We start from the raw sequence: 122005 nt of genomic DNA, 5'->3' as shown, positions 1-122005 counted from the left end.
GGCAACAGCATAGCCATGTCCGCTTTTAGAGGACAGAAACAGAGATGGGCACGTTCAGCTGCCACAGACGTAGAAACACATGGCGGGCATGTGGTGAAAACTACGGCATTTGTGTTTACTGCTATGCTAATACGGCACGTTTCCGCCAAGGGTGGGCAAAAATTAGGAATCTGTTTGGTGTGTGCAGTTCACTTGGTGAGTCTTGAAAGAGTTATTTACGTAACGTTCGACAGATGGTAAACTTGATGATCATCAGCTAGACTTGGCACATGACATATCGCTGCGGCAAGTTCGGGGTGCGATCATTATGCGGGGGGAAAAAAATCGAATTTTTACGACAAAATTTAGGGGTGCGATCAACACGCGAGTGCGATCATTATGCGAGTAACTACGGTATTTCTGCTCGACTCGGTGGCCAAATTAGTGTGCCGTTGTGCAGGTGGTGTCTGAATTATCAAATGGCTTGCTCTAACGTGTCCAAAATTTAAGTTGTCCTTATCAATTTAGTCTATGCCATATGCAGTGCTGTGAAGCTGTCTGAATAATCGAGCATGTCTAAATTATCGATTGGCAGCTGTATTTTTTGGCGTCAAGTGGTGAAAACATTATGCCTCTCTCTTTATCTCTCAGGGTGGCAGAGCCATTCGGTCTGGCCGGCGGAGGCTTGCTAAATCGGTGAGTGCCCTGGCCACATGTGGCAACAGTAGCAGATGACAAGAGTAGGGTTGCCACCGACTGGTTTTCCTCCCCAGTTTTTTAACTCACGGTTCTGGCTGCCAGTTCGCTCTCCACATTGGCATGCCATTTGCTGGTTCTCCGATTCTCCCTAAACTGGCACATATATTGGAAGTGCTCTGTCTAGCTTTCATTTATATACCGTATTACACAATTGTAAGTCGACTCCGCCATATTGTGTGTCAGGACAAAATAAAAGGGGGCAAACCCATGGATGCATTCCACACTGAAAATTTATTTGTCGCTGGACTACCTGTCTTCACTTGTGCCATTGTCCTCACTATAGTAGCCGACGGATTTTTCTGACTCCAAAAATTCAGACTTGTTGAATATTCCGGACTTCATAGATGCACCATTAGAATTCCCATAGAGCTAATGCATTTTCGCAACCGATTTTTCGGACGAATCTAGGTGCCAATGTTGGATTTTCCGGACTAAATCGCTTGCTCCGAGCCACGCTACCCGATCTTGGGGGCCGCCATGTTGGATTTTCAGCTGGCTTGGCCGGGCTTGGCTTCCAGTGCCCCCCTGTATAGCCTTCAAGATTAGTACACGCATGCTATCCTCCCGTCTCCGAGGCCATGCCCGCTCTTCGTTGGCCGACAAAACATTCCAAAAAGCGGCACTTGCATTGTTTTTTTCCAGTCAGCTCAGCACCATCATCATAATCAATTAAGCGGAGGTCAGCCGGCAACCGCAATTTAATGTGCGAGAGAGGAAGGCGTCCGGAGACGCGTGGACTTCGCTCGCGGGGCAAGGGGAGAATGCGACAGAGACGGTGGGAAGTTGCGTTCTTTTTTCTATGGTTGCGTTCAGCTCTTGCGGCTGCTGCCGACGGAGCTGCCGCGCAGGCACCGTATCTTGAAAGCGATCTGCGATGGGTACAAAGGGCATGCGCCAAGTGCCAGTAGCTTCGTATGAGCTGTTTTTTTTTATTCTTCTTTTTTTTTCCGACGTTCGCATTGAAGCGAGAGAATAGACATCGCGAAGGTCAATTTACCCGCGGTCATCAAGCGAGATGTGTTCATGGAACCTGTGCGCGCGTGACACCGTGCTTATTCAGTTAGTAAGCGCATATTTACAACCTTATACGGCTGGTAAAACTAACATCCTTACTTCGTATCGCTGTCTATTAATTTGCTATCGCAATCGATGCTCCGCCTTTTGGGTGAAACTGCGACATTTTACCTCAATTTTTTTTTCTTTTTTTTTGGGGGGGGGGAGGAGTTTTTCGGACTGTTCGGTTTTTCGGACTGCTCGATTTTTTTGACTATTTTTCAGTCCCCGCGAAGTCCGGAAAATCGGTCGGCTACTGTACTGCTGCTGTTATCGCTTCTGCAGTCCCACAGCACGTCGTCGTCCAGCGAAATCCCGCAGTTTGCAAACGATTGCACCCTGACGTTGCGTGGAACCGCCCATGCCAAACACACCCAACCGCACAAAGCCGCGAGGGTGGCGTAAGTTCGGGGCCTTCCGCTGCCAGCAACTTCTACTCATGGCGGAGCAGGTCCTTAAAAAGCTTGTTAATGCCAATGTCGAGAGGCTGTAGCTGCCCCATCAAACCGCCAGAAATCGCGAGCATGTCTATGCTCCTTCCGCAGCTCCACTTTCACCTTGGCTGTGAGGTGGCCTCAAAAGGAGTCCTAACACGAGGAGGTTGGGAATGTGATATTTGAGGATTGTCCCTGGCCTCAGAAGCCACACAATGCGGTACCATTTGACCGCCATGTCATGTAACCCTTCTTGTTGATTCACACAACTACACCTTCGGGAAAAACTTCCGATGGCTTTCGCTTGCAGACAATGTATGGGCGGAGTTTCGAACCCTCTGCCAAGCACGGCAGCATGGCAGTAAACCTAAGCTTGTAATTTCTGGTTGTGAGGAGCTTCACCTCATGAGCTCCCTTCATGCTTACTGTTTGGGTTGCTCGTCGTATCGAAATAATGGGAGTTTGATCAGCATTGCCGATTTAGCCAAGCAAGTACAGTCAAACCTCGATATATTGAACAGCGCGGTGATCACAAAATAGTTTGATATAGCGAGAATTCTATGTATAAAATCGCGTAAAAAACGCATCAAACACTTGTACAAATCAATCACTGAACCAATAGTGGCGCAGTAAATACTCACTTGAAGCTTCAAACAAAGTATATATTCATTTGGCTGAAAGTACTGCAGCAGTGTAGCCTGCTTCTTATTGGCAACCATGTGCTTAACCACGGCGTCCTCAACATAGTCTTAAGCGATCCACAAGCGATAGGCCAGTACCTTCTATAGCTCTGCAGTAGTGGCGTACAAGGGCCAACGCAGCTACAGCCTCGGTTGAAGTCGGGAGCGGGGCAACGTTGGCACTTGCGGGATCAACTTTGTCAGCGTCTTCGTTTGGCCGCCCAGCAGTAACTTCCGCTGCGATCTCCACGTCCGTCAACTCCGCCGTTGTTCCGGTGCTGTCGTGATATCACCGCCAACGAAGTCTTCAATGCACATGCTTTGTGGCTCAGCACCGACAAAGTGCTCCAGGTTTCTTCAAGCTGGCATTCTTCCTCCATATCGTCCAATCCTGCCTCTTTGGTTGCTTTCTCGGAAGCTTCTTTAGTGTGGCCTTTGAGAACCAAGGGAGCTGTTGCTGGGGCCCGATTTGCATGCAAGCTGACAAAAATACATGGAGTTCTACGAAGATTGGCTGGACTCTGCCAATTAGTTTGAATTATCCAAAATTTCGGATTAATGAGGTGTGAATTAACAAGCTTTTACTGTATTTTGTTTGTACATTTACATGTGGCACTTATGGCAAGAAACATACTTCCTGCTTCCCTCCAGTGTCGGTATTTTTTCCTGGCAAAGGTGGCAACCTTGGACAAGAGCAGCACTGCACATGCAACATCTCAGGATACCATCCCAACTTTCGTTGTCATATTTTTCAAGGAGCTGATGATTACAAATTCTGACATGTGTTGAGTTATTTCAACATGGCTTGACGTGTATCCAACAAGTCTCGAGTTGCGCTAAGACTTGCATTCACAAGTGCTGTGATGGAGGCTAGCTTGTAGGGAATACCTGTGCAAGGTATGGTTGCACTGCTAAGGTGGCACACGTAAGCAGGAAACACGAAGTGCATGGTCTATTTTGTATCTACATTTATTGTACCCTTGTTACGCGGGCAACCTTGACCGCTGTTAACACAATCGTGGTTATCGCAAAATGTGGTTAGTACAGTTACATAGCAGGTGAAAGGCTGGTTAGGCTACTAACCACGGTTGACTGCAAACCAAGCTTGGCAATCTCATTTTACATCAGGCAGTTTTAGTTTAGCGTTTGCAACCAAACGTAAACACATTATGTAAACACATTATGTACATAAAGAAATAGCGTCCTCACTGTGCATGCTCCGAATGTTATTGGGTTGCTCTGGTTTACGTGCGTTATTTGGCCAGTTTAACATTCGTAATGTATACGGACGCGAAGAAATAGCGTTGTCGAACATGGTGGCACCAACGGCTCCCGCCTCATCATGAATTCGGATGATGGCTACGCTCTCACTTTTGTTCAGGGCTAGTAACTATTGAAATGGGCTTTCGCTTTCTCTAAACTCACCTGAAACGTTTGTTATGAGCACATAGCACGTCCAATTTCGGAGACCATTCGGCGATTGCGGCGCCTGAAGGCCTAACGAGACGCGTCCGCATAGCAACAACAGGATATCTGCTAATGGATTGTCTTGGCTTTGATATGTTTGGGACGAGGCACCAGACAGCGCCCTGTTTTATAACGTCTTCCTTCATAACGTTCCCGTACGGTAAACTAAAAGTCTTGAAAGAACGTGCACCATAACGTCCCGCGGTCAATATGGCGGACGGTACATTAATGGAGTGCAGTGTGGATCCTTTGCAGGTCTTTTAAAAGCATGTGAATTGACCTGGCGTGACTACAGAGGCCATGATAACCATTTGGGAGGATAATGTGGCCGCTCTGCGCTGGGCGGAAGAGGTCGCCGCAGACAAGCGGCCATCTACAACGCCTGAAATTTTTCCTAATAAAGTTGTTTCCTCCTCCTCGATGGCACTCTTTCCACCGACCGTACACAAGGAATTAAGTGCGGCTGAAGCTCGACAATGTGAGCGAGTGTTACTGGTTACTGCCTACGCTAATCAAACTATTTGTGGGACAGTGTCAAGAAAACTTGCATGCAGTAGTTACAGTGTAGACCGCTTATAACGTAAGTCGCCGGAGTTACGAATATCTGCACTATAAGCGGTACCGCACTATAACCAAAGCAACAATTTTCAAGGCCCGCACACATGCAAAATATGTGCACCGAGCCGCCACGCGTATGCGACAGTCGAGGAATGCGGCTAGAACGTTTGCATTCAATTTACAGTCGAATCTCGTTAATTCGAACCAAATCACGCGGCGGCGCCTCCGACCGGCATTTCTCCGGCACCGCCATAGAGTAAAAGCTTAGGAGAGACCCCTCAATGTCGCGCGCGAACTAAAAAAAATAAAGAAAAAGAAAGAAAAACGCTGCGGAAATTTCACCCTCTCTCAAATGGCAAGGTCGCCAATTCTGCGTTGCACCGGAACATGCGTGTAAGTGCAGACGTCTCATCCACACTACCGTAGCCACGCGTAGAAAATGGCAGTGAACCCTTCTTTCTCCTTTATGCTTCCTCTACTTTTATTGCAATAGCAATTATATGGACACTTCAACCGGATCTCTGCCATCGCCGTCGCCGAGAGGTTCCCTATAGATAAAATCTTCGCCGCGCGCCGTATGCCCGAGCGGAAGCGTGCGGGGACGCGCGCTATCACGGAGAGCGAACGCACTCATCTCCTACGTGCAAGCAAGGAAGCAGGAAGCCAGCGCCGGAGGGAGCGGGGGGGGGGGGGGGGGCGCACTAGTACTCTGCTAACAACCGCGCTCGTTGCTCGTCCGCACCGTCTCTTATCTCCACACGGCTCTGCCCTTTATGCGCCGTGCATTCGCCGCTCAGTTTCTGTTGAAGCGATAGACCGCACGTACCTTCGCCCGTTGCGGCGTATGCTTGCTGCCAGCGTTTTGACAGTCGTTGTCTGCAGTCATTCAGTGTGATCTATTCGTGTTTGTTTGTGCGCGCTCACACCACGCTTGTTCATTCAGTTAGTAATAGTCTGGCCACATTTTCCAACGCACGCTACACATGCAATGCTGCCCGGATCGGCAGTGCAGCGCTACAGGTGTGTCCCTTCGCACGCGCTGCCCACGGGAAGCTCTTCTCATCAACACCACCGTTTCACACGCGCCTTCTCGTGGTCATCGAGTCTCTCTTCATGTCGGTCTACTTACGCCGCAGCACACCTGCTTACTTAATCAGCTCATGTTTACTACAATTCATATTGCTACCAAAGCCGCTCACCTTACTTCGTATGACATTGCTGTGTTGCTATCGCATTCATTGCTTCGCCCTTAGGGCGAAACTGTGACATTTTTTAGTCACGTCTTCACCTTGCACGCTGTGGCTACGGCGCAGAGGGAAGCAGCGGCGCTGTCCCAGGCCGGCCAACGAAACTGCCCACGCCGGCAAACGCCCGCTTCCCGGTAACGTCAGAAAACGAAACTTCAGGGAGCTGGCGCTGGGTTGGCTGGAGCAGCGGTGCCTGCAGGCGCGCACGGTGGCAGTCGAAAGTGAGGGAGCTACGAGGGAGGGAAAGGGGAGCCACCGAAGCGGCGGAGTTGCCGAGGCGAAATCCGCTTCCCTGTCACCCTCCTCCCTCACATTCGACATTCTCCGTGTGCGCCCTTCGCCGTGCCGTGCCGGTGCCGCCCGTTCCCTCCCTGAAGTTTCGTTTACTACCGTTATCGTGAAGCGAGCGTTCGCCGGCGTTGGCAGTTTCGTGGCCTTCGCTCGCTATGCGCGCCGTGATATTTTCTCGCACTCAAGGTTCTGGTTTCAGCCTCACTGGCTGTTCGTTCGCACCATGTGCCCTTCTCCTCCACTTCGTCTCTCTCTCTCTTCCTCGAGCACTCCTTGGGGTGCCCGTTTGAGGTGAGTGTTCGCCGTCTCCGCTGACTTCCGTACTCCCACGCAACCGCACTGTAACCGGTATTTCGTTTCCCGCAACTGCACTATAAGCGATACATGTATACATGGAGTGCTATGGGAAAATTAACGGGACTCTGAAAAAACCGCACTATATCCGGTCCTGCACTATAAGCGGTTACGTTGTAAGTGGTCTATACCGTAGTTGATGCTCCGTATGATCCAGCGTTCTGCGCAGAGATGCCAGCCACTCTGATATCATCTGGAGAAGACGCTGAAATGTCTGATGAGTTCTCTGGCGTGCTGTTCCTGCTGTTCACGCCATACTCATCTTGTGTCGAAATTACCTTTTAAACTTTTACGTTATTTTTAATAATTTCTGCGGCAGTGTGTTGAATTCCCGTGGAAATTGAAATGGTGTGCCTTATTCATCGTCATTGTTAATTGTGAATAGAAATGCGCATGTAACACCTGAAGACTACAATTGATGTTAAACTTGGTTAAATGAGTAACCGCCATTAAGTTTAACTCTGGTGCCCCGTGTAGCAAGGGTTTTAGTGTCCTTGTGTGGGTGCTACCTTAGCAGCGCTTCAACACACCATGCAGTAACACTCACCCACAGTGTGTGCTTGTGCCTTGATAAAATGAAATGGTAAAAATCAGCACTCTACTTAGTTACATTGTGATCTGCTTGCCTTGCAATAATGTACATTCATGTGTAAGGACAGCACCCTTAAAGCCAACTGCTACGAAATTTCACTTTGGCAAAATTTGTTATACAGTGTAGACCGCTTATAACGTAAGTGGCCGGAGTCGTGAATATCTGCACTATAAGCGGTACCGCACTATAACCAAAACGATTTTCAAGCCCTGCACGTATGCAAACATGTCGACCAAGCATGTAGACACGCTTTGTACTATCGCGCACACATCACGATTACGTTTTCGCCTGTGAGCTGGCGAAAACATAATCGCGATGTAGCCGGCGCTCTTCAAGTTTGACAGCTTTGCACAGAGTCAAAACAAAACAGTTTGCCGCAACCACTGCGGAAAAAACCATGACAGCTATCGACGCAATTATGAACGGCAACATTGCGGCGCAGAAGGCACGCGCCTGACGCACGCACCAAGTCTGGACGACTTAACTACCATTCGCTGCAACAACTGGCCATCGAAACCACGGTCGCTATTTATGCGATCATCTATGGCAACTACGCAGTTTTTTTAGGCACGCGGCCGACGTGCGTACCGAGTAAAAACGAAACTACTGTTTGTCGCAACCGCTGCAGAGAAAACCGCGGCTGTTATCGACGCGATCGTGGATGACGACTACACAGTTACGAAAGCCCGCGGCCAACGCGGTGTTATGCGCAGCGGTAAACACAAGAATACAGGCTTTAAAGACACAAATAGGCTCGAAGCGTTCCGGCGTTGCTGTCATTCACGTACGTTTTCAACTGATGGCTGTGGCGATGTGGACTCCGCCGCTTCATTTCGGTTGGACGCTAGCACCGTTCTTGCTCTTTTGTGTCGCTCCTCGAGCTCCGAAAGTAGTCCGAATTAATGCGATGTGCGGCCAAATAAGTCCGAATTAACGAGAGTTTGATTGCATCGAATAATGAACACGCCGGCCAAGAGCACGCACCTTGTTGTGAAATGTGCTCGCTGCCGCCCTTGTCGGTGAGATTTTCCCGCGGAAGCCGCATTATAACCGGTATTTTGTCTCAAGCGGCTGCACTGTAAGCGGTATGCGTATACATGGAGTGCTATGGGAAAATTAACGGGAGTCTGAAAAGACTGTACTATACCGATCCTGCACTATAAACGGTTACGTTATAAGTGGTCTATACTGTAGAGTGTTGGAGTCATGAGGGATATCATGCTTTAAAAGCTTGCGGCCCTTTATACGCAATGCCTCACAACTTCATGTGTACCAGAGAGCGGGAAGAACGCCAACATTATACTAATCCATAAGAAGGGAGACGTTAAAGAACTGAAGAATTATAGACCCATTAGCTTGCTTTCAGTATTGTATAAAATATTCACCAAGATAATTTCGAATAGAATCAGGGCAACACTTGACTTCAGCCAACCAAGAGAACAGGCTGGCTTCAGGAAGGGATATTCTACGATGGATCATATCCATGTCATAAATCAGGTAATCGAGAAATCTGCGGAGTACAATCAACCTCTCTACATGGCTTTCATAGATTATGAAAAGGCATTTGATTCAGTAGAGATTCCAGCAGTCATAGATGCATTGCGTAATCAAGGAGTACAGGAGGCATATGTGAATATCTTAGCAAACATCTACAAGGATTCCACAGCTACCTTGGTTCTCCACAAGAAAAGTAGAAAGTTACCTATCAAGAAAGGGGTCAGACAAGGAGACACAATCTCTCCAATGCTATTCACTGCATGCTTAGAAGAAGTATTCAAGCTCTTAGACTGGGAAGGCTTAGGAGTGAGGATCAACGGCGAATATCTCGGCAACCTTCGATTTGCAGATGACATTGTCCTATTCAGCAACAATGGAGACGAATACAACAAATGATTGAGGACCTTAATCGAGAAAGTGTAAGAATTGGGTTGAAGATGAATATGCAGAAGACAAAGATAATGTTCAATAGCCTGGCAAGGGAACAAGAATTCAGGATCGCCAGTCAGCCGCTAGAGTCTGTAAAGGAGTACGTTTATCTAGGTCAATTACTCACAGGGGACCCTGATCACGAGAAAGAAATTTATAGAATAAAATTGGGTTGGAGTGCATACGGCAGGCATTACCAAATCCTGACTGGGAGCTTACCACTGTCGTTGAAAAGAAAAGTGTACAATCATTGCATTCTACCGGCGCTAACATATGGGGCAGAAACTTGGAGGTTAACAAAGAAGCTCGAGAACAAGTTAAGGACCGCACAAAGAGCGATGGAACGAAAAATCTTAGGACTAACGTGAAGAGACAGGAAGAGAGCGGTGTGGATCAGAGAACAAACGGGGATAGCCGATATTCTAGTTGACATTAAGCGGAAGAAATGGAGCTGGGCAGGCCATGTAATGCGCAGGATGGATAACCGGTGGACCATTAGGGTTACAGAATGGATACCAAGAGAAGGGAAGCGCAGTCGAGGTCGGCAGAAAACCAGATGGGATGATGAAGTTAGGAAATTTGCAGGCGCAAGTTGGAATACGCTAGCGCAAGACAGGGGTAATTGGAGATCGCAGGGAGAGGCCTTCGTCCTGCAGTGGACATAAAATATAGGCTGATGATGATGATGACTGTACAGTGTAGACCGCTTATAACGTAGGTTACCAGAGTTGTGAACATCCGTGCTATAAGCAATACCGCACTACAACCAAAACAACTATTTTATTGCGATAGCAATTATATGGACACTCCAGGCGCATTTCTGCCGTCTCTGTCGCTTTGAGATTCCGGATAAAATCCGAGAGCGATAAAACTGTCACCGCGCACTGTATTCTGTATGTGCAAGTGAAAGCGTGTGAGGGTGAGCCGGCAATCGTGGCTCAATCTCGTGAACACAAGGGAGGAAAGCAGGAAGAAAGTGCGCCATCTTTCATCGCGGCGCAAAGCTCTGGGGGTAGGGCAAAAGGGGTGGGGGAGGGGGTTTACTCCGGGCGGCCGGGCGCGCCTGCCAGAGCCACTGTATCTTGAAAGCCATCTGCGACGAAGGCCCAATCCGCTGTGCACTGTGTTTTCACGGCTTAGTTCGCGTTGATGCGAGATGCAGCACGAAGGTCAATTTGCTCGCTGCTGCTGCCGCGCTTCCTCACTCCAGCGTTATGACAGCGAGTTTCTGCGTTCATCGAGTGAGATGTGTTCATGTTTGCTAGCACGCGTGACACCATGCTGCTTGTGAAATGGGAACTGAAGCACTTTTTTAAAAAAGTGAGCTTTCAACAAATGGTTATACAGTAAAACCTCGATAATTCGAAGGTTACCGGGCAACGAAAATTCTTCGAATTAAGCAGATTTTCGAATTAACCGAAATGAATAAAAAAAAGAAAAGCAAGAACTTGCCACAAAAAGAAATCACCTTTATTTTCCATGTCCGAGAAAGATTACTTGAAGTATTCACTGATGCAGGATTACTTGGTGCGGTAGTTTGCCGCCCCTAGTGCCATGCTCTTCAGCTGGCTCACAACACGTAGCATACAAATATCACCCGCACTGCACTCAACAAAGTTGCGGCCGATGTTCACGGAATCGATAACTGCCGCAAAAGCGGGCGTGGGGGTGCTTGACTCCAAAAAAATTGGACTTGCTGGATATTCTGGACTTCAAAAATGCACTGTCAGGGTTCCCGGGAAATTGAGTTCATGCATTTTCGCACCCAATTTTTCAGACGAATTGAGACCCCAAAGTTCACTTTTCCGGACTAAATCGTTCTTTTCGAGCCACGCTACCCAATCTTGGAGGCCACCATGTTGGATTTTGCAATGGCTTAGATTCCAGTGGCTCGCTGTATAGCCTCCAAGATTGGAAGGCGCGCTATCAATAGAGAGCTCATGCCATACTCCAGTCTCTGAGGCCATGCCTGCTCTTCCTTGGCTGACAAAACACTCCAGAGTACGGCATTTTTTCTTTCTAGTATATCCGCTCAGTAGTACTACTGTAAAATTCCGAGCAAGCGCCCCCACCCGTGCAAGAGCCCTCCCCCCCCCCCCCCCTAACACACTGCTAATTTCAAATTTCCGCGCTGTTCCGGGAAAGCGCCCCCCCGCTCCGCGCCATCACTGGCCTGCCACATCCAGTCCACGAAAATAATGGCAAATTTGGCAAATCGCATTGGGATGCCCCGATGAGCCATTTAATCGAATCATGGTCGCACCCGGGCACCCCAGTGGGCACACGTGTGCATCGGGGCGAACTGCAGCTGGCAATCTGTAGTTCATGGACCGCCGGCCGCCGGCGAGATCTACCTCTCACACGGCACAGAGGATTTCCCTGCGGCACAGCGACGTGACCACTCGGCAACAGAGGAGTGGTCGCAGCTAAGCTCTGGCGTCGCCGGCAGCTTCACCGCTGCTAATCACTCGCCACCGATATCGTCGCTAGGCCTTTTTCAGTTCACTTCGAATCTGTAGCAGACGACGCTTAGAACGAACCGCCGACGCTCCCAAGCAGCAATGTTTTGTTACCGTCGTTGCCGCTTTACCCTCTCCTCGCTATAATTTCACACGATGAAGTAAATATGCTGATATTTGCGGCGCCACCAGCTGCGATGCGAGCATGGCCGAGCCGCGGTTCGCTGTCCGCCGTCGGTAGCCATGCACTGCAGCTGAGCTTGACTTGTATCGTAATTCTCATTAGTGCTAAATGTTTCACCGTGGACATGGTTTTTAATAAAGTGAACATTACGCGTCACTTTACTCTAGCGGACATAATTTTGCCTGGAATAGAAGCTGCATATAACCAATGTTCGTTTCGCCGGTCGCGGCGACGTGTCGGTGCAGCATCGATGTGCTCTTTCTGTAGTTTTGAGAGTGATAAACACCACTAACAAATCTTTGGCTTAATAAAGTTCATGTTCAATAAAATTTTAATGCCATTCCCACTGCGCTTTTTTTTGGTGGCAAAATTTTGTCGTTGCCATCTTGAATTTTGGTGCCGTTCCGGGATACGCGTTCCGGGATGCCGTTCCGGGATTCCTAACGTTGCCAGTAATTTCGACTTTCTTGAGGAGGGGCGCTTGCTCGGAATTTTACGGCAATAGATCTGCAACGCTGTGCCGCGGCACCAAATGCGTAACTTTCAACGGGGGGGGGGGGGGGGGTGCGCAAGGGGAATTGGCGACTTCTACCCTTCTAACTGCGTATTTAGCGCCGGAGCGGGTTCTCGCGCGCACCGTATCTTCTTGAAAGCGATCTCTAGACGGCTCTGACCTTTGTATGCGCTGTCCTTTTGCCGCTCAGTTTCCGTTGCAGCGATAGACCGCACGAACCTTCGCTCGCTGCGGCGGCCACGCTGACACCACGCTTGTTTTTTGTTTTTGTTTTTTTTTCTCTAAAGTTTCGGTTGCTATTTTGAACGTGGCGTGTACACTGAGCAGGTGTCTCGGAGACCCATGTCTCGGTGATCGGTGCTACCTCCCGTGCCTTCGCGAGAGCTAAGCGGTGCAAAGCTCGTTTCTTCGATCTCCATGGCGAACTCTGTTGGCGGAGATCGCCAACGCGGTGACGTTCGTGTTGACTGTACACGGAGACGACATCACTGCTGCGCAAATCCAAGCAAGTTGATCCCCTCTCAGCGTAGTATGAGGCAGGTCGTTATTAGAGATTTTTTGTAAGCCGCACTTAATAATTTTTTTTCGGACTATTTTTCAGTCCCCACGAGCTCGGAAAATCGGTTGGCGACAGTATGGAGGCCCAACTTAACAGCCGCACGTTGCTACCAGCCGGAAACTTCTAATTATCCGAATAGAGGCGTGCGGGCCATTAAAATTATCTGGTAGAATTTGCATAGAAAATGACTGGACTGCTCAAATTCTTCGAATTAACCGAGTTCGAATTATCGAGATTTTACTGTAGTTTTTCACCTCCTGAATACGAAAATCGTAGTTTAATAGGCAGGCCAGAAGTCAACGCTAGTCTATTTATTTTAACAAATACAAGCTGCAGCGTCTGCGGGAGACTCCGCCGGTCGGTTAATGGGCTCTGATGGCGAAGACGATCGAGACGTAATCTTAGGTATCGGCGAGGTGCGTGATTCGAATAGAGCGCTCACGTGACCCCTGTATTGACCTCATCCTTGAGCCCGTTCTTTCGCCGCTACACTCGGCGAGCAAAGGGGGCAGAGCATCAACGAAAATTTCAACGGCGATTTCAGCGCTGCTACGCGCATAATCGAGAAAATGACTGCAGGAGTAGAATTATACTGTGTCAGCTTTCCAAACCCCCTTAAATCTTCCAATTCTAAAACCTCTTCAGCTTCCCTTTAATGCGCAGAGAGCCGCGGTAGCGGACACGCTTTCACGCGCTCCCGCCATTGCGTCATTCTGCCCACTCCGCGCGAGAAATGCTGGGATGCGTGGCCGGTGCGGCTCGGCGTGGTGAGAGAAAAATAGGAACGGAGCTATTCACGTGCCAGCAGCAATGGAACGCGCCCGACAGCGCTAGACACACCGGTTGTGTCGTGTTGTTGGAGTATAGACGCCGGTCGTTCGCCACCGTGATGTCGGAGTATATCCGTGGCTTGAGGCAATTCGCGTTTGCCGTCTCGGTCGACTGCTGAACTTCTGGGCAGCCGCGCTGTAACTGGTATTTTGGCTCCCGCAACTGCACTATACGCAATAAGCGTATACATAGAGTGCTATGGGAAAGTTAACGGGAGACTGAAAAGACCGTACTATATCCGGTCCTGCAGTGTAAGCGGTTCCGTTATAAGTGGTCTGTACTGTAGATGAATAGTATATTCCAGTGAAGCAATCTCGTCAATGAAGTAGGACTGGTAATTGTGCAGTTTTCTTGTTAGCAGCCGTTTTGAACAGCACCTAAGCAGACGGCGTGTGCATCTGGTGGTTGTCGTTATGACGCAAGTCTCGGCATGCTGCCTCCGAGGTAAGGCTGACAGGCTGAGGTGACATGCACTCTAGGTCATGCATCACTTTCGTTGAGCAGTGGAGGAGTTTCTTCTGTTTCTGTATCCAGAAACGGCTATTTTTGCAAGCTTTTTGTGACACTTTGGTTCATATTTCAATGTTGCGTTTGCACGGAGACTCCTCTGTATCTACACAATCAGTACGCTTTTCGTGCAGTCCAAAATTTAGTTACAGTTGGCATTTGAGTTTTGTTTAAATTTATTTCGAAAGGAAGAGAAGCATGTGGCTAGTACATCATGTTCAAGCATGGTGTTCTGCTGTGCAGAGATTGATGTCTCATGTGAAATCTGTCCTGTTGGCTGTGTGCCAGTCGATGAAAAGCATTTGTTGTGAGACTGCTCTAACCTCTGCCGGCTAATGTCAGTCCATGAGAAGCATTTCTTCTCACCGGAGCAAAATGCTTGTCGCCTGCTTCGTGACTTAGCGATTTCGTCTCAGTCTTGCCTTCTGAACCTTTTCTTCTTTCCAACCCGCAGATGGTGTCGATGTCGCTGCCCACAACCTCATCTCATAGATCGGTGGAGTTCCTTTCAAAATCAGAGTAAGTTTATTGTCTCTTACTGGATCTGTGTCTATGTGAGTTCCCGTTATAGATTCATGCCTTGTTGGCCAGATTCATAGATGAGGAAGCTATAAAAGCACAAGCTGTCACTGCTAGTGGTGCAGTGTCAGCATAGTGTTTCTTTCTTTTTTTTTTCTTCTATGCCAACTTCGCCTGTGCACATATTTTGTGTTATTTGCAAGCAGATACTGACACGTACACATGTTTATCTTTCACCGGTGGCCGCTTTCAACATTGGCTGACAAATGTTAAACGTTATCGCTCGGCGCAGGACGCGCCTGCATTGGAAGCTTCTCGGACGTTATCAATGCTTCTATCTGTCGTCTGTGGTCACCGACGCCCATGTAATCTGATTGTATGAGCGACGCGAATTGTCTAGAACTTTCTGGAAGACACGCGGGCATCAGGGATTAATCTGGAACCTTCGATGACTCAGGTATAAAAGCCGACGCGTTTCGCCGCTGATCAGATTTCGACGATCGCCGACTGTGTTCGCCGCTATCGTTGTGCTTCAAGTGTAACTTGCTTTTGTGGGCACAGGTTCGCCCAATAAAGAATCAGTTTCGTCATTCCCAGTTTTCCGACTGTTTGCTTCATCGTCACTACTACGTGACATCTGGTGGAGGTGCTTTTATGTCCTTGTACCGGACCCCCCCGTCCAGCCGTGAGCCAAGCCCACACCGTCTAGAAGACGTCGACGCCTACCCCGACCAGCGAGCTAGTCGCAGGCTACTGAACCTGCCACCGGAGTACGAACCCCTACCTGAGAAGACCAAGAGGACAAAAGTCATGACCTCGGCAGCAGCTACCATGACAGCCCCTGTGCCAACATCTGCGGTCGTGATGCAACAATCCAGGGAGCCGCCGACTTTCCGCGGTTCGCCATGTGAAGACGCCGAAAGCTGGCTGGAGGCATACGACCGGGTCACTACGTTCAACAAGTGGGACTGCGACGAAAAGCTGCGCCATGTTTACTTCTCTCTTGAAGATGGCGCCAGAACCTGGTTCGAGAATAGGGAACGTTCACTAACAACCTGGGACCTCTTCCGAGCCGCCTTCCTGGACACCTTCACGAGCGTCGTCCGTAAAGAAAGAGCTGCAGCCTTGCTGGAAAACCGTGTACAGCTCCCGAATGAGGGCATCGGTATGTACACTGAAGAAATGACTCGATTGTTCCGGCACGCCGATCCAGCTATGCCCGAAGACAAGAAAGTTCGCTTGCTCATGCGGGGAGTTAAGCAGGAGCTATTCGCCGGACTGGTACGGAATCCACCAACAACAGTCCAAGACTTTCTCTCGGAGGCTACGACGATCGAGAAAGCACTGGACATGCGCAACCGGCAATACAATCGCCGTTCGACGCCACACTACGCCGAAGTCCAAGGACTTTCCGACGACCTACGAGACACCATCAGGGCGATAGTACGCGAAGAGCTGCGGAAGTTGCTACCGTCGTCGCAGCCTCAAGTTGCTTCCATCGCCGATATCGTGCGGGAGGAAATCCAGCAATCGCTAGGACTTCCCGAATCGCCGCAACCCCAGCCGGAAGCGATGACATACGCCGCCGTCGCCCGTCGTCAAGGCCCCCCTCCGCGCTCGCGCCAGGGCCCCGTAACGCCGCAATTCCGTCGCCCAGCGCCGCCGCCGCAGCCAGCACGCCCACCCGTCGCCCAGCGCAGCTACCCGAGAAAAACGGACATTTGGCGCGCCCCCGACCACCGCCCGCTCTGCTATCACTGCGGGGAAGCCGGCCATGTCTACCGCCGATGCCCATACCGCCAGATGGGCCTACGAGGGTTCGCCGTCAACGCGCCGCGTCCAGTGCAGGGTGAACAACCGCGCGACATCGCCGACTACCTCGCCGGAGCCCAGTGGCAACCCCGACGACCCTCACGCTCGCCGTCACCAGGCTGCTACATCTCGCCCCATCACCGTCAGTACACCGGTCCCACTCGGGGCCGATCTCCCAGTCCTTACCCGGGAAACTAAAGGCAGCAACCGATGGAGGTGCGGTTGCTGTACGACGCAATACCGAAGATCCTCCGCCGCCGACGAACAAGATTCGCGAATCACCACGACGAGGTATCAGCACACCGCCTGGCAAGAGCCCTAACGACAACACTTCGCCGCCGAAAGAAGACCTACCGACGCGACGTAGCAGCAGCGGAGCAAGCCGACGCAGCCGTGATCCGACGCCACGACTTAACCGCAACGCCAGACGACGACGGTCTACCGACTTAGACGTGCTAATCGATGGTCATCACGTCACTGCTCTCGTCGACACTGGAGCCGACTATTCCGTCTTCAGTGGCCCGTTCGCCGCCAAGTTGAAGAAGGTGAAGACTGCCTGGCAAGGACCCGATATCCGTACAGCGGGAGGCCACCTAATAACGCCGGCTGGAATCTGCACAGCACGAGTCACTGTGAACAACCGCACTTACCCGGCGAGCTTCGTAATCCTGCAGCACTGCTCCAGGGATGTCATCCTAGGCATAGACTTTCTAAACCAACACGGTGCAGTCATCGACTTAAGGTCCAAGTCGGTAACGCTTTCAACGCACAACGCGATACCACCGGATACAGACATCAGTTACCATGCCTTGAATGTGCTAGAAGAACAAGTCACTGTTCCGCCTCGCTCCAGCGTAATGATTTCCGTCGGTACCGAAGTGCCTGCAGACATGCAGGGCGTCATCGAGGGCGATCATCACTTACTGCTCGACCGTGAAATTTGCGTCGCTAGAGGCATAGCTGAGCTACGTGCAGGGAAAGCAAGGGTGATGCTCACGAACTTCAGCCCCGAATACAAGCACATTAACAAAGGCACCACGGTCGCCTACATCGACGAAATAGTACAAGCCAGCAGTGCTTTCGCCTTCACGGATTCCAGTGCACCTGCAACGACGACTATAGTACCTGAACCAACTTTCGACGTCAATCAGAACCTTCCCAGGCATAAGAAAGAACAACTAAAAGCTCTGCTCCTGCAATACAAGGACTGCTTCTCGTCGTCGTCAAAAGTTCGACAAACCCCTGTCGCCAAGCACCGCATCATAACCGACGAAAATGTCCGCCCACTCCGTCAGAGCCCGTATCGAGTTTCGGCGCGCGAACGCGAGGCCATAAGGCAACAAGTCGACGAAATGCTACGCGACGACATCATCCAGCCGTCCAAGAGTCCGTGGGCGTCCCCCGTGGTGTTAGTGAAGAAGAAGGATGGAACCCTACGTTTCTGCGTCGATTATCGTCGCCTCAACAAGATCACGAAGAAGGACGTATACCCCCTCCCACGGATTGACGACGCCTTGGATCGACTCTACAACGCAAAGTATTTTTCGTCGATGGACCTCAAAACCGGCTACTGGCAAATCGAAGTCGACGAGAGGGACCGGGAGAAGACTGCCTTTATAACACCAGACGGACTGTTCGAGTTCAAGGTCATGCCGTTTGGTCTTTGCTCGGCACCTGCGACTTTCCAACGCGTCATGGATACAGTACTGGCAGGCTTGAAGTGGCAGACTTGCCTCGTGTATTTGGACGACGTCGTTGTGTTTGCCTCAAGCTTCGAAGAACACCTGCGGCGCCTTGAAACAGTTCTTCGAGCTATCAAGACCTCCGGACTCACGTTGAAGCCAGAAAAGTGCCGCTTCGCATACGAGGAGCTCTTGTTTTTGGGCCATGTCATCAACAAGTCTGGAGTGTGCCCTGACCCACAGAAAACGGCGGCCATCACTGACTTTCCGCCGCCCGCCGACAAGAAGGCAGTGCGTAGATTTCTTGGCCTGTGCGCCTATTACAGGCGCTTCGTCAAAGATTTTTCACGGATCGCCGAGCCACTGACGTACCTCACGAAGGCCGACGTCGAGTTCAAGTGGGAGACGCCGCAAATCGAAGCATTTGAAGAACTGAAGCGACGCCTACAATCGCCGCCCATCCTTGCGCATTTCGACGAAAACGCCGATACCGAAGTCCACACCGACGCAAGCAGCGTAGGACTCGGCGCCGTGCTTGTGCAGAGGACTGACGGTCTAGAAAGGGTTGTAAGTTACGCTAGCCGGTCGCTATCGAAGGCGGAATCAAAAAATTCCACAACAGAAAAGGAGTGCCTCGCCATCATCTGGGCTACATCAAAGTTTCGCCCCTACCTCTATGGCAGGCCCTTCAAAGTTGTGAGCGACCACCACGCCTTGTGTTGGCTAGCTAACTTGAAGGATCCTTCAGGTCGCCTCGCACGATGGAGTCTGAGACTTCAAGCATTCGACATCACCGTCGTTTACAAGTCCGGGCGAAAGCACTCTGACGCCGACTGCTTCTCTCGCGCCCCCGTCGAACCGCCGCCACAAGACGACCAGGATGACGACACTTTTTTGGGACCCATCAGCGCCGACGAATTCGCCGAACAACAACGAGCCGACCCGGAACTAAGGAGCCTTGTAGACTATCTGGAAGGCAAGACCGTCATTGTGCCGAAGGTGTTCAGGCAAGGATTGGCGTCGTTTTTCTTGCAAAACGACATTCTCCTAAAGAAGAACTTCTCGCCTCTCCGAGCCAACTACCTCCTCGTGGTACCCTCAGCATTGCGTCCAGAGGTTCTGCAAGCTCTCCATGACGACCCAACGGCTGGACACCTCGGTTTTTCCCGCACGCTCGCGAGGATACAAGAAAAATACTACTGGCCTCGCCTCTCTGCCGACGTCGCCCATTACGTAAGGACATGCCGAGACTGTCAGCGACGCAAAACACCGCCGACAAGGCCAGCCGGACTTCTACAGCCGATCGAGCCACCTCGCCGACCGTTCCAGCAGATTGGGATGGACTTACTGGGGCCTTTTCCGACGTCGACGTCCAGGAATAAATGGATCGTCGTAGCTACGGACTACCTCACCCGCTACGCCGAAACAAAAGCCTTGCCCAAAGGCAGTGCTGCCGAGGTAGCCCGATTCTTCGTTGAGAACATCCTCCTGCGTCACGGTGCCCCAGAAGTCCTCATCACCGACAGAGGTACTGCCTTTACGGCAGAACTAACTCAAGCCATCCTGCGATACAGCCACACAAGCCATCGCCAGACCACCGCCTACCACCCGCAGACGAATGGCCTCACCGAGCGCCTAAATAAGACCATCGCCGACATGCTGGCAATGTACGTCGACGTCGAACACAAGACGTGGGATGCCATCCTTCTGTACGTGACCTTCGCATACAACACGGCCGTGCAAGAAACGACGCACATGGCGCCGTTCAACCTGGTCTACGGAAGGAACCCGGCAACGACGCTTGACGCCATGCTACCGGACGTCACCGACGAAGAAAATCTCGACGTTGCCACCTATTTGCAGCGTGCCGAAGAAGGTCGACAGCTCGCCCGACTGTGCATCAAGAACCAGCAGAGGACCGACAGCCGACACTACAACCTTCGACGACGCTACGTCGAGTACCAGCCCGGCGACCGTGTTTGGGTCTGGACTCCGATACGCCGACGAGGACTTAGCGAGAAGCTGTTACGTCGCTATTTCGGACCATATAAGATCACCCGACGTATTGGCGCACTGGACTATGAGGTCGTGCCAGACGGCATTTCGCAATCACAGCGGCGCCGGGCACGACCTGAAGTCATCCACGTGGTGCGTCTTAAGCCTTTCTACGCCCGCTAACAAACTTAGGTAGTTTGTTACTTTGTTATTGTTTTTTGTTATTTTGTTTATTACGCATGGTTTTGTTTTCGCTTTCGTGTTTGTTTATAGCATCGGGACGATGCTTTTTAAGGGGAGGGTATTGACACGTACACATGTTTATCTTTCACCGGTGGCCGCTTTCAACATTGGCTGACAAATGTTAAACGTTATCGCTCGGCGCAGGACGCGCCTGCATTGGAAGCTTCTCGGACGTTATCAATGCTTCTATCCGTCGTCTGTGGTCACCGACGCCCATGTAATCTGATTGTATGAGCGACGCGAATCGTCTAGAACTTTCTGGAAGACACGCGGGCATCAGGGATTAATCTGGAACCTTCGATGACTCAGGTATAAAAGCCGACGCGTTTCGCCGCTGATCAGATTTCGACGATCGCCGACTGTGTTCGCCGCTATCGTTGTGCTTCAAGTGTAACTTGCTTTTGTGGGCACAGGTTCGCCCAATAAAGAATCAGTTTCGTCATTCCCAGTTTTACGACTGTTTGCTTCATCGTCACTACTACGTGACAATACAAAATAGATCAAAATAGATGGCACAGTCAGTGAGCAAATGAATTCTATGGAAATCCATTAAATGGAGTAAGCTTTAGGAGCAGATGTTTACTCATTACCCGTTGAGATTACACAAACTTCCTAAGAAATTTCATGATGTTCCTTCAGAAAGGAAGCATTGCAGTTTTAAGAAATGCATATATACCTTCGTAGATATGCATATGCAAACGACTCGTACATTGAAGACATCAAAGGTGTACAAGTTAATTTTGACACCCTTTGGAAGTTCCAGGAGTCTGGTTTGGCACTGCGTAAAATCTAATGAAGAGTTTGGAAACGGTTCATTATATATTCCATTGCAAGTCTTCTCAAATGCTGTATGCAAAAATGCATGCAAAATGCGAACAAAAAGTAATACAGTATAACTTAATTGGTGCGATCCTGTTACGTGTGATTTCCCAGCACCAACGTTCGCGATCGAGTGCACATAAAATGACCCAATACAGGTACGCTTCCTCATTAACCGGTTCATACGTTCCTGGAAAACGCGATCTTTCGACACCAACATTCAATACATTGCAAAACTGCGATCGTATGATACATTATCGGGCCGCTAGATCCCATGTAAACAAGAAAAGGTGTGGGATGCATGCAATCGAATACAGTAGCTGCCCGCTGCAGTAGCTTCCCCGCAGTACTTAATAGCCCCTTGTCATGTGAAAACGCCAGCGCTCACTCAGTTTCTTATTCCAATACCAGCTACTCTCCTTGCGGGTTGTCGCACAGCGCATTCACAAATGTTGAGAACAGAAGAGAAAGAAGCATGCCATCACCACACGCATGGACGAGAGGACATGGGGTTCGAATAAAGCAGCTGCACACCGATGAACCACAGCCGACGGGCGGGCAGTCACTTCATTCTCAACATTATAGTGCCGAAACTCGCGAAGGCGACTGCTGTCTGCGTAACCGATTACGGAACGACTATGCCGTGAGCGCGGTATCATTTGAAGTACTGTAACAAAGCCGTGAAGGAAACCCTAGCTGACGCCTACAGACTTACAAGCGCTCCTAATTGAACTCGATGACATGGACCGTTTGTTGCCTCACTGAAATGAGCATTAAAATCGAAGAGCTTGTGAGTGACCACGATGAATACAAAGCCGAGTTTACGAAGACTCTTGAATACCACGAGAAGATCCACCACGTGATTAGCTGGGTTCGTTTTTGTCTCAATTCCTGCGCTGTCTTTGCATCTCTACCTACTGCCGCCAGCCTTTAGAGAGGACATCGGGCAGTACATTCAGATAGTCCACCTGATAAGCACTCGAACGTCAGTGCAAATGCCAGAACACCGCAGGCAAGGAATAAGTACTGAAGCTTCAGACTGAGGGTACTGCGTCAGCTGATACTGCACAACAACTAGTTGATCACCGACATGGGCCCCCAGAGCACGGCTAGTACAGAGGACAAGTTCGAGCATCCAGTACCTCAACTGCTCGCATAATTCACGATATTCCATGGCGCCATACCAATTGACATGCAATGGGCATGGAACGGACATTAATGACCAGCCGTGTTGTACGAACCAACTTGAATGACGATCCGTACGCATCTACCCGCATGTGTGCGCACAGTGCGGGAGACTGGGAGCCAGCCCCACCACCATCAGAACCACTACCAAAAATATTGTAATCACTATTGCCCCTCTCTACACTGCAGCGAGGAAACCGAATACCATCTGCAAGGCCGCACTCGGAATCGTACCCCCGAGACTGGCATATCGATAGCGTTGAGGCCTTCTAAGACCTTCTTCAGTGACAAAAAGGACATAAGCTGCCACAAGAACTGTCACAAGAATGACTACTTTTCAGGTGAGAAGGACAACTACGTGCAGCCACCCTGGTTCAGGTCGTCCCAGCATGAGTGCTATTGTATGGAGGGCGTTACTAGCCCATCTGGATCGTATGCAACTGCACCAATGTCTTCAACCAAAAAGTTCAACTTCATTGACCAGCAGAGCTATCTGCTGCCGACTACGCTGGCAAGGCTGCAGCCTACAGAGATGCCTGGTGACTCCACATTGGACAACTACAATCAAAGTCGACCGAAAGAGGGCAATTGTCCTGGAACCATTGTGATCGGCTGTGGACCAACGTGGCCGATGTACCAGCAGACACCTTCGTGGTGCCTACATCGAGAGCCAGAACGATGACATGGATGACCTGCTCATGATCCACAAGTCCAAGAAGAAAAGGAAGCAACCTCTTTCGGCACCTCTTGCAGTCGCTCACGCGTTGTCGGATGATTCATGGGCTTCCATTCCAGCCTGGTGGGACGCCAGTAGCAACCGCCACCGCAGTCAATGTGTCATGCTGTTGCAGACTCTGAAAGCGACGACAAGAGCATCTACGAGTTTTGCCAATTTGACTGCCGCCAGCTGAAAAACTCCCAAGACATGAGACTAAGGAGTGAAGTTTAGAAGGCGCAGGGCACTGCTGTCATCATCAACCATCTCGTACGTTTCTCACCGGTGGCAGTGTGTTGAGAACAGAAGAGAAGGGAGTGTGCCATCAACGGCTAGGGGACATGGGGTTCGAATAAAGCAGTTGCACCGAACATCTGCAACTGCCATTAGTTACAGTTAACATGCAGTCAATTTGTTCTTTACATAGCTATAACCACCGACTCTATTGCGTTGAGCTTCATCTATCTGTGTCACAGTGCATTTGGTGTACATACCTGCCAACTCTTCCGAATTTTCCGTATTATGTACGAATTTGGACCCGTCTTACGATTTTACGAATGTCGGCTCAATTTTTACGGAAAAGTGGTTATATTCGCGAAATAGTTTTTAACATTTTTAATAAATTCACACCGTTGCTGGTGGGTAGGGGCGCCACTTACGTAGGGGCGCATAGAGATGGAGGTATGCGCCGTAATCTTTATTGTCTGCAGAGAAAGGAGATTTTTCAATCTGTGACGTTGCCTTCGTCATCGGATTGTTGGACTACCTGACGACAGCTGGAAGTCACTGGTTGTCGTTACTCTCAACATAGAGGCCCACCTGTACGTAAGTGGCGCCCCCAGAGACGACGGCGATTTCGGGTCGATGCGGCAGGCACAGTTTCGGTATGGGAGGCTGTGGCTAGTCGTCTTGCCTGTCACCTTCGCTAGGCTTTTTTCGCGAGTACAGTAAAAGCTCGTTAATTCGGACACGTCCTTTGGTCCCGGCAGGCGTTTGCATTATTTAATGCAATGAAACTCTCGTTAATTCGGACGTATTTGGCCGCACATCGGTTAATTCGGACAACTCTCGGTGCTCGGCGAGCGCGGAGCGCCGCAAATGTGCGACGCAAACGAGCTATAACTAAGTGTACTCTACCATAACGGCATTAGCGTCCACCGAAACGAAGCGACGGAGTTCAAATCGTACGGGAATGACAGCAACGCCAGAACGCTTCGTGCATATTTGAGCCTTTAAAGCTTTTATTCTTGCGTTTGCCGGCGCGCATAGCACCGCGTTGGCCGCGTGCCTTCAAAACTGCGTAGTCGCCATCCGTGATCGCGTTGATAGCGGCCACGGTTTCATCTGCAGCGGTTGCGGCAAAAAGTAGTTTCGTTTTCACTCAGGGTCATGCTGTCAGGGAATGGAATACGAACTCCTTGAAAAGACAAAAAAAAATTTTTTTTGAGCCGTTCCACGCCGCCGCGCGTTGTTTTCCATCCTCCGCATCGCCAGCCTCACGCGCCTCTGTCCCGTTGCCCTTCCGCCCCTCCGAACACGAATGGTCCGCGCCCATAGGCTCCCTACAGTGAACAGGCGGCGCTGCTGCGCAGCAGCGGTGGCGCGATGCTCAGCGTCGCATGTGGCGGGCGGCGCGAACCTGGGAAGGGGGGAAGACAGCGAGATTTCGGAACTACGTATACACGCCTCCGAAAGCCGCACGTATATCCGCGATCCGCTTTCTTTTTTTGTGCGTGTGTGTACGTGAAAGTACAAGCGTGGCCGTCTGTGATGGCACAAATAGTTTTTGCGGGGTTCAGGCCTATTAAAGGAATAGACGATTACTTTCACGGTGCAGCGTTAACCAGCGGAGACAAGCTCTACGCTGCTTCGCATGTTGCTTGTGTGAAAGACGGCGTGGACGTTCAAACGAAGTGCCATTCGCAACAGGGAAAGCAAGTATACGACGTCATCCTTCACGTGAGTAAAGCTTACTGTAATACTAAAATTGAAGTCACTAAACTGGCACCCTGAAATCGTGACACCCGGAAACCGATTTTTAATCGACGCCTCACTGTTGGCAATGCATGCCTCATTTCGCTCCGACGCGTTGTACGCGCGGCCTATCATTTGATACCCCTGTCACACTGTTACTTTAGATTGTCATACAGCTCGATCTGGACCGTGTGCAGCTACACGCTCACTCGTAGGCTGTCGTCAGCACAGTCATGTCGAGTGAGCTAAACGATTCGGATTGTTGGATCGTGTGGCAGTGACCATGCTATCCTCGTTGACTCGTTTGGGACCCAGTCGGAGCCACCTGCTGCGCTGATAAACGAGATTTATTAACTAGGCGATCTTAATTTACATGACACGAATGTTCGTTCTTCATCATGTACAATGATCGAGGCTCATTAGGCCCCTTTCACGAGATACGATATCGCATGCGAATTCCTTTCCTTGCATACGCGCTTTGCTTTTACAATGATACATCGCAAATGTATATCACAAGAAAAATCGTACCATGCGAAACCGCGCCTCTCAAGCGCCAGCGGCCGAAACGAGGATCGTCGAGTTAGTGCTCGCCAGCACAAAATAGGCTTCCTTGGCATAAAATATTGCTCATCGCACATGCCAGTGCTATGCTGATCATACCGAATGCTAAGACAACGGCAAGCAGTCGTCAAATCAGCAAAGTCGTGACAAATTTCTTTTAAATGTTCAGCAGCTGGCCATGGCCGCTGGCGTCGCACAACGAGCTGTGAAACGCACATGTGTAGCACGCTTTACAGAACAAAACCTTGTCACAAATATCAAAAAAGCTGACTTACTTTACTCTCCTCACAGCTGCGGCCCATTTCTTTCGCCGTTCGATCTCATAAGACTTGCCAGGAAACCTGTACAACTTTGTCCCCGGCTGGCCTTCGTGGTTGTGACAGCCCTTTACGCAGCAGTATCACCGGTTCCACTTGCCTTTCTTTTTTTCACCTCCGACGCTTGCCGATGAAGCGCATGTCATTGCACCGTCGCAAGACGTATAAAAAAATAAGGAGGCTGGTGAACAAAGCAAAACGGCTTCAACCGTGGCCGAGACTAAATGTAGCGCGCGGGAAAGAACACTCATCGAGCCGGCCGAGCTGCGGCGCCCACTTCCCAACACTGTTGCGTCGCTGCGCCAGATGGCGCCAGAGCAGCCGCAAACTCGACTGTACGGAGCCTATAGCTCTAAGCCACGCCACCCTCCGAAACATGAATGGACAGCGCCAAAACAACGTTAGCGTCCACCGAAACGAAGCAACGGAGTACTGGAATGACAACAACGCCGGAAGGCTTCGTGCCTATTTGTTCCTATTCGTGCCTAGCTTGCGTTTACTGCCGCACATAGCACCGCATTGGCCGCGTGTCTTCATGACTGCGTAGTTACCATCCATGATCGTCTTGATAGCGGCCGCGATTCCGTCCGCTGCGGTTGTGGCAAACTACTAGTAGTTTCGTTTTGACTCGGTACGCACGTCGGCCGCGTGCCTTCATAACTTGGTAGTCGCCATGCATGATCGCGGCGATATCGACAGCGGTTTCGTCCGTAGTTGCAGCAAACGGTAGTTTCTGTTTGACTATGCGTGCGTCGGTCGCGCGCCTTCAGAACCGCAAGGTCGCCGTGCATGATCACGTTGACAGCGGTTGCGGTAAGCAATAGTTTCGTTTTTACTCAGTGCAAAGCTGTCGAGGATGGAGAGAGATTGCGGTTGTGAAGAGGAAGAGGCGCACCGTCTATATCGCGATGGGCGGCGACCCAGCGACATTGGCGAAAAAATAAACGGGATGTGCGCGCGCTAGTGAAAAGCGCGTCTCAGATGAAGACGTGCGCCGCAGCCGCAATGTGAAGGAAGTCGCGAAACCTTCGCCGCTGCGAGCTCTAATCAGTCGCGAGATGACGAGAATTGCAGCTTCCGCATTGCGTTTATGCAAAATAGAAACAGAATTTGCTGATTCATACTGAAAATAAGAGCGTGTTGACGTAGTAAGCAGTTGTTTATTGTTTTCTTGATACCCTCGATAATTCGACATTCGGTTAATTGGGACATTTGTTTCGGTCCCGTGAAATCCGAATTAACAAACTTTTACTGTATGACCTGTTTTGTGGGCCTCGCGTTTTTTGTGCGACGTGCTGCTGCATCGGGCGCAGTGCGACTCCGGCACTCCGGTGTTTTGTAGCCGTAGAGGCTGCGAAGCGTGATGGCGTGCTCGAAGCCTCGTCAGTACTAGACTCTATCAGTACTTCCAAGTGTGTTTGAAGGCGTACTCCTCGGCAGAATTCCCGTGCACGCCCCCCCCCCCCCCCCCCCGGTCGCGAGTTTACGAATTTGACAGTCTTGAGGTTGGCAGGTATGGGTGTAGTGCCATTGGAAGCGTATTGCGCACTTTTAGTACACAATAGCCCAAATGCGTTGCCCTTCTCTGCTACAGGCAGTGCGATGTGAGCGCCGTGTTTTGCTCTGGTGGCACCGTATTCTGGCATTGCTCACCAGTTCGGTATTGTTTTGGTTTCCTGTCGTCTTCTTAAAAAACTACGCAGTAGGAAGATGACAACATGCGTCTCTGGTCTCTCGAGCCCCACCAAGCTTAATGCACATTTGCATATCATGCCACATCAATCCGCACCGAACGAGCACGTCGAAACTTCTCACCACAATCTCTCGCTCAAAGAAGCTGCTAACCTATGCCGAATTCGAGGAGCACAAACGTAAGCTTGCTGAAAGCGCAATTGCAATGGGTGTCTTGAGCCATTCGGGCCCCAGCATTTTGGCGCGAGCCAGTGTCTCATGCTGCAACGTTCGCACAGTGCTTCACAATGCGTAGATGTCAACTACAGTCAAGCCTTCCAAAGCTTTAGTTACTTTGGATCGTACCTTCTCTTGGTCAGTATGTTATTTTATCATGTTTTTTTGTTTTTTTTTTCACAACGAATGAACGGGTTCTACTGATAAAGCAGCCAAAATAAGCGCAGTCAGTAAGTGGTGACTGAGAAAATTTATTGAATATTAGCAGAGGATGTGCTTGGACTCATAGGGAGGAAGCTAGGGAGAAAAATAAATTATCGCCTGGCAGAGCACTTGTGATGCAGTCTGTAATGGGATAACTTAAGAACTTGAAAACCGGAACATGGCCTGCAGGTGTGGTGGTCAAACTGGCAGCTGGCACCGTAAAGGAAAAACCCACTCTGTGGCAATCCTAGTTCTTGTTTGGCTGACGCAGTCTGTGGCGTTCACTGCATCACATAGATGTAGCAACATAGACGTAGATGTTGGGTATTTTGCAAGAGGCTTCATTGTGAGCTAAGGGTAGCACTAGCACATGGCAATTCACCAAATCACTTAACCCTTTCAGCTTGTTTGGTTTTTTTCAGAGGTGACGCACCGGCCAGCATTGGGTTTTTATTTCTCAGATTTAAAATGAACACAATGGTTTATTTCTGGTTATGCAGAAGGGAAAAAAATGACATGGTTAATGAAAAATGCGCTCTTGGTATCCGAGGGGGGAGAGTGGAGAACACACAGGCACGTCAGTGACATGGCGATAGAGAAGCGCAGGAATGTACCGGTACATCAGTGGTTTTGAAAGGGTTAAATGTCAGCATCACTAAGCAACAGTGGCTCAACATGAAAAATAAACTTGCCATGACTTGTGTTTTCGAAACATTTTCTTCCCTCCAATTTTTGGGAATGCAAGTAAGACGGTAGGGTCGTCTGATATTGCAGGCTGAGTTATTATACTTGGCAATATATGGTAGGTCATCTCTTAGCAATGAAGAAATGCCTTGGGATTGTGAAGACCGCAATAAGTCACCCTAGATGAACTAAATGTTTGCCTGTAGGGCCTTTATTTAAGTCTCTCACAAGGTGTGTGTTGATCTTGTCCTTCCCAGGAACTGGCCAGGGTCTGCATTGAACGAGCGCTCACCTCGCGCCTGCCTGGCAGAGGTCAAGCGCCGGCGTCGCACGCCCCCTGCAGGACCCATAGTACCAGGTGGGTTGCCGTGCTCTCTTCACACGAGCCTGGGAAGGAAGTTGAAGGTTGCCCTGCATCTCATTGTTGTTATTGTGGGTGTACACCACATTTTGACAACCTTTGTTAGAAACAGCATCATTTTGTTTGTGTTCTGTGAAAGAGATTGCTACACGAGGAAGATTGTTGGGGCAGCAGAAAAGCTGAGCGATGATTACGAATACGTTATTTCACCATCAGTTTCGTTATCCAAAAAAGAATTAGATTTTCTCGGCGATGGCTGGTGATAGCCAAATGCTTTTTGCCATTTTGCATGTGCTTCCTCACCATATGATTGGTTTGCCTCTGGTTTTACTGTGTGTATAAATACGGTCTTCAATGTTAAACATCACTTGCAAGTTAGGGCTTGTGTGTCTCCTATGTACTGCACTAAAAATGTATGTTTCCCAACACTGACCACGTGCATTTGGCCTATGTGCCGTGCTGACCAAGTAGCAGTTGAGCAAGCTCAGGAGTGTCTCAGCAAGAACTGTGTCACATCAAACTTGGTAGTGGGCCTCAGAGTATATAAGCGGAAAGGTTGACACCATGTTCTGCAGCCCTTGTGAAAGCACAGCTCAGCACCAAATGGGATGGGGAAGACAGAGTTTAGACAGAAGAGGAAGCAGAGCATCTGCTGCAAAGGCAGAAGTGCTCAAAGTTGGGAGTGACTCAAGTCCAGAAGCTCAATTTACGTGAGAAAGTAGCTCTTTCATGTCCACCATGACCTCGCCGTGACGACAGTGAAACAATTAGCAATGATTATGCATATGCACAGAGCCTTGCTGAGTTTAGAAAACTTGCTTGCAAATTTTTGAATAATTGCAGCATTACCTATCTCACGATGACTGTCGACGTTAATGCATTAGCATTGAATCAATGTACAGTAAAAGCTTGTTAATTTGAATTCCACAGGGATGCTACGAAAATTGTAATTACACAAAATTCAATCTAATGAAGGTCAGAAAAAAATTACACCGACGATTACAATACTCCCTAATGCAATATTTGAGCATAGCTATATGTAGTAAAATATTGGTGATATGAATTTCACGGGGTCGCGTGAAATATTCGTATCACCCAAAATTCCTATCATCAAAACGTATACAAAATTGGGTTACAAAGTTCCTAGTGGATCCCCGTTGATACGTTCCTCGCTGCTGCATTTTCCCGGCTGCTACGTCGCGTTTTCGCGGTCCCGTCCTAAATCCCGTTGACTTCCATGTATTAACTTACCCTTTATACGTCGCCAATCTGTAATTGCGTTCGAATGTGGCGGTCACGTAAATTTAGTGGCGCAGCCAGATTGTACATTGCAACAAGCGACCGGCACGTTGCCAAATACGGCGTGGCTGCCATATCTTGAAAGCGATATGCGAGGTGAGCAGAGTGCGCGCCTGCGCGGGCCTCATCTTCAAAATGATCTGGGATGTTGACAAAGTGCACGTAGTGCCTGATAGCTGAGTATGCACTGTGCCTTCGACGTTTAGTTCATGTTGAAGAGCGAGACAGCACGAAGGTCAATTCGCTCGCTGCTGCTGCCGCACTTCCTTACTCCAGCGTCTTGACAGCGAGTTCCCACGATCATCGAGCGAGATGTGTTCATGTCTACCTGTGCGTACGTGACACCGTGCTTGTTAATTTAGTTAATAAGCAAATGTTTACAAGTTTATACCGCCGATAAAACTATATCCTTATTTCGTACAGCTGTCTACTAATTTTCTCTGGCAATCGTTGCTTCACCTTTCGGGCGAAACGGGGTTCTACTATTCGTGTGCGTTATCTTCTTTCCCAAATCGTCATTGATCGACTTCTGGAAGGCGTAAAAGTATGTGCACGTGCCCTCACGAATGTTTTCACACGCTACTGAATGCCTCGGCATTTCGAGTGCAAGGAGCGTGTTGGCCATCGTGGCTGCTGCCGCGATCGTTGTTGCTGCAGCGGTCCTCGTCTTCTTTCTCACTGGTCAAAGCATCTGGCTGTGATGTGGTCCGGTCCACTCGACGGGAAGACCAATGAGAGATTGCGCAGCCGCGTGACGTAGACGGTTGCTTGGCAACTATGGATTCCGCCCAAATCACGCAATGCCAGCTTGTCTGTGCCAGTCACTCCACTGACCCGGCCGCCGCTGTTGATCACGTGTTCGTATTGACACGTATACATGTTTATCTTTCACCGGTGGCCGATTTCCACCGGCTAACAAATGTTAAACGTTATCGCTCGGCGCAGGACGTTCCTGTATCGGAAGTTTCTGTTGCCTGTTTTCACCGACGCTTATGTTATCTGATTGTATGACCGACGCGAATTGTCTAGAACTTTCTGGAAGACACGCGGGCATCATGGATTAATCTGGAACCTTCGATGACTCAGGTACTAAAAGCCGACGCGCTTCACCGCTGATCAGATTTTCGACGATCGCCGACTGTGTTCGCCGCTATCGTTGTGCTTTGAGTGTAGCTTGCTTTTGTGGGCACAGGTTCGCCCAATAAACAACCAGTTTGGTCATACACAGTTTTGCGACTGTTTTCTCTACCGTCACTACTACGTGACATCTGGTGGAGGTGCTAGTTCGTTCATGCACCGAACGCCCCCGCAAAGCCGCGACCCAAGCCCGAAACCGGAGGACGAGACCAACGTCGCCAAGGACCAGCGAGCTAGCCGTAGGCAGCAAGGACTTGTGCCGGAGTTCGGACTTCTTCCCGAAAAGACCACTGCAATCAAGGCCAAGTCAACAACCAAAATGGCAGCACCAGCATCCCCCATCCTGCTGCAGCAACCTCGGGAGCCACCGACTTTTCGTGGATCATCGGCTGAAGACCTGAAACCTGGTTGGAGACATACGAGAGGACCGCGACGTTCAACAAATGGAGCGACGACGACAAGCTGCGCCATGTTTATTTTTCATTAGATGATGCTGCTCGGACCTGGTTTGAGAACAGAGAGACCACCCTGGTGACGTGGGACCTATTTCGTGAGAACTTCGTGAGGACTTTCACGAATGTCGTGCGAAAAGAAAGGGCCGAAGTTTTATTAGAAACCAGAGTGCAATTGCCGAACGAGAACATCGCGATCTTCACAGAGGAGATGACTCGCCTCTTCCGCCACGCCGACCCCGATATGTGTGAGGAAAAGAAAGTTCGATTCCTGATGCGGGGCGTCAAAGAGCATCTATTCACTGGATTGATGCGCAACCCGCCCAAGACTGTCGCCGAATTTCTTTCCGAGGCTACAACGATCGAGAAGACGCTTGAAATGCGCGTCAGGCAATACAGCCGCCGTGCCCTGACCAACTACGCCGACGCTCAAGTGCTAGGCGCCGACGACCTGCGCGATACCATCAGAGCGGTCGTTCGCGAGGAGCTGCATAAGCTCTTTCCCAGGTCGCAGCCTCATGTGGCATCTATCGCCGACGTCATCAAAGACGAAGTTCAGCGCTCACTTGGAGTTCCCGATGTTCAGCCACAATCGCCGCAACCCCAGCCGGAAGCGCTGACCTACGCCGCCGTCACCCGTCGTCAAGGCCCCCCTCCACGCTCGCGCCAGGGCCCCGTAACGCCACAGTTCCGTCGTCCACCGCCGCTGCCGCCAGCACGCCCGCCCGTCGCCCAGCACAACTACCAGAGGAAGACGGACATTTGGCGCGCCCCCAACCACCGCCCGCTCTGCTATCACTGCGGGGAAGCCGGCCATGTCTACCGCCGATACCCATACCGCGAGATGGGCCTGCGAGGCTTTCCTGTCAACGCGCCGCGTCCCGATCGAGGTGAACGACCGCGCGACATCGCCGACTACCTCGCCGGAGCCCAGTGGCAACCACGACGATCCTCACGCTCGCCGTCACCAGGCCGCTACATCTCGCCGCATCGCCGTCAGTACAACGGTCCCACCCGGGGCCGATCTCCCAGCCCATACCCGGGAAACTAAAAGCAGCAACCGATGGAGGTGCGGTTGCTGTACGACGCAATGCCTAAGATCCTCCACCGCCGCCGATGACGACGATTCGCGAATCATCACGACGAGATATCAGCACGCCGCCTAGCAACAGCCTTGACAACACATCGCCGCCGAATGAAGACCTTCCGACGCGACGTAGCAGCAGCAGAGCAAGCCGACGCAGCCGTGATTCGACGCCACGAATTAACCGCAACGCCAGACGCCGGTCTACCGATCTAGACGTGCTCATCGATGGTCATAACGTCACCACTCTCGTCGACACTGGCGCCGACTATTCAGTTTCAGTGGTGCGTTCGCCGCCAAGTTAAAAAAGGTGAAGACGGCCTGGCAAGGACCCGATATACGGACAGCGGGAGGTTACCTAATAACGCCGGCTGGAATCTGCACAGCGCGAGTCACGGTAAACAACCGCACTTACTCGGCGAGCTTCGTAATCCTGCAGCACTGCTCCAGGGACGTCATCCTAGGCATGGACTTTCTACACCAACATGGTGCAGTCATCGACTTAAGGTCCAAGTCGATAACGCTTTCAACACACAAAGCGATACCGCCGGATACAAGCATCAGTTACCATGCCTTGAATGTGCTTGAAGAACAAGTCACCGTTCCGCCTCGCTCAAGCGTAATGATTTCCGTCGGTACCGAAGTGTCTGCAGACATGGAGGGCGTCATCGAGGGCGATCATCACTTACTGCTCGACCGTGAAATTTGCGTCGCTAGAGGCATAGGTGAACTACGCGAAGGGAAAGCAAGAGTGATGCTCACGAACTTCAGCCACGAATATAAGCACATTAACAAAGGCACCACGGTCGCCTACATCGACGGAATAGTACAAGCCAGCAGTGCTTTCGCCTTCACGGATTCTAGTGCACCTTCAACGACGACTGTAGTACCTGAACCAACTTTCGACGTCAATCAGAACCTTCCAAATCATAAGAAAGAACAGCTAAAAGCTCTGCTCCTGCAATACAAGGACTGCTTCTCGTCGTCGTCAAAAGTTCGACAAACCCCTGTCGCCAAGCACCGCATTATAAGCGACGAATATGTCCGCCCACTCCGTCAGAGCCCGTACCGAGTTTCGGCGCGCGAACGCGAGGCCATAAGGCAACAAGTCGACGAAATGCTACGCGACGACATCATCCAGCCGTCCAAGAGTCCGTGGGCGTCCCCCGTGGTGTTAGTGAAGAAGAACGATGGAACCCTACGTTTCTGCGTCGATTATCGTCGCCTCAACAAGATCACGAAGAAGGACGTATACCCCCTCCCACAGATTGACGACGCCTTGGATCAACTCTACAACGCAAAGTATTTTTCGTCGATGGACCTCAAAACCGGCTACTGGCAAATCGAAGTCGACGAGAGGGACCGGGAGAAGACTGCCTTTATAACACCAGACGGACTGTTCGAGTTCAAGGTCATGCCGTTTGGTCTCTGCTCGGCACCTGCGACTTTCCAACGCGTCATGGATACAGTACTGGCAGGCTTGAAGTGGCAGACTTGCCTCGTCTATTTGGACGACGTCGTTGTGTTTGCCTCCTGCTTCGAAGAACACCTGCGGCGCTTTGAAACAGTTCTTCAAGCAATCAAAACCTCCGGACTCATGTTAAAGCCCGAAAAGTGCCGCTTCGCATATGAGGAGCTCTTGTTTTTGGGCCACGTCATCAACAAGTCTGGAGTGCGCCCCGACCCTCAGAAAACTGCGGCCATCTCCAACTTTCATCCGCCCGCTGACAAGAAGGCAGTGCGTAGATTTCTTGGACTGTGCGCCTATTACAGGCGCTTCGTCAAGAATTTTTCGCGGATCGCTGAGCCACTGACGTATCTCACGAAGGCCAACGTCGAGTTCAAGTGGGAGACGCTGCAAGTCGAAGCATTCGAAGAACTGAAGTGACGCCTGCAATCGCCGCCAATACTTGCGCATTTCGACGAAAACGCCGATACCGAAGTCCACGCCGACGCAAGCAGCATAGGACTCGGCGCCGTGCTTGTGCAGAGGACTGACAGACTAGAAAAGGTTGTAAGTTACGCTAGCCGGTCACTATCGAAGGCGGAAGCAAATTATTCCACAGCAGAAAACGAGTGCCTCGCCATCATCTGGGCTACATCAAAGTTTCGCCCCTACCTCTTTGGCAGGCACTTTAAAGTTGTGAGCGACCACGACGCCTTGTGTTGGCTAGCTAACTTGAAGGATCCTTCAGGCCGCCTCGCACGCTGGAGCCTGAGACTTCAAGCATTCGACATCACCGTCGATTACAAGTCCGGGCGAAATCACTGTGACGCCGATTGTTTGCCTTGCGCCCCCGTCGAACCGCCGCCACAAGACGACCAGGATGACGCCACTTTCTTGGGACCCATCAGCGCCGACGAATTCGCCGAACAACAACGAGCCGACCCGGAACTAAGGAGCCTTGTAGACTATCTGGAAGGCAAGACCGTCATTGTGCCGAAGCTGTTCAGGCAAGGATTGGCGTCGTTTTTCTTGCAAAACGACATTCTCCTAAAGAAGAACTTCTCGCCTCTCCGAGCCAACTACCTCCTCGTGGTACCCTCAGCATTGCGTCCAGAGGTTCTGCAAACTCTCCATGACGACCCAACGGCTGGACATCTCGGTTTTTCACGCACTCTCGCGAGGATACAAGAAAAATACTACTGGCCTCGCCTCTCTGCCGACGTCGCCCATTACGTAAGGACATGCCGACACTGTCAGTGACGCAAAACACCGCCGACAAAGCCAGCCGGCCTTCTACAGCTAATCGAGCCACCTCGCCGACCGTTCAGCAGATCGGGATGGACTTACTGGGGCCTTTTCCGACGTCGACGTCCGGGAATAAATGGATCATCGTCGCTACGGACTACCTCACCCGCTACGCCAAAACAAAAGCCTTGCCCAAAGGCAGTGCCGCCGAGGTAGCCCGATTCTTCGTTGAGAACATCCTCCTGCGTCACGGTGCCCCAGAAGTCCTCATCACCGACAGAGGCACGGCCTTTACGGCAGAACTAACTCAAGCCATCCTGAGGTACAGCCAGACAAGCCATCGCCGCACCAGCGCCTACCACCCGTAGACGAATGGCCTCACCGAGCGCCTAAATAAGACCATCGCCGACATGCTGCCAATGTACGTCGACGTCGAACGCAAGACATGGGATGCCATCCTTCCGTATGTGACCTTCGCATACAACACGGCCGTGCAAGAAACGACGCACATGGCGCCGTTCAACCTGGTCTACGGAAGGAACCCGGCAACGACGCTTGACGCCATGCTACCAGACGTCGCTGACGAAGAAAATCTCGGCGTTGCACTTATTTGCAGCGTGCCGAAGAAGGTCGACAGCTCGCCCGCCTGCGCATCAAGAACCAGCAGAGGACCGACAGCCGACACTACAATCTACGACGACGCTACGTCGAGTACCAGCCCGGCGACCGTGTTTGGGTCTGGACTCCGATACGCCGACGAGGACTTAGCGAGAAACTGTTGCGTCGCTATTTCGGACCATATAAGATATTCCGACGTATTGGCGCACTGGACTATGAGGTCGTGCCAAACGGCATTTCGCAATCACAGCGGCGCCGGGCACGACCTGAAGTCATCCATGTGGTGCGTCTTAAACCTTTCTACGTCCGCTGACGACGTTAGGTACTTTGTTGCTTTGTTATTTTTTTATTACGCATGGTTTTTGTTTTCGCTTTCGTGTTTGTAGCATCGGGACGATGCTTTTTAAGGGGAGGGTATTGACACGTATACATGTTTATCTTTCACCGGTGGCCGATTTCCACCGGCTAACAAATGTTAATGTTATCGCTCGGCGCAGGACGCGCCTGTATCGGAAGTTTCTAGAACGTTATCGATGCTTCTTTCCGTTGCCTGTTTTCACCGCGCTTATGTTATCTGATTGTATGACCGACGCGAATTGTCTAGAACTTTCTGGAAGACACGCGGGCATCATGGATAATCTGGAACCTTCGATGACTCAGGTATAAAAGCCGATGCGCTTCGCCGCTGATCAGATTTTCGACGACGCCGACTGTGTTCGCCGCTATCGTTGTGCTTTGAGTGTAGCTTGCTTTTGTGGGCACAGGTTCGCCCAATAAACAACCAGTTTGGTCATAGACAGTTTTGCGACTGTTTTCTATACCGTCACTACTACGTGACAGTATGATCCGCAGCGGCGCAGCAACGCGTCTGGAACAGCCGATTTTTTTCGTATTGTGAGCAATGTATTTCGGCCGGGGAATGTTATGATTCGTATCACACCGAAATTCGTACCAGCCGTGATCGTATCACAGGGGTTTTACTTTACAGTCAAATCTCGATAATTTGTGCTCAAAGGGGCCTGAAAATTTGTTCGGATTAAAACAAGTTCGAATTATAAGGACTTATTCTCAAAGTATTCGTGCACCAGAATACGATGCTACAAATGGTGCAAGTCGAGAAATATCATTGCGCGCTAGCACACAGCGAGCGAGGACCACGAAACTGCCCACGCCGGCCAACGGTCGCTTCCCGATAACAGCAGAAAATGAAACTTCAAGGAGCGGGCTAAGCTGGCGCCGGCATGGCGCCGGGCGCACACGGTGACCGTCGAAGGTGTGGGCAGGAGGGCGGCAGGGAAGTGGATTTTGGCCTCGACAAATCTGCCGCTTCGGTGGCAGTGGCTCCCTCGCCTTCGGTCTAAACTCCCTCGTAGCTCCCTCACCTTCGACTGTTTGCTTGCATGCCCGCCGCCATGCCGGTGCCAGCTTAGGCCCGCTCCCTGAAGTTTCATTTTCTGCCGTTATAGGGAAGCGAGTGTTGGCCGGCGTGGGCAATTTCGTTGGCTGGACTGGGCCTCCGCCACTGCTTCCCTCTGCGCCGTAGCCACAGCATTCAAGGTGAACACGTGACCGGAAAATAGAGGAAGCGTAAAGGAGAACGGCTTACCCGGTTCACTGCCATTTTCTCCGCGTGGCTGGGATGTTGGCATGTACATGCAAGCTCTGCAGAAACGGTGTCCTTGCCATTTGAGAGAGGGTTAAATCTTCCGCCAAGGTCATTTTATTGCGATAGCAATTATATGGACATTCCTAGCGCATTCTGCTGTAGTTCCGTATAAAGTCCACCCGCCACGGTTGCTTAGTGGCTATGGTGCTAGGCTGCTAAGCACGAGGTTGCGGGGTCGAATCCAGCCACGGCGGCCACATTTCGATGGGGGCAAATATATGGGGCAGAAACTTGGAGGATAACAAAGAAGCTCGAGAAGAAGTTAAGGACCGCAAGAGCGATGGAACGAAAATCTTAGGACTAACGTTAACGAGACAGGAAGAGAGCGGTGTGGATCAGAGAACAAACGGGGATAGCAGATATTATAGTTGACATTAAGCGGAAGAAATGGAGCTGGGCAGGCCATGTAATGCATAGGATGGATAATCGGTGGACCATTAGGGTTACAGAATGGATACCAAGAGAAGGGAAGCGCAGTCGAGGTCGGCAGAAAACCAGTTGGGGTGATGAAGTTAGGAAATTTGCAGGCGCAAGTTGGATATGCTAGCGCAAGACAGGGGTAATTGGAGATCGCAGGGAGAGGCCTTCGTCCTACAGTGGACATAAAATATAGGCTGATGATGATGACTTAGTTTTAGGTGCACGTTACAGAACCCTGGGTGGTCCAAATTATTCCGGAGCACTACGCACCTCATAATCAAATCGTGGTTTTGGCACGTAAACACCCCACAATTAAATTTTTTTTTTATAAAGTCCAAACACGGTAAAATTGTCGCCCCGCGCCGTACGCTGCATGTGCGAGTGAAAGCTTGCAAGGGTCAGCCGACGATGCGGCTCAATCTCGCCACGTGTGAGGGAGAAAGGTGGGGTGGAAGCGCATGGCACAGAGTGGGGGAAATGAGAGGGGGGGTGTTATTCCGGTGGCGGCCGCATGGGCGCTATATCTTGAAAGCGATCCTAGGTGTGAAAGAAGTTCGGCCTGTACAGGCCTCATCTTCAAAGCGCCAGCGATGTGATCGAAGTGCAACAAGTGCCAGTAGCTTCGTATGCGCTGTGCTTCGACGTTTAGTTTGCGTTGAAGCGAGAGACGGCCATGAAAGGTCAATTCGCCGCTCCTATTGCCGGCTCCTCTAACTCCAGCGTTTTGACTGAAAGTTGCCATGGTCATCGAGCAAGTTGTTCATGTTTATCTGTGCACACGTTTACACCGTGCTAGTTATTTAGTTCGTAAGCGAAACTGTTTACAAGTTTATACAGGTGATAAACCACTATCCTTAGTTCGTTATACAGCGTAAGCTGTTATGGGCTCATTCCAATATCCATTTCGGTCGCAATTGATGCCGCTGCGCCGCTCGTAGCCGCTATCGCATGCAAAAAAAATTAACCCGCTCTCCGCCGGGCTGAACCAGGCCCGCTGCGTGGAAGTCGGATACTCTACCACTGAGCCACGCAAGCGCTTGCTATTTGAGAGTGGGAAAAGGCGCTAGCCATCGGCGATGGAACGCATCAGCTTGCCACCTGCGACAGCGTCCCAAGCGCGTTCCTGACACATTCGCTCAAATTTCTAGGTAGTACTTTAGTGCTCATCTAGCTTACGCTGTGACTGTGCTGCGTGTGCCGCCAGGCCTGGCATTTTTTGTCTAATAATTTGATATTGCAATCGATGCTTCGCCCTATTGGGCTAAACTGCAACATTTCTTTTTGCATTGCGCGCGGCGTTGAGGGGTCTCGCCTAAGCTTTTGCTCTATGGTGGGATCTATGGCGAGGCCGCCGCCACATGTTTTGACACGCTGCTGAGAGCATTGTTGGAGCGCGGTATGTTCGAATTAACTGTCGCAAATGCTTGCACATTGAAATTACCAAGCGTTTTCGCCCATTGGAATACACGTAACTTTGACGGGAGCACAGCATCAGTTCGAATAAACAGGAAGTTCAAATTAAGTGTGTTCGAATGAACGAGATTCGACTGTACGTGTTTTCATTTCGCGATATATCGGCTGGCACAGACAATCTGTCCCGTGCAGCACATTGCAAATGGTGCGAAGTGTGGCACGATTGCCTCGCTAATCTGGAGATCGTGAGAGCCAGCGCGTGGGCGACGTGTGGCCGCGATTCAAAGCCGCTGCCGCCGATAGATCCCCTAGATGACGCATACTACTCTGGTGCCATCTCATAGCCATCGTCTCTGCACTATGCTTTTCTTCTCACCCTTTTGCCATATCCTCCTCCTCCATTTTCTGCCTAATGGTTTCGCTGTAGCCTCCTCTTCCGCTTTCCTCCCCGTCTTTCATCCCTGCTGCGCTCCGCGTTAAATTTTTGATCTTTCGCACTGCTCGATCGCTCAGTTAAGGCACATATGTAGTCCTACATAGCATGAGCGCACGCGCACCCACACTACGTCACGTTGGCGAGAACAATGTCTATAGTTCGACACACTGGCGCAGTCAACGTAACCAGACACGGCCAACGGGGTCTGACGTACCCGATGTCGAGTGGCTTTTGCTCCGTCTGCGCGTACCCACAATGCATTGCGCAAAGAAAATTGGTGTCCATGCCGCTTTGCTGATGGTCACAGACAGCCATTTAAAGCTGCGTGCTGGTTAGGGATCGTTCTGCGCATGCTCCAAAGAGAGCACTCGTCGAAGCATAGAGGGGATGGCATTCTGGATGGTGCAGCCCTAGTGGCGTAGTGTGAGTAGCCACCAGCAACGCTTACGCCGCCGCCGGTGCTTGCCACAGGGACGGCCGCTAAATGCACTCTCGAAATGCACCACAGCCTGCTGCGACATTGGTCTTCGTTGTACTCTTGCAGCTGTACCAGCTGCATGCTGCCGAGTTCCACAATAGGTAGCGTCCAAACACATATCCGAGCGATGCTTTCCTTTGAGTAACAGCCATGAATCCCAATCTCAAATCTATGTTTTTTGGTACTGCGCCAATAAACGTCATGGCCGCCATGTCGAAGCCAGTGACAGGATGCACACTGCATCATGCAAAAGTGAAAAGCATCCGCAAAAGTGCTTTTAACCAAGGATACAGTCCCTAATGCATGTTTCAACCACGAGTTGTAGCCACCACTGGCATTGCTGTGCAATGTCATATGACTGTGCACTAACTGGCTTTCATTGTGACTATTGCGGATGTATGCCCCGCGTTCCAAACACCTCCCCTACACATCCAATCATTCAAAAGTGGTGAAGCGCTCCATCACCCCAGGGGCCCTTAGAAATGCAGTCGTTCGCTCTTGCCCCCACTTGATGTCCAGCAGCACACCATTCAAGCCCAGCGGCAAGTGGCTATCCAGTACGACTGCTGTCATCCTTGGTGGAAGCTTTTATTGCAAGATGTTTGTTCCCCAAAAAAACCGTGCGAAGTGGTTGAGGGCCTAACGAAGACTGTTGCGATCCTGTATATACATGGGTGTCCCATCACATCAAGAAAGCCGCAGGCCGGGCTGGTGTAAAGGTGGTGTTTACCGCACCTAACAAGTCGGGAAGGTTGTGCAAGAAAGTCAACGAGAGCCGGAGAACACCTGGACTGTGCAATAAGCAATGTGTCGCAAAGCCTGTAGATTGCTATACTATTGTAGTGTATATTTCATTTCTACCTCTTGCGGCTGCACTTCCATAGGGCAAATGGGATGGTGTCTTGATGAACGTTTGCGTGAGCATACGTACTGTGTCAAGGTTAAGACTGATAGTAATCTGGCTGTTCATTGTGCAAGGTGGCTGTTCACCCCTCTTAGATGACACACGTGTGTTGAGAAAGTACAGCAATCAGATGGCCAGGGAAATCTTGGAGGCCTGTTCAATGTGTCAGCTAGGAGCCACTTGTGTAAGTGCCCCTTCTATAGCTCTTTGCAATAAGGAACTTAAGTTCCTTAGGAGTTAATCAGTTTGGCCTTTGTCTACTATGTGTATTGTTACTTTGTATAGTTTTATGTTTTTTACTCATGCGCAGCAACAGTTGACAGACGATGACTCCCCTTCCCTTTCTTCTTTTTTTTTTCTCTCTCTTTCTGCTCGTTGCAAATAGTATATATTTGCCCAGGCTTCAATAAAGATGTTGGCAGACAGCGCTCGTCCCGTGTTCTCCTTTGTCCATGTTTTTTGGCGCTGTTCTAAAATGAAATTTTCTTGTGTGCGTGTAGGACTGGTAGGCAGCAAGGCTCCTCCCGTGGGAGAGTCCAGTGTGGGCACCAGCTGCTCCGGCGGCTTGGCTGGGAGCCCGGTCGGGGGCTGGGGCCAGCCGGTGCAGGGGTACTGCTGCCGGTGCCGGCGCATGTTCGTCCACGAGGTCGCCCGGGGCTGGGGTTTGCACCCCACCACCGCCACCCCCGTCGCCACAGCCGTTGCCCACGGTGCAGCAGCCCAACGTGGAGGGGGCCTCCCTCTCCAGCTGACCAACCCTGCAGCCTCGTCTCCCCCACACTGCCTGCTGGCCGACAACGTCGCCGAGCCCGGAATCTCACAATGCCAGCCACCTGAGGTCTGTACCATATTTAGCTGGCAAGATGTTACATTGGTAAATGGTGACTAATGGAAGAACAGGGGGTAATATCCTCTGACAATCATTTTCGCTAATACTTTGACTTTTGCAAGACGTCATGTGACTAGCACTAGACGCGTTGGCGTCCACTGGCAATAGAATTATTGCCTCTGTGCCAGGATAATGCTTTCGCTTGTAAACACCTATGTGTCCTGTGTTCTTTATTACTGTTCCCCTAAAGACATATAAGCAGAGTTGTACTCTACAGGGTGTTTAGTTAACTTGGGCCAAACTTTAAAAATATGGAAATGCTACGTAGCTGGATAGAACCAAGATGATGTTGCTTGCCATCGCTTGGAGATACTCACTGTTTTTGGCGTCCTGCCTAAAGATAATTAGTTTTAGTAAATAATCGACTTCTCAATTATTAATTAGATGAAAAGTGTCAATGAGAAAATTGTAGAGCAACATGAGAAAGTACCGATACAGCTTTAAGTTGCTCAATACGTGCTACATAATTACGTTTTCTGAGCATGAAAGACGCCCGAGAATACACGCAAAATTACCGCACGACTGGTCACTCGAGGCACTTTTCGTGTATTCGCAGGCTTCTTTCATGCTCAGAAAAACACTTTTATGTAGCACATATGAGCAACAGAAAACTGTATCGGCAGTTTCTCATGTTGCTCTACAATTTTCTCATTGACACTTTTCATCTAACTATAATAATTGAGAAGTCGATTAATTAACTAAGACTGATTATCTTTAGGCAGGATGCCAAAAACAGTCTGAGTATCTCCAAGCGATGGCAAGCAACATTATCTTGGTTCTGTCCAGCTACGTAGCATTTCCATATTATTAAAGTTTGGCCCAAGTTAAGTGAAACACCCTGTATATGAAGTAGGTATTCTGTAGAAACATTTGCAGATCAAGAACTGCACTGCAAATTGCAGGGTGACACTTGTCTGACTGCACCCCTTGTGTAGCTTCAGCAGCGTAGCCTGCCAAGTACCGTATTTGCACTTAAATTACGCAACGCGAATATAACACGAGGGTGGTACTTTCGGTCACTATGAAAAAAAAAATGGAAAAAAAATATTACGATTATAACGCGAAGTGATGCAACTGGAAACAGCAAAGGAAAGGTGGATGCCTGCAGGGCTTCATTTATCGTTGCAGCCGTTGGAAGGTAATAGGAGATAGGTGCATGCTCAATTACTCGTCATCACTGCTCAAGTCTTTGTCACTCTCGGTAACAACTGCGTCGTCATTTGTGCCGTCAAGATTATTGGATAGGAAGCACTTCAGGAATGCCCTCGATACTATTAAAGATGGCAAAGCCTCCCACATTGCTGATCCATCGTGCGACTTCGCAGACTGACGCTCGCTTGATGGGACCCGCTGGCATCAGTTGACAATTGTTGTCTTCAAGCCACTGCTCGTATTCCTGTTGTACAAGATCTTTGAACGGCTTGTTTCTATAGACATCGAGTGGTTGGAGCTGCGACGTCGTGCCTCCAGGAATAACAACCAGGTCGGTGTTGTCCCTAGCAAGTGCGTCCTTGACCTCGCCAGTCAGGTGACCTTTGAATGCATCTAACACGAGCATTGCCAGAATCTTCAGGTGTGCGCTTGAACGTTTTCCCCACACATGGAGACACTCATCATCATGGTGCTGTCCATCCAGCCTTAGTGCTACTTCCATACTTTTACATTTTTATGTGCTAATCACTTCTCTATGTATATGTTACGGTCATAGCATACCTCACTAATCATTGTCATATTTTTAGCACATATGTTTTACGCACTTACACATTGACTGATTTTAGGCCCCTTTACAGCCATGGTACAGTTGAACCCCGCTATTACGTTCCCGGGTGCTGTGTTTTCCCTGCTGTTACACCGTTTTCGTATGGTCTCAGCATAGCTCCCATAGGACCCAATGCATTGGTACAGTCGAATCCCGGCACAACGACGTCCGCTTCAACGAAATTTTCACCACAACGAAGTTTTTTTCATTCCCCGTCGATGTCCCATAGAACATAATGCATTGACATTCCCTCCAAAACGAACTACTTCACGAACACATTTTCACTTCAACAAAATTTTTACGAAGCAGACGTGAGCAAAATTTTTTAAACGGCAGCTCACCGAAACCCCTAAAACTTTTTTCATGCCTTAACAAACCATCGACCTTCATAGCGTAAACACACAGAAACTTGAGCTGCTCGGGCTGCAATGTAAACAAAACAAAGCCGCCATGCCGCGTTAGTGATGGCGATGCAACGCGCCGTATGGAGGAGCATCCGAGCTCCGAAGAAACGTTTTGGGTCATATTTGTTAGAAAAATAATACGCCTATAAATTACATACACGCATCAATTTTATTTTTATAGTATGTCTAATTATTAATGTTCTATAACGTTTCGTGAGAATTTCTCGGGTGTACAACACCAATTAAAAAGTTGCAGTTGCGAGGTCAAATCCCGGTAGGGTGCGCCGAGGCGTTCACGCGATGCACGCTTGACAACAAGCGATTGCACGCCAGTTGGTCATTGTCTCCGAAGGTGTCAAATCGGTATTCCGAGAAGCATGTCGCCGCCGACAAAGAAGCGGAAGTTTTTGTCGCTGGAAGAGAAGGCTAAAGTTATCGCCCAGGCTGAAGGCGGAAAGAGAAAGTCAGTCATCGCGGAAGAATTTGGGATTCCGGCGAGCTCCCTTTCTACTATACTGAAGTGCAAGGACGCTATAGCGAAAGCGCTAGCTTCCGGGACGTCAGCGAAACACAAGAAAGTGACTCAGCCGGTGCACGAGGACTTGGACAAGGCAGTATACACCTGGTTTGTGGAGACGCGGGCCAAGAAGATCGCTCTTAGCGGTGATATTGTGCGACAAAAAGCACTGAATTATGCCTGCTTGCTAGGCATAGATGACTTTAAGGCCAGGGTAGGTGGCTTGAACAGATTCAAGTCGCGCCACAGCATCATCGGCAAAGTTTTGTGCGGTGAAGCCGCTTCGGCGGATAGTGACGACGCCGCTGCGTGGATGTCAGCTAGCCTCGCAGGCATCCTGAATGACTACTCACCGTCGGATATTTACAATGCAGATGAGACCGGACTCTTTTACGAAATGCTACCCACCAGGACCCTGGATTTTAAGGGGCTGCGCTGCCACGGAGGCAAGCACAGTAAGAAGCGAATAACCGTGCTCCTGTGCGCCAACATGGACGGTTCGGACAAGCGGCCGCTGTTGGTCATCGGCAAAAGTGCCAAACCACACTGCTTCAAAGGAAACCGGAGCCTTCCCGTGAAGTACATGGCTAACACTCGGGCGTGGATGACCCGGGCTATTTTCGGAGAGTGGGTCCAGGCTTTCGACCGGGACATGGGCAGGCAAGGCCGAAAGGTTTGTCTACTCTTAGACAATTGTTCCGCCCACATCATAGAGGACGACGCCGAGCTGGAAAACGTGCAGTTAAAGTTTTTCCCACCGAACTGCACCTCCATCATTCAACCCCTCGACCAAGGGGTCATCCAGAGCGTCAAGCAGGCCTACCATGAGCGCCTCATTCAAAGGCTGCTTCTAAATACGCAGTTGGGCCGCAAAACAAAAGTAGACCTGTTTATGGCGCTCCAAATGATTGCCGCTTCGTGGTGCGCAACGAGAAGCGCCATAATCAGAAATTGCTTCCGCCATGCTGGGTTCAGCGCGCAGGCCACCGAGACTTCGGACTCCGAAAACAAAGATATAGATGGAGACGGGTCGCCGTCTGATGAAGTCAAAGCCGCGTGGGCAGCCCTGCTGGAAAGTGGAGATGTGCCCGCCGGTGTACATCCAGACGAGTACATCCAAGCTGACTCGTGCGTGGTGGTGCGCGAGGAAATGACCGACGAAGACATCCTGAACAGCGTCCGGGAAGACTGTGTTTCGTCGACGAAGATGACGCAGCCGCGCAACGTCAGCCCGGACAACCGACTACATCGCAGGTAATGGACGCATTCGACACGATCAGGCGTTCCATCGGGACCACGGACAACGATCAGGCAATGGCTTTGCTGGCGGCATGCGAGAACCTCGTTGTGCCATCGCTTGGCAGGAAGCGGAAGCAAGCTAAGCTGACAGATTTTTGGCATTAAAGATTGATTTTTGCGTCAGCGAGTCACGTGTCACCTATGTATTTGAATAATATCGCGACAACGAATTTCCGCGACAACGAAATTTTTCGCGCTCCCCGTCTATTTCGTTGTAGCGGGATTCGACTGTAACCCCGTTGTTGCGTCGCAACTGTGGGACCGTTCCCGCATCATGCGTTGCGAACTGCTGGCCCAAGCGGCCATGTTTTCATGTCATTTGGCTTGGTGGCTTGACGATGGGATTGGCTGCCCAAAGTGCTGGGGGCTACACCTATGACGTATTTTCGGTTTCCACCAGCAAAAGCATGGCCTTTGAGATCTGTATTTACTATCTAAAGATGGTGTCTATGACGCGTTAGGGCCCTAAAATTGGCTTTGGCGCATAGCTCAATTCAATTCAATTCAATTCAAATTTATTTCCAAAACAAATTTGGTGGTTGACAGGGCTAAAAGCTGCGGTCTGCAGCTTGACAGAGGCCCGGACACCATATTCAAGGCAGGGCTTGACCTCGACGTGCATGTCGAGCCGTTAAACAAAAACATACAAAACAGAAAATACTAGTTCATCAGAATAAGAATACACTATAGGAGTAAGAAGACACAATACTAGATATATGACTATAAAATAAAAAAAAAAATTTATATACGAAGAAAAAATATATAAAAGGTCGAATAAATGAAATGGGAAAATAAACATACTATATATATACACACACATATATACATACACATATACGTGTGATTTCACATGCATACACACATACACATAATACATCAGGAAAAGATATTGCAATCTAAAACACCACAGCGTCAAATACAAGCAGACACAGGATGATTTAGCTTCTGTTAAAAAAAAAAAAGAATTACTAATGTATGTAGCTTCAGGACAATAGTGGTAGGTATGATCTAAGAAAAGAGCTGATGTAGTAATGCTAGTGTGGGCTTCGCTATATGTTCGTATTTATTGAGGATTACCGGAAGATTATATTTCAAAGACTGAAGCTTGTAAAAAGTACGGAAACGTGGTATAAGCCAAAAGTCAGGACAACGTGTACGAACATTGGTATTGCTGAAGCAGTGCTATTGTGGTAATAAAATTTTTAAAAGTAGGTGAAGACAGATAGAATGAACGCAGAACACGAAATTCATACATATGTTGTATTTTCATAATGTTGTACAACTTAAAATAATATTCTGTGGAAGCTAAATAATCGATATTTGCGATATTGCGAACAACTTTCTTTGTAATAAACAAATCCTTGTAATATTTCTTTGTGTAGTGGTCAACCATACGAGACTACAGTAGTTAATATGAGAAGCGAACAGCGCATAAATCTGTTTTTTTGCTTCCACTGGGAGAATTGCACGGCAACGAGATAGAGCCTGTGGTCATTGAAAGTTTTTTGCATAAGTTGTCAACATGCGAATCCCATGAGAGATTTGAGCTAAATGTTACTCCGAGATTTTATTCATTAACGATTTTTATCCTGTGCCCGTCGCAGTATATATTCTGTTGTAAATTAATTACTTTATTTTTGCACGGAAGAAAGTACCTTGGTTTTAGCTGGGTTAATTTTGAGGCAGTTCGAATGTGACCAAAATACGAGTTTCTCAAGAACGTGATTACATCTTGATGCTAGGTCGGCTTCATCAGTTCCGGAGAGTAGAATAGTGCTATCATCGGCATATATGATAAATTTTGAGCTTGCGTCAATACCTACAATATCGTTTATATATACATTAAACAAAGAGGACCTAAAATACTGCCTTGGGGCACACCACATTTTATATGGAGGGGAGATGAATGGTAATTGCCAATGTACACACTGAGTCCTGTTGGCCAAGTACGAACGGAGTAGTTCGAGCTGCTTACCACGAACCCCGTAGTCCGAGAGTTTAGTATCAGTATGTTATGGTTAAGTGAATCAAATGCTTTACTGTAATCAACGAAAAGACCAAAGTTATATGTTTATTTTCGATGTTTTGTAGCACACTTTCTTTAAGAGTTAATAAAGCTGTTTCAGTAGAGCGTCCTTTCCTAAAGCCAAACTGCGCGTCGGAAAGAAGATTATTTTGTCAAAGAAGTTAGTCAGTCGAGAAAACAATATCTTTTCTAAGCCTTTAGAAAAATTGGTACAACAGATATTGGCCTATAATTTGTTGTCTCATTTTATTGCCCCCTTTGTAAATGACTGTTACCTTGGATCGTTCAGTGCGTCAGGAATTGACCTGATTGGATAGCGAGATTGAATATGTGAGTGAGCGCAGGCGCAATGCATTCGATAACATATTTTATGGGCTTTATTTGTAGGTTATCTATATCTAAAGCCTTGCTGTTCCGTAGACCTAGAAATGTTCGATAAACCTCAGCTTCACTTATTTCATGCAGAGCAAAGCTCTCAGCAGGGCAATTGTTGGACGGTCTGATAACCTGTAGGTTACTATCTAGAAGAGCGTGTTTTAGAAACGCTTGGTTAAAATGATCAACAAGGCCTGACCAACTATTTCATGGTTATTTTGCGTTAACTTCGAGGGCGTTTCCGTTTTACTTTCGCGACCGAGAACCCTATTTAGCACTTTCCATGCGGCGTCAGCTGCTGTTTCTTTATTCAGAAAACAACCGCTGATACTATCCCAACTTTGCCAACCTAAGCTCGGCGTTCAGTTTATTTCTGAAAGTTTTAAAAGTCTTCAAGTCAATGTGCTCTTGTACGTAAAAAGGTGTGAATAATCGATTTTTCTTATTAATAGCTTTCCTGTGGGAAGGAGTGACCCAAGGTTTTCTTATTCGTTTGATGGTTTGAAAGTTGTAAAAGGAAAATGTCTAGCGTTATTCGCTGAAATTTTCATGAACTTAGAATATGCTTCATTCACGTTTTTATTCCGATATAAAAGACCAATCCTGAACACTGATGTCACGCTTAAATAAAGTAAGCATCGTCTGATACATACTGCACTGTATTGCGTTCCTTAGACTATTTGTATGAACTTTGGGGGCAAGAAAATCATAAAGATGGGCATGGTCACTTATGTCAGGGCTATGGTTCCCGCGCATCAGTGACTCTAGTTTCCGCGTTGGTAATAACAATCAAGTATTGACGAAGTTAGTACAGTGATGCGTGTCGGAGTAGTCATTATATCACAAAGCCCGAAGACGAAATGGTGTTGTTAAAATCTTGAACGCAGGTTGGCTTCAAGGTATTTATATTAAGTCTCCACCACAAACGAGTTTCAGACTATTTGTGAAAACAAATTGCAAAAGTTTTCAAAAAAATTCATAAAGTGCCCAAAATTTCCATTTGGTGGGCGATAAACGACAGTAATGACGTCAGCGTTTCGTTTCAGTGTTAGTACCTCGTAATCGTTTGTAATGCATGTATAATCTGATATTACCTCATATTCTTTAGAAGCCTTAACATAAATAGACGCCACCGCCCCTACGACTACTGCGATTGATAAAAAGTTTTTGTATCCATTAAATGGAGCATTGCACACCCGTCGTAATACCATGTTTCGGTAAGCATTAAATACTATACTGAAAGAGAATTCGCCTAGGAAATAGGCAATCTGGTCATGCTTAGCGAGGGCAGAGCGTGTGTTAATATGCAAAACAGAATCGTACATAGAAGAACATGGAAGAATTCATGGGGCAATGCAAAATCGTGGTAACGCATTTTAAAGCTTAAACTGTACGCACAAAGAGGGGGGCTAATTACACCGATGTTATCTTATTGAGGTCGTCTTCACAAGTTATGGATATGGCGCTAGAACTGTCTGACTGCCTTGCAAAAATCCTTCCATTGTGGGTCCAAACGGATCTCCACTGGCAGTCCTTCTTACGCCTAATAGCCATACTGAGAAGTCTCTTTAGTGTAGGACAAAGATGCTCATTTAAATAGATAGGACTTGGACTGCCAAGTCCTAGGCTGTTATTAGTAAGCCGGGCTTTTCTCGCTTTCTTTAAAGTCATGTCGCGCTTCGACCGACTTGAATTGCACGATAATGTTAGTTTTATCCGGATTACGCGTGGGGACGCGATGACAAGTCTCGATATCACACTACTGATTGGTTCTTCAATAGCATCTCCGATAGTGGACAGTATGGCAACGACACTTTCATTTCTGTCTTAACGACTCCTTGGATTTTCAAGATTGGCATTCCTAGAATATTGTTCAGATGAACTATCTGGTTCTCCAGCTCGCCGTTCTTTCTTTCCAAGGAAACGTACTTTGCATTGATTGCCTGGTTCTCTTTCAAAAGCTGAGTGTTTTTTGCCACTTCAGCTTCAAATCTCTTCTTAAGTCGTCTATTTCTCATGCGCGAATTCGATGCTCTGTGTCAGTTTTGCTGCTCATTTTTCAGATCACGAATTTCATTGCGCAGGTCTCTCTCGTACGCCTCGCGCGCGATTTCAATTCTATTGAGTTCATCTTTTAGTTTCTGAAGGATTTCGTTTCGCTTTCGCAAACTCTTTGACATCGTCACACAAGCAAGGCGAGGCACACACTTGGCAGCAGCGACGAAAAAAAAAAAAAAGAAACGAAACAAAAAGAGAAAACTAACTAACCTGCACCAAAGGAAATAGCAGGCGTAAGGCGATGCACACCTAGGTCGTCGCCACTGCCAGTGAATGCAAGTAAGTAACGCAAGAAGGCTCCTTTTGTAGCTCTGGAATGGGTGACGTCAGGCCTTTCTTGCAGATATCAGCGCCGCCGAAGAGTGCGCCGCGCCTCCTGTTGTCGATCCGTGCCGAGAAGCGTGTTAGGTCACGTGGTCTCGGCCGATGCTGACGTGGCGCACAAGTGCGGCTGCGCAGAGACAATCTGCACCAAAGGAAACAGCAGGCGTAAGGCGATGCACACCTAGGTCGTCGCCAGCCAAGTGAATGCAGTAAGCGCAAGAAGGCTCCTTTTGTAGCTCTGGAATGGGTGACGTCAGCCTTTCTTGCAGATATCAGCGCCGCCGAAGAGTGCCGTGCCGCGCCTCCTGTTGTCGATCCGTGCCGAGAAGCGTGTTAGGTCACGTGGTCTCGGCCGATGCTGACGTGGCGCACAATGCGGTGCGCAGAGACAATCTGCACCAAAGGAAATAGCAGGCGTAAGGGATGCACACCTAGGTCGTCGCCACTGCCAAGCTGTTCCTTCTAAAGCCGAAGAGCGATAACGCTGTCACCGCACGGGTGTGTTCTGACGTTACTAGAAGTAACTCGGTTTTGGAGCTCCGCATATTGGCCAGCGCAGGCATGTGGACCACGCGGTGTTGCTTGCGCGAACTAACGGCACTGCGGTCGAATCCGGCTAGCGGTTGGTCGCGTTGGCTGCTGCTGCAGTGGCGCGGCTGCTTGGTATTGCACACAAGTTCACTCGTCTGCATCGAATTATTAAGGCAAAAGCCTTATATGTCTCATCTTTCAGTCGACCGTCAACGTCCTCGAGCGAAAAACCGTGTCGTCGAAGTGAAATCGTACGCGATGACGACTGGTGTAGTAATTCACTTACTACACCACCCATCATGTCTTACCTATATACAGTAGAACCCCTTTTTTACGTTACCGGGTGCTGCGTTTTCCCGGCTGTTACGTCGTTTTCGGCCGGTCCTGGCACAGCTCCAATATAACCCGATGGATTGGTAACCCCACTGTTGCGTCCCAACTGTAGGACTGTTCCCACATCATACGTTGCGAACTGCCGGCCCGAGCGGCCATTTTGACTTTTCATGTAGCTTGGCTTGGTGGCTTGACAATGGCATTGGCCGCCCAAAGTGCCGGGGGCGACAACTATGACGTATTTTTGGTTTCCACGAGCAAAAGCATGGCCCTTGAGATCCGTATTTGCTATCTAAAGATAGTGTCCATGACGCATTGTGGCCCTAAAATTAGTTTGGTGCATAGATGTTCCGTATAAAGTCCAAGGGCGATAATGCCGTCGCCGCACTCCGTATTCTGTATGTACGAGTGAAAGCGTGCGAGAGAGAGCCGACGACCGCGTCTAAATCTCGCGTGCGCACGAAAGAAAAGCAGGGAAGAAGAGTGCCTTCTTCCGTTTGTGCTCAGGCACCGGCGAGGGAGCGATGGGGGAAGAGAGGGAGAGATAGCGAGCGGCGTTGTACTCTAGCATCCACTGTGTACTCCTGGCAGTAAACGGGTCGTATCTTGAAAGCGATCTGTGTTGGGGCAGAGTCTAGGCAGTGTAGGTGCGTCGGCGGCTCGTAGCTTTGTGTGTGCTGTGTGTTCTCGGCGCTCAGTTTGCGTTTTTCTGAGCTTAAAGAAGCCCGCGATTACGCGCAAAATTGCCGCGGACTGGCCGCTCGAGGCACTTTGCTTATATTCGCGGGCTTTTTTTCACGCTCGGAAAAACACTTTTATGCAGCACGTATGAGCAACAGAAAGCTGTATCGGGATTTTTTATACTGCTTTACTATTTCCGATTGACACTTTTAATGCAATAATATTTGGGAAGTTGATAAATTAATTAAGACTAATTATGCATTTAGGCGGAATGCACAAAATAATCTATCTCCAAGCGACAGCGAACAACATTACCTTGGTTCTGTCCAGCTACGTGGTATTTGCATATTGTCTTGGTGCATGATAGTTGGACAGCTTGTATGAGCTATGCACTTTCTTGGAGAAAGTTGTCATATTGCGCGCTGGCCCACCCCAAGTTGGCCCCCATCCAAATTTGGAGTTGGCCCACCCCCAAACTTCATTTGGCTCACTTCTACCAAAGCTTCCCCATGCATTTTTTATGGAGCCCTATGTATCCCTATGGGTATTCCCTCTGATAATTTTTAATTGTTCCTTATCTCTTATAAAGCTACCAATCATCTACATTTATTATATATGAAGAATTATAAGTTTGCAAATTATGCATTTTTGTGCAGCTACAAGGGCTGTTCGACGAGAACTATGTTGTCATCTACTTTTAGATCACTGCTGGCACCTGATGGGTAGTGATGCAGTGAGCGCAACTCGAGGAGGTACTCTTTTCTCCATCGTATCCATAGATGGTCAAGCAGTTTCGGATGGTACTGCCACTTCTTGGTCAGATCGTCTGTTGTTGCTGCTTGCGCGCACCACGTTTCATACTCTGAGCTGTGTGTTCCTGAAACCGGCATCAATGATGTCCGACAAGAAAATGGGCTGGGCATATTGCTGAAAGTTCCATCGCATCGGTATACGTGTAAGTCAATGGTCATGAATGATCACTGCTTCCACATCAAGCAGTACTGTCTCAGTCTCTTCACTATTCAGGTACCTCTTTCCAAGTACTTTCCGCAGAGAAGTTTTGATGGAGCCGATCAACCTCTCCACCAACCTCCCCACCAGGGCGCTCCTGGCACAGTGAACTTCCACTGGACGTGATGTTTGTCTAGGAAGGATGCAAAAGGGGAGCTTTTCATAACATCCCATATGTCTCTTAGGTTCTGTGATGTCTTTTGAAGGCCAATGCGTTATCCGAATATAGTGTCTGCGGCACTCTCGTGAGCTAGAAATCTGCGGAACGCTAGGAGGAAGACTTGTGCTGAGAGCCCGCTCGTCAATTCTAGGTGTACTGCTCGGGTGGTGGCGCAGGTGAGTATTTAATTCAATTCTTTATTTGGACATACATAGATGGTACAGGATGTCCACGAGGCGTGGCAAAAGGCAACAATGTCAGGGCCTTCACCTCAGGATCACACATCGTGGCAGCAGATCGGCATGACAAAATATGGCACTACATTGAGAGATCGAGGCAATCAGCGAAAACTCAGCAATACATGCTGTTTTACATATGAGAATTATCCTATGATTTGACATTATACATTGATTACATCATTCTAATTCACAGAAACAGTGATGTCGAAAATCATTCAAGTTGCACTTGCTCAAGGATAGCAGAATGTATCCTTTGCAGGCGTGGCAGTCAGTGCACTCTCCTTTATATGGAGTGGTCCTGCAAAGTCTTGTCCAGCTGCTTTAAATGGTCTCGAAGAAACAAGCCGATCGAGTGTAAGGGGATCATATAGCGCTTTGGCTGGATTCACGCTATATCTCTTACGCAGAAAGCAGGCATTAATAACTTGTTTGGTTTCCTGCCGAGCACGAATAATCCAGAAACGCTGGTGAACCTGTACCATGGTATTCGCAATACTCCATGCGCTGATATACAGTGCGCTTCGATGATTACCAACTTCGTGAAGTGGTGGTGTCCCGGTGAAATAATGGGATGTTTCTCCTCGTACGTCGTGTCCATTCGTTCAAGTCGACCTCCGAGTCGAAGTTCTTTACTCTGGTCGATGAAAGGGTGAAGATCTTTTAAGACTGAGTGTTTAGGAGCGGCATTTCTGTGCAAAAGCCATTGTATGTCCACAAGGAAAGCCTCTCGTTGAACAAGACAAATCCAAAACGTTTCGGCGTTGATGATCTCTTCTGCTAATATTGTTTTCACAGTCGCTGCTGGCATTCTTCGACTTCGATTCACAAATCGGAAGAGCCAAGCTGTGACACGCAGAAGTTTTTGCAGATCCCTGAACTTTGGTATATCAATTAACATGTCTACGTGACGTTGTGCCTAGAGAAGAACGCTTGGAGGGTCATACTCTGGCTCCAAGTCCTGGCAAGGTTTAGGAATTGTGTCCGATTCTTCAGGCCATGCTGACCTCGGCTGCTCTCCCGCAAGGCTCTTGCAGATATTCCTCGAGTCAATAAGTCGGATGGATTGTGATCACCTGGACAGTAACGCCATGGCTCCAGGCCAGTCGCATCTGTTATCTCTGTCACTATATTTTTTTGCAAATTGGCCTAATTTATTTTGTTGCCCATGGATCCAGCTCCATATGATCATGGAGTCAGACCACATGACACAGGGCAGAAACCTTGAATCCCATGACGACCAGATATATTTTATTAGCCTTGCTCCTACTACTGCTGCCATGAGCTCTAGTTTAGGCAGCGTGAGCACTTTTATCGGTGCTATGCGCGATTTGGCTGCTACGAGGTGTCCGGCTTCCAAGGCGATGCTCGCGAAGCGTTCTTCAGTCTGTCGTCGTTCCTCTCCACCCCCACGTCAGTTGGTCGAGTAGAAGTTCCCTCGAGTCGTGCGAAAAAATGAAGCGTTTCGCACGGGGTTTTCGGCACCATAAATATAGAAAAACTACGAGCCAACGGGAGAAGCCAGACACGGAGCCATTTGTCCTTGCTCCTTCACTTCTTTTCACGCAGTCCTAGTCTGCATACGTTTATTCTTCTTTTTCTGCATTGTCGGTAGCACGACTCGATCGCCGCGCCATTAGTTCTCGCGGCCGCCACGGAGCCCATGTTTTCAGTGGAGCTGTGAAACTGAGTTGGCTCTATTAACGTTGGTGTGCTCTATGTGCGAGGGTAGCTTTGTGCGTGCTGTGTGTTCTCGGCACTCGGCTTGCATTGAAGCGATAGACAGCAGTGAATAAGCAAATGTTAACAAGCTTATACGGACGATAAAAGTACTATCCTTACTTTGTCTAGCTGTCTACTAATTTGCTATCGCAATCAATGCTTCGGCTTTCAGGCGAAATTGTGACTTTTTTTTTAAACACAAGAATTGAAATAAAGTTGTGTGCAGTTCACCACTACTCACTTATAATTTTTCCTGTTTCTCGGCTCTTGCGTTTTGCGCTCTTACTTTTTTTTTTACGGTCCCATGAGAAACGTATCCGCGGGGTTACTGTATATTACAAGGCACATTTTGACTGAGAATTTTGGAAAGTACATGAGTCAAAAAGAAACTGCAGTCACCATTAACTACGCTTTATACCAACAGTATCGCTTTTAAGTATGGAATGCGTTGAGCTCCCGTTGTCGGCGACCTTCAAGTGACCTTGAGCCGAAAGCCAGAGCCATTATCCGGTCATCGTTGCGAGAACAAAACGAGATCATCCAGGCAACCAGTCAAGCGTTAAGAAAATGTGGTCTCCTCCTAACCCTTTGTACAAGACTGCAACGCATTATATTCGTGCAAATACGGTATAAAATGGAGTACAGTCAATGACTGATAAACAAGACTCGGCGAAGACTGCCTAAAATCAAATAATCAGGAGTCGGAAATATTGGATTTGCCAGATAATAAGTAATAAGTATGAAGTGTGTATTCAGCCAGGCTCCCCTTCCAGCTCTGGGCACACTGCAACGTCTAGCGGAGCTGCCGCGATGTCCATGTGGCGCATTTGTTAAGATGTGTATATTCAGTAGGGGTGTGAATACCTAATGCAGTTGAACCCACTTATAACAATATTCAAGTGCCACGGAAATTCCATAGTTATAACTGATAAATGTTATAACTGGTTTGCATGAAAAAAAATCAAAATAGGGGGATGGCAGAGCTGTTGTGAGAAAACTATAATGGCGGGGAGGCCAGTGCCCCACCACCTTCCTTCATCTGTCTGCTGATTGTGTTGACTCGTTTTACTGCTTAAGTCTGCTTCCCGCGCACTTCGATCATGTATCACAAGCCGCGGCTGTCGGCAAAGAGGGTTCACGGGTGGCAAGCGACATGCAAGCTCTGCTGAGGCATCGCTTTAGTGGCACCAAAAGGGGTCTTTTAAAAAATGCGAATAAGCTGCCGCAGTAGCCTCTCGGCTTGAGAAATCGAGAAAAAACGCTGGGGCGTGATCGCCACAAGCATCTCGCCACGTACTTCCCACTGGGTTGCACGAGAAAACCCCATGTCCGTCAGCTTTGCTTCCTTTATGCAAAGCTTGCCGACATCCTTCTCTAAGGCATCTAGGTCACTTAGTGCAGCGGAAGGCCCCTCGTGAGAATGAAGCCTGAAAGGGACTGAATCGTCTGTAGAGCCTCCTGCGAGGACATCATTGAGGCAGCCTGCCCTACTGCATCATCGCTTCCTTCACTGTCACCGTCGTTATACGATACAAGCACGGTCGTGACAATCGCCTCGTCGGTTAGAAGTTCTGATGTTTCTAATGCGTTGTCCGCATGTAGAAACTCTTCGAGTTCTGAAGCATGTTTTGCTAGATTTACTGGCCATACATGCTCCAAGTACGTGCTTGAAATGGCCAAAGACTTCTTTAAATGTGTCACAAAATTACTTTGCTACATTACAAAAAGGAATAGGCAATGTTTAATGCAACTAAGATAGGGAAGTGGAAATAGTTCCTTACATCGCGGATTTCGTTATATTTAGGTTTTCCTGCAATATGCTTGGGTGATGCATTCCAATCTCTTATTGTGTGTGTGGAAAGAAATACTACCTGAATGTGTCAGTATGGAACCTGTATTCAACTAAATGCTTATGGGGTTTAGTTGGTAGTGTTTCGTTGTTCAGAGAAAAATACAAATGTACGGCTGTTTAGCTTGCTCTGGATGGTTTGGGATGGGTGAGTGTTGGTGCAGAATTGTGCTTGGAGTGTGAGAGCTCATTGCAAAAGCGCGAGTGACAGTACCTCTGTAACAATGCACTGCTTCTTCTGGCAGGTCTGAAGGCAGCACTTTTCCCGAGCCCTGCTGGCTACAGCTGCTGCAAAGGGGTCTGTATGCAAAGCATCCTTGATTCGCAAGGCCAGGCATCTTGTGGAGTCATTATCACTGCCCGATGGAAACATACTGCACATGTTTCTAGCACGCTGAGCCTTTTTGATGGTGAACTGGACGTTCATGTGTGCGTGTGACTCAGTGGTGGACCAAGTGAAAAGAAGAAATGCTTACCTGGTGGTTTTTGGTGACCCGAGGAACAAGTGGGCTACGTTTCCTTCGACCTGCCTGCCAACCGTATTGTTTTGGCAGAGCAGGTGTCTCGTCTCTCTTGTATAATGATGGTTAGAATTCCTAGATGCACAGCCTTTTGTGGTAAGTTTTTACTGCCATTCACATGCTTTCATGGTATCATTGTTGCTCCATTTTCATGGAATGATTTACCATTCGACCTTAGTTCTCTTTGTACATTTTTTTTTTTGCTGATGGTTATGGTTGGCTTCAATTTGCTTTATTTAATAGGAAAAACAAAATTAAACCAGTAAACACATTCTCGCTCTCCTTTTATATGGTGTCTTCTGTGATCACAGGTTATTAAAGTGCAGTGACTATGCATTGACTGCACTTCTTGATCGGTTGATGATAAGGGATGTGATGGGGCACCATTGTACAGATAGCAGCCATGTTGTCCCTTTTGTTTCCTTCAATGCCAGCTCATCATAATAAAGCATTTTGCATTAATGCAAAGTCGTAATGCTTTGTCCAGTATTGCAGTGAAATGATCTTCACTTCTTCACTTTTGGTCATTGAAATTTGTTCTTCAAATATCTGAAGACTCGTAGTAACAATATGATTTTTCTGATTAACTTGCACACTAAAATGTCCTTGCATTTTTTTCCGCCATCATGTTGCTCTCATTGGCAGTCTTGACACTGATTTTTTTACTGCAAAACATGACCTAATAAATGGGCCAGTGGTCTTCATTGGTGAATTTGTCTTTTCATTTGTTTTGCATGCTTTGCTTCAATCAAGGCTTGACATCACGTATAAAAGACCCAACCTGGGATCAAACCATCGTACGTACACTTTCAAGCTAAACATTCTGACCACTATGCCTCAGTCATTTGATGCAAGTGGACAGATAGTGCAAAGCAGACAGGCACAATACTTTTTGAAATTGCGAGTATTGATATTTCAGTTGAAAAAAATTCATCGGCCCTTCCTCTCCGTGAAGATGGTTAACCAGCAAAGCTGAAACGTGCGGCCCTGGCGTTTATCACTGGGTTAATCCCGAGGGTTCATTAAAGTATTTCTCAATTATTAGGTTACACACAGATTTGGCTACGAAGGAGAGAATGACGTCACTGACTATGCTCACAGTCCACCGTTGTCGCTTGCTTCCTCGAGTTTGCTCGGCGGCGTGGTTAGCAGCATTCGCCCGCCATTGCCGCTTGCGATTCTTCGAAATTAAATTGCTTCAAAATATAAATATGTCTATTACATAAGACAATGAATGAGCCGGCTCATACCCCCGTAAACACGGCCCCCCCATTTACGACAACAGAAGTGAAATTCTACGCTGAAATGATGAGTGGCCGTAGCCAGCTGTGGAAGAAGACAATGATGACGAACTCAGGAGCAGTAGCACGAGCACAACCCGAGGGGTTGCAACAAGCCAGCTGCAGAAGAAGACGACACTCGAGCCATGCTGATGATGATAGTTTTCTGTACACAGGCGATTTCGCCTAGCCATGTATGATTTCACCTAGACATATAAAGCTGTGACGAGACTAAAATTCAGTTCATGTTATTCGTTAGTTCGAATAATGGCAGTTCGTACAATTGGGACTTCAATAGCTGTATCTGATGAACTAAAAAGCAGAGCATTGGAAAGCCGCGCTGATCAGCTCAGATCTGCAAGACCAACTATGGGCCATCATCCAGCGAGCTCGAGAAGTGGCCGGCGCGGCCTTGGCCCAGGCCTCAATCCGCTGGTCTCAATAAAGTTGTTTGACACACACCCTCTGAAGCCGGTTATATGACAACTGTAGGCAGTTTTAAAAAACACTGTAGGAGTTAATACAAAAACGAAGGACCAGTGTAAAAATTGATCCCTAATTGCACCATATTGTAATTGCAGTTCCGAAAACGACGTTTTTTTTTCGTTATCCTTCTACTAACTAAAGATATGCTTCAAAATCAAATTATTCTACTCCTAAAATTGCTGTAAAAGCTTTTTCAGCAGTCCCATCTCTGTTATGTACAATGTATCACTTCATAAATGTCAATATATCTTTTGGTAATTCATAATTTAGTTAAGCAAATGCAAAAAATTAAAACCCCTTCCCTACTGGGAACAGGGGTGCATGCGATGCTTGTCCAACCCTACGGTAGGGTTTGGTTAGTTTTTTAAAACGTTCACGGGCCCACTGCCGTTCCTTCAAGGCAGCTTGCTCTTAGGCAGAACGAACCAAACGCAGCCTCCTCATGTGACTGCCAGACCTGAACTGGTGGGAAACGGCGGGCGGAGGGAGGGGATGGGGGGTATGGCGAATCGTGCGCGCCAGCTGCGGGCGCTGCGTCTACTTCTTCATGTTATAAAACCCTGCTTTAAAGTGTCTGAATCAGCGTGGTGGTTTCGAAACCCGGAGGTCAGTGGTTCGATTCCGCAGCCTGACGAGCAATTTTTACTTCTGCATGGTTGGGTTTTTTTTGTATGCCGACGCGGGAGTGAGGCAATACAAGTTTCGCTTGAAAAACAAAACAATGCACCAGGAGTAAGGCTGACTGCATTGTATTCAGAGTCTGCATGCTCATGACTGCTGTTTGCAGTAATTGAGTTAGGGAAATCAAAGAGGTACTGGAAGCTCGTGCTTTTTTGTTATATCGACTCATTTTTATGGAAGTCTTGCAAAAGAAATTGATTAATGTGATTTAGAAATAAATGTTCAAGAACAAGCATGAGATACAGGATTTGTGCGAACTGTGCCTCAGTTGTGACCATATGTAGAAGAAACTACCGCATTTACTACATTGCGGCTTGCTCTGTAGCTTTAGGATATATTTATCTAATTCCTAGACGCAGCAAAAATTTTGAGTTTTTACTTTTGGATAACTTGCTTTTGCCAAGATTGCCAAATCGCAAACTTCTGTTGTAAACAGCCCGGCAACTACACGCTCAAGGAAGCAAAATTTTGGATAAGTTAGAGTTCAAGGAATTTCCATCTAGGACGCAAAATTTCATTCATGTACCTTTATTAGTTTAAACTGCAGCTTCGTAGATTTAGTACCTTCCCGCTAAAATGGGCAAAAAGTAAAACCAGAATTCTAAATATTGCTTAATTTTGGCCGCATTATTAGGAAAATTAATAGTTATTAGGATAACTAATAATAAAAACTAATAATCTTTTTCTTTTTTTTGTCCTGGCGCGTGATGGCATGATCGCCAGTATCGCGCGTGCGCTCAGGAAAGAAAAAAACAAAACAAAAAACGATACGTACGTGCGGTAGTTTTGTGAATCTTTAGTATGATTTTTGTATTGTACTTCAAGAATGATTTCGACATTCATTTTGCATGGCGTTACAGCTGCCTCATATTATAGTGAGCGTGCGTATGAGAATAAATGAATAAAGTTGAAAGATAATGTACAATAATTTTGTGTTCTTATTTTGACCAAAGTTGATTTTAAAGTACCACAAAAACAGAAAAGGTCCTTAATGACGAAGTTACCTTTTTTTGTGAGAAAAGTACGTCACATTCTGCCTGTTACAGTATTATAAGCATTTTATTCTCAATATGAGAAAGGAAAGTTTCATTACAACTAAAAATTCATGCTTTTAAAATATGTAAACATAATCTCTAAACATAGCGAAAATACCAATAACAAGGTTATTGAATTATGCATGTATTGTTTTTTTTTCAAAAACAAATAGCTAGAATATGCATACACAGGTGACACAATTAAGTGAACCGGTGAGCCGTTCAATTGAACCGGTTCATTTCAGTGAGCTGAGCCGTTCCGAGCCGTTCACTGAAGTGAGCCGTTTTGCCCATCTCTACATCAATGTGCTAGCACTTAATGGTGGCATCTTCATTGCCAGAGCACTTATCAATGTAATCGATGGAAGCGCGAACTCTTGCTGGCAAATTTTAGTAAGGAGCGTCGACACATCGTGAGAGGCACTGCTGTCGCTTATTTCGACGAAGTAATACCGAGAAGACTGCCACTTACCGCAGGAGACGACATCTACGATCCCCACAGCTGCGCCTATTGTAGACGTTAGTTCGACGTTAACGGCCGTTGAGCGAGACCGTCTTCTTGAGCTCATCAACCAGTACCAGGGCTGTTTCTCATCTGCGTCAAGAGTTGGTCAAACGCCACTTACCAAACATCGCATCATTACTGATGTCGACGCCCGACATATTCGACAAAACCCTTATCGCGTGGCCCCAAAGGAACGCGATGCAATCCAAAGACAAGTGAAGACGATACTGGAAGATGGCGTTATTCGACCGTCTAATAGTCCTTGGGTGACACCTGTAGTTTTAGTGAAAAAGAAGGATGGTAGCTGCGCTTCTGCGTCGACTATCGGAAGCTCAATCAGGTCACAAAGAAGGATGTTTATTCACTGCCACGTATTGGTGATGATTCCTTGGACAGGGTGCGAAACGCATGCTACTTTCCTCAGTGGACTCGAAAAGCGGTTATTGGCAGATCGAAGTGAATGAGAGAGACCGTCAGACAACCACTTTTGTGATGCCTGACAGACTTTATGAATTTCAGGTACTTCCCTTCGGTTGTGTTCAGCGCCAGCAACATTTCAGCGTCTAATGGACACTGTGCTCTCTGAACTCAAATGGCAAACATGCCTGGTGTACCTGGATGACGCGATTGTCTTTTCCGCAACGTTTGACAAGCACTTACGAAGGCTGAAAACCGTTTTTGAAGCAATACGATCTGCCGGTCTCACGTTAAAGCCTGAAAGTGCCATTTTGGTTTTCAAGAGCCAGTTCAACGGCCACGTCGTCAGTAACCAAGGAGTCCGACCTGATCCGGATAAAATTGCTGCTGTCGCTAATTCCCGACCCCATCAGACAAAAAGGCCGTGCAATGTTTTCTTGGACTATGTGCATATTACCGGCGATTTATTGTGAATTTCCCACACATCGCGTGGCCGTTAACACAGCTCACCGAGAAGATATCCCTTTCACTTGGGCGAAGATCAGCAGCGGGCATGTCACGAGCTCCGGCAACGCATGCAAGTGCCTCCCGTGCTTGCATGCTTCGGTGAAGACGTCCCGACAATACTGCATACAGACGCTAGTAACTAGGGGTGGTGCTCGTACAATTGCAGGACGACAGCGAAAAGGTGATCGCTTACGCCAGTAGGACACTGTCCCGAGCGGAGGCTAACAACTACACACCACTGAAAAAGTTGCATTGGCTTAGCTCAGCTATGCCAGGATATACGTAGCGTTAGCAAAGGTTCAGCTGATTATTCTTAGCTTTCCTGGTTGTCTAGATTGTCAAGGATTAGCTTGATTGTCATGCTTACTGCTGCTCCAATGACACACGCGGTATACGTATTATGTGGCACATGTATTAGCCTTCTTCTGTTCATTCCTCCTACGCTCAACCGCTAATTGCCAGACAACTACTTCTGGATCCGATGAGTCAAGCTTCTCCGTTCTTCTGCGCTGTTGAGCAGCATTTGCGCTCTCCTTCTCCAGGCTATACCACACTGGCAAACGCCAGTCAGAACGCAGCGGCTCCAGCGCACTGTCAGACGGCGACTGCACAGCGAGCGCGCGCCGGCGCCACTGCGCTCTACCACGGCTACGACGTCACTCCTCTGGAATGCGCAGAACCGGCGGCGGTGATCGCGCGCGTCGGCGGCGAGTGCGCGAGAGGTGCCGGCTCCGGTGGCTCCGGTGCGCAAGCCGGGTGACATCACTGATCCTTGCGCATCCGCGCCGCAGCACGGCTCTTGATGTGCCGCGCGAAACGGGCTTGGCTAGGCCAGTGTAGCTAACGCTACAAAAGAATGCCTCGCAATGGTATGGGCCGTTCTGAAATTTCGTCGTATTTTGCGGCCGTCTTTCCACCGTTATAGCGATCACCATTCGCTCTGCTGGCTCATTAATTTGAAAGATCCTTGCGGCCGGCTAGCACGTTGGAGTCTTCGACTCCAAGAAGTTCGACTTACTGATTACAGTCAGGAAAACGGCACGCAGACGCCGACTGCCTTTCTCGGTCTCCTGTTGAGACGCAGCACAAAACGATGACGACACAGTCTTTCTGAGACTCGTGGACACTGCCGATCTTTCATGCCAGCAACGGGATGACATTGAATTGCTGCCGCTAGATGATTACCTAAGGGCGAACCAACAGCATGCCGAGGCTATTTGCAAGAGGGCTGGCTCATACTGCTCGTGCCGCAACGTACTCTACAAGAAGATCTTCTCCCCTACCGCAGCACTACTTACTCGTTGTTCCCTCATCGCTTCTACGTGAAATCTACGCTTGCCACAACGAGCCACCGCTGGGCACTTGGGCTACACTCGCACATTGGCACGGATTCGGCAGAATTACTACTGGTCGAGACTTGCATGCTGCGGTCGTTAAACATTATGTTCAGACATGTCTGGATTGCCAGTGCCGCAAACCTCCTTCCGTCAAGCCAGCCGGCCTTCTGCACCTTGTTCAAGTACCTGCCACACCATTTGCATGGACCACATGGGCGACAAAGTAGGCATGGATTTTTTGGGCCCCTTCCCAACGTCTATTACCGGCAATAGGTGGATAATCGTCGCCACGGATTATTTCACTAGATAAGCCGAGACAGGTGCTCTGTGACGGGGAACAGCAGATGAAGCGGCGCAATTTTTTCTTGAATCCATCGTTTTAAGAAATGGCGCTTCGGCAGTAGTCATCACGGACAGAGGTACTGCGTTCATGGCCAAGTTTTTGGACATCGTTCTACGTTTAAGGGGTACCGCCCACCGGAAGACCACGGCCTATCACTCTCAAACAAACGGGCTGACGGAACGACTCAACAGGACACTGGCTGACATGATAAGCATGTAAGTCGATGTAGAGCACAATATTAGGACGAGGTTTTACCCTATGTCACCTTCGCGTACGTACAATCGGCTCGTCAGAGACCACTCACAAGACACCCTTCAGCCTCGTGTACGGCCGTGAGGTTACGACAACATTAGACGCAATGCTCCCTCATGAATTTGATGACAATGAGACGGGTGCTGAAGAGATCACACAGCGAGCAGAAGCAGCTAGGCAGCTTGCGCGTTGGCGAATCCACGAACAACAGGACTGTGATATGCCAGACGCTACAATCTTCGGCACAGACCCTAACATAAATCGGCGACAAAGTGTGGGTCTGGAAATCTATTCGTCGGCGTGGGCTCTCTGAAAAGCTCCTGTGGAGATACATCAGGCCCTACCTAGTTCTTCGACGCATCAGTGACGTCACCTACGAAGTCGTTCCAGACGGCTCTCACTGTTCAAAGCGCCGACGGCATTTATCCGAGGTCGTTCGCATGCTTCGTATGAAGCCGTACTATGAAGACTGACAAGACGGCGCAGCTTTTTTTTTTCTTGCCTCTGTCATCGGGACAGACAGACAACGAGCTTTATTGATCCTGAGGAGCTACTGTCAGGACCCCCTAATAGGAGGCCGTTGTAACCGCTGCCGCGCCCACGTAGAGGACAGAACGCCGTGACGCTCCGCCCTTTCCTGGGCCCTCTAGATAGCCTGGACTTGCTTTCGGAGTACCGTGCTTCTGATGGCCTCCTCCCATTCGGCTTCGCTGGAGAGTAGGTCGTTTAACGCGGGACATCGCCAGAGCATGTGAGCCATATAGAGCAAAAGGGTTCATTACAGTGAGTCGGGACAACCAGGGTCCACGTCTGAGTATATCCTCCGCGACGGGAAAGATCACGTCTGCAACATTCTAAAAATAGCTGACCTCAACAATACCATAACACTCAAGTTTCAAAAAATGAATGTTATGATCACTAGAATCAAAAGCTCTAGAAAAATCTATAAATACAGAAGCTGAAATGTCGCCATGATCAATGTACGATTTAATATCCGTAAAACATGCGATGGCAGCGTCAGTAGACAACCTTGAGCGGAACCCAAACTGAGAAGAAGTAATATGTTAAATTTCGTGTAGTACTGTGTAGTCTGTTTCAATTAATTTTTTAGAACCTTGTCAAGGAAGGCAAGAACAGAAATCGGGAGATAATTTTCACATGAAGATTTGACACCTTTTTTCCAGACAGGTTGACCTTCACAACTTGAACTGGTCAGGGAAAGCACCAGAACTGAAAATAAGGCTAAATATGTGGCTTAAAATCGGTGAGATTGTAGAACGAAGTAATTTAATGTGTTTTGCGGAGATGTTGTCCAGACCAGGGCCAGTTGATTTTAAACATAATATGACGGATTCAATTTCTTCAGGGTTAGTGGGTTGAATAAAAAAGATTGTGGTTGACGGGCGAAGGAAGAAGAAAAATCAGGGCTGTCAGGGATGGTAGTACTTGCCGAAAAGTAATGGCTGAACTCATTAGCTATCTCATTCGGTAATGTTATGATCGCACCATTTATAGATAGCGATGATATCGGGTCATGTGAATCAGAATTATTAGGAATTCATTTACCAACTGCCATTTTCTTTTAGTATATTACCGCATTGCTGAATTTGGTCTTCATAATAGCTGCGCTTTGCATTTTAAGAAGTGTGGATAAGTGTTAGAATAATGCTTATATCGTGCTTTAAGGCGCATGTTGAAAGGCTGGCGCTTGGTTTTTTCGTAGAGGTTGTCCTTTTCTCTCAACAACGTAACAGAGAATTTGATAGCCAGGGGCAAAGGGGAGCATGATAACGTCGCTGAGAGGACAGGACGGTAGTGCATGATTTCATGGCAGTATTAATAATGTGGGTAAGTTTGGTTAACCCAACTTCAGCTTCTAGAGCTTCAAGAACCGGCAACCAGTCTGCTATTTAATAATGTTAGTGTATTTAATGTTATCAAAGTAGGTTATGAAGTGCATTTTATTTCCTTGGGAAATGGATTTGACAGTGGACAGAAATGTGGGGTAATGGTCCGTAATAAGTTTCAATAACACCACTTGAGCGGGTACGGTGAAATTATCCATAATATGGTCAATTAAAGAGTGTGAATCACTGTTTGTATGGCGAATAGGGTCAGTTATAAGGCAGTGGTAGCCATAACTATAGATGCAGGTTAGGTAGTCTCTTGTCACAGTGTGAGAATCTTCGAATAAGTTTATGTTGATATCACGAAGGATTAAAACATTTTATTTTCGCTAGGCAGTTGATGTAGTATGACAAAGTTCAGTGAGAAAGCTGGAACAATCAGATGAAGGAGAACGATAGATGGAACCACAGACGACGTTATGATGGTTAGTTATTGCAAGTGTATCAAATTCTACCCAAACGGATTCACACTTCGGGATGTTAATTTAAGTCATGACGTCGCGTGTATGATAAGCCATTTAACACGCAGATGGCAGAGCCTCCATATGGATCACCAACACGATGGCAATACTCGCATGAGTAACCTGATAGACCGTAAAGGTCTTTATCTTCAGCCAAAAGCCAGGTTTCCGATAGACCATAGTTGAGACTGGACAGTCAAAGAGCCAAGGAAGGCCGAATTCTCGGTATAATTTTTACGCAAACTGCGGGCGTTCGCATGAATTGCAGAAGAACCTGCAGCATGGATGTGATCGTGTTAGCATCATGCCGTGATATGTGCGTCATGATGAGTTTTTTTGAAGAAGCTTGTACAAATGACATTATCTAGGCATCTCTGAACACTTAAGGTCTTTATCGCACAAAATGCGATAAACCCGCGTTTCCTGCGTTTTCCGTGCTTTGATAGTGCCATTGTCAGTCCGAGGAATGACCATTGATGCTGCCTTTTCAAGGCAAGCGCTTTCCCAAACAGAACCTTATTTCAGGGGTCAGATGATCGTTAAAGTAGATTGGCGTTCCACGAGAGTCACCACTTTGCCTTTCATTTGCCTCATTCGACCATGCGAAGACAGGGATGATGCGCGGGAAAGGCCAAGACATCTTCGAAGGGCGAGCCTTACGAGCTTTAGTAAGAAGTGGTGCGTTTGTCACGGGAGCAAAAACGCGCTATCAGGTTGCTATGATCAGTATTGTGCGTTGGAACCCTGTGGGCCGTATCAACGACTGTAACTTTAACAGGACAGCCATTTTTTTCGCCAAGAGCTTCAACAATCTTGACGCAGTCTTCACCTTGCGTGACAGGGATGCCTTTTATTTAATATTGTTCGGTCGAGAGTACTTCTCAAGCTGAAAATGTTTGTGCTGGAGCATTTGGTGTCTTCTACTAATTTGTTGTTTGTGGCGGCTAGAGACGCATTTTGCTCCTTCGCGGATTCAAACTGTTTACTCATGTATTCTAAGAATCCTTAATTTCATTTACTTCTTTCTGAAGTTGTTTCACATCATCTGGTTTGTGTCTAGATACTGCAACCTTCAGGGTTCCCGAAGCGTCAGACATCCCACGAAACACAAAACGTCTTGAAAACTTCTCGGAACGGCTACAAACGGCTATAGACTCTTGGTCTACGAAAGACGTTAAACAGATGTTGTTGGAAACATCATATAGCAGGAAGTATGGTTAATCAAATATGCTATTGTGTTTCAGCTGTGGTAACAGCCCACCTCGGCGTCACCGAAGTGCACTTTGGTGAACGCCTTGAGAGCGTATAACTCAAGAACTTTTTTAGATGTTTTTGTCGGAAAATATGCGACATGCTTGGGCGTGCGCGTGAAAGTGAAAAAGATTCAAGATGCGCGTGCCTGACGCGCAGCGTTACATTCCGGCGGCTTTAACAAGCCATATGCAATCCGTTAACGTCGCATCATATAGCCTTTCGCTGCTTTCCCCCTTTGGGTGAACAAGCAGAAAAAGCCTGCGGGGTTATTTGATTCCTTTCCGATTTTTTCGGAGACGACGACGAAGTGATTCTTGTACAGATCATGTTCCTTCGCGCTGCAGTATTTTGGTTATTACCCGTGGTTTAATGGGAGACGCCGCTTACATTGCTACGGCAATGGAAGTGGAGTCAGCAGAACGCCGACGGGACGTTACTACCACGTCGGAACCGGCCCGAGGAAGAGAAACTGCCCTCCAAGTCAAGCCGGCAGTGAGGACACTGTGTTGTACTCCTGCTCAAGCGATGACGCCTCAGATGATGAAGGCTTCGAGAGAGTGGTACACCGGAAGGCCAAGAGAAGAAACATCAGCGAACGGTCTTCGTCAAGTAAGTCAACTGTCCTGCCACAGCGAAGGCCGTCGGCGCACACACTTCTCTTTGCCTGACAGGCCTGTGACAACCTCAACCGCCTTAATCGACAAGCGGTTTCCGTTACTCTGGAGGCTCATCCCAGGAGAGATTAAAGATATCAGGATTAATAATCGAAAGAATGTCCTGGCTATTGATGTTCGCAACCGAAGCGCAATCAATGCTTTGATGGCCGTAAAGCTCCTGGGCAACATTAATGTCCACTACCTCGTGCCGCAGGACTACGAAACCACGGCTGGTGTGGTTTACGATATTGATACATCGATTAGCGACAGCGACCTGCCAATTTTAATCAAACCTGCGACAGATGGTATTGCCTTACTGCAAGCTCGGCGCCTTGGCAACTCGAGCTGTGTAAAGCTCGACTTTAAAGGTGACTGCCTACCATCGCACGTAAAGGTCGGACACTTTCGTCATGTGGTACGGCCTTTCGTACCAAAACCACTTCAGTGCAGAAGATGTCAAAGACTTGGACACGTGAGTGCTGTCTGCCGAAATTCAACGGTATGCCCACGATGTTCCGAACCACGACGCTGACACCTGCCGTGCAACGGAGCTCAAGTGCACAAATTGTCAAGGATCGCACGCTGCATCCTCAAAAGACTGTCCACGTCTAAAGAAAGAGCAGAAAATCTTGAGGAAAATGGCCAGAGACGGATCATCACACAGAGATGCTTCTGCTGCAATAAGGCGACATCGCTCCCGAAAAGGAAAGTCCACGAAATCCTCTTCAGGTTCGAGGGAGATGACTCGTCCTGCAGTGCCGCCTCCTGCTCCATCTGTCTCCAATAAGCACGAATGTCAGCGAAAAAAGCAACCATGGTGTTGACACCTCTTCAAGTGAGGAGTGGCCAGCGCTGCCGAAGACATGCCAAACACCAGAGCCACAGCATATGACTCGCCACTTGCAGTCCAACGTCGCTGCAGTTGACCACATACGAGACAAGGATTTGCAAGTGATCGCTATGCTGAAGTCGCTCACGAATGTCATGCGTCTACTACTGACAAACATGGATACTCCGGCTGCTCGTAGCGCTCTGCAAGTACTGGACACGTTGACTCCAGTGCTTGAAAGCTTCGTATAGCACTATGGCCCGCTCCTCGCTGCCATTCCACAAGGAAGTCAAGAAAGCCTCTCTGTTGCAGTGGAATGCCCGGGCCTCAAATCAAGAATTTCAGATTTTAGACACTTTGTCTTCGAAAACCGTTTTCCCATCCTCGTAATTTGTGAACCGAACGTTCAAAATGCCATCCGCATTTCTGGATATGAAGCATTCATGTCCTCTACCTGTGGTGATGTGAGCAAGGTGATTGTATATCTAAGATGTGAACTGACGTACGTGTTGCACCTAATCCCACCTCACGACACCAACCAGTACGTTTGTTTAATCGTAAAGACGAAGAAACTTACGTTCACTCTCGTCGCTGCCTACATTGCTCCTTCAAGTCGCTTCGACTCTAAACGACTGCACGACGTGTTATCCACGACACCCGGCCCTACGATCCTCACTGGAGATTTTAATGCTCACCATCCGCTTTGGGGGAGTTTGAAGATGGACTCTAGGGGAAAGAGGCTTGTATCTTTTGCAACACAGCACGACCTTTATTGCCTCAACGATGGTAGTCCAACATATTTACGAGGGATTACATACAGCAGCTGCCTAGATTTGACCCTGGTCTCTCGGCGTCTTGAACGAAAAGTGCAATGGTTCTCAGATATCGAATCACATGGCAGCGACCATATTCCCACGTATCTGAAGATCAAGGGACTATTGAAATACTCCTCCACGACTCTCCAACGAATTGACTGGCCAGCGTTTCGGTCACACATGGAGGAAGTATGTCAGGAAGGAAACCATTCTAGTCTGGAACACGAAATTCAAGCAGCCATGAAAGAGACCACGCGCGGTTTTCAGCCGTTCCCGAATATGAAGAATTTGAAGCCGAATTGCAGTGACTACGAGCGATTCGCCGGCGGGCGGAAGAAGATACAGGAGAACAAAATCCATCCACGATCTCAGAGAGGCAAGGCGAATACAAAAGAAGATTCAGCGGCGCATCGATGCGCTCTAATCTCAAAAATGGAAACGATTCTGTGAGTCGTTGGATCCACGTCAGCGCTTATCTCAGATATGGACCGTGCTGGACTTCGCGTATCACCGCAACAGCGTGTTCCTTTCAAATCTCTCGCTTTGCACCAAGGTTGCAGAGAGATTCAGATTGCTGAAGAATTTTGTTCAAGACTTGCTGGCTTGCAGCCCCAATGTGCACTTACACCATGTGTCACTCCTGCGTCCCGGGACTCCCGTATGGATGTCATGTTTTCGATGGAGGAGCTTGATGCGGCCCTGGCGACTTGCAGGCGCTCTCGTCACCGGGGCCAGATGGCGTTACCTATACGGCGCTCGGCAATCTTGGCCAGAAGGCGCAACTCGTGCTGCTAAACCATTACAACGAGTCTTGGCGCAATGGTGTGGTTCCACGTGAATAGAAATGCAGCCGCTTGGTACCACTTCTCAAACCAGGTAAATCACCGTTAGATTTGTCATCGTACCGCCCATCGCTCTGGCCAGCTGCATCGGAAAAATAATGGAAAGAAGGTTTTGACGCGCCTGGAATGGTACCTGGAGAAATACAATGTGTACCCAGATGCTATGGCTGGCTTCCGGCGTGGGCGCTCATCCATAGACAATGTCATCGATTTGGTCACATTGTTCAACATCAAAAACATCTGAAACGACTCACTGCGGCATTGTTCCTTGACATAAAAGGCGCCTACGATAACGTAGCACATTATGCCATTATAGAGGCTCTGATTGAAGCCGGAATTGGTGGCCGCACTTTTCAGTGGCTATGCAGCTATCTGACCGACAGACATTTCTTCGTGATGACCGAGGATGGCGCCACGACTCACTACCAAACATTCCGTGGAGTACCACAAGGTGGGGTGTTGAGCCCGACACTATTCAACTTAGTGCTCGTTGGCCTAGTCAGATGGTTGCCCAACACCGTTGGAATATCAATCTATGCTGACGATATCTGCATCTGGGCGTCTGCTGTAACACGACTGCAGGTACGAGCAAGGCTACAAAAGGCAGCTACGTTAACATCACTGTACTTACGAAAACAGAACTTGGAGCTGTCTTCAGAGAAATGCTGCCTTGTTACATTCACTCGGAAGGCAATGAGGCCTTACTCTGTAAGTGTCAATGGGCAAACAATTGCAAACGCACGGAAACACCGCTTTTTGGGGAATTATCGACCGCGACCTTTCATGGAGCCCGCACGTTTCATACCTAAGAGAGGTTACGACATAACACACCTCCTTAAATTCCTCGGTGGAAAATCATGGGCACATCGGTGCGATCAATGCTGCAGTTTTATTGTGCCTTATTCCTCGGTTTCGCAAGATACAGCCTCCCGGTGCTAGGCAACACCTGCAAAACAAACTGCGTGTACTCCAGGGACTACAAGCTCAAGCCCTAAGGACGTGTCTCGGTCTCCGAAGTGTGCGTCTACGGCGGCAACGATTGTCATTGCGCGAGACACCCAATAACAACGTACTTAGGCACCGACGCCCTCAGGGCGCATATTCGGCACGTTGCCCGACTACCTTCCCACCATCTTGCATCTTTACTTACAGAAAGGCCACACAACTTTCAGTCATATAATTGCAGCCAATCGTACCTCGTTGCCATCGAACTATATGCCTGCAGCAAGACCATCCTCACCGTTATGGTGCCTGCACAAACCTGACATACGCCTCACCATCCCAGGAATCACAAAGAAAGCTCACATGCCGTCATCTGCCCTGAAACAGGCCACGTTAGGACTTTTACATGAGGACAGTGCCCGCGTACATGTTTATGTCGATGGCTCAGTCACACCTACAAGTTCAGCTGCCGCAGTGGTGATTCAGCAGAAGATCCGTCAAGATGCAGCTAAAGACGTCACATGTCTCATCAACAACAGCTGCTGAACTGGTAGCCCTCCGTGCGGCTCTTCATTTCATTCTGGAGGAACCACCCCATCCATGGTCAATCTTCTGTGACTCCAAGCAGCCCTACAGAGTTTACTCTCAGTACTGCGCCATGGATCACATGAGCAGCTCGTCGCAGAGATAAGACAAGTACACCATCGCATAATTGATGAAGGGCACAATATATCAGTGGTTGCCTAGTCACTGTGGCATACATGGCAATGATCGAGCGGACGCAGCGGCCCGATCTGCTCATGACGCTGTCAACTGCGTTGCCATTCCTCTTTCGAGAGCCGACGCAGCGAAAAAACTTTCCGCGCTTGCGCGTGAACTAACATTGATGCAATGGAATTCCTCCGATTTCACAAGTGCACGCCTTCATGCCCTGGACCCTAATTTACAGCTTCGTATTCCATTCGACCTTCCACGACGGGACTGCACACTTCTAATCCGTTTATGGCTTGGAGTAGCATTTTCAAATGCGTACTCCTTTCGTATCGGAATGGCCAATAGCCCACTTTGTGAATCCTGCGGGTGTAACGAAACAATCGCACACCTTCTTTGTGAGTGCCCTCGTTTCAACCCGCAGAGAGCAGCTCTCTCAGCGACAATAGATCAACTGGACAAACGCCCAATAACAGAAAAGAACATCCTTGGAAACTGGCCTACACAAATAACGGCGCGAGCCGCCTGAAGGCACTGCTGCGTTACTTGAAAGACACCGGACTCAATGACAAATTGTGACTCTGCATTGTGTTACTTAGGACGGAACGTTCAGACAATGCAACACGCGAACGCCTTCGCGGACTTCATGACAGTGCCCACAGAAACAGTTCTGTTTTGTGTGCGTGTGTGATTTTCTTGTTTCCTTCCTTTTTGTTTATTCTTTATTTTCACTTTTCTCTCTCTCTCCTTTGCATCCCTTTACCCCTCCCCCGGTACAGGGTAGCCAACCGGAGATAACCTCTGGTTAACCTCCCTGTCTTTCCTTTACCTTTGTCTCTCTCTCTCTCTTTTCCGATTTTTTCACTCGATGAGTCTATTACGACAAAGTTTAGAAAAAATAAGAAAACGGCCGGGCGCGCGTGCGCGCGCCGTTCAGCGTCCTTATCAGAGCCGTGCCTTCCTTACCCTTTGCAGGAACAAGCGCTGAAGAAGCCGGAATTGCGATACAGCTATCGTCGCCAACAGATCTGGCCGCGCGCAGTCACAAACGTGCGCTCCGTTTGAGCGAACTGCTATATGCTCTTGGACCACGTGTATTGGACCCTACCAGGGGGGCGCGCTGAAGTTTCCGTGAGCGATTCAATGGGCCGTGCTCATGCTCGCAGCGTTCGCTCGCCAGTGCTCATGCTTCTCTTCGCAAGTCTTTTGCTCATGTTCAAGCCTTGACCAGCGCCTGCAGATACGGTGCAGTACCTTACGGTACGTATACGTTTACCTGCTACAACTTGCACGCCACTTTTGTTTTGGCGGGCCCGTGCTGACGCGAAGTTTAGACTCGAATATATTTGCATGCACAGCATTTAGCAGAACGTTCTTTTGTGATCTGGGAGGTAAAGCCAGAGTTTCACATAATTGGTTGAATGATTACAGAAATTCTAGCTGCGTGTGGCCTTTAAGATGGCAGCAGCGTGCTGCATTGCGTAGTATACCGGGACTTGGCTCTCTTGGCTTCTCCTCTGTGTTTCCAGCACGCTAGCAGGCAGGAAAATAGTCTTGCATTGGTGTGGTAACTTCACTTATAGTTGGAGAATTGGAAAACTTTTTGCGGCATGAGAATCGGGAGATGACGTCCTTTAATATAGCGAGGCCATTCTATGATTAGTTAAGTGTTTAGGGTCGCTTTAGGAAGAGAATGGTTTATTGACATGTGGTACATACCGCAGGGACATTGCAAGAGCACTCGGAAGGAGCAGTTGCCGGCCGTGATTGTCCGGCTAAGCCCCCTGTTGCTACAACTCACCAACACCACTACTTAAATAAAAGTAGCATACTCTTGTAAGAGATCTGTTTGCAAACCATCTAACTGCTAATGACCTACTGCAAGTTGTGTGTGGATCAAACCATTTGCCAGTTTAATTTCACTCTACAGTAGCTTTTTCATATCATATCTGCAACATAATTCTGAACGTCATCGTACAGCAGAAGATTTTGAGAGAAATATTGTTTAAGTTTATAACGTGAATGGGACCGAGGTAAAACAACGGCACATATGTTGCTATTTCAAATACCGAATCGTACATCTTTATTGTAAATCAAGTGTGGCTTACTCACTTTTTCTTCACTGTTGTATTACAGAGCGAACTTCTGGGGCAGCCAGCGGTATTCAAGAGGAAAGGGACCTGGATTGCTGTGGTTACTGCAGCTACGTCTTTTTCTGTGGTCACCTTTTCTACTGTATTAAAAAGATTGTAAAATAATTCTGCATGTCCCTTTAATTTATTAGTCAATAAAGCCGCTTTCTCACAAGGTCAGGTAGTTTTTTCTGCAAGTTGTTATGCTCATTTGCTTTGTATGTGTATTGCACATTTGCATATATGTAAAAAATGTTATGCAAGTTTTTAAAATAATATAATGTAATGCTTCAATTTAATTTTCAGTTTCTATATAGTAACATGTGTACTATAAGCTAGCATACGGATGCATGGTATGCGGAAGAAGTGGCCAATAATTTTGCTTACCACGTCACTGTAGAATGACAATCTATGAATGTTGCTTTAAAGACAGCTATAAAGCATGCATATTGTTTCTGAAGCCATGATATGTTATGGCTTCGCAAACAATATGCAGGCTTTTATAGCTTAAGAATTCTGGGAACGTCTAATAAAATTCTTAACTTGTTCTTGTCAAGATGTTTATAAAAGCCTGAATAATGTTTCCGAAGCCATTATTACAGAATTCTGGGAACGTGTAATACAATTCTCGAAGTTGTTTTTGTCGAGATGTTTATTAGAAAACTTTTAGCGTAACATTAGCAGAGCTTACTGAAGTACCTGCCCCACTGAACACACATTGGTCTAGAAGCCGTCTTCAGACGTCTTGACAAGGTAAGCAAGACGTCTTCAAAACCATTTAAACGTTTACAGGACGTCTTGGAGACGTTCTGGCAAGATATTAAGACTTCTTGAAGACATCTTACCAAGATTTTGTCGGACGTCTTAAAACGTTCGGTAGCCGTCTCTAAGACCGTCTAATGCACCGCCAAATTTGGGATATAGACGTCTTGCAAGACAATCTGGTAGACGTCTTAAAGACGGCTAGAAAGCGTCTTGCAAGACATCTTGCGAACGTTTTGAAAACGGCTACAAACGTTCTGCTGGACGTTTTGAGGATGTCTTGAAAACGTTTTTAAATGCTTTAAACATCTACTTGCCAACTAAGGCATGACCTTTTCTAGCCATTCGTATTTAGCTAATTAAGCCCTAAATTGTTTTACAGTATTTACAAAAGATAGTGAGTGTAAATATACTTAGTCTAAAGTGCAGAGGACGTGAAATCTGAACACGACGTAGGTTATTTCAACACAATGTATTCCATAAAGTTACCAAGTCTTCCCGTTGTGGAAAAAAAGTGAAGATACAAATAAGGAATAAACACGGTGACTGTCAATATATACACACTATATTAAGTACAACGGATTTGAACTCTCTAAACTTTAGTTCAACACGTAATCTATTGTGAGCTAGGGGAAGCACTAGCATACTTTAAAGTCTCTAGAAGCTGAAATTACGTCATATTACAATCCCGATGGTCTGTCTCCTTCCGATGTCAACTATCCAACGAAATGTTGCGTAGCTTCAGTGATCTTGCTAGAAACGGCATACATTGCCCATTATGGTCCGGGAAGACCCAATATCATTTTACTTACGTTGTCAACACTGATCAAGATTTGCAGATGGAATAATACCAAAGACTCCTGCAACACTATTACAGAAGTTTTCCTTGCATGGAAGTTTTCCTTGCATGGAATTTAGATACACCAAACACCCTTCCATTATAGCATTAATTATAAAGGAATTGAGTGTCTCCTTGTTATCTGCTATATAGAGAAATCAATGAGGATGTTCGTATTCTTTGCAATATTGAAAAAAGGTTGGCTTTACCGACAGTACCAATCCCTATGGCCCATTTCTTACAACCTACCATAGCAACACTGAAACATTGGCAAAGCCACAAAAGCGATAAACACGTGTCAAAGCCACGTAGGCTTAACATAAAGCAAGATTGTTCACACAAATGAATTGCTAAAGTGGTCAAAGGTTTGAAAGAATTTTTAATAAATCAGTAACATGCCACTACATAAGCAAAATGTTTCTAATGCACTTCCTAGAGTTTTGCATTGTGGCTGTCTGTTATAATTGGTCACTTCACAATTCAGGGAACTGGCTTAGACATTTCCACAGGCTGATGATGCACCCGCAGAAAATTTAGCGCGTTCTAATGATGCTTGGCCTCAGATTTTGCACCTGCAATTAGAAGGTAAGACAAAAGATTAACAAATATGTTACAGTGAAACTTCGTTATAACGAAACAGGATATAACAAATTACTGTATACAACAAAATGACGTTCCCGCTGAAATCACCGAAGAGATGAATGTTTTTATAACCTCGTTTCAACGAAGTAAAATTATCCTGCCAATAGATACACCAAACTTCAGTTTTCTCCGAAAAAAGAAATGCCCGACCCTTGCAGGCTCGCTTCTGCTTTCCGCAGGGTAGAGCACACATTCCTTGCCGATGTTTAAAACGTTTACGTATTTGCGTTGAATCCACCGTTCAACACTGGTCCTTGTCACCACTACGCGTAGGTGCGCATAAGCAGACTCTAGATCGCCGTGGCAATTCCTCTCACTGCGGCACCGCGCAGGCTAGTTAGTGCAGCTATAGGCGAGGCCTCAGAGATTGCGCCGGTGCAATTTCAGAGGCCACGCCTCCCTGTGTGTACCACGTGCTGCTCGCACATGACGAGCATTGTTGGTGTCGCAGCGTGCAACCTATTCAACCGTCACCGTTTCAGCGGTTTCGCGATGCTGGAGACGACCCAAATAAAAGCGGTAACGAAAGATCATCACATTGAAACAGAAGGCAGCTATCGTAAAGGCAATCGTGTCAGATGCTAAGAAGTGGTGTGTTAAGGACACCGAAGTTTCTTTTGCTGTTTTATCAGAAGTTCAGCGAGCACGTGGCCATGTAGTGGTTCTGCTGGCCGAAAAGCCGTCTTCTTCTATACAAGTTGAAATTTGTGCGCGACATTGCGCATGTATTGCAGTGAACGGCAGTAATGGATATAATGACGTAATTTTGGCTCCCCCTTGGGCTTCGCTATAAAAAGATTTTATTGCATATGACTGGTAAGAGTTCCGACTCATTTATACCGCAGCCTTGTTTGGAAACACTAACTGTTAGAAATCCGACCTAGGTATCTTCCATATGCAGATGCAATAATGCCATCGCTGCGATTCGGCCTTATCTGTAGCCCCGGTAGCAAGCTCCCGATATACTACCGTGAAATCCGGATTCTTGGCGATAACATCCTTGTCCAAGAAGGCCAGTGCCATGGTTGGAGGTTGCCACGTCATCCACAACTACATCGCAAGCGACATTTTTCGTTTTCAAATCATACACATGCTGCAAGCCCTTTTTCGAAATTGCATATTTTGTTGATTTAAATGTAGTAGCAGTTTGCGCCGAAAAACAATTCTACACCATGTCCTTCACATGTTCCTGATGCAACGTGCAGGCAGGAACATATATGCGCCGCGCGTCATAGGTTTTCAGAAAACGTGACAAGGCCTCCTCTTGGGACATGTTGAATGGCAGCGTCGACTCAAGGACGCGCGGCCAAGCGAGGTCACTGGTCAACTTGAACGATGTTCTACGCAACGAATGAAACACTTCCGGGGTAACCGCACTCAGAATGTTCGCGACGTAATTTGAGCCAGGCGCGTAGCCCGGATATTTTTTTCAGGGGTGGGGTTGGGGGAGCTAAAGCACTGCGATCGTCCTGACTGTGGTGCTTCGTTCTTTTAAGCTCCCAGGCGTCGGAGAAGCGTTGAGACGCGAATGCCCATAATAGCCGCACGTTCGAAGGATACGCGCCTTTGTTAATATAGGCGACGTGCCAGGCACAAAAGGGAGCAGGGCGCCGGCCTAAAGAAATACACAAAATTTGGAGAGGGGGAGGGGCGGAAGCCCGGTCACCCACCCCCACCTGATACGCCACTGCCCTGAGCGTTCTGATTAAGAGCAAATTTGCCGGGATCGCCGTAAAATTTTTGCTTTAAAATCCTCGCGACCAGATTTCTGACAATGACTTGCACAGATTACGTCCGAGTGAGCATAACCGGAAATGTTCATTCGTTCCATGAAATATCGTTGAGGCCTGCCCATTGCCCGCCACGCGCGCCCTCGAGCTCGCACGACCCTCGCCTATGTCACTTGAGTGAGCAAGGCCATCGCAATTGTTCTGAAACCCTATGAAGTCAATGTCCCACGTTTAGGCCCGCTAGTTGCAGCATGAACAGGCAGATGTGAAGATTCAGAAGATATGTTCCAAGCATTGTATACAGAACAGCCCTCGCGAATCGCGACTATCTTTACATCAGCGAAAGCAGTCTCTCTGAAACCGCTTGAAGCAAGAAATTATGTCAAAGAGATGAATTAGAAATGAATCAGAAGTGAAGAAACAATGTCGTTTACATTGCAGTTGCGGAGCACGTGGCAGGCTGAATATGCCACCGACGAGAAAAGGCTTCTATCATTGGTAAAGAAACTGGATTTGAAAAGAGTTTCCCGAATACCTTGCTATCCAGACTACAGAAAACTACAGAAAAAAAAAAACGCTGTATCGCAACGATGGCAATATCCTGCCTGCAGACGCAGAATGCCGTCGTTTCGAGCAGTTCGTGTTTTGATCAAGGCTTCCGTACGTCAAATTCTTATTAGCACTTTTTGATCGGCGTCCTTTGTTTTTTTTTTTTTTTCTTCTTGTAACATGAACTCCAGAACCAAGAGAAAACATAAGCCAGATGCAGCATTAAATTTGAACTGATTATCCTAGCTGTTGCAAAGTATGCAAGTCAATGTGAGCAAAATTCTACGTATTAATCATTCTTGTGGTTTAAATTAGGACTGATAGATTTGTCAATAACCAAGTGAAGAAGCATTAAAAAAATTCGGTCGAAACTAGCAGTTAATGAGGACACAAAAATGCATATGCCGCACATACAGGCCACACTTAGAATTTATTTATTTAAAGGCGCAAACGATTTGACATTGCATCCGTGTGTTATTCTTAAGGCCAACATCTTGTTCTGTCATTACTGAGGCCTCAATGGCGTATTCACTTTCTTCTGTCATCCTCGCCTCAGTGGTAAGCTCAACCTACTTAGCGGTTGGTTCAGCTTACCGGTAACAACATACTCAATTAAAATGACAATTACATGACAAGCGCCATAGGCTAGTCATATCACTACTTCAAACCATTACGTTATTAAGCACCTGGGATAGCATGTCAGGCGAATAGCCAGGCTACCATCTCCAGCATTTCATTAAACAATGTTTCTCTCTCTCTCTCTATGTGACACAGAAAGCAGCTTAATAACGTAATGGTTTGAGGCATGTGATATGACTGGACCATTGCACTTGCCTAAGTGCTATCTGCCACATGCAATGTTTTTTTTTTTTAATTTGGATCAGTTAAAAAAAAATAAAACCTTGTAGAATGAGAACATACGGTATGTTCTCATTCTACATGGTCCTTTTTATTTCAGCTGAACTAAATTTTAAGAACATGTGGCAGACAGCACAATTGTGCTGTCCAAATTGTTCTAAATTACTCGATGAGGTGGCCTATAACTTCTACGAAAAATCAAAACTTTTAATTGAACAATTGACAGTTACATTAAAGAACTTTTATTGATTACCTCACTGCACATATTTTAATCGTAGCTAGTGATTATGCCAGGCATATCGACTTGGAACAAATTCTGAGGATGGCAACGGTTTCGATATATGCAGTATCAAACTTGCAGTAAAAATGCAGTTTTTAAACTTAATTTTTAAGAAAAGGCTGATTCATACATTGAAGCACACACTAACTGGAACGCCAATGCATTTCGGTGGACACATTCAAAATTATTATATCGAAACTAGCGTAGTCCTCAAATCTCGTTCTAAGTCGATATGCATTTCATACCCACTAACTACAATGCGTAGATTAAAATATGTGCTGCAAAGTAGTTAGTGTTTATTAGCGCAATTAAGTAAATTATTCGAAAAGCATATTGGTTTCTCGTAACGTAATGGCCGCCTTATCGAGTAATTTTGATCAAGGGTTATAATTGTGCTATCTGCCACAGGCATTTTTTTTTAATTGTTGCCGCTAAAAAAAAGACACCATGTATATGAACACATAATCCGCTCTGGAACAATAATGCGGCCTGACTTTTCCGCATGTCTATGGAACAATAGGAATAAGAAATGACCTTTTCAGCGGTGCAAATAATTAGTCTTGCGATAACAAAGGCCCATCGTTATGCGCATCACAGGAAACCACTCTCTCATGCATCGGTCTGTTTACCAGCGCTTCAGCTTGCTGATACAACGCTGCAAGTGTCTAAGTTTGCTCAACGCTTGACGCTACGCGCGAGTAGATTATGAGTTGAGGTTATAACTTGCAGTACAAACGCCGATGCGAATTAATTTAAGCCACGCACAGTTACTGGGTTAAATTGATAGTGCGAAAGAAAATTATGCGCAAAACGGCGTGTTCCTGAGTCTGCATCCATGAGCAGGCACCCACAAAGTCGCAATATTTTAGAAGTGCCAACCAGCAATCAATAGATTCGAAACGTGGGTCACTGTAGCTCGACCGAATGCATATTACAAGTTACATTACCGTCACTAAACGGAAATCAAAATAATAAAACAGGTGGCCCACACGCAAACAGTACAATACGAGTTGAAACGTAACACATTGCAAGCAAGCGCAGTAACACGCAACAGAAAGCGCGCGATTTTACGCAAGAACAATGGGCATCAAGATTCCAGGCGGGAATATTTTTGAACGGCGCTACCGCGCCAGCCAGGAATTGAATAACAATAAACATGCCAAACAAATTATGTCGGCTACGCAAGTTTGCCTGATCGCGTTCGTGATCGCCAACAATGCGGGAATGGTGGGCCACTATAAGAGGAAGCAGCGTTCTGTATCGCCAAACGAGCGACGCTAGTTGAAGCCCTAAAGTTTCGGCATGCCTACAGCAGCAGCTGTGATAAACCTGTCATGAGTATTTGACTCTCCTTAACGTTCAAAAATTATGGGGTTTTACGCGCCAGTACCACGATCTGCATTATGAGGCACGCCAAAGTGAGGAATTGCGGAATAATTTGGACCACCTGGGAATCGTTAGCGTGCACCTAAATCTAAGTACACGGGTGTTTTAGCATTTCGCCCCCACAGGGACACTAACTGTCCCGAACGCATTCCACGGACCATGGATGACTGCAATATAATAAGGAATTAAATTTGTCAGTGCAGCGCTATATCTCGCACGTTGCCAGGATCATCGAGGAAAACACGAAAACGCGTCATGAAAGTTATTCACAAATGGATATTCGCAAGCATTATTTGATCTGTGACAAACATGTATCAACGTTTAATTCAAGACAGCGGCAAGCTCACAGTACACTTTTCGAACGCATCGCGCAAACGTGGCATGCCCATACAAAGGGCATTTGGGGGTAACAATTCCCAGAAATAAGGCACTTTCGTGCGGTACTCACTTTTTTTGTCCGTATCGACGAGGCAGGATCCGCTTTCCGAGTCAAAGAAGCGACGCCGCGTACTCCGAGGGTCAGCAACGGTCCTTGGTTAACGCATCGTAGACACAAAATGGAGAGCACGCTCTGCTAGTTTTCAACGACAAAAATAGTTGCAGTGGCTTAGCTCGGCTATGCCAGGATATACGTAGCGTTAGCAAAGGTTCAGCTGATTATGCTTAGCTTTCCTAGTTGTCTCCTACGCTCAACCGCTAATTGCCAGGCAACTACTTCGGGATCCGATGAGTCAAGCTTCTCCGTTCTTCTGCGCTGTTGAGCAGCATTTGCGCTCTCCTTCTCCATGGCTATACCACACTGGCAAACGCCAGTCAGAAGCGCAGCGGCTCCAGCGCAGTGTCAGACGGCGACTGCACCGCGAGCGAGCGCCGGCGCCAGTGCGTCTACCACGGCTACGACGTCACTCCTCTGGAATGCGCAGACCGGCGGCGGTGAGTCGCGCGCGGCGGCGGCGGAGTGCGCGAGAGGTGCCGGACTCCGGTGGCTCCGGTGCGCAAGCCGTGTGACATCACTGATCCTTGCGCATGCGCAGCACGGCTCTTTATGTGCCGTGCGAAACGGGCTTGGCTAGGCCAGTGTAGCTAACGCTACAAAATAAGGACGAGAACCGACTTGCCCGAGCAACCGGCGCCGCTTCCCGCCGTGAAAGATGTGAAAGGGGAAAGATTCGAAGGGCAGGTCGTGAGAGAGAACGGCAAAGTGAGGTTGGAGGCGTCGAGAGAGAGTGGTTGTGAAGAGGCAACGGCGCTATGCAGCCAGGGCCGTCGGGCATGGGGGGAGGTAGAAAATTCCAATCTCATCCTCCTTCCATGTCTGCCAGTCACGGCGCCGTTAGCCTTTCGTTAGCATGGAGAAAGGAAACTCCGGAAACGCGCTCGTGTAGAGCGCGCGCACTGAAATGCGCAATGCTTGCAGCGTTAGCTCCGGATAGTTAGGAATGGTGAAATCGACATTCTCAGGAATCGCTACACCGATTTCGATGACGTTTTTTGCATTTAAAATAAAATGTAAAATCAAGTATGGGCTGGAAGCAGATGTTGATTTAATGTCGGCGCTGTCTTTCGAAAGAGTCTCGAAAATTGGAAAGTGTCAAGTTTAAAACTCTGCGACATAGCAATACTAAACGATATCGCAATTTTGTAATGCGCACCTAAGAACACGTCCAAAGCAGACAGAGTAGATTCAGTATACGCGGCTCTGAAAGATACCGCGAATTATCGAAGGTGTTTTATGTTGGGCAAAGCCCTTGTAAACGTTGTGAGAAGTGCACGTGGACTACAAACTTACTTCGAAAGCAAATTTGCCCGCCTTAAGCGCTCCAATCTAGGTAGACGCTGGCATAATACCCCCCCCCCCCCCCCCCCCCCCGCCATGCATCGGCTGTATATGGCTGCACTGAGCTGCTGGCCAACCGTGCGCAGTCCTGGTGACTGCAATATCGGTTTTGGTGCAGTGTTACGAGTTTGTTAAGTGCGCGCTTCTATTGTGAAAAATATTCCAAGTAAACATACAAAGCAAGGTCATTCAAAACATTTCAAATATGTCGCAAATAAACGTTGCAGTATTAAAATTTCGGGCAAAGCTTACTACAATATGTGGTGCACTTCTAAAATCGCCGTGCGGTACGTGGTTGCAAATAATTGGGCAAAACGAACACGTCTAGACGAAATGCCATGATATGCTGCTCTCCCCCCAACGTGCACATCATTATTTATAGCGCCAGTTTTAGCTATAGCTTTTGAGCGTATATAGGTATTTAATTTGAAAGAGCGATGAAATGAACGATTCAGTCTCACAACTTCGGAGTACACGATGGTGAAAAGTGTAATAAGAAATTGATGAAGTTGCGATACTATAGTTTTTTTTACTACTGGATTGAACAGCTGACAGCGGAATTTTGATGCAGCTCAATGTGCAGATTGCCGTAGGAGCTAAAAACTGTCAAATAACGCGCTGGCGGGGAGGTTGAACTAGCATCGTGCGAAAAACGCCCATTGTGGCAGCCTGCAGAAAACCGCACAGGTTTTGTGCAGGTCGATCTTCTGCCACAAAAATATATCATCGGACTCACCTGTTCATCTATCTGAAATTAACGCTCACACTAAATTTGCGCCGCTGCTCAGCGTAGGCACACGTTTTTCTGTTACCCGCCACGGTAGGTAAGTGGCTATAGCATCGCGCTGCTCAGCTAGAGATCGCGGGTACGACAGGATCGAAACGCAACAACGATCGTGTACTTAGATTGATGTGCATCTTAAAGAACCCAGGTGGTCAGAATTAATCCGGAGTCTCCACCTACGGTCTGCTTCATATTTTAGGCACGTACAACCCTTGAATTTATTTTTCACTTTTTCAGTTTCCTCAATTAACGTGGTTAAAGGCCTTAGGTCTTGCATGTATGCTGCCTTCAATCTAGCACATTTTTTACGTTTGCTTCATGTTTTTTTCTTCGTGAAATACGTATAGACGCTACGACCGGACGTACAGCGCAGCCAATGGAATTGTACACCTTACAGGATGCTAATATGACAAACCAAAGGAAAGGCAGTGCATGTACATGTTTTTAAGTACAGACTGCGTGGCCAGTATGGGTGCTAAATATATAACAACCGTATAAAGCAGCGGAAAGAACTGAAATGCATATTGTATACATATACCTGGATAAGGATCCGCACAGATATCTTCGAGACGTTTTTACAAATCGTTTTGTAGCCGTCTTAGCAAGATGATAGCTTAAAACAGCTTAACAAGACACCTTCAAGCCGTCCCTCGCGAGACATCTTCAAGACGTACATATAAAGACGTCTTGTAGCCATCTTGAATAGTTGTAGACGTCCTAGTTCATTCTGGCTGGTCCAAGACGGCTACAAAACGTCTTGTGTTCAGTGGGTGTAGACGTCCACGGCTAGAAAATGTCTTGACCAGGACAGCTATTAGACTTTTGAATTATCCGTTCAAGACAACTTTTAGACATCAAATAGCTGCTTGTGTTTTTCGTGGGATGTCACAAAGTTTCGCATTGAAAACAGCTTTAAAATCCTCAAACTCCTTACTTAATGAAGCGACAGTGCGATCCATAACAGCAAGAGCGATCAGAGATCTACGGTGAGCAGAAAAAAGTAAAAAGGCAGAATTTCTTCTCCTGTGTATGAAGAATAGTCAAGTTAGATGCAGGGGCCGAGGTTGACCGCAGTCTCTGATCGCTCGCTTTGAAGTGGTCGCTGCTGCTTGGCAGGTGAGTTTTATATGGCCAGGACCTGTTGATCACAGCGCCACAATGTGGAACCCAGTGTCACTACAGGTGCGTAGTAGCCAAAAAGCAGTCGGTATCAGGCACGTGTTCCGGGACCGTCAGTCAGCAAAATCCGTGCTCAGAACCACCAAACAGCAGAAAACATGCGCAGAACACCAGCGCCCACTGTGTATGAAGAATAGTCAAGTTAGATGCAGGGGCCGAGGTTGACCGCAGTCTCTGATCGCTCGCTTAGAAGTGCCCTTTTTGCCATATGTTGCACTTGGCTTTCTCAAACGCTATCACCGAACCTTCCGAAGCACGTTCAGAAAAGGCCGATACGCAAAGGCCGATACGCAAAGAACCTAAAACCTTAAAATGCCAGAATTAATGTATCCGCAATTGTCACAAAGTATGTGCACAAAATGTCGAGCAAACTTAATTCATGACACATGTTCGCACGTGTTCGGACACGTGGCCACGCTCTGACTGTCCTACAAAAGCAATGTTCTCGATACAAATACACGCACGCTAATGGCTAATATCCTTGACCACGCGGACGCATATGTTAAAACACGTGTCAGAAAAAGACGTTCTGACTGTGCTAAAAAACTAATTACACCCGATACACATGAAGAAGGGAAAAAAAGAAAAACAATATCTGTTAGCCCTGCCGCTTCCAACCTACTATTTAAAGGCTAAAAAATAACAACACCAAGTCTAACAGAAGCAAGCTCAAAACGTGCACAAAAAACTTATGTTTTTGTCGCCGCCACGGAGCCCCGGAAAAACACGTCCGTCCACCACGACTGTCTCACTGTTTTCCCTCACCTCATGGATGGATGGATGGATGGATGGATGAGGCTGAACCCTTTAAATCGGGCGGTGGCATACGCCACCTAGCCATGACATCCACGACACGATAAGCTGCCGCGCTGCTGCATGGATGGATGGATGGATGGATGAGGCTGAACCCTTTAAACCGGGCGGTGGCATACGCCACCTAGCCATGACTATTAACATATTTTGTACTTTGTGGTGGGTGAAATTTCACCCCTGCCTTGATTTTATCCACCAATCAGATAACCTCTGTTTGGTTATTTCTACCCGTTTAAAGTCTATTTTGCCTTCACTGTCCCTAAACCCCAATGCTTTGAAAAAATCAGCCCCGTTGCCTTGCACTGTAGGGTTAAGCCCTTTACAGAAAAGTATGAGGTGTTCAGCCGTCTCCTCTTCTTCTCCACACGCACAGCACAACGTGTCTATACCTTGGTACTTGACTCGGTACATCTTAGTCCGCAATACTCCCGTCCTGGCTTCAAACAACAAAGAGCTTCCCCTAGAATTATCGTAGATATTTTCTTTGGCAATTTCTTGCTTGAAAGTTCGGTATGTTCCCAGTGCTGATTTCGTCTGCATCCCTGTTTTCCACAGACCCCTCTCTGTTTCCTTAACCTTTTTCTTAACCGCTGTTTCCTGGTTTGCACCCCTACTGCAGTCCAAATATTTGATTGTCAGTTTTCTGGTCAGCTTCCTCCATTTTGTATCAACATTCCTCATGTACAAATAACTGAAAACTCTCCTTGCCCACCGCTTTTCTGCCATTTCTCTCAATCGCTCCTCAAATTCTCTTTGGGTGAGTGCCTGGGAGCCAGGCACTCACCCGTTTGTGCCTGGCTCCCTCTGGTGCTACATGTCAGCGGCTGCACCTCGCCCCTTCATTCTGGCTGCCTTCCGTCGTGCGGTGTTCCAAACACTTCATGACATCTGCCACTCAGCATCCGAGCCACGCAGCGCCTCGTTACACAGCGGTATGTCTGGCCAAGCATTAACACCGATGTTCGCCAGTGGGCCCGCGTGTGCCTCGCATGCCAGACCGCCAAAGTGACCCGCCACACGAAGACTCCCACGCAGTCATTCTTGCCACCTGACTGCCGTTTTGACCACGTCCATCATGATTTGGTTGGACCACTTCCTCACTCGCGCGACTGTCGCTACATTCTCACAATGATCGACCGCTTCACCCGTTGGTCCGAAGCCGTGCCCATTCCGAACATCACTGCGGAAACGGTCGCCAAAGCCTTCGTTTCAGCATGGGTTTCCCGCTTCGGCTGCCCCAGCATTGTGACAACTGATCGCGGCCGGCAATTTGACTGTACGTACACTCTTCACTTCGCTCAACCACCTGCTTGGCACTAAGCACTGTATATCATCCCTGTGCCAACGTCATGGTTGAGTGGCTCCTTCGCCAGCTCAAGGCGCTGCCCTCACTGCGCGCCTGGATCGAGAGCACTGGGTCGACCACCTTCCTATGGTGCTTCTCGACCTACGTGCCGTCCTTCGTCGCGACCTTGGCTGTTCAGCGGCCGAACTCGTCTACGGCGCACCCCTGCGGCTTCCTGGAGACTTGTTCGTTCCTTCGGCCTCCTCGCCTCAGCCGCTACAGTACCTCCAACGCCTACAGGACTGCATTCAGCAACAGCGCCCGGTACCGCCTCGGTCATCGGACCACAGCATCTTTGTGCACCCGGACCTTGCGTCTGCGTCCCACGTGTTTCTCAGACGAGACGCTGTAAAGGCGCCTCTTACACCATCCTACGATAGACCGTACCGTGTTCTCCATAAGACGCATAAGTCCGCCACCATCCTATTGAATGGTCGCGAAGAATTCGTTTCGCTGGACCGCCTCAAACCGGCCTACGTCGAGACGCCTCCCAAGGATATCGCTGGCACACCCGTCGATCTGCTTGGACTAAAACAGCCTCATTTCTGTCTCGTTGACGAGTGCATTTCGCCGTCCCGTCAGGGAGGGGGGCCCTGTAGCGGCCACCGACGCTGCTAAGCGGGGACGCTAAGGTTGGCGCTCTCGGCCGGCGCCTTGGGGCCGGATGCGAATGACGAGAAAAAAATGTCACAGTTTCGCCCTAAGGGCGAAGCAATGAATGCGATAGCAACACAGCAATGTCATACGAAGTAAGGTGAGCGGCTTTGGTAGCAATATGAATTGTAGTAAACATGAGCTGATTAAGTAAGCAGGTGTGCTGCGGCGTAAGTAGACCGACATGAAGAGAGACTCGATGACCACGAGAAGGCGCGTGTGAAACGGTGGTGTTGATGAGAAGCGCTTCCCGTGGGCAGCGCGTGCGAAGGGACACACCTGTAGCGCTGCACTGCCGATCCGGGCAGCATTGCGTGTGTAGCGTGCGTTGGAAAATGTGGCCCGACTATTACGAACTGAATGAACAAGCGTGGTGTGAGCGCGCACAAACACGAAGAGATCACACTGAATGACAGCAGACAACGACTGTCAAAACGCTGGCAGCAAGCATACGCCGCAGCGGGCGAAGGTACGTGCGGTCTATCGCTTCAACGGAAACTGAACTGCGAATGCACGGCGCTTAAAGGTCAGAGCCGTGTGGAGATAAGAGACGGTGCGAGCGAGCGACGAGCGCGGTTGTTGGCAGAGAAGTGCGCCCCCCCCCGCTTCCTCCGGCGCTGGCTTCCCGCTTCCTTGCTTGCGCGTGGGAGAGATAAGAGACTGCGGACGAGCGACGAGCGCGGTTGTTGGCAGAGAAGTGCCCCCCCCCCCTGCTCCCTCCGGCGCTGGCTTTCCGCTTCCTTGCTTGCGCGTGGGAGATTGAGTGCGTTCGCTCTCCGTGATAGCGCGCGTCCCCGCACGCTTCCTGTCGGGCATACGGCGCGCGGCGAAGATTTTATCTATAGGGAACCTCACGGCGACGGCGACGGCGACGACGACCACCGCGACGACCACGGCGACGACGACGGCGACGCCGACGGCAGAAATCCGGTGCTAGTGTCCATATAATTGCTATCGCAATAAAATAAAGTTGGGCGGCGCGTGCCAGCGGCGCAAGCACGGCACGCGCTAGTCCGTTCTGAAAGCCTGCTGAGCTGGTCCTCTTGTTCTGGCGCTCCGCAGCGACCCCTCGGTTCCCGACAGTAGTTATGAGACTGATAAGCGGCTTTCTCCTTTCATTTCTACTAGCCCACTGAAAGCTACACAAGGGAGACGGCAATGGGTCGCAAGGGAGCACAAGGGAACAATGCCCACAGTGTTAACGCTTTGGTGACGAGACGGCTCATGGCGGCACCCCGTGGCGGCTGCAGTATCTACGCTACGCTTTTCATCTCAGAGGCCACGTGCAGCAGACTCAGAAACGCACAACTCACATGTGTGGATAGACAGTGCAAAGATGAAATGGGTCTTTTGTCGTTTTCAGGTTGCAAACATATATATGTATTTTCAGCAACACTGGGGGCGAATTAGAACAAATGATTGAGCGCAACGTCTCTTCCTCTTTTATCTTTGTGGTTTTCAAAGTAGCTTTGATAGCCAGGACGGTGAAACACGTTCGAAGCCGGTGTATTCCATGTTTCAGTCAACATTATTGCTATAATTGACACTCCGAAAGTGTGGAGTTGAGTTCCTAATTCACCTTCTTTGTTTGTTAGGAATCTAATGTTTAAATGAAAAAAAGGCAAAGCATTTTTTGGATGCCAAATCTCATGTGGTTCATAACCCATACCAAACACTTAGTTCAGATGCCTGCAGAGACAAGAATTTTGTGCAAATCGTCAAGGTCAGTGATCAGAATGACCGCTGAGATGTCTGTTTTGCGCACAAATATTTTGCCATTCCGAGTCCATGCGTATTTCCACTTGCATTCTTTTTTTTTTTTTTTCATTTGCTGCTCCGAGTAGTTTTTTCATTGAAAGACTCAAATTCTCCTTGATGAAGAATGGGGTCTTCGATTCAAGTTGAATGTCATCTGACGTTATCCTTTGCTGTCGAGCTTTGTCAAGAAAGGAGTGACGGATTGATCTACGGGCAAACTGCATCACTATATTCGGGGCATCTGTATTTCCCGTACATCGAGGAATGCGATGACAAACCTCCATGTCATCGCTTGCGAGTCGCATCGTAATGGATTTAGCTATCTTATTTATAGTCTCCATGACATCCTCATTCTGCTTCATCGGCACAACCTTCACTTCCACGTTGCAACAGCGCATATGTTGTTCGTTTTGCAGAAGTCTCACTTCGTGTTCTTTCACTTCCACCCTTAAAGCGTCTCGCTCCTTCTCCAGTTTTTCCACGGATGTTCTGAACTCCCTGTTCTCCAATTCAACGTGGCTGACAGAAGTTTTGATCTCTTCACAGCTCTCATTTATGAAGACTAAGCTGTTCCTTATCTCGCGTAGGCCCTTTCTTACGTCTCTTTCGAGACTTTCGCGTAGTTCACGGCGCTCTTGTTTAAGTTCTCATTTCGGTTCCTCAAAAAGTTTAAGAAGCTCCTTCCACAGTGCCACTGAGAAAGTAGGACAATAATGCGGTTTGAGGAAACGCTATAACAACAATAGAACAACTAAAACAAGTACAGGTGACAGATGTGCAGCAGCAGTCACGGCAAATGTGAAAGGATTACCACTAGTAGGAAAATTTTCACCAACCTGTGAAAGTACACCAAGGCGCTTAGAAAAAATGTGCGATCGCCGTGACTGTTGCTGCCAAGTGAGGCTACGATGGCTTCTTTATGGGCTTTTAAGTTCTCAGCCAGGGATCTATGCTGAGCTTGATATCACCGGTGAAGCACGCGGTGGAATGACAGTCGTCGTGTCCAGCAGGCGCCGGGATCACGCCACACGCCGATATGTGCTGTCCGCTTCCTGTGAAAGTACACGAAGGCGCTTAGAAAAAAAATCACAGCATATCCACGAAGTGAATGATGATGAGTGGGCGAAGCACCGGGGGATCATTCGGGTAAACCACAGCTACGGACGAGAGATAAAGAGAGCGCGCGTCGGGAACGAGATAGAAAATTACACCATCTTCCCGTAGGGGAACCCTGAGTAGTATGCGAAGCAGCCATGGGGTCGACTCAAGGTAGTTTTATCAGCTGTACAAACTTGGACATGCAGCAGCACCAGCAACGCGCAGAACTGTTGTCGACGCCGTCGGCGTTTTGCTCGCGTTCGCACCGAACGCGCGCAAAGTGGAACCGGAAGTGAAACCGGAAGTGGAAGCGGAACCGGAACGCCATCTAGTGAATACTTCATAAAACTACAGGTGGATGGATGGATGGATGGATGAGACTGAACCCTTTAAACCGGGCGGTGGCATACGCCACCTAGCTATGACTATTAACATATTTTGTACTTTGTAGTGGGTGAAATTTCACCCCTGCCTTGATTTATCCACCAATCAGATAACCTCTGTTTACATGGTAACCTCTGATAACAGGTGGCTACGGACACACAACGCCATCTATTGAGCAATTCATAAACTAGAGGTGGCTACATACTATTACTACTACTACTACTACTACTACTACTACTACTACTACTACTACTACTACTACTACTACTACTACTACAGAGGAGGGAACGACCCACACCCTAAGGAGCTTCGCCCCTAAAAAATGTGCGATCGCCGAGACTGCTGCTGCCAAGTCCGCACACAGCACTCAAGATGTACGCTTTTAAGCAGTCGTTTTCTATAAGTCACTAGACGAGGAAATTCCGTGACATTATTGCGGTGAATCGGAATGGCCGAACTGTTCGCAGCGCGCTACCCACAATGTCACACCATCGAGGACTGCACCTGTGATGTGCCTCCGATGCAATCACGAGGCAATCGGGAAACAGGTCGGCGCTGTGCCGACGGGAGTAATCGACGTTGGGTTCTCAATGACGGTGAGCTTGAGCTGCTTTAACTGAATGCGGTTTCAGACGAACATCGCCAGTTGACAGCCGCTTGAAAAGCAGGTAGGGCTCGGCAGACAAATTCCACCGATGACAGCGACGTTGAGTTGCCTGAGTAGAGGCTCTTGGCCGTTTCGCAATGCTGACACGCACTCCCGCTGGAATGATCTGGAGAGGAAGAAGTTTTGTTCGACACAGTTCGGCACAGTATGAGCGCCTAGCTGGAAACCTTTGTGAGTCCTTGTCACAAATCCTAACTAACCAGATGGCACAGATATTCGGCACAACAGCGCCTATTAGCATAACTTCGCAAACTGCTGAGTGTCCACGACCATCAAATGAAGAGGTAGCTCCTAAACTCACGTCCCAAGATGATCAAATTGCTGGTCCATCTGTTGATGTAAACAAGAACCACAGTGAAGGCATCAATGAGGATGCAGAAAGCTCAGATGAAATGGACATGAACCCCCGATCGCTAAAGCGATCTAGATCCCCTTTGTCGAAAACAGCCACTTCACTTATTCACTCAAAGACGAAAAAATACCTCAAAGAAAACCTTACAAAGAACGATTTTTTGAAAGACAGCATTTTAAGCAAAGCAGTTACTGAGTCAATCCTTTCGCAACCATAGGATCCCTCAAAATTCTTCATTTGAATTGCCGATCCATTCACGCTGCCGTAACATATTTATTGTATTTGGCATCGAAATTCTCCCGGGATATTATTGCACTGCAAGAAACATGGCTTTCAACACATCAATCTTTTCATATAAATAACTTCCGATCTTTCCGATTGGACCGTCCTTCGAAAGGCGGAGGCTTATCATTCTTCATTATTAATAGAGTTAGTCTTAAGGTGAAGATTTCATATAAACATATGTCCCCTGAAAGTGAAATTTTTACCATAGATCTAACCTTACCGGGCTGCCTACCATTATTTTTAGTAAATGTATACTTTCCTGCGGGTGTGCAAGACACTCGATGTTTGGATTCCGCGGTGTCGTCATGGTGCAAGGATAAAATACGTGTGGGAGATTTCAACTCCCATCACACGTGTTGGGGTTTTCGAACAGATCAATGTGGCAAACGTTTGTGGGATTGGTCAATAGATAACCATATGACTTGTCTCAACACTAGAATTCCTACACTTATTTGCAATCGGTCGCGGTCAGCCTTAGATTTAAGTTTCATAAGTTCATCTCTCACTAGTTCATCTTGGGCAGCCTTGGACTGCGCCACCAACAGTGATCACTGTCCAATAATATTTGAAATTGCTTGCCCGTTAATACCATCGTGCTCTCAGATCCGAGTATTCGTAAACTACAATAGATTTAGAAATGGTTTAAAAGCACATTTGGCTCACCATTCTGAAGAGCGCGAAGAAACAAAACCTATGAAAATTTGTGCTGTAATCAAAAGATCATACAAAGAAGCTGAATTTATTGTTGAGTCTGCCAAGAGAGCCTCTCATAGTCCTTGGTGGAATCCACACTGTACACGAGTCTACAGACGAAGAAAAGCAGCTTGGAAGAAACTACTTTGTAACCAGTCCCCCCAAAATTGAGCTGATTACAAATTTTACGCTGCTGTATTTAAACGCACAGTAGCTAAATCTAAGAAGATTATGATAGGAAACCGCATCCCCAGCAATTCCGGACATCGCCTTTAGTTCACAGCTTTTACACCACGTGGCGTACGGACCTTTAAGATTCGAAATTCGCGCGATGACGCACGAAGTGTACTGGACGACAACAGAACACACGTTTTAACAATAAAAAAAAAGGAAAAGAAAGGGACCGCTGACACCGTCGAGCACGGACGAGCGCGAATCAGGAATGGCTGATCTGATAACCGCCGCGCGTATGAGACGAGCGGCCAGCTAGTCTACTGTGAATCAGCAGTTTTGCTGCTATTGATAGGCGTTCAGAGCATTCAGAGGCTCAGTCCTGCTTCGAGGAAAGCAGATGCAGAACCTTAAAAGAGCGGCTTCCGCCCCCTCCCCCCCTTTTCTGTCCATCTTTTCCTCGTCCAACTTTTTGTCCGATCGAATGTAAAAAGCAAAAATGCCATTTTTTCGTTTCATTTCTCGAAAGCTTATTCTAAAATAATAATGTAAGCTTGCTAAATGGTGGTGATGAGCGCATGTTTCAGGATACGCAGTCGCATGATTGATTCCCTTAATCTCGGTTGGCCTCAGTTTGCGAGTTCATTTGCGCATTTGCGTGCAGGTGCCTGGCTGAGTTATGTTCACTGCCACGGAATTTCCGTTTTTCGAAGGCGAAAGCCTTAGGTGCATGGCTATATTTTCGGTGCCATTGGCGGTGACCTTGGTGAAACCGCGCCCTAACGAAAATGGCCGACGCCACAAAGAGTAAAATCACGTCAGCAAATGCTCGGATTGACGTCAGTTTTCTCAGGGAGGTTCCTGTGGACAAAGTAAATTAGTGGTTTTGTAAAGAAAATTTGGTACATTTCAGCCGAACACCTTTTCTAAGCTCTTGGTATGCGACGGGTGTAAGTGCAGAAAATCATCTGTAACTGGTCAGTGTTCAAAGACCTCCTTCACTGCACAATGGCATAGCCAGAAATTTTGTTCGGAGAGGGGAGGCTCACGTTGCAACGCGGCCTCCTCCTCATAGAATTTGTCGAGGAATCAAATACACCAATAATAACTGCATTGTCATTGCCAATGTCATTGTATATTATAGGCTTTAAACAAACTACCGAATGCTACCCACTGTCAAGTAAAATATGTATTTTTTCATAAAAGAATATATTCGTATGTCCCAAAAATTGTGGAAGAAATAACGGATATCAATGCTATCGCGTTTTTTGTCTATTTAATAAGTAATGAAAATATCACACGAACTTTAGAACTATATCAGTTCCAAACCAGCAAAACAGTGCATACAGCTGGTGTGAAAAACGTAAAGGCCATGAAAAGAACAAGTTGAGCACAAATATTTTGATAAATCTTTGTCATCCACGAACATTGTTTACTTTTTGTAGAGTCGCGAGCAGAAGTTTGGAGACCATGGCATCAGCAAAAAATTTAAATATATTCAAGCGCAGTTGCGCGGCCCCGAATTGGCTTAATACGTTGTATTATCCAACACGCACACCTAGGCTTGCGCTTTTGATTTCAGCCGGAATGCCCAGGCTGCGAAGGGAAAAAAAATAAAATCGTAGCAGCAGAGAGGCTCGGCCTTTCTGTACCGACGTGGGAGCGGCCCGCTACGTGCTGACGCGCGTTCCGAGGGACCGTAATAAAGTTTTATCATACCATACCTTTGGTCCACAAACTTTTGCTCGTGACTGTACATATGCAACGGCCAGGGAAAAACCTCGATGACGCTGTCCTTCGTTGAAATAGATTGTGCATGAGCAGTTGTTACCGGTCGTGTATTGTAATTACACTGATAATATAGTTGCAACAGTGAGTACATGTAAGAAGGAGGAGTTCTGCAATATGAATATTAGAAATACGAAAATAGAATGGAATATACAAATGCGAAGATACAAGTTTATAAAGGGCACCAAGGTGTCACTGGAAACAAAATGCACTGTTTGCATACACAAAGCCTCGCAACAAGATGTTTAAATATATGTATAAGTTTCCAATAAATCTACGTATTTAAGCAAACGTCACTGTATGTAATGCGTCAAACAAGACAAATAGACATGTTGTGCAGTCACACATAGTAGCTCTACGCATAGAAAGACAGACGATCCAGGCAAGAACAAAACTATGATCGCAGAAATCATGATATGTTCCGGAAGGACCGCCTGTTGGGCTAGCTGGTCTAACATAGTTACTTCAGTTTGGCAGGACAGTTTGGTTCTCCTAGAAGCTGACAAGGAAGGTGGATTTGTTGTGATGCCGAAAGGCATGTTCAATGAAAAAGCCCAAGCGGCAGTGGACAAGAACTTTGTGGCTGTTTAGAAAAGTGCAGTGAGGGTTAAGACTAAGTTCATCAAATTTTTTAAGGACTTGGAATTGAATGCTCGTGCTAGTGCTATTAGAAATAGTAAAGGGAACAGTCTGAAGGTTTTCTTTTCTACAAAAACGCATAAGGTAGATGTCCCTATCAGAACCATTGTTAGCGAAAGGGGGGGGGGGGGGGGCTTGGCAAAAGAATGTGCTCAGTTTTTACTGAACAGCCTTAAGTGACTCACGGTTGTTGATCCTTTCCGCGTGAGGAATCTGAAGAAGTCACTGAATATGTGAAACACAACGAGAGTATAGATTATGGCTTGTCTGTCGACGTTGAGGACTTGTTTTATTCAGTACCTCAAGATAAGCTTTTAGTTGCTGTTAGGAAGTGCATTGAACAGAGTGGCGAATGCGATTTCCAAAACTCCGCTTGCTTGTCGGTTCATAATTTAACGCTTTTAGAATTTTATCTTGGTGTAACATTGATTGTTTTTAACGAGCAGCCTTTTCTGCAACGTAGAGCAGTGTGTATTGGGTCTTGCGTGGCTTCGATTCTATGCGACATATTTTTAGCTGATATTGACAGTGCGCTTGATTTGACTTTTAATGGAGGGAAGGTATTCAAAGTGTTTCGGTACGTCGATGACTTTTTATTTGTTTTAAACAAAGAGGACGGTTTCACTGCCACTGGGAGTATTTTAGATGTTTTTATTCAAGCTGGGCAGGGTTTGAGTTTCACTCATGAATTGCTTGGAACTGAGGGGTTACAATTCCTGGATCTCAGGCTAAAATTTAGTGTAGGCCAGGTTTGCTGAGAGTACCTCCCACGGTTTAAGAAGTGTCTCCTGCCTTTTGACTCTGTCCACTCTAAAGTAGTAAAAAGGGGCATCGCATTACAATGTCTGGATGCTGCGCTCCGTAAGTCATGCCCGCATTATTCAATGCGGCATAGCTTTGACAATCAGAATGGTCGCCTACTAGCAGCGGGATTCCCTGAGTTGCTTGTTGTTGCGGTGGCCGAGTCTATCCTGCAGAGCGTAAAGAACAGAGCTGCAAGGGAAAGGGCTGAGACCCAGCGATGGATGGCGAGACCCGTAGCCATGCCATATATGCATCAGGTCTCGCACAACCTGAAGAAGGTCGCGAACAGACATCTTATTCCTGTGGTCTTCACGGCTCCTAATAAGTAATCCAGGCTCTGCCCTCGAATTTTCGGTGACAGGAAAGGAGGTTGCCAAACCAGCCATGATAGCCGCTTCGTGGGGTGTGCGACAACAGTGGTATACTCTGTCTCCTTGTTGTGCGGGAAGGTGTACATCGGCCAAACCGAACGGTGCATAAACGACCGGCTCAGGGAGCATGCGCTAAAAGTTAAGAAAAGAGAGGACAGGTATGCACATTTGGTTGCCCACATCATTACGTGTGGTTGCGAGGCACGATTTTATGAGACCACTATCTTAGGCAAATCAACAAACTACACTGCTCGAGTGGCTCTAGAAGCATTCTACATCCACAAGAACTCAGATATTTCTATAAGCGAAGCGTCAATTCTTTTGCACGTTGCCGAACTCTTTGAACTCTGTTGCCTGATGCAGATAGTACTGTTAACTTTTTTAGATTTCTTTTTATCACCTCGCATGGGAAAGGGGCGTGACACTGGTGTACGTGGTTCACATTATAAATGGGACGGTTTGTTGACTGAAATAAACGGTTAGTAGTAGCGCTCGTCCGCGTCTGTCGTGTCTTCGTGTGTGTTGTGGGTACCTTTTTGCGCTATGTCTGAAAGTAACTCGTGATATGTACTTAGGCCATGCGGTGGTCGCGACAGCACCATATGGGTAGATAATAGAGGAATAATGCAGAAATCAGTACTAAAATGTGTAATTTAACTGTCTGCAGAGCGGCGACAAATTTTCTGCACCCAAAATTAAGGAAGGGTATTGCTTCGGTTCAGAAAAGAACTAAAAGCGGGTAGCTAAAAGGGAAAAAGACCAAACGAAAGCCACAGATGATGCGGCAAGTTAAATTACCCAATATCCGAGTGTGTTTGTTGCGAAACGCCGCGAGCGCCGTGCTTTCAATAAACAAGGTCGGTAAAAATTGGTTATTGATGTCCTCGTAACTTTCGTTTTCACACGATAATTTTGATCATGATGCTAACTGTTTGAATAAACGGCGAAAATTTCTGCGGTTTTAGCTAATGAACAGTCATACGTTTTCATAATTACGAGTTTATGAACCTGAAGGAACAGAACTTTTACTTGCATTGATTTTTGCCGCTTCGCTATCTAAAGGACAAACTTCACTCGGCGGCGAAGTTTAGTGAAGTGGTCAATGACTTCGGACACGTTCATGCCGACGTCTCTCTGGACGTATATAAGCGCCTGCCTAACCATGTGTTCCTCAGACATTGTAGAGCGCAAGTAGTTTTTTAGTAATCTCATGTTACATATATACTATCTGCGCTTGAAGTGGTCACTGGAAGGGTGACTAGAATCTGAAGCCGTTTCTACACATTTACATAGAACCTGCAGTCGCAATGAGAGATCCTTGTTTAGGTAACTTGAACAAACAGTAAACTGTTGGATACCGGCAATATCCGTTGTTTCGTCAGCAAATATGGAGGAGCAGCCTGCACCATTTACTTTTGCATCTACGCTTTCTTTTTGATAATTTCACCACAAATTTCTATAATTTGGTTTTGTACATCCGGGCTTAAATGCGACGTATTACTGGGGCAACATCCAAGTGGTTCTTCAGATATGTATCTCCACAATCAGCTCGAAGATGAAGAAGCGCTCTGAAAATACCAATATTTTCAGGGGGGATTTGCTTAAATCCATAGGACCACTGTGTCACATTTAAGAAGCCGCCTGTGGCGCGAAAAAAAGGAGGAGCACGCGATGCCTGGTGTTCGGAACGGCGCGAGCGCGCGAGGCGCACGAACCGAGGCGTAGTCGAGAGATGAACGGCGCTGTCCGTGGAGTTTCAACGTGGCACCGGGTCAGGAAGGTCGCATCTCCAGCTATGTTCTGGCGACGGGAGACTTGGGGGTCTGGTTGAGTCCGCGACGCTGGCCGTCCAAGGTGTGGCCGTCGACCTCGGAAGTTCGGGCGAGGCTCCTGGACGGGCTGCAGCTTCTCACGGCAGGACCAGGCACCCCAGAGAGGATCCCCCTTCTGTGGCAGACCGGCACGTTCTAATCTCCTCGGGATGACACGTTGGCACTCCTGAAGAAGTTGCGACGCATCCCGAGGTTAGGCCTAGGCAGGTGGGCCTAAGCAACGCCGAACGCCATCTCCGACGAGCCGACGAGCTCACCGCCGATAAAGAGACAACGCGAGGCGTCGGCACCTACGGCACTCTCAACGCTTCCGACGAGCCCGACACGTGTGCGACTAGAACGTCGAGACGATCCGTAAGAGACGATCACGTTTTGTTCACGACGCAGTTAGGCCGGGGCCAAGGTGGCCAGACTTTGACGAGGCAGCGCTAAGACTGACGCAGAGACTCTAAGACGGAGTTAGGCTCCGAGACAGAGATAGGTTATCTTCTAGTAGTATTGCATTTAGTTAGTTTTGCACTTTCTGTTTAATAAGCATTTTAGTTTTGACTTTCGGCTTTAGTGTTGTGTGTCGCGTGTGTTCACCGTCTCTGTACGTATTAAATCCTCGTTTGCTGTGCCGCCAGTCGTGTCTCTCCTCCATCGAGAGTAGCGCATGCACGCAACTCTCCACACTCCCAAGTAAAGGTGACACACTGTCCCTATGGCCACGGAGAGCCAGGCCTTGTCGTCCACAAAAAAGAACCGCCTCAATAATAGGTTGTTGACTTTCTTCTGTTTTCTCTTATTTTACTTTGCCTGCCCTGGTCCAGCTGATTGATCACATCGGGCGCCCTTCCTGAAAATGTTTGGAGAGTATTTCCCTACTGCTACTACTATTACATTATTATTAATTAATTATTATAGAGGAAGTACAACAAAAATTAAAGCTTTACATGAGATCTAACGCAGTGTTTTAGCATAAGTGATGCGAATGTTCCATTGCGATTATAGAAAAGTTGTCATGTGTTAAATCTGTCGATTTGATGCAGATTGACAGTGGAATCAACATTCTCGGGCTTACTTATCGTAATTATTATTTTTTTTTCATTTACCATAAACCAAATCTCCACCATTAAATCTCTTAAGCAAACTTTAGTGGACTCTGGGCTTGGGCTCCCGTGTACTGGTGAGGGATAGTGCGCCTGTATACGCAGGGCCTCTCGTTCCCTCGCGCCACCGGAACCGCCGTTGGCCGAACGTCGTCACGCCGTGACAAGTGATATAAGTCGTTCTATTCGGCAAAGAGCGGAGAACATGGCGGAAACAACGCCGGTATACCACTTGCTTCAGCTCTTGTGCCATCCGTATCGGCAAAGGCGCGTTCCCATCACATCATCAGGAAGCACTTCTGGCCGCTTAGGCCGGAGCAGCGGTCTCACTCCTATCGCGTGCACTCCAGCAGTATACAGGCTCGCCCTCGTCGCCGCGCAAGAACTATCTGCAGCAAATCTGAGCATGACTGGACGCCGCGCACCGGGGCTGCGCAAATCGCAACGAAAGTGGGAAAGCTGTTTACTCTGTGCCGTGCAGACGGACCATTGTCGTCTACAGTAGTCATTAATGCGAAAGCATTACATGAGCCATGAGGCAGAAAAGCCGGCGTCGTCCACAACGAGTGGTATCAAAAGTCAATGTGACGTCATCAGCGTCTTGAATGAAATCAGTAGTAATAGAGAAGATAGTAAAAGGTATGACAATGTTAATTAGTATTTATTATGTGTAGTTATTGTGAAATAAGGTGAATTAGAGTGAGGTTAATTAAAGTTACAAGTTAGAGTAGGGTGACTTAAGGTGGAATAAAGTGAATTAAGGCGAAGTAAACTACATTAGAATGGAATAAATTTGGTTAAGACGGATTAAAGTGGATCACAATATTCTCGTAGCTACTTGGCGATGAGTTCTGAATGGTTGTGGTCTGGTGATTAATGAACGCAGAGAAAATAAAGCGAAGAAAGGATCGCAAACAGGTTGCAATACTTAAGAAGTCTTTATTGGTAATGACAAAGAGAAGTCATAATGCTTTTGCATTCAAATCAGGTAAGGATACTTAAGGTACAATTTTTTTTGCGCACGGCCGCCACAGAGCTATCTCTTTAAACCCCACCGCGCCTCTACCTGCCATATAACTCTTTGCAGTAAACCTTCTCTGTGATAGCGTTCATGATCCACCGTTAAAACCCGCCATGTTTGGCTACGTCATAGTGCACAGCTATCGCTTTATTATCAACAATCTTTTTAATCTTCGGCGCAAACGTCCGTCACATCCAATTATCCTCGCGTAACAACGGCAGCCCCCGCCACATCCGAGTTGCCCCCACCGCCCTATACTTAGGCTGGCAGCATGCGGCACTGTCAATGCTTGAAGGGGTCTGCTGCGTCACGGCGCGAAGCTCCCCTCACTAGAAACCGTAGTAGTTTCTGCGCGCGCTAAGAGTGCATGTTTATTTCCCCTTAACCACTATGATTAGCAACATCTAGGTTTTAAAAATTAAATTAAATTATTGACTTTTACGTGCGAAAACCACGATCTGATTAGGAGGCACGCCGTAGATAGGAGGCACGCCGGAATAATTTGGACCATCTGGGGTTCGTTACCGTGCACCTAAATCTAAGTACACGGGTGTTTTCGCATTTCGCCCCCATCGAAATGCGGCCGCCGTGGCCGGGATTCAATCCCGCGAACTCGTGCTCAGCAACCCAACACCATAGCCACTCAGCAACCACGGCGGGTTGGAACAGATAGGAAATTGAAATGAATCACATGCATCGAAGTTTGCATTGCGAGTATTATGAAGTACAGTTTCATATTTTTTTCTTGCAATTTATGATATGTGACAGTCTTTGTGATGACTTCATTTTCCTGTTTTACGTTTAGGCTACTGACACTGCACAAAGTATATTTTTTGTCATACTACGGAATACAGTCAGCAGAGTGCGGCTCATAAACACATCGGGATAATGAGGTGTAATTTGTGGATACATTTCTCGCTATGGGTAATATAGGAGAGCCTTTATCGCAAATATGTGTCTTGGTTCAGAGCGCTTTTGCTGAAATTGGACTGATTGTCCGCGCTTTCTGTGGACAATCCACAGCTTACCTATGGAGCTACCGAAGTTACTGAAAGCCTTTCGTTGTTTAAAGGTGTAAGCCTTTCGATGCCAGGCGCCTGAATTACACACAAAGAACGCACTCGTCCGGAATAAAAAAAGTCGCTAGCATCATGCCAATTCAGGATTACCTTTCTACGGGTTAGTCGCGTCCTTGACAAAAAAAGAAAACCGGGGAGTGACAAGTCATTTTTAACGACGGACTGTCGTTCTTATCGTGATCACACAAGACGACTTGCGCCATCGTACCGCACTTTGTCGGGAAGCTGTGATGGTTCATTCTTTAGAAAGGGTATTAAGTTTTTTCCGCAACGTAACTTACTTCACCGGGGCAGATTTCAAAATATAAAGGTCACGAGTCAGGCGGTGGTACCTAGGTGAAATGAACGCCCGAGAAAGATGGACTTGTAGTCCCTTTCTTTTGGAAGCGCTGATAACTTTGCAGTTTAAACCACGATAGAACTTCGTACACAGTATTTTTACCAACAGCTTAACAGAAGGCTATTCAGTCCTGATATTATTAAACTTATAACTTTTTAGCAGAGACACTCTCACATGACTTCAACATATTGTGGGCGTTTATTACGCACATCTTTCTCATCTGTATGTTATCATCATCATCCTCGCGCTTTTACCTATCCTCCTCTTCGCCTGTATATGTGTTCATCATCATCGCCTGTGTGCTGCGCTGGTTCGCTGACGAGCTCCCGGGCCTAATAAACGTCGTTCCAACCGAGACGTCACAAGTGGTGGAGTGTGCTCTTCGGTCCTACGTCCTCTGGCCGTCCGGTCTGCCTCCTGGAGCTTCGTTCAGGTCGCCGCTTGCGCCCACCGTCAGCTAGCATGCCGCAGGACGTACAGCCTGGCGCCCCTATTGCCTCCATTCCGACATCGCAAGTGCCTCCTTCCTTTATCATCAACAGCGCCCAGCGTGACCCCCATCTCTTCGCTGGTCTTCGCGGAGAGGATGTCGAAGACTGGCTGGACGATTATGAGCGAGTAAGTTCCGCCAATCACTGGGATGATGTTAATAAACTACGCCATGTCTCCTTCTATCTGTCTGGCGTGGCAAAGACGTGGTTCTTTAACCACGAGCCCGAATTGACCGACTGGACTCTCTTCAAGCACCAGCTTCGTGAAGTGTTCGGCACACCGGCTGTTCGGTCCACTCTAGCCAAGAAAAGCCTCGATGCTCGCAAACAACACCTGGGCGAGTCGTACACCTCCTACATCGAGGACGTCCTTGCACTCTGCCGACGTGTGAATTCTTCAATGTCGGAGTCGGACAGGGTACGCCACATTCTCAAAGGCATTGGAACTCTTGCCTTCAATGCACTCGCCACTAAGAATCCGTCTACCGTCGCTGACGTCGTAATCACTTGTCAGCGCCTCGATGAGCTCGAGTCTGTCCGCCTACAGCCCGACATTGACGATGCCCATTCTACTGGGGACCATGACCTCCGTACACTGATACGCAGGCTCATACGCGAAGAGTTACAATCGATGGGGTTAACCTCACCTTCGACGTATCCCAGCCAACCTTCTGGTGCGTCATTGCGTGACGTTATCAGGGAAGAACTGGCGTCCTTGACCTGCGCTGTGCCAGCACAAGCTCCTGTCCCTCACGCCTTACCAACTACCGCACGACCGACATACGCGCAAGTTGCTGCCAAGCCTGTCGGCCACGTCACTTCTCCGTTGCCGCTACCAACTTACGCGTCGGTTGCTACTGCGCCCACGGTTCACTTCCCGTCATCACCGCCAGAGCCTTCATCGGCCCATCTGACCTCCCTGTCACACGGTACACCGAACACCCCCTACTACCCCCCTTGGCGTCCGTCTCGTCCTACGTGCTATTATTGTGGCTATCGCGGCCACATATCACGCTTTTGCCGCAAGCGCCAGCAAGACGAGCGTCGGGGCTACGATATGTGTGAGCGCGATTTTTACAGTGGGGCCTCTTACCAAGGGCGGCGTTACTCTTCACCTTCGCAGCACTCTCCATCTCCGCCTGCATCACCTGATGCACGAGGCGCTTACCGTTCGGCCAGACGCCGTTCTCCATCACCCTACCGCCGCTCATCGTCACCACTTAGGCCTGCCTCCCTTACCTCTACAGTTCGCGCGGAAAACTAAGCGATGCAGTTTCCGGAGGAAAAACTGCATACACACACAAGACTGAAATTCCTCCAGCGCGCCCATCCAATATGATTCGTGTGTACGTTGAAGGGGTGCCCGTGGATGCTTTAGTGGATACTGGTGCGGCTTTGTCGGTTATGAATGTTCATTTGTGTTCCCGTCTGAAGAAAGTTATGACGCCTTACGATGGTCCCACGCTGGTTGCAGCCGAAGGGAACACTATTCGACCTGCTGCCTACTGTACTGCGCGTGTACTTATCGATGACATTCTCCATCACATACAGTTTGCTGTGCTATACCCGTGCTCTCACCAGCTGATTTTGGGATGGGATTTTCTATCTTCTGCCTCTGCTGCTATTTGTTGTGGGCAGCGTGTGATACACCTTACCGACACCGAACACTTGCTTGGCGAAGAAACCCACACGCCACTTCACCTGACCGCTGCGGAAGATACGGAATTACTCCCAGCACAAATCCAACTAGTTACTCTCCTATCCGACGACATTGACCATGGTGACGTCTTGGTGTTCCCTTCTTCACGTTGCCTTACTAAAGGCATAACATTTACATCAGGAGTTGTTCGATTCCACAATGGATCTGCACTGGTCACTGCCACGAACGCAACTCCAGAAAAAATCCTCCTTCCGGAAGGCACAACCGTTGCATCCGTCGCCGATCTGGAGCCTGTCTGCGTCTTGCCACTTACACCAGTCTCTTCTGGGGACCCATCTTCTGGTGATTCTTCTTCGGCCGCCGCCCTCACAGCAGTCATCAGCACTGACTTGAAACCCACGCAGACGCAACAGCTGCTGGCTTTGTTGAAAAAGCACGCCAATTCTTTCGACGTGTATTCGTCAACGTTGGGCCAAACAACCGTTGCAGAGCACCGCATTCTGACAGACAAAACATCTATCGTACGGTGCCGCCCATACCGTGTGTCTCTAGCCGAGCGGAAGATCATCGAAGACAACGTCGCAGACATGCTGGAACGCAAGGTAATTCGCCCCTCGGCTAGTTCTTGGTCGTCTCCTGTTGTCTTGGTCCGCAAAAAAGATGGCTCCGTGCGCTTTTGCGTCGATTACCGGGCGCTCAACAAGATAACTCGAAAAGACGTCTACCCTATGCCGCGCATTGATGACGCCCTTGATTCCCTCCAAGGTGCGGAATACTTTTCCAGCCTGGATCTGCGTTCCGGCTATTGGCAAATCCCCATGCACGAAGACGATAAAGAAAAAACGGCGTTAACTCGCAACCCCCGATGGACTGTACGAGTTCAACGTAATGCCTTTCGGGCTCTGCAACGCGCCTGCGACTTTGAGCGCATGATTGACACCGTGTTGCGTGGCCTGAAGTGGAAGACCTGCCTGTGTTATCTGGACGACATTGTCATTTTTTCATCCACATTTAATCAGCACCTACAACGCTTGGATGAAGTTTTGACGTGCCTCGCCCGCGCTGGTCTTCAGCTGAACACCAAGAAATGCCGTTTCGCCAGCAAAGCCATTAAGATCCTGGGTCATGTCGTGAGCAGGGATGGCATTCAGCCAGACCGCTGATAAGACTGCTGCAGTTCTTCGCTTTCCTCGTCCTGACAGATCCAAAGACTTGCACAGTTTCCTTGGCCTCGCCTCTTATTTCCGTCGCTTTATCCAGAACTTTGCCTCCATCGCAGCTCCATTACACAAGCTACTAGCTTCCGGTGTACCCTTTCTGTGGTCCCAGGAATGCGAATTGGCGTTTGCGCGCTTGAAGGACGCCCTCACCTCTGCACCTGTGCTTTGCCATTTTGATGAGGCCGCACCGACTCTCCTACACACAGACGCTAGCGGCCGCGGTATAGGTGCTGTTCTTCTGCAACGCGACAACTCTTCGCGAGAGAGAGTCATTGCATACGCCAGCCGTGTACTCAGCGCTTCCGAAAAGAACTATACGATCACTGAGCAAGAGTGCCTGGCTATTGTTTGGTCGATACAGAAGTTTCGCCCTTATCTCCACGGCCGCCATTTCACCATCGTTACGGACCACCACGCTTTATGCTGGCTTTCCACGCTCAAGAACTTGTCTGGACGCCTGGGTCGCTGGATTTTACGCCTGCAAGAGTATGATTTCGAAATCATATACAAGTCCGGGAAGAAACACCAAGACGCCGACGCTCTTTCTCCCTGCCCGCTTCCTGCGGCCCCGCTCGACGCCTCTGCAATCGCTTTGCACGTCACCAGTTCGACCGACACTGCTACGGTTTCCTCCCTGGCCTCTATGTACCAACTGCCTTTCGACGATGATCAGCCACTCGCCTCTCGTCAGCTGGTTGACCCGTACTGTCAACGCTTCATTGATCACCTCTCTGGGGCTTCTCGTCCACCTAACGCGCGCCTCCGTCGCCAGCTCGCGCACTTCGCTGGACGATGGCGTGCTGTATCGCCGTATTTACCATCCTGACGGGCAACGCTGGGTGCCAGTTCTACCACGCTCTCTCCGACTTCGTGTCCTCAACGCCTTTCACGATGATTTGACAGCTGGCCACCTTGGGTTCCATAAAACCTATGACCGCATTCGAAGTCGTTTCTATTGGCCTGGCCTTTCTGCTAGCGTCGCCAGATACGTCGGTTCCTGCTCTCCCTGCCAGCGTCGCAAGCTCCCAACATCTGCTCCTGTCGGCCAATTACAGCCGCTTCCGTGCCCTGCAGCCCCGTTCGAGGTTGTTGGGATCGACCTTTACGGGCCCCTTCCGGTCACTACTGCTGGCAATCGATGGATAGTGACTGCCGTCGACCATCTGACGCGCTACGCTGAGACAGCTTCTGTGCTTACTGGCTCTGCTTCGGAAGTTGCTCACTTCGTTCTTGAAGCCATTATTCTACGCCATGGTTCTCCTCGTGTACTGCTCAGTGACCGTGGAAAGGCGTTCCTTTCCCAACTGCTAAACGAAGTTCTTCGAGCCTCCGGCACAGCCCACAAGACAGCTTCTAGCTATCACCCCCACACTAACGGTCTGACCGAGCGGTTTCGTCGCACCCTTGCCGACATGATCGCCGCTTATATTCAACCAGACCACAAAAACTGGGATGTTCTTTTACCATTCGTCACTTTCGCGTATAACACGGCCGTGCAGCGCACAACTGGCTACTCGCCATTTTACCTCGTTTATGGACGCTCCCCTACTTTCTTTCTGGACGTTTCATTCTTCAACTCCTAGGCTAATACATCTCTATCATCGTGCGAAGAGTACATTTCCCGACTCGACCACTGTCGCCAGCTTGCTCGCCTGAACACAGAGGCCAGACAACAAGACCGGAAAAATTTATACGATGAATGCCATCGCGTTGTATCTTTTCGACCTGGTGACGAGGTCCTGCTCCTGACTCCTGTTCGCACCCCTGGTTTATGCGAAAAATTCCAGCCACGGTTTATCGGGCCGTACATAGTCCTTGGACAGACTTCGCCTGTCAACTATCGCGTTACTCCTCTTGACGCCCCCACAGACCGCCGTTGCCGCAATACCGAGGTTGTCCACGTCTCCCGCATGAAGCCCTTCACGCGGCGTGCCTCGACACCTTGACGGCCGGCCAGGATGGCCGCTTTCACGTCGGGGGGGGGGGGGGGGAATTAGTGTGGGCGTTTATTACGCACATCTTCCTCATCTGTATGTTATCATCATCATCCTCGCGCTTTTACCTATCCTCCTCTTCGCCTGTATATGTGTTCATCATCATCGCCTGTGTGCTGCGCTGGTTCGCTGACGAGCTCCCGGGCCTAATAAACGTCGTTCCAACCGAGACGTCACAATATATACAATAAAGGGCTCTCTTTTCCACCGTGACTTAACCTAGGTACGTTGGCGTACTTCATGTAATAATCCCAGTCAGCCTACTCACATATACCGCATAACTAATCACATCTATCATGGCCTCGGCTACATCCCAAGAAGCAATTGCCTACCTCTTGTCATTGCTAAAGATTCGGTAGGCGTAAGACAGACCAAAAATTCGAATATGAATGCCCTGTATGGAATTAGCATGGAACCTTCAGAGATATAGAACGTATGCATTACACTCGAGTCTGTCCAGAAACAGACAGTAACATTAATTTACTCTGACTATTCTTTTATCATATGTGTTAATAAACAAAAAACATGCTGAGCTTCTATCGCTAGGTTTGCGTCGTGAAGTCACCTGACCTTGCACAAGTTCTACGATTCTACGCTCCAATATTCCATCATCAAGAGCTCGGCGCTTGTCATCACGTATAAGCTAAAAAGCAGTCTGGCCTTCAGAACGTATAGTAAGCGTCCAAAGCTTTCGCACGCCTGAAGCTGAAAAAATATATTTCTACACCTGAGGCACGCATCGTGGTATTCGGATTTGCAGCGTATGCTGGTCTAGAGTAAAGAAAAGTGTTGCATGCTTTTACTGGCTGTGGGCGTAGCTGCGTTGAAAATGAACTTATTTGCAGAATCTCGGCCGCGTAAACGTTTGACGGTGACTGTGCCATTCAACACCTGTATTTTCTTTATTCTGCGCACAACTTTTTTTAATGAATGGCCTTCCAGCCAACGTCATGAAATGCTTACACTTGGTTAATTTTCAGGACAGCCATCTCAGACATGATTTATTAAGTATAAGAACTAGACTACTATGTAGTACGTCATTATTATCACCAACGAGGTGTCATAAATTTGTAAACAAATAAAGAATAATAACATTGCCTATGAAATTTTACTCAAATCTCAGGACTACTTCAAAACTTCGCCTGTTCGTCTTGTGTACCTCCCTACGCTTTCTAGGAAACTGAAAGGGCAAAAATCAAGTTTGAAATTGACATGTCCTCTGGCACCATGGCAGAAAAGGGAAGGTTTGGCTTAGTGGGACCATATGAAAGGTTCAGCTGCCATTGTGCTACTCACGCACAAGGAACGACACTTTTGTATTTTATTTATAGGCAGTAGACAAAATGTTCACGCCAGCATGCTCAGTGCACGCTAGCGTGATCATGACAAAACGGCCGTACCGATATGGGTCATAAACGATTCTAATAAATGAACATTTCTGCAAACTCTCACGGTCCTTTCTCATGTTTCTTCAATTGTTCAAACATGTTAAATTTAGGGTAGGAGAATATTCTCACAGAATTACTAACGAATTGCATCAGTAATTATATCATGGTGCTGTGACCTGATTCAGCAATAGAGTTAGTCAAGAACACAACAGCAGAATGCTATATGGCAACTTCGGTAATTGTAGCCGAAAACAGTGTCTTCTTGCACAACTTTGTGGGCATAACTCAAAAAGGGTGTGGTCTGTGATTGAAATCATTCTCTATTTTTACACGACAGGCTGCATTAACACGTCCCAAAGTCTTTTCCCATAATTTCCAATACTCATCTGCGTAAGTTGTGGTAAAAGGGTAAAAGGATATGAAGACCTTTAGTATTTCTGGAATCTGGTGAAAGTATATTGGAATGGTTCAAATGATAAGACACGTGCGCTGCATATTGACGGTAGAATGTTTGTTTCGAGGTACTGGTTTGTACGAAGCAAACAAGCTTGTGCAATAATTCGGACAGCCTTCATTTGCACCGAAGATCAGGTATGCGCAAAAATTCTGCTTTGATATAATGCAAATATACTCATTCAAATAGCTTCAACTGTATTCCTTTGTAAAAATGCTACGTCTGGGGCTGCAGCCAACTTTTTTACTTCTGTGTCTTTTAATTGCAAACACTGGACGCTATTTATTTTTGTGGTACGTTTCAAGCCGCACAAGAGTCGCACAAACACGCCTTTCCCAAGACATAGCTGAAAAGGCAAAATATTTCTTATTAATGTCTTCATAAATATTCGCTTTAAGAAAGAAATGAACTTTCAAAACACGTTACCTGGGTTTATTCTCCAAAATACAATATACCTAAAGTGCAAAAGATGTTTGGAAGCACGTTCGCATGTTCTCGAAACCAGCCAGCTATTTTTTAGGAAGACGTTGGTACAGTGGAAATAAACCAAACAAGAACCGAAACCAAACGACTTGCATTTCGGAATATGCCATCTGGCGGAAAACCGCCAAACTAAGCAGCGACAAAGTGATAAGAAGAAGCGCGGCGCAGCTGGCTTCGAACCTGCGAACTCACGGTCGGGGTATCAGTGATCTTGATCTGTTGTCGCTCAACACGCTCGGCTGCTAAAGTCCCTTTATCGGCTAACGCTTCGAAGCGCTGCTGTTGGCGAAAACTAGGTTTATGTATGAACCACACTAACTTCCGCGACCTTGTTATGAAAACTGCGATTTTGGAACGACTTCTTTGCCATTTCAAGAGCTGCTGCTGCAACTAGCTGAAAGCTGATTCATTGAAGTTGATAAATCCCCAGGAATACCTCAATCGATGCAATAGGTTCATCGCAAATTGCTTTTTACTGGCCAAAAAGCCTCCACAATTTTGGCTTTTCAATAGACTCCCATACTTGAAACTTCGCCCGCAATTTGGAACGGGTTTTCTGCCTAAAGTAATGGTACCACTTGCATGAGATTTCGGGCTAAGCGCCTAGAGCCTATTTCCACGGGAATATTTTAAAAGATGGCTTCTATGATCAGTTATTTGGAAAAAACGACGCTCTCCCATAGAAAACGCGTATGTTTTCAGAGGCGGCCGCTAGAAGCGCTGTTCGGCGATGTACCAAATTCCTGGTAATGTATAACAATTTTACACGCCTTTAATTTCAATATCTGTTTCTTTTAGGCTCATTGTAACTACTGTATGCTACATACTGGGGCCGAATTCACAAGAACGTTCTCACGCTAAAACTGTTCGCAGAAGCAGGTGTCAGCCAATCGTGGTGCAGCACTTACGATCGAAAAGCTTTCTTAATTCGGCCCCAGGTGCTTTGTTTCTCTGTTTTAGATCTTGTTAGGTTTGGATATCACTTCTTATAATGTTACCTTGAAAAAATTTTAATGCGTGTATGCATCCTCCCCGCTATAATCCTCCTCGAGCGAATATGGGACTGTGTGATAAATAAATGAAAGACTGTTCCAGTGACTGAATCGTCCTAGTTCTGTTTTCAAGGAGGCTTAAATGTGCGTGCGATGAGGCGAAATTTAGTCACGGTGTTATGCAGGCTAATAACCAAAGTGGGCCAAGCAGCAATAAAGCATATACGTACCGCCACAAATATACACAGGCTTCAAGCGTTGAGTTGTACGAACAATGCTGAAAATGTGTTCCTATAATAAAGTTTTACCGCATGGCCTGCATATTGGTTCTTAGTTCACTAAAGTCATGTTATTCTATTTATGGTCTAGTCGTATGCACGCCGTCATATGCAACAGTTGTCGCCTTGCGTCATCCTTGAATCACCTGTTAACAATACGATTGTCGAACTTAGTGTGTCCTAGTGGTTTTCCCTCATTCCTTTGGTGCGATATATCATTTTGTAGTTGGATTCATGATCTGTCTCGTTAGAGCATTTATTGTAAGGATAAGACCATGCCGCGTGCAGTTGTGTCTTTTCTCTGTGCTCTATTATGCCTGACTAGCGGCATTTTCTAGCTTAGTAGATTAAATAAAAGAAGCAAATCAATGCAGCACTTACACCATTGAAAATTGATTTGGAGAGCACAAATTCTTCATGTGCCTAGAAAATGACAACGTAAGGATGTGTAAATGGTGTCATGCCACTCAAAAAGCTTTTAGCTTTTAACGAGAGTGCATCAATCAGCTGCTGAATATCGTATTTGACCGTTTTTTTCCCGAAGCTCTACACAGCGCCGCCACACACGTCGCATTGCGGGAAAAGACGAATATTGTCGAAAATTTTAACAACTTCATATTGAGAATGCTTATTGTAACCAGAAAAAAAATTTTCTGCCGACTTTTTTCTAGTGCAGCATGGGCTAGAAAGAAACCAATTGCTAAGATCTAAAGACAGTGAGTTGATAGACTATCACTATCCGCTTTCAAAAGCACAAAGCCAATTTGTATTGTTTGTGGTAAGGTTGTAACTGGTATTTGACCGACTAGGGGGGTGGGATGGTTCTTTGGCGAGAAATCAAAGTAGAAGCCCTGGCATTGTCCGATAAATGACCATACCCTGACAGTCCATGTGTCGGCCGCACGAGGGTGGAGCCACGTGTGCAACTTTCAACAAAAAACAACTACAGCGCCAAAGCTTGTAATACTCGCCTGCGCGCACTACCGTTAAATGTCGCACGTTTAATAAAAGAAAAAGAAAGATGAAGTAGCACTGTGCTTTTTGATCACCTCGGACGGGGACTACTTCTATGAACGCCGAACGCAGATGACTCTACCTACTGCAAGAATGTTTAGGTGTTTCCGTCGAACGAGACAGTGACGTTATTTTAATGTAATGAGACGCTGCCCAAAACAAACAGGAAGAAAACAACAAGAGACGGGAAAGAGCGCACACTACCTAATACCACCATTTTTGGGCACTTGTACTTTGGATTCACTTTTAAAGCTACGGCTTGCGCGAGAGAATATATCCATTTTTCCAACAAGGAATTGACCCACCACCCGAAATTCTCTTTCGGCGTGCTGATATGCGCCATCCAATAGAAAACCGGATTTACAACATGTCTATGCCACCGTATACGCAGTGGCAGACACCAAGCTGCTTTTTGTAAACGACACGCTGTGCCCCATTTGCTCGAAAAAAGATATCGGCACTCAGTCGCAATAAGACAGAACGGCGCCTGTATTCGAAACTTGTATGTGTATTGCGCCTGGCTTGAGCGTAATAAGTAATAATAATATTTACTACAATATTATCAATAATAAGGTCAATTTCGCCCGACAGGCGAATCACTGATTGCGACAGAAATTTATTAGACAGCTGTGCAAACTAAGGTTAGTCCTTTTATCAGCTGCATAAACTGCTGTAAACATTCGCTTACTAACTAAATTAACCTGCACGTTGTCACGCGCGCACAATCACACACGAACACATCTCTCTCGATAAGCGCGGACACTCGCTGTCAAAACGATGGCGTGGGGGAGAGCGGCAGCAACAGAGAGCGAATTGTCCATCGTGCTACTTCTAGCTTCAACGCGAACTAATTGCGCCGAGAATACATCGCACACGGAGGCATCAGGGTTGCTTTAACGAAAAGCTATTCCAAACTGCTTCTATTCTATTTTTGCAATCAGGCCTCCATGATTGCACAACTTTACTTGTCTTTCACGCAACGTAAAGGAAAAATATTACCGTAGCTTGCACGGGAGGCGCAATGCTACAGAGAAAGCGGAGCTGATGGGCACCTAGCTTGACCTGGCTTTTGGGCTAGGCTAAGCACTACCAAGCCATCCCCAGCATTTTCCGGAATTTATTGATCATTTATCGATTATCGATTAGCTACTGGTTGACTATCGATTGTCTATCGATGACAGACTAAGCTTAAGTAGTCCCAACCATTCATAGCTAGACTTAACCAGGCTCAGCTTCGCCAGTTCACAGAGGTATGTGTCATTGCGCTTGGACCCTTTCTGCACTACCGCCAGGATCGGCCCACAATTTCTGTTCGCCGGTTACGGAGTAACGCTCGGCTTAAACAGCTCCGCTGTTAAAACCGCGAGAGCTGCTCACTCTTATATGACGTGTGCACACTAATTATGCATGTGAGAACGAACAACAGAAAAATATAATTTTTCGATTCAATACCTTTTTACCATCAGCCATCCGCAATTAGTCAAAGGTCTTTCGGGCTGCGCCCACTTCGCCTGTCTATCACCTCACGTCCAAAAACCGTGAAAAATCACTGCGTCAAAGTGGCGTGTACGCACTAAAGATGCATTATTACGCCGATCAAAACTTAATTTTTTTAAATAGCCGGACACTGCCCCGTTCCAACATGAATAGAAGGTGGGTACCCGCCGATCGCTCTGGCACTGGCTAGTCGGAGCTGCCGTAGAGAATGGATTTATTTGCCTATATTAAAAATTTTGCGTGACATTATATGGTTGTCGAGCCCTTTCGGTACGTAAACGACATCGCTATGTCAAATTTTCTTCACTGAAGATTCGTTTTAGCTGCATTGGTACGTTTCCACTGCACGCCTGCGTGATTTTCTAGCAGACACCGAAAGCTAAGTACGAAGAAGCAGGGCAAACGCAGACGCCGGCAACACCCTCCTCATCAGGTTATCTACTTTCACTGCGCTAGCACGGCCCCACCTTACTACCTCCACTTCTGCGTGCTCCTCGCCCTTGGTTAGCTAATCAGGCCAGAAATATATGTCAAGTTAGGCAATGCAATTGCTTCTGAAAGCAAACAACAGTGACCTCCTATAAAATAGGAGAGCGTTTCAATAGCCTTCTCAAACAACGCTGCGAGTCACCGCCCGATGCCTGCGTTGGCGGTTACGTAAATTGGACATCAGGAGATTGGAAGGAAGACAGATAGGAATAGTTTTACGTTATAGGGTCCCAGCCATCGGCCCGCCTAGACTTTGTACCCAGCGCAGATCGCTTTCTCGATCGGGGCCGCGTGGCCGTGCTCAGCCGCGTCATACGTAGCCGCCACGGGAGTAAAGCGTCCCCCACTTTCCCTGCGGCCTTGTGCGCGATGGAAGGCGGAGCGCTTTTAGGGGCGAAGCTCCTTATAGCGGCACCCGTTCCGTCCCCGTCGTGGTAGTAGTAGTAGTGTGTAACCAGTCTGAGAAAAATGAGAAAAAAATTTCGAAGTTGTGTCCGTAGCGCGGAATCGAACCAGGGACCCCTCGCTTCCGAGCGCGCGGCGTTAGCCCACTACGCCACGAAGCGGACATGGACAAACGCACCACGATGGCTATAAATACCCAACATTAACGAAAGGCTGCGTTTCTAGCGCGTTTCTAACGCGTTTGTGCTAGCGCGTTACGGCCCGTGTAAGAAGCTGGTGTAAGACGCTGTGGCCTCTCCACCTTACCTTCAACGCGTTTCGAACGCGCTGCCCAAAGCGGTGGCAAGTCAAGTTCAAGTCGAGGAGCGTTTATGAATACGGGGGGGGGGTATACTCTCTCAGCAGTCATGTGATGGCGTCGGCAAACGCGGTGCACGTTCCGGCATGTGTAAATGGCTGCGTAAGACGCTGTGGCCGCTCCCCCTTACTAGAGAGTACTGCACGTTTCTAACGCGTTTGTGCTAGCGTCCCCTTAAGCGGGAGATCCGATGATTCCCTCCGGAGCTTCGCCCACTCATCATCATTCACCTCGTGGATCTGCTGTCATGTTTTGCCCGCCTTCCTCCCTTGCTCACGCGAGATTGAGCAACCATTCTCTGCTCACCCTCTCACCCTTTCACTTTACCCACACCATACGACGCGCGGCCACGATGTTATCGCTCTTGGACTTCATACGAAACATCACGTCGACGATGACGGCGGAAATGTGCCTGGAGTGTCCATATATTTGCAATCGCAATAAAATTATATGGATCCGACTCAGTGTGGGAAGCAGAGTAAGCGAAGCCTTCTCTGCTGTTTGCTTTGACTGAGGATAGTACGCGGTGGTGTTAACAGTGAATGTTTATTTTCTTCAGCATTTAGTGCAATGCGAGAGTGGTGAGTTGATGTTAAACGTTACCCTGCGTGCAACTGTTTGTCCATGTAATACACACAATACACAGCGAGATGTGCTTGCATGAGGCATTGTTGTGCGCCTTTTTTCATAACCTTCGAGGTTAAGCCACCAGGCTTCTCAGATAAATCTGGCACGCTTCCATTCGCACCGGCAACATACGGCATCCGGCCGCGATGTTATCGCACTCGGACTTCACACGGAACATCGCGGCGACAGCGAAGGTGACGCGGATGACGTCGGCGTAAATGCGCCTGGCGTGTACATATAATTGCGTTCACAATAATAAAAAAAAAGTTGTGTACGGGAAATACCGCTGCCATAAACTAGAAGCTTGTTTCCCCACAGTACGACCGAGTTTGTGGAGAAACAAACCCATTGTATGTTTTCTTCGTATTTCCAAGCGATTTGGTGCGACAGCATTTAAAAGCCCGGAATCAGGTTAGTCATGTCCGAACGACTGTCAGACCAGTGTTTTGTTGCGCTACGAGGACATTGTAAGAGTCACCTTACGAGAGTAAATATTCCCGACAAGGCGGGGCTCCGAGAAGTATTGTCAAGCGATTACCTATTTGCGCAGCTAAGCAATCGTGTGGCTCACAGCAGGCCCTACAACAATTGACCCGGTGTAGTTCAGCGGTTCCGGCTTCACTTTCTCAAACCTTCACAACCTTACCTTGGCGTATAACGTGCGAGATTAGCGTACACTTAACAGGCACGCATTATTTTAGTTATACGTCCGAACTGAAAAAAAGAAACCACGCGGAAACTTCCCTGGGAGTTGTGTAAGTATGCGGAAGCATTGTGCCACTTGCCAATCGCCACGCAGCCCGGTGTCATTATAAATGTCATGAAACTTGATTCGACCAGCATAAACCCTTATCAACCCTCATCGGTCGTTATCAACCTTATCGAACATGATCCGACCGTTGTCAACTATTATCGGTCCTTATCAACCTGGATGTCCAGCGAAGCTCTTGCAAAACTGCCACTACAATTGCTGAGGGGGGCATGCAATGTTTTATTCATGGTTCGGATGCTTGTTTTTAACTTGTTCTTTATTGAAACATGTGCTGTTCTGTGTATTGTATGGGTGACCTCAATGAATGCATGCGCTGTTCGGTTCACTTCGCTGAGCGCTTGTAGCCTCTGCCTTACGTGGTTATGAGCCATTGCATTCGTCTTATGTGACGGACGGACAAATTTCTCATTTGGTAGGCATAGAAATGCTTATGCATTTAAAACTAAAATGGCATCGTTTATTAAACGAGACGAAGCTGCTGATTTTCGCTGTAACACGGGGACTATCTTTTCCTCTTTATTTCGTTCCGTCACGCGCACTATAGATCATGAGTTTTTCCTTTCAATCTGTTTTTACACTGATAATATTCAAACCTTCGCATTGTCGGCACATTGCACTAAACACACGTAACACACGTAACAAATTAAGTAAACACCTAACAAGTAACACGCAAACACACGTAACATGTGCTCTATTTGGCGATGTCCTCTTGTGTCAAAAATTTGCCTAATACTAAATCTGTCTAAGCACCTTACCTTTCTAAATACCAAATGAAACACTTTACCATGCACCGAAACTTGAGAAAAAGGGGGGCGCGCAACCAGGCTTCGCGCTTGGATGGCACTCCATAAAGCCATTTGGCCCGCTCCTTCTTGCAGAATCTGACACCATCATCTTTCCTTATACGCCAGGGCGCAAATATGCATCAGAGCTGCACATTCGTGTTCATTTTTAGCATGGTCCACAAGCTCTTTCCCATCAATTCAACGGCGGACGAATCTTTTGCCCCTGTAGAGATGCTTTGCCGCATAGTAGCCAAACAAAAGCGTCCCAGGAAAAAAATTCAGCCAGCGGAATAAAACGAAACTGAACCTACACATATAGAAAGACCTACAGTATGTGCCACTAGAGTGCAATTAGCGGATTAGTTTTTACTGTGCTGTAATTGACGTTTTAAAAATCACCCCATGCATTTTAAATGGGTCTACAAAAGTGCCCGAGGAAAAAAATATAGCCGGCGGAATTAAACTACACTCGACATATAGCGTGAGAACGTTGTCGGGATTGAGTGCCTAAAGTGCAAATCGCGAAAAACGAGCCATTGCTCAGCAATCGATTTTTAAAAAATGCTGCCCATAGAGTTACGCCGACCGCATCGCCCCAGGGTCGGCTTCACCGCCGTAGTCGATGTCCCAGATTGCTGGACTTGTGAAGGAATTTGAGACTTTATTCCCAGCGAGTCACACGCCGAATGTAAGTTCTCAAACCATTCCACATAACTGCTGTTGGATGCGATATACCAATTTGCTATTGTATTACTGAATCGCAGCAAAGATAAAACGCTTTCTAATGAGCGACTGCTGCCGGCGTTTCTCTTGGTTGCAAGAAATGTGGAGTAATTGGGGCACCACCAGGCGTTTGATGAAGTGGTAAAGCCGGATTGTAGAATTTGTTTGCTGCAAGATGCGCGGCAGGCATCTTTCCAGTTGTTGCACTCAGCTTCAATAACTACTATATTACAAATCAGCGAGACAGGATCAGTATTTTTGTGCTGTCCTTCGAGGAAAATATTTAGCCTTCGTTAATAATATTTGATATGCGCCAGATAAAATTTTCTCTTATTTTCTTCAGGGAACTTCTATAAAGTTCATGTCAATTGTGCACTGTCATTCGCGGAAGCCGCTTCACGCTTAAAGATTTTTTAGTCTTACGCACGTTCTTTGTTGCCGGTGAAATTGTCTGTACCTGAAAGGCCTCCAGGTTTTGTAAAACGCCCCCTCTGTTATCACTACTATGTGAACGTCATTCCAGGCATGACGTAACCTCTTGCGACCACTGAAGTGGGTGTCGAGAAATGTTAGGGCTTGAATCATTTTGAACTCATTACGTTCATTTCGGGCCCATTCATTCGACGTTTTGTTCCATTGTTCACCTTTTCGTGCTTCGAGATAGTATAGTTGGTGCATGGAAGTTCGCATTTTCTAGTGTTGGGAGACAGCCATGCAGGATGCGGTAAATGACACCAAGATGTTGACGAGCGCAAAAAATTATTTCCGCTATGCCACCCATTGCTTGTTTAAAAACAGTAGGATGATAACTTGATGACGGTACCTTCTAAGCTGCATTATTAATGGAGTGAGTGGTTCTGTGAACATCATCTAAATTATCGCTTCTAAGTGCCACTTGGTTTAAGTCGTACAATTTTCACATAAAAAAGTACTGGTGAACCCAAACGCGAACCCTTCAGTGCAACTCGTTTTACAAGGCAGTGTGATCAACACGTATGATTGTTAGAAGCAAAGAAATCGTTATTTTTCATTATGTTATTAACCCATGGGCTGCGATAACTTTCTGTACAGTTACTAACAGTCAGCCTATTCTAAGGCTCCGCCATTGAAATCCGTGTACCCAGTAACTGGGACATGGTCAAAATTGAATTGAAAAACAAAATAATTTGGGGCATTGAAGATTGAAAACCACGATCTCATTTGAGGCACACTGTAGTGGAGGACTCTGTGACAATTTGACCCCCCGGGTTCTTTAACTCACCCCTAAATGTTATTACAAGAACGTTTCTGCACATGGCCCCCATCGGCTGGAATCGAACCACGACCTCGAGTTCATGAAGCGCCACGCTACGTAGCCGCAGAGCTACTACGGCAGGTACATGGTCAAAGGTTTGCAAAAGACAGTCAGTAAGCAAGACTCACCAACAATTAATTAGTGGTGCTTGTGCCGCCGCCTTCTTAAACTGTCTCCAAGGGCAGGAAAGACGACTTTCTATGCCCTTGACGCTTTACGTCAAGGGCATAGAAAGACGACTGGAAAACAGCGAATTAGGTTTTGATTTATCCTACATGCGTAATGGACAAATGGTGCAACAGAAGGTCCCTGGACTGATGTACGCAGACGACATTGTGCTACTAGCGGACAATAAAAAAGATTTACAGATACTTGCGGATATCTGTGGGAACGCAGCGACAAATCTAAGCCTTAAGTTTAGCACAGAGAAATGAGGGATTATGATCTTTAATGAACACACGAGTAACTTCGTGGTGTCAATTCAACAGCAAGTAATACTCATAGTGAAGCAATATAAGTACCTCAGCGTACACATAAACGAAGTAAAGAATTACTCAAGCAACCACCAAGATAATCTGAAAATAACGGGGAAGCGGAATGCAGCAATAATGAAACACAGAGCACTGTGGGGCCACAATAAGTATGAGGTGGTGCGTGGAATCTGGAAAGGAGTAATGGTGCCAGCGCTAACATTCGCAAATGACATTATATGCTTAAAATCGGATATATTGGCGGGTTTGGAAGTTAACCAAAGATCAGTAGGCCGGTTGGCTTTGGAGCACACGGTAATACGACAAATGAGGCAGTGCATGGTGACATGGGTTGGGCCTCTTTTGAAGTCAGAGAAGCACAAAGCAAAATTAGTTTTGAAGAAAGGCTCAGGAACATGGATGAAAATAAATGGGCGGCTAAAGTGCACAAGTATCTCTACATGAAAAGCGTGGACACAGAATGTAGGAAGAGGTCAAGGAAGTTGGCAACCAAGTACAGGAT

At 47.8% G+C, this 122005-nt stretch overlaps 1 protein-coding gene across 2 annotated transcripts; it reads left to right on the top strand.

Moving 5' to 3' along the window:
* Window positions 1-545: 545 nt before the first annotated feature.
* On the top strand, window positions 546-59379 carry LOC119435342 (uncharacterized). Of its 2 annotated transcripts, XM_037702233.2 has the most exons (5): window positions 546-675; window positions 14849-14913; window positions 29270-29370; window positions 42473-42810; window positions 58392-59379. In XM_037702233.2, the coding sequence occupies exons 2-5, from the start codon at window positions 14849-14851 to the stop codon at window positions 58395-58397; spliced, it is 510 nt and encodes a 169-aa protein (XP_037558161.1). In that variant the 5' UTR covers window positions 546-675; the 3' UTR covers window positions 58398-59379. The 2 variants fall into 2 exon arrangements, with proteins under 2 accessions (XP_037558161.1, XP_049515762.1); XM_049659805.1 differs by lacking the exon at window positions 546-675 and having other exon boundaries at window positions 13304-14913.
* Window positions 59380-122005: the final 62626 nt, after the last annotated feature.

Source organism: Dermacentor silvarum, unplaced genomic scaffold, assembly GCF_013339745.2.
Source record: "Dermacentor silvarum isolate Dsil-2018 unplaced genomic scaffold, BIME_Dsil_1.4 Seq639, whole genome shotgun sequence".
Classification (NCBI taxonomy): Eukaryota; Metazoa; Arthropoda; class Arachnida; order Ixodida; family Ixodidae; genus Dermacentor; species Dermacentor silvarum.
Note: the sequence above shows the minus strand (reverse complement) of the source record. Positions and strands in the feature narration are given on the sequence as shown.

What these genes read in the sequence shown, in the direction of transcription:
- LOC119435342 (XM_037702233.2), top strand. Translation starts at nt 14,849, where the DNA reads ATGGTGTCGATGTCGCTGCCCACAACCTCATCTCATAGATCGGTGGAG. An exon ending in GAGTTCCTTTCAAAATCAGA is followed by an intron (nt 14,914 to 29,269) that starts GTAAGTTTATTG and finishes TGTCCTTCCCAG; the next exon opens with GAACTGGCCAGGGTCTGCAT. An exon ending in TGCAGGACCCATAGTACCAG is followed by an intron (nt 29,371 to 42,472) that starts GTGGGTTGCCGT and finishes GTGTGCGTGTAG; the next exon opens with GACTGGTAGGCAGCAAGGCT.